At 48.1% G+C, this 134,550-nt stretch overlaps 34 non-coding genes across 34 annotated transcripts; 11 read left to right on the forward strand and 23 right to left on the reverse strand.

Annotated features, from left to right (window-relative positions):
- The first annotated feature begins 7,337 nt into the window (after positions 1 to 7,337).
- Positions 7,338 to 7,411, forward strand: trnat-agu (transfer RNA threonine (anticodon AGU)). Its single transcript has one exon. It is a non-coding gene; the product is annotated as a tRNA-Thr (tRNA).
- Positions 7,412 to 17,659: 10,248 nt separating this feature from the next.
- trnav-cac (transfer RNA valine (anticodon CAC)) lies at positions 17,660 to 17,732 on the reverse strand. Its single transcript has one exon. It is a non-coding gene; the product is annotated as a tRNA-Val (tRNA).
- A 1,287-nt stretch (positions 17,733 to 19,019) lies between these two features.
- Positions 19,020 to 19,093, forward strand: trnat-agu (transfer RNA threonine (anticodon AGU)). The gene has a single exon. It is a non-coding gene; the product is annotated as a tRNA-Thr (tRNA).
- Positions 19,094 to 20,449: 1,356 nt separating this feature from the next.
- Positions 20,450 to 20,522, reverse strand: trnav-cac (transfer RNA valine (anticodon CAC)). The gene has a single exon. It is a non-coding gene; the product is annotated as a tRNA-Val (tRNA).
- A 919-nt stretch (positions 20,523 to 21,441) lies between these two features.
- On the reverse strand, positions 21,442 to 21,514 carry trnak-uuu (transfer RNA lysine (anticodon UUU)). The gene has a single exon. It is a non-coding gene; the product is annotated as a tRNA-Lys (tRNA).
- A 7,387-nt stretch (positions 21,515 to 28,901) lies between these two features.
- On the reverse strand, positions 28,902 to 28,974 carry trnav-cac (transfer RNA valine (anticodon CAC)). The gene has a single exon. It is a non-coding gene; the product is annotated as a tRNA-Val (tRNA).
- A 1,285-nt stretch (positions 28,975 to 30,259) lies between these two features.
- On the forward strand, positions 30,260 to 30,333 carry trnat-agu (transfer RNA threonine (anticodon AGU)). The gene has a single exon. It is a non-coding gene; the product is annotated as a tRNA-Thr (tRNA).
- A 5,734-nt stretch (positions 30,334 to 36,067) lies between these two features.
- trnak-uuu (transfer RNA lysine (anticodon UUU)) lies at positions 36,068 to 36,140 on the reverse strand. Its single transcript has one exon. It is a non-coding gene; the product is annotated as a tRNA-Lys (tRNA).
- A 3,379-nt stretch (positions 36,141 to 39,519) lies between these two features.
- On the reverse strand, positions 39,520 to 39,592 carry trnav-uac (transfer RNA valine (anticodon UAC)). The gene has a single exon. It is a non-coding gene; the product is annotated as a tRNA-Val (tRNA).
- Positions 39,593 to 46,590: 6,998 nt separating this feature from the next.
- On the reverse strand, positions 46,591 to 46,663 carry trnav-uac (transfer RNA valine (anticodon UAC)). Its single transcript has one exon. It is a non-coding gene; the product is annotated as a tRNA-Val (tRNA).
- Positions 46,664 to 48,949: 2,286 nt separating this feature from the next.
- Positions 48,950 to 49,022, reverse strand: trnav-cac (transfer RNA valine (anticodon CAC)). The gene has a single exon. It is a non-coding gene; the product is annotated as a tRNA-Val (tRNA).
- Positions 49,023 to 56,014: 6,992 nt separating this feature from the next.
- Positions 56,015 to 56,087, reverse strand: trnav-uac (transfer RNA valine (anticodon UAC)). Its single transcript has one exon. It is a non-coding gene; the product is annotated as a tRNA-Val (tRNA).
- A 1,287-nt stretch (positions 56,088 to 57,374) lies between these two features.
- Positions 57,375 to 57,448, forward strand: trnat-agu (transfer RNA threonine (anticodon AGU)). The gene has a single exon. It is a non-coding gene; the product is annotated as a tRNA-Thr (tRNA).
- A 945-nt stretch (positions 57,449 to 58,393) lies between these two features.
- On the reverse strand, positions 58,394 to 58,466 carry trnav-cac (transfer RNA valine (anticodon CAC)). Its single transcript has one exon. It is a non-coding gene; the product is annotated as a tRNA-Val (tRNA).
- Positions 58,467 to 59,384: 918 nt separating this feature from the next.
- Positions 59,385 to 59,457, reverse strand: trnak-uuu (transfer RNA lysine (anticodon UUU)). Its single transcript has one exon. It is a non-coding gene; the product is annotated as a tRNA-Lys (tRNA).
- A 4,698-nt stretch (positions 59,458 to 64,155) lies between these two features.
- trnav-cac (transfer RNA valine (anticodon CAC)) lies at positions 64,156 to 64,227 on the reverse strand. The gene has a single exon. It is a non-coding gene; the product is annotated as a tRNA-Val (tRNA).
- Positions 64,228 to 65,506: 1,279 nt separating this feature from the next.
- Positions 65,507 to 65,580, forward strand: trnat-agu (transfer RNA threonine (anticodon AGU)). The gene has a single exon. It is a non-coding gene; the product is annotated as a tRNA-Thr (tRNA).
- A 945-nt stretch (positions 65,581 to 66,525) lies between these two features.
- Positions 66,526 to 66,598, reverse strand: trnav-aac (transfer RNA valine (anticodon AAC)). Its single transcript has one exon. It is a non-coding gene; the product is annotated as a tRNA-Val (tRNA).
- A 919-nt stretch (positions 66,599 to 67,517) lies between these two features.
- trnak-uuu (transfer RNA lysine (anticodon UUU)) lies at positions 67,518 to 67,590 on the reverse strand. Its single transcript has one exon. It is a non-coding gene; the product is annotated as a tRNA-Lys (tRNA).
- Positions 67,591 to 71,964: 4,374 nt separating this feature from the next.
- Positions 71,965 to 72,037, reverse strand: trnav-cac (transfer RNA valine (anticodon CAC)). Its single transcript has one exon. It is a non-coding gene; the product is annotated as a tRNA-Val (tRNA).
- A 1,286-nt stretch (positions 72,038 to 73,323) lies between these two features.
- trnat-agu (transfer RNA threonine (anticodon AGU)) lies at positions 73,324 to 73,397 on the forward strand. The gene has a single exon. It is a non-coding gene; the product is annotated as a tRNA-Thr (tRNA).
- Positions 73,398 to 75,690: 2,293 nt separating this feature from the next.
- trnat-agu (transfer RNA threonine (anticodon AGU)) lies at positions 75,691 to 75,764 on the forward strand. Its single transcript has one exon. It is a non-coding gene; the product is annotated as a tRNA-Thr (tRNA).
- A 5,722-nt stretch (positions 75,765 to 81,486) lies between these two features.
- Positions 81,487 to 81,559, reverse strand: trnak-uuu (transfer RNA lysine (anticodon UUU)). Its single transcript has one exon. It is a non-coding gene; the product is annotated as a tRNA-Lys (tRNA).
- A 3,379-nt stretch (positions 81,560 to 84,938) lies between these two features.
- On the reverse strand, positions 84,939 to 85,011 carry trnav-cac (transfer RNA valine (anticodon CAC)). Its single transcript has one exon. It is a non-coding gene; the product is annotated as a tRNA-Val (tRNA).
- A 1,287-nt stretch (positions 85,012 to 86,298) lies between these two features.
- trnat-agu (transfer RNA threonine (anticodon AGU)) lies at positions 86,299 to 86,372 on the forward strand. Its single transcript has one exon. It is a non-coding gene; the product is annotated as a tRNA-Thr (tRNA).
- Positions 86,373 to 87,317: 945 nt separating this feature from the next.
- Positions 87,318 to 87,390, reverse strand: trnav-cac (transfer RNA valine (anticodon CAC)). The gene has a single exon. It is a non-coding gene; the product is annotated as a tRNA-Val (tRNA).
- A 1,279-nt stretch (positions 87,391 to 88,669) lies between these two features.
- trnat-agu (transfer RNA threonine (anticodon AGU)) lies at positions 88,670 to 88,743 on the forward strand. The gene has a single exon. It is a non-coding gene; the product is annotated as a tRNA-Thr (tRNA).
- Positions 88,744 to 91,292: 2,549 nt separating this feature from the next.
- Positions 91,293 to 91,365, reverse strand: trnav-cac (transfer RNA valine (anticodon CAC)). The gene has a single exon. It is a non-coding gene; the product is annotated as a tRNA-Val (tRNA).
- Positions 91,366 to 92,279: 914 nt separating this feature from the next.
- trnak-uuu (transfer RNA lysine (anticodon UUU)) lies at positions 92,280 to 92,352 on the reverse strand. Its single transcript has one exon. It is a non-coding gene; the product is annotated as a tRNA-Lys (tRNA).
- Positions 92,353 to 96,713: 4,361 nt separating this feature from the next.
- Positions 96,714 to 96,786, reverse strand: trnav-cac (transfer RNA valine (anticodon CAC)). The gene has a single exon. It is a non-coding gene; the product is annotated as a tRNA-Val (tRNA).
- Positions 96,787 to 98,064: 1,278 nt separating this feature from the next.
- Positions 98,065 to 98,138, forward strand: trnat-agu (transfer RNA threonine (anticodon AGU)). Its single transcript has one exon. It is a non-coding gene; the product is annotated as a tRNA-Thr (tRNA).
- Positions 98,139 to 100,434: 2,296 nt separating this feature from the next.
- Positions 100,435 to 100,508, forward strand: trnat-cgu (transfer RNA threonine (anticodon CGU)). Its single transcript has one exon. It is a non-coding gene; the product is annotated as a tRNA-Thr (tRNA).
- Positions 100,509 to 101,453: 945 nt separating this feature from the next.
- trnav-cac (transfer RNA valine (anticodon CAC)) lies at positions 101,454 to 101,526 on the reverse strand. Its single transcript has one exon. It is a non-coding gene; the product is annotated as a tRNA-Val (tRNA).
- Positions 101,527 to 102,446: 920 nt separating this feature from the next.
- On the reverse strand, positions 102,447 to 102,519 carry trnak-uuu (transfer RNA lysine (anticodon UUU)). Its single transcript has one exon. It is a non-coding gene; the product is annotated as a tRNA-Lys (tRNA).
- Positions 102,520 to 134,550: the final 32,031 nt, after the last annotated feature.

The following is a 134,550-nucleotide window of genomic DNA, read 5'->3' on the forward strand; positions in this document are numbered from 1 at the left end:
AGAGGGCGTGTGAAGAGAGGGCGTGTGAGAGAGAGGGCGTGTGAGAGAGAGGGCGTGTGAGAGAGAGGGCGTGTGAGAGAGAGGGCGTGTGAGAGAGAGGGCGTGTGAGAGAGAGGGCGTGTGAGAGAGAGGGCGTGTGAGAGAGAGGGCGTGTGAGAGAGAGGGCGTGTGAGAGAGAGGGTGTGTGAGAGTGGGCGTGTGAGAGAGGATGTGTGAGAGAGGATGTGTGAGAGGGTGTGTGAGAGAGGGTGTGTGTGAGAGGGTGTGTGAGAGAGGGTGTGTGAGAGTGGGCGTGTGAGAGAGGATGTGTGAGAGAGGGTGTGTGAGAGAGGGTGTGTGAGAGAGGGTGTGTGTGAGAGGGTGTGTGAGAGAGGGTGTGTGAGAGAGGGTGTGTGAGAGAGGGTGTGTGAGAGAGGGTGTGTGAGAGAGGGTGTGTGAGAGAGGGTGTGTGAGAGAGGGTGTGTGTGTGTGTGTGTGAGTGTGTCAGTGTGTGTGTACAGTGTGTGTGTGTGAGTGTGTGCGTACAGTGTGTGTGTGAGAGAATATTTATGAGTGTGAGCGTGTTTGCCAGTGTATGAGATTGTGAGGATGAGTGTGTGTGAGTGTGTGAGAGGGTGTGTGTGTGTAGGTGTGAGTGTGAGTGTGTAATTGTGTGAGTGTGCGTGTGTTTGAAAGAGGATGGTGCCATCTTAACGACCATTCACGCCACGTGAACATTCTCTCTCACACACACACGTGCATTCAGTGACACACACACACGTGTATTCAGTGACACACACACACACACGTGTATTCAGTGACACACACACACGTGTCTTCAGTGACACACACACACGTGTATTCAGTGACACACACACACGTGTATTCAGTGACACACACACACGTGCATTCAGTGACACAGACACACGTGCATTCAGTGACACACACACACACACGTGCATTCAGTGACACACACACACGTGTATTCAGTGACACACACACACACGTGTATTCAGTGACACACACACACACACGTGTATTCAGTGACACACACACACACGTGTATTCAGTGACACACACACGTGTATTCAGTGACACGCACACACGTGCATTCAGTGACACACACACGTGCATTCAGTGACACAAACACACGTGCATTCAGTGACACACACACACGTGCATTCAGTGACACACACACATGTGTATTCAGTGACACACACACACGTGCTTTCAGTGACACACACACACGTGTATTCAGTGACACACACACGTGTATTCAGTGACACACACACACGTGCATTCAGTGACACACACACACGTGCATTCAGTGACACAGACAGACACGTGCATTCAGTGACACACACACACGTGCATTCAGTGACACAGACAGACACGTGTATTCAGTGACACACACACGTATATTCAGTGACACAGACACACGTGCATTCAGTGACACACACACACGTGTATTCAGTGACACACACACACGTGTATTCAGTGACACACACACACACGTGTATTCAGTGACACACACACACGTGTATTCAGTGACACACACACACGTGTATTCAGTGACACACACACGTGTATTCAGTGACACGCACACACGTGCATTCAGTGACACACACACGTGCATTCAGTGACACAAACACACGTGCATTCAGTGACACACACACACGTGCATTCAGTGACACACACACATGTGTATTCAGTGACACACACACACGTGCTTTCAGTGACACACACACACGTGTATTCAGTGACACACACACGTGTATTCAGTGACACACACACACATGCATTCAGTGACACACACACACGTGTATTCAGTGACACACACACACGTGCATTCAGTGACACACACACACGTGCATTCAGTGACACACACACACGTGTATTCAGTGACACACACACACGTGCATTCAGTGACACACACACACGTGCATTCAGTGACACACACACACGTGTATTCAGTGACACACACACACGTGTATTCAGTGACACACACACACGTGCATTCAGTGACACACACACACGTGCATTCAGTGACACAGACACACGTGTATTCAGTGACACACACACACGTGTATTCAGTGACACACACACACGTGCATTCAGTGACACACACACACGTGTATTCAGTGACACAGACACACACGTGTATTCAGTCACACACACACACAGGGTGTGTGAGAGGGTGTGTGTGTGGGAATGTGTGAATGAGAGTGAGAGACTGTGTGTGTGACAGTGTGTGTGTGAGTGTGATAGTGCTTGGAACAGGCTGAGACTGAGAGGATGAGTGTGTGTGAGTGTGTGTTTGTGCAGCTGTGATTCTGAGTGATTGTGTGAGTGTGCACGGGGATGTGTGAGTGTGTGTGAGCGTGTGTGAGTGTGTGTTTGCGTGTGTGAGTGTGTGTTTGCGTGTGTGAGTGTGTGTGTGTGTGTGAGTGTGTGTGAGTGTGTGTGAGTGAGGTTTTGTGTGTGCGTGTGTGAATGTGAGTGTGTGTGTGAGCTTTTGTGTGTGAATGTGTGTGTGTGTGAGGCTGTGTCTGTGTGTGTGAGCGTGTGTGTGTGTGTATGAGTGTGTGTGTGTGAGTGTGTGTGTGTGTGAGGCTGTGTGTGTGTGTGTGTGTGTGTGAGGTTTTGTGTGTGATGTGTGTGTGTGTGAGGCTGTGTGTGTGTGTGTGTGTGTGTGTGAGGTTTTGTGTGTGAATGTGTGTGTGAGGCTGTGCGTGTGTGTGTGTGTATGAGTGTGTGTGTGTGAGTGTGTGTGTGTGTGTGAGGCTGTGTGTGTGAGTGTGTGTGTGTGTGAGCGTGTGTGAGTGTGTTTGTGTGTGTGAGTGTATTTTTGTGTGTTATTCTCAGTGTGTGTGAGTGCATGATGTGACAGAGGCTGTGTGAATGTGTGTGTGTGTGACAGTGAGCATGTGTGAATGAATGAGAGACTGAGTGAGAGAGAATATGTATATATCTGTGTGTAAGTCAGAAAGTGTGAGTGGCGTGTTACCTCCCCTGGAACCAAGGAGCACCGTCTGTGCGATTCCTCCTGTCGCCGATAAGCACCGTCTGCATGATTCCTCCTGTAGCCGATGAGCACCGTATGCGTGATTCCTCCTGTAGCTGATAAGCACTGTCTGTGTGATTCCTCCTGTAGCTGATGAGCACCGTCTGCGTGATTCCTCCTGTCACCGATAAGCACCGTCTGCATGATTCCACCTGTAGCCGATAAGCACCGTCTGCGTGATTCCTCCTGTGGCCGATAAGCACTGTCTGTGTGATTCCTCCCGTAGCCGACGAGCTCCTTCTGCGTGATTCCTCCTGTAGCTGATAAGCACTGTCTGTGTGATTCCTCCAGTAGCCGACGAGCTCCTTCTGCGCGATTCCTCCTGTAGTCGATGAGCACCGTCTGCGCGAATCCTCCCGTAGCCGATGAGCACCGTCTGTGCGATTCCTCACGTAGCCGATGAGCTCCATCTAGGAACATGTGAACATAATAAGAGGAGTTGAGCATTCAGCCCCTCGATCCCGCTCTGCCATTCAATAAGATCATGGCTGATCTGTGTCCTGACCCCATGCACCTGCCCTGGGCCCATATCCCTCGATCCCCCTGCTCAATAAAAATGTGTCTGTCTCAGACTGAAAGCTCACAATTGAAGCAGCATCCAGCGGCGTTTGAGGAAGAGAGTTCCAACCCTCGCCCACTCTCTGCGGGTAGAAGTGTTTTCCAACAACTCTCCGCAATGGCTTGGCCCCAACTCGTGGCAACAGTTTCTCCTGATCCACCCTGTCCTTCCCTGGAAATATTTTGTAGATTTCTATCAGATCACCCCTCAACCTTCTGAATTGGAGACAATAAAGGGCTAATTTGTCTAATCTCTGCGTGGAACTGAACCCCTGAAGTCCAGGGATGATTCTTGTCAACCTGCGTTGAGCTCCCTCCAGGGTTGAACCATCCTTCCTAAGGTATCCTGTCCATCCCGGCTCACAGGATTCTCAGTGGCCTCTAACTCGGGGTTTGTACAACTGCAGCATAACATCTGCATCCCGATACTCCAGCCCTTTCGATATGAAGGGCAGCATTCCTTTGGCCTTCTGGACTATTTCTGCTCCTGTTTGTGGCATTTTAAGGAGCTCTGCACCTGAACCCCCAAATCTTACCCACTGAGCTGCTGCTCCGGTTCCCACCCTCCTGCCTGATTCCTCTGGGAGCCGATGAGATCCGTCTGTGTGATTCCTCCCTCAGCCGAACAGCTGGTTCAGTGTGATTCCTCCCTCAGCCGAACAGCTGGTTCTGAGTGATTCCTCCCTCAGCCGAACAGCTGGTTCTGTGTGATTCCTCCCTCAGCCGAACAGCTGGTTCTGTGTGATTCCTCCCTCAGCCGAACAGCTGGTTCAGTGTGATTCCTCCCTCAGCTGAACAGCTGGTTCAGTGTGATTCCTCCCTCAGCCGAACAGCTGGTTCTGAGTGATTCCTCCCTCAGCCGATGAGCTGGTTCTGTGTGATGCCTCCCACAGCCGATGAGCGACGCCTCCCTCACGCCCCTGTTGGGGCCTGGGCCCCGCCCCTAGGTGACTGCGCAGGCGCCAGTGCCGGATACCGGCTTTTTCCTCCTGTGATTGCCTGATGACGACACAAACCCCGCCCACTGGTCATGGCTAGGCCCCGCCTACTGCTGACTGCAGGCCACGCCTCCTGATGACGACTCAGACCACTGGTTGACGCAGCTTCAGGGGGTTTGGTGGTGGCAATGGTGGGTTTAAGGCCCCGCCCATGTTTCCGCGCTGCGCATGCGGCCCTCCATGCACGGACTGCGCACGCGCCCCTTCTCCCGCACTCCGCATGCGCATCCTGCCATTCCAGCTCAGCTGTCCAATAGAAAGAACAATATTTCCAAAGCAGCAACATTAATGGCAGCAGAAAATATTGGGATGTTTTTACAATGCAGCAAGGGACCAGGAACAAGGATTCAAAGGGGAAAGTGTCCAATTAGAGAAATCTCTCAGCAATTAGAAACACTCACAGTAAAAGCTTCAACAAGTCTATGAAACAGGAAGAGAGGAGACAAAAGCAATGTGTGTTAGAGGGAGAGAGTGGGGAATTCATCATGGCAAACAAGGAGATTGAAAAGATTCTGAAAAAGTGTTTCCTAGCAACCGGCACAGGAGAAGAAACAACAAAATCACAAGAATAGTCAAAATAAATGAAAGTCAGCAACTTAAAGTGAACCCCATCACCAACCCCTCGATTTGATGGGAACTCCACAGCTAATGGTGCCCCTACATTTTCCTGCACCCCCTGCCTTCAGGCAGATGAACTCCAAACATTGTCTCTATTCCCTCCCCACAGATACTGTCAGACCCGCTGAGACTTCCAGCATTTTCTGTTTGTGTTTCAGATTCCAGCATCCACACTCATTTCCTTTTATCTTCATCAATAAATTATAACTTTCACCCAGCTTTTTTGTTGATGCCGTGGTTTATTTGGTAAAAGTGCTTGCCTGGTAAAGAGGAGATTGTGAGAACTCAGCGGCGCCTTGATCTGTGTTCCATACTGGACATTGTGTTTATCCACCGAATGTGCGAGGAACAGTAACACCCTCTTTGCACCGGTCTCTTTCAAATCATACTTTCCCGTCACACAGTTCGACTGCAGGAAAAGAAGCCCAGAGGCCCATTTTGTCTGCGCCGGCCATCAAACACCTATTAAAATGGATGAATGTTGCTGCCGGCGACTCTTGGAATTGTCAATCGTGTGTGAGGAACTTGTTAAAGGACATCTGTTCATCTATTTTGAAGCACATCTCAAACAATTGCGTTCAGGGTGGAAGAAAAGCAACACCCAAACAGTGACTTGAACCCTGGACCCTCAGATTAAAATTCCAATGCTTTTCCGACTGTGCTATCCAGGCTTCCAGGCATGCATGTTTTTCCTGCCTTGAGCTAGCTGACTTTCACAGTGAGTTAGAGCACAAACTTTCAGGGGCAGTTGATTTTAATGGGGGTGGGGAAGTGTGATATTATCCAATTTGAGATCAAGAAGATTATTTGTTGTAATTTTCTAAATGTCCAAAAGTCAAATCGTTTTGAGCAATTCATCGATTTGGCAGAACCAGGACCTCATGAAATCCTCCACTTTAGATCCTTCCGCTCTCGTTCCTATAATGAGTCTAACAGTAAGTCAACTGTTTGTGTTGAAGTCATGTTGGAGTTGTATAGAACTTTGGTGAGGCCACAGCTGGAGCACTGTGTGCAGTTCTGGTCACCACATTTTAGGAAGGATGTGATTGCACTGGAGAGGGTGCAGAGGAGATTCCCCAGGATGCTGCCTGGGACGGAGCATTTAAATTTTGAAGAGAGCTTGCATAGGCTTGGTTTGCATTCATTGGAGCAGAGAAGACTGAGGGGCGACCTGATTGAGGTGTACAAGATTATGAGGGGCACGGACAGAGTGGATAAGGAGCAGCTGTTCCACAGATTTGAAGGGTCAGTGTTCAAGTCTTTGGTCTTCAGACGTTTTATACGGCTCCATTGTAGCCTCTCTGCTCTGGTATTCTGTGCCTCGGCTTTCAAGACAAATGCCCCATCTGCGTTTTATATATCCCTTATGTACCTGTCTCTCTCCCTTCAGGAATACATGAACATGAACCCCAAGTCTCTCGGGTCCTCTGCACTTGTTCGCATCCGACCATTCAAAGGACAAGTCACTGTGAAAAAGTGGCAGTTCCAGTGCACTCTGGGTATAGGAACAAAATACCACTCGCGGGGGGTGGGGGGGGGTGGGGGGGGGAGGAGGTTGGGGCGGGGGGGTGGCGGTGGGTGGTTACTGGATTGCTCCCTGGAATGAGCGGGTTTTCTCATGAGGTTGGATTGGACAGACTGGGCTTCTTTCAGCTGGAGTTTAGGAAAGTGAAGGGGTGACTGGATTAAAGTTTCTAAGATGCTGAACGGTCTTGGGAAGGTGGAGGTGGAAAAGATGTTTCCTCTTGTGGGTGAGGCCAAAACAAGGGGGTGCTGTTTGAACATTAGGGGGCGCCCTTTTAGGACAAGAGATGATTAGATTTGTTTTCTCTCAGGGGCTTGTGCCACTTTTAAACTCTGCCTCAGAAGGTGCTGGAGGACGGGGTCACTGAATATTTTCCTGGCGGAGGGAGTTCGATATTTGTTGAGTGAGAGAATTAAAGATTATTGGGGAGGGGGAGGGGAATATGGAGAATGTGGAAGCCAACAGAAAGGGATCAGCCATGGCCTTAGTAAATAGTGAAGCAGCTCGAAGGACCAGATGGTTTCAGGTTGCAGCATCCACAGGATTTTGCTTTTAATTTTATAACAAATTATAACATTGGTTCAGTTTTTCTGGAGGTGCCGTGGTTTAGTTGGTTAAAGCGCCTGTCTAGTAAACAGGAGATTCTGAGTTCAAATCTCAGCGGTGCCTTTGTGTGTGTTGCATTCTGCAACTCTGAGAACCCACAACTTTCCCGTTCCACAGCAGGAAAAGAAGCCCAGAGGCCCATTTTGTCTGCTCCAGCCATCAAGCACCTATTAAAATGGCTGAATGTTGCTGCCGCCGACTCTTGGAATTGTCAATTGCGTGTGAGGAATTTGTTAAAGGACATCTGTTCATCTATTTTGAAGCACATCTCAAACAATTGTGTCCAGGGTGGAAGAAAAGCAACACCCAAACAGGGACTTGAACCCTGGACCCTCAGTTTAAGTTGGAGAGCCGGTGCAAACATGATGGGCCAAATGGCCACTTTCTGCATCGTAACAATTTTGAGATGGACAGAATTGTAATCAGTCAGTGAGTCAAGGGTTATGGGGATAATGCCCGGACAGAGTTGAGGATTATCACATCAGATCTATCATGGTTTTATTGAACGGTGAAGCAGGCTCGATGGGCCAAATGGCCTCCTTCTGCTCCTACATCTTATGGGATTATGATTGAGGAGGCCATTCAGCCCGTCGACCCTGGGCTGCCATTCAACATGATCATGGCTGTTCGGGCACTTCAATAGTTTTGACACCCAGTATTCCCATAACCTTCGGTTCTTGTGAATGAGAAAGATATCCATCTCTTCCTTAAACTGAGATTGTATCGCTCTCTGGGAGATAGGAACCAAACAATATTGGGAGAGGGAATGAGGGGGGAAAGAGGGAATGAGGGGGGAGAGGGAATGGGGGAGAGGGAATGGGGTGGTGGGGGAAATGAGGGAGAAAGGAGGGTGGGGGAGAGGGAGTGAAGAGGGTGGGAAAGAGGGGCTGAGGAGGGTGGGGGTGAGGGAGTGGGGGAGGAGAGGGAGTGAGGAGGGTGGGGAAGGAGAGGGTGGGGGTTGAAAAGAGGCGGGGGAAAATTGGGGGTAGGAGCGATTGGGGGAGGGGGGATCGGGAGGAAAGAGGGAATGGGGAAGGGGGAATGGGGAGGGATGAAGAGGGGGGATGGGAATGGGAGAGGGGGATGGGGAGGGATGAAGAGGGGGGGATGGGAATGGGAGAGGGGGAATGGGGAGGGATGAAGAAGAGGGGATGGGAATGGGGAAGGGGGAATTGGGAGGGATGAAGAGGGGGGGATGGGAATGTGAGAGGGGGAATGGGGAGGGATGAAGAGGAGGGGATGGGAATGGGAGGGGTTAATGAGTGAAAGGGGAAGTGGAGAGGGACAGAGTAATGGGCGGGGGGGGAAACGCAGTGCGGGGGGGGGGGGTGTAATGGGGATTGGAAGGGGAATGGTGTGTGTCGGGGCAATAAGGTGGGCAGTGGGAATGGGAGAGTGGCTCAGTGAGGTTTAATAGGGATGGGAGGGTTGGAGCAGGAGATATTTGGGAGGATTTAATGGAGGGGTTGATAATAATAATTGATCAGATTCCTGAGTGTGTGAGCAGCACAGTTCACAATGTGAGCAGTGAGAGTGGGAATTTCCCATGTAAACAGGTAACGCTGCAGTTACTGGCTGTGACCACCAGGCAGCATCTTATCCTCACTGTGTCCAAAACCACTGCATCCTCAGCATTTACTGCTGTTGAAGACACTTCTGGGCCCAGCAACAGTGAGACGAGTAACACAGACACTGTGAAGGCGACCTGGAATGAGCAGGTTTTCTCATGAGGTTACCATATTGGTACCAATGACACAGGTAGGGAAAGGGATGAGGTCCTGAAGTGTGAATATAGAGAGTTAGGCAGAAGGCTAACGTGCAGGACCTCAAAGGTAGTCATTTCAGGACTACTACCGGAGCCACGTGCTAGTGAGAGGAGGAATAGGAGGATTAGGCAGATGAATGCCTGGCTTGAGAGCTGGTGCAGGGGGCAGGGATTTAGGTTTTTGGATCATTGGGATCTCTTCTGGGGAGGGGGTGAACTGTTGAAGAGGGACGTGTTACACCTGAACTGGAGGGGGACTAATATCCTGGCGCGGAGATTTGCTCGAGCCACTCGGGAGGGTTTAAACTAGTTTGGCAGGGGGGCGGATCCAAAACAGCTGGGAGACAGAAGAGAAGGTTGAGGACAGCACGGAAGTTAAAGAGAGAACATTAAGTAGTAAAGGCAGTGTCAGTAATCCTAGTACCAGACAGATCAGGCAAAAGCAAGTCCAGATTAAACTGCATTTATTTCAATGCTAGAGGCCTGACGGGCAAGGCAGATGAACTCAGGGCATGGACAGGTATATGGGACTGGGATATTACAGCAATTTCTGAAACATGGCTAAGGGAGGGACAGGACTGGCAGCTCAATGTTCCAGGGTACAGATGCTGCAGGAAAGATAGAACAGGAGGTAAGAGAGGAGGGGGAGTTGATTAGGGAAAACATCACGGCCGTACTGAGAGGGGAAATATCTGAGGGTTCGGACACTGAGTCTATATGGGTAGAACGGAGAAATAAGAAGGGGGAAATCACTTTGATAGGGTTGTACTGTAGGCCCCCAAATAGTCAGCGGGAAATTGAGGAGCAAATATGTAAGGAGATTACAGATAGCTGCAAGAAAAATAGGGTGGTAATAGTCGGGGATTTTAACTTTCCCAACATTGACTGGGACAGCCATAGTATTAAAGGGTTGGATGGAGAGAAATTTGTTGAGTGTATTCAGGAGGAATTTCTCATTCAGTATGTGGACGGCCCGACTAGAGAGGGGGCAAAACTTGACCTCCTCTTGGGAAATAAGGAAGGGCAGGTGACAGAAGTTTTAGTGAGGGATCACTTTGGCACCAGTGACCGTAATTCTATTAGTTTTAAGATCGCTATGGAGAATGATAGGCCTGGCCCAAAAGGTAAAATTCTAAATTGGGGCAAGGCTAATTTTGATGGTATCAGGCAGGAACTTTCAAATGCTAATTGGGGGAGTCTGTGGGAAGGCAAAGGAACGTCTGGTAAGTGGGAGGCTTTCAAAAGTGTGTTAACCAGGGTTCAGGGTAAACACATTCCTCTTAGAGTGAAGGGCAAGGCTGGCAGAAGTCAGGAACCCTGGATGACTCAGGATATTGAGGCCCTGGTCAAGAAGAAGAAGGAGTATAAAAGTATAAAAGTATAAAAGCTGGAGTCTGATGATGCAGCTGTATAGAACGCTGGTTAGGCCGCATTTGGAGTACTGCGTCCAGTTCTGGTCGCCGCACTACCAGAAGGACGTGGAGGCATTGGAGAGAGTGCAGAGAAGGTTTACCAGGATGTTGCCTGGTATGGAGGGTCTTAGCTATGAGGAGAGATTGGGTAGACTGGGGTTGTTCTCCTTGGAAAGACGGAGAATGAGGGGAGATCTAATAGAGGTATACAAGATTATGAAGGGTATAGATAGGGTGAACAGTGGGAAGCTTTTTCCCAGGTCGGAGGTGACGATCACGAGGGGTCACGGGCTCAAGCTGAGAGGGGCGAAGTATAACTCAGACATCAGAGGGACGTTTTTTACACAGAGGGTGGTGGGGGCCTGGAATGCGCTGCCAAGTAGGGTGGTGGAGGCAGGCACGCTGACATCGTTTAAGACTTACCTGGATAGTCACATGAGCAGCCTGGGAATGGAGGGATACAAACGATTGGTCTAGTTGGACCAAGGAGCGGCACAGGCTTGGAGGGCCGAAGGCCTGTTTCCTGTGCTGTACTGTTCTTTGTTCTTTGTTCTTTGAAGGGGGGGAGGTTTAACACAGATATCAGAAGGACATATTTCACACAGAGGGTCGTGGGGGCCTGGAATGTGTTGCCGGGCAAGGTGGTGGAGGCGGACACACTGGGAACGTTTAAGACTTATCTAGACAGCTATATGACCGGAGTGGGAATGGAGGGATACAAAAGAGTGGTCTAGTTTGGACCAGGGAGCGGCGCGGGCTAATTGTTCCTTGTTTCTCGTTTCAAGGCTTCATTCTATGATCATCTTGCTGGTGCCAGTACAGAGCGAGACTGCGGATAGTTGGGAACCTGTCTCGGGGGCAGGGAATTCATATGGTGTTCATGGAAGTGGAAATGACTAGGGTTGGGAAGCATTTTCCGATCAGGGCCATTGTGATCTCCTGGACTCGTTTCGATCGCCTCAGGGGGTCGGAGAGGAATTTCCCAGATTTTTTTTTTTCCCCATATTGGCCCTGGGGTTTTTCACTCTGGGTTTTCGCCTCTCCCTGGGGATCACATGGTCTGGAATAGGGGGGTGGGGGTGAGTTAATAGGTTGTAATGAACAAAGCATCGTAGCTGTGAGGGACAGCTCGGTGGATAGGATATTGGTATGTAGATAGGCTGGAAAATTGGGCGGGGATCCTGGATTCAGGATTCAATCCTGGACCGGGGAGCGGCGCGGGCTTGGAGGGCCGAAGGGCCTGTTCCTGTGCTGTATTGTTCTTTGTTCTTTGTTCTTCTTCTTTGAGGCACATGACATGCATAGGCAGCTGGGATCAAGCAAATCTCTTGAAGAGTATAGGGGGTGTAGGAGCAGAGTGAAGAGAGAAATCAGGAGGGCAAAAGGGGACACGAGATTGTTTTGGCAGATAAGGCAAAGGAGAATCCAAAGAGCTTCTACAAATACATAAAGGGCAAAAGAGTAACTCGGGAGAGAGTCGGGCCTCTTAAGGATCAACAATGTCATCTATGTGAGATCCACAAGAGATGGGTGAGATTCTAAATAGATATTTCAAATCGGTATTTACTGTTGAGTAAAGCATGGATGTTCGGGAACTTGGGGAAATAAATAGTGATGTCTTGAGGAGTGTACATATTACAGACAAGGAGGTGCTGGAAGTCTTAAAGCGCATCAAGGTAGATAAATCCCCGGGACCTGATGAAGTGAATCCCAGGACATTGTTGGAGGCAAGGAAGGAAATTGCAGGTCCCCAGCAGAGATATTTGTATCTTCGATCGTCACAGATGAGGTGCCTGAAGATTGGAGGGCGGCAAATGTTGTGTCTTTGTTTAAAAAGGCTGCAGGGAAAAGCCTGGGAACTACAGGCCACTGAGCCTCACATCTGTGGTGGGTAAGTTGTTGGAAGGTATTTTGAGAGACAGGATCTACAGGCATTTAGAGACGCAAGGGCTGATTAGGGACAGTCAGCATGGCTTTGAGTGGAAAATCATGTCTCACACATTTGATTGAGTTTTTGAAGGGGTAACCAAGAAGGTAGATGAGGGCAGTGCAGTTGATGTTGTCTACATGGACTTTAGCAAGGCCTTTGACAATCCGAAAATGGAAAATTTTCGGATTGGAGGCAGGTTGCTAGCGGAGTGCTGCAGGGATCAGTGCTTGGTCCTCTGCTCTTTGTGATTTTTATTAATGACTTAGAGGAGGGGGCTGAAGGGTGGATCAGTAAATTTGCTGATGACACCAAGATTGGTGGAGTAGTGGATGAGGTGGAGGGCTGTTGTAGGCTGCAAAGAGACATAGATAGGATGCAAAGCTGGGCTGAAAAATGGCAAATGGAGTTTAACCCTGATAAATGTGAGGTGATTCATTTTGGTAGGACTAATTTAAATGTGGATTACAGGGTCAAAGGTAGGGTTCTGAAGACTGTGGAGGAACAGAGAGATCTTGGGGTTCATATCCACAGATCTCTAAAGGTTGCCACTCAAGTAGATAGAGCTGTGAAGAAGGCCTATAGTGTGTTAGCTTTTATTAACAGGGGGTTGGAGTTTAAGAGCCGTGGGGTTATGCTGCAACTGTACAGGACCTTGGTGAGACCACATTTGGAATATTGTGTGCAGTTCTGGTCACCTCACTATAAGAAGGATGTGGAAGCGCTGGAAAGAGTGCAGAGGAGATTTACCAGGATGCTGCCTGGTTTGGAGGGTAGGTCTTATGAGGAAAGGTTGAGGGAGCTAGGGCTGTTCTCTCTGGAGTGGAGGAGGCTGAGGGGAGACTTAATAGAGGTTTATAAAATGATGAAGGGGATAGATAGAGTGAACGTTCAAAGACTATTTCCTCGGGTGGATGGAGTTATTACAAGGGGGCATAACTATAGGGGTCGTGGTGGGAGATACAGGAAGGATATCAGAGGTAGGTTCTTTACGCAGAGAGTGGTTGGGGTGTGGAATGGACTGCCTGCAGTGATAATGGAGTCAGACACTTTAGGAAGATTTAAGCGGTTATTGGATCGGCACATGGAGCACACCAGGATGATAGGTAGTGGGATAGCTTGATCTTGGTTTCAGATAAAGCTCAGCACAACATCGTGGGCCGAAGGGCCTGTTCTGTGCTGTACTGTTCTATGTTCTATGTACCGCAAGGTAGGTTGTTGCATAAAGTAAAATCTCACAGGATCCAGGGTGAGGTAGCTAAATGGATAAAAATTGGCTTGTTGACAGAAGCCAGAGGGTGGTTGTAGAGGGTTGTTTTTCAAACTGGAGGCCTGTGACCAGCGGTGTGCCTCAGGGATCAGTGCTGGGCCCACTGTTATTTGTCATTTATATGAATGATTTGGATGAGAATATAGGAGGCATGGTTAGTAAGTTTGCAGATGACACCAAGAGTGATGGCATAGTGGACAGTGAAGAAGGTTATCTCAGATTGCAATGGGATCTTGATCAATTGGGCCAGTGGGCTGACGAATGGCAGATGGAGTTTAATTTGGGTAAATGCAAGGTGATGCATTTTGGTAGATTGAACCAGGGCAGGACTTAGTCAGTTAATGGTAGGGTGTTGGGGAGAGTTACAGAACAAAGAGATCTTGGGGTACAGGTTCATAGCTCCTTGAAAGTGGAGTCACAGGTGGACAGAGTGGTGAAGAAGGCATTCAGCATGCTTGGCTTCATTGGTCAGAACATTGAATACAGGAGTTGGGACGTCTTGTTGAAGTTGTACAAGACATTGGTGAGGCCACACTTGGAATACTCTGTGCAGTTCTGGTCACCTTATAATAGAAAGGAAATTATTCAACGAGAAAGAGTGCAGAAAAGACTTACTAGGATGCTTCCGGGACCTGATGGTTTGAGTTATAAGGAGAGGCTGGATAGACTGGGACTTTATTCTCTGGAGCGTAGAAGACTGAGGGGCGATCTGATAGAGGTCTATAAAATAATGAGGGGCATAGACAGTAGATAGTCAACATCGTTTCCCAAAGGTAGGGGAGTCTAAAACTAGAGGGCATAGGTTTAAGGTGAGAGGGGAGAGATACAAAAGTGTCCAGAGGGGCAGTTTTTTCACACAGAGGGTGGTGAGTGTCTGGAACAAGCTGCCAGAGGTAGTAGTAGAGGCGGGTACAATTTTGTCTTTTGAGAAGCATTTAGACAGTTACATGGGTACGATGGGTATAGCGGGATATGGGACAAATGTGGGCAATTGGGATTAGGTTAGGGGTTTAAAAAAAAGGCGGCATGGATAAGTTGGGCTGAAGGGCCTGTTTCCATGCTGTAAACCTCTATCACTCTGTGACTCACCTCCATTTTCCCACTTTCCATTCCAGCTCTCCTTCTTGCCCCCTCCCCCTCCCCCTTTCAGGGCAACTGCCACATTCCTCGGGCAGTCCTTTAACAATCTGCATCTCTGTTCTGCCATTCACACATTCTGATCATTAATGGACCCTTTCTAGCACCTTCTCAGCCTTTTGTCTCCTCATTTCAATTCCCGTTGTCCCATTCCATCCCCCCGACCCTCACAGTATAAATCTCCGCTGATTCTCTGCGCTCTCAGCTCTGACCAAGGGTCATCCAGACTCCAAACGTTGGCTCGATTCTCTCCCCAGAGATGCTGTCAGACCTGCTGAGATTTTCCAGCAATTTCTGTTTGTGTTGAAGTCATGTTGGAGTTGTATCGAACTGTGGTGAGGCCACAACTGGAGCACTGTGTGCAGTTCTGGTCACCACATTTTAGGAAGGATGTGATTGCACTGGAGAGGGTGCAGAGGAGATTCCCCAGGATGCTGCCTGGGACGGAGCATTTAAGTTATGAAGAGAGGTTGCGGAAGCTTGGATTATTTTCGGTGGAGCAGAGAAGACTGAGGGGCGACCTGATTGAGGTGGACAAGATTATGAGGGGCAGGGACAGAGTGGATAAGGAGCAGCTGTTCCCCAGATTTGAAGGGTCAGTGTTCAATTCTTTGGACTTCAGACTTTTTATACAGCTCCATCACAGCCTCTCTGCTCTGATATTCTGTAAGAAGTCTCACAACACCAGGTTAAAGTCCAACAGGTTTATTTGGTAGCAAATACCATAAGCCTGCGGAGCGCTGCTCCTTCGTCAGATGGAGTGGAAATGTGCTCTCAAACAGGGCACAGACACAAAAACAAGTTACAGAACACTGATTAGAATGCGAATCCCTAAAGCCAGCCAGGTCTTAAAGCCATTCCTCGTCACAATGGATGTCTCGGCACTCTACACCAGCATCCCCCACGATGATGGCAATGCTGCAACGGCCTCAGTACTCAACGCCGACAACTGCCAGTTTCCGGATGTAATTTTACAACTCATCCGCTTCATCCTGGACCACAATGTCTTCACCTCCAACAACCAGTTCTTCATTCAGACACATGGAACAGCCATGCGGACCAAATTCGCACCTCAATATGCCAACATCTTCATGCACAGGTTCGAACAAGACTTCTTCACCGCACAGGACCTTCAACCGATGCTATACACTAGATACATCGATGACATTTTCTTCCTTTGGACTCATGGTGAGCAATCACGGAAACAACTATATGATGACATCCACATTCCATCCCACCATCAGACTCACCATGGACTACTCTCCGGAATCGGTTGCATTCTTGGACACACGCATCTCCATTAAGGATGGTCACCTCAGCACCTCACTGTACCGCAAGCCCACGGATAACCTCACGATGCTCCACTTCTCCAGCTTCCACCCTAAACACGTTAAAGAAGCCATCCCCTACGGACAAGCCCTCCGAATACACAGGATCTGCTCGGATGAGGAGGATCGCAACAGACACCTCCAGACGCTGAAAGATGCCCTCATAAGAACAGGATATGGCGCTCGACTCATCGATCGACAGTTCCGACGCGCCACAGCGAAAAACCGCACCGACCTCCTCAGAAGACAAACACGGGACACAGTGGACAGAGTACCCTTCATCGTCCAGTACTTCCCCGGAGCGGAGAAGCTACGGCATCTCCTCCGGAGCCTTCAACATGTCATTGATGAAGACGAACATCTCGCCAAGGCCATCCCCACACCCCCACTTCTTGCCTTCAAACAACCGCGCAACCTCAAACAGACCATTGTCTGCAGCAAACTACCCAGCCTTCAGGAGAACAGTGACCACGACACCACACAACCCTGCCACAGCAACCTCTGCAAGACGTGCCGGATCATCGACACGGATGCCATCATCTCACGTGAGAACACCATCTACCAGGGACACCGTACATACTCTTGCAACTCGGCCAACGTTGTCTACCTGATACGCTGCAGGAAAGGATGTCCCGAGGCATGGTACATTAGGGAAACCATGCAGACGCTGCGACAACGGATGAATGAACACTGCTCGACAATCACCAGGCAAGACTGTTCTCTTCCTGTGGGGGAGCACTTCAGCAGTCACGGGCATTCAGCCTTGGATCTTCAGGTAAGCGTTCTCCAAGGCGGCCCTCACGACACACGACAGCGCAGAGTTGCTGAGCAGAAACTGATAGCCAAGTTCCGCACACATGAGGACGGCCTAAACTGGGATGTTGGATTTATGTCACATTATCAGTAACCCCCACAGCTTGCCCCCTGGACTTGCAGAATCTCACGAGCTGTTCTGTCTGGAGACAATACACATCTCTTTAACCTGTGCTTAATGCTCCCTCCACTCACATTGTCTGTATCTTTAAGAGCTGGCTGGCTTTAGGGATTCGCATTCTAATCAGTATTCTGTAACTTGATTTTGTGTCTCTGTGCCCTGTTTGAGAGCAGATTTCCAATCTATCTGATGAAGGAGCAGCGCTCCGAAAGCTAATGGTATTTGCTACCAAATAAACCTGTTGAACTTTAACCTGGTGTTGTGAGACTTCTTCTTGTGTTCACCCCAGTCCAACCCCGACATCTCCACATCATGACTGATATTCTGTGCCTTGGCTGTAAAGGCAAATGTCCCATTAGCTTAGTTAGCCACCTTCTTATCTGTCTTTCCACTTGCAGGGATATATGGACATGAACTCCAAGTCTCTCGGGTCCTCTGCACTTGTTGGCATCCAACCATTCAAAGGACAAGTCAGTGTGAAAGAGCGGCGAGTTCAAGGCAGTTCCACTGCTCTCTGAAAAAAGGAACAAAATACCACAGGCTCCACTGGGGATCGAACCCAGGACCTTCTGTGTGTGAGGCAGATGTGATAACCACTACACTATGGAACCACATGACTGTGAATGTAACTGAGCTGGAGGCAGTTCATGGTCGGGGGGCGGTGGGTGGTTACTGGATTGCTCCCTGGAATGAGCGGGTTTTCTCATGAGGTTGGATTGGACAGACTGGGCTTCTTTCAGCTGGAGTTTAGGAAAGTGAAGGGGTGACTGGATTAAAGTTTCTAAGATGCTGAACGGTCTTGGGAAGGTGGAGGTGGAAAAGATGTTTCCTGTTGTGGGTGAGGCCAAAACAAGGGGGCGCTGTTTGAACATTAGGGGGCGCCCTTTTAGGACAAGAGATGATTAGATTTGTTTTCTCTCAGAGGCTTGTGCCACTTTTAAACTCTGCCTCAGAAGGTGCTGGAGGGCGGGGTCACTGAATATTTTCCTGGCGGAGGGAGTTAGATATTTGTTGAGTGAGAGAATTAAAGATTATCGGGGAGAGGGAGGGGAATATGGAGAACGTGGAAGCCAACAGAAAGGGATCTGCAAATACAACAGGTGATCAAGAAGGCAAATGGGATGTTGGCATTTCTCGCGAGGGGGATAGAATATAAAAGCAGAGAAGTCTTGCTGTATCTGTACAAGGCATTGGTGAGGCCACAGCTGGAATACTGTGTGCAGTTTTGGTCCCCTTATTTGCGAAAAGATATATTGGCCTTGGAGGGAGTGCAGAGAAGGTTCACCAGGTTGATACCGGAGATGAGGGGTGTTGACGATGAGGAGAGATTGAGCAGATTGGGTTTGTATTCGTTGGAGTTTAGAAGGCTGAGGGGTGATCTTATAGAGGCATATAAGATAATGAAGGGGCTGGATAGGGTAGGAGTGGAGAGATTCTTTCCACTTAGAAAGGAAACCAGAACTAGGGGGCACAGCCTCAAAATAAAGGGGGGTCAGTTTAGGACAGAGTTGAGGAGGAACTTCTTCTCTCAGAGGGTGGTGAATCTCTGGAATTCTCTGCCCACTGAAGTGGTGGAGGCTTCCTCGTTGAATATGTTTAAGTCATGGATAGATGGATTCCTGATCGGTAGGGGAATTAGGAGTTATAGGGATCAGGCGGGTAAGTGGAACTGATTCACTTCAGATCAGCCATGATCTTATTGAATGGCGGGGCAGGCTCGAGGGGCTAGGTGGCCGACTCCTGCTCCTATTTCTTATGCTCTTATGTTCTTATGATCAGCCATGGCCTTAGTAAATAGTGAAGCAGCTCGAAGGATCAGATGGTTTCAGGTTGCAGCATCCACAGGATTTTGCTTTTAATTTTGTAATAAATTATTACATTGGGTCGACTTTTCTGTAGGTGCCGTGGCTTAGTTGGTTAAAGTGCCTGTCGAGTAAACAGGAGATCCTGAGTTCAAATCTCAGCGGTGCCTTTGTGCATGTTGCATTTTGCAACTCTGAGAAGCCGTAACTTTCCCGTCACACAGTTCGATCACAGGAAAAGAAGCCCAGAGGCCCATTTTAAATGACCATAAGACACATAGAACATAGAACATAGAACATTACAGCGCAGAACAGGCCCTTCGGCCCACGATGTTGCACCGACCAGTTAAAAAAAAAAAACTGTGACCCTCCAACCTAAACCAATTTCTTTTCGTCCATGAACCTATCTACGGATCTCTTAAACGCCCCCAAACTAGGCGCATTTACTACTGATGCTGGCAGGGCATTCCAATCCCTCACCACCCTCTGGGTAAAGAACCTACCCCTGACATCGGTTCTATAACTACCCCCCCTCAATTTAAAGCCATGCCCCCTCGTGCTGGATTTCTCCATCAGAGGAAAAAGGCTATCACTATCCACCCTATCTAAACCTCTAATCATCTTATATGTTTCAATAAGATCCCCTCTTAGCCGCCGCCTTTCCAGCGAAAACAATCCCAAATCCCTCAGTAACAGAATTAGGCCACTCGGCCCATCAAGTCTGCTCCGCCATTCAATCATGGCTGATATTTTTCTCATCCCCATTCTCCTGCCTTTTCCCCATAACTCCTGATCCCCTTATTAATCAAGAACCTATCTATCTCTGTCTTAGACACTCAATGACCTGGCCTCCACAGCCTTCTGCGGCAAAGAGTTCCACAGATTCACCACTCTCTGGCTGAAGTTTTGGGCCCTGTATCTAAGGAAGGATGTGCTGGCCTTGGAAAGGGTCCAGAGGAGGTTCACAAGAATGATCCCTGGAATGAAGAGCTTGTGAGGAACAGTTGAGGACTCTGGGTCTGTACTCATTGGAGTTTGGAAGGATGAGGGGGGATCTTATTGAAACTTACAGGATACTGTGAGGCCTGGGACGGAGCATTGAAGTTATGAAAAGAGTTTGGATCAGCTTCAGTTGTTTTTCCTGGAGCAGAGAAGACTGAAGTGGGATCTGATTGAGTTGTGCAAGATTATGAGGGGCACGGACAGAGTGAAAAAGGAGCAGCTGTTCCCCAGATTTGAAGGGTCAGTGTTCAATTCTTTGGTCTTCTAATATTTTATACAGCTCCACCATAGCCTCTCTGCTCTGATATTCTATACCTCGGCTATAAAGACAAGGTTCCCATATGCCTTGTTGACCACCTGATCTACCTGTCCTGCTGCCTTCAGGGATCTGTGGACATGAACCCCAAGTCTCTCGGGTCCTCTGCACTTGTTGGCATCCGACCATTCAAAGGACAAGTCACTGTGAAAGAGCGGGGAGTTCAAGGCAGTTCCACTGCTCTCTGGGAATAGGAACAAAATACCACTGGCTCCACTGGGCTTTGAACCCAGGACCTTCTGCGTGTGAGGCAGACGTGATAACCACTACACTATGGAACCACATGACTGTGAATGTAACTGAGCTGGAGGCAGTTCATGGTCGGGGGGCGGTGGGTGGTTACTGGATTGCTCCCTGGAATGAGCGGGTTTTCTCATGAGGTTGGATTGGACAGACTAGGCTTCTTTCAGCTGGAGTTTAGGAAAGTGAAGGGGTGACTGGATTAAAGTTTCTAAGATGCTGAACGGTCTTGGGAAGGTGGAGGTGGAAAAGATGTTTCCTCTTGTGGGTGAGGCCAAAACAAGGGGGCGCTGTTTGAACATTAGGGGGCGTCCTTTTAGGACAAGAGATGACTAGATTTGTTTTCTCTCAGAGGCTTGTGCCACTTTTAAACTCTGCCTCAGAAGGTGCTGGAGGACGGGGTCACTGAATATTTTCCTGGCGGAGGGAGTTCGATATTTGTTGAGTGAGAGAATTAAAGATTAACGGGGAGGGGGAGGGGAATATGGAGAATGTGGAAGCCACCAGAAAGGGATCAGCCATGGCCTTAGTAAATAGTGAAGCAGCTCGAAGGACCAGATGGTTTCAGGTTGCAGCATCCACAGGATTTTGCTTTTATCTTTATTTACAAATTATAACACTGTTTTAACGTTTCTGTTGGTGCCGTGGTTTAGTTGGTTAAAGCGCCTGTTTAGTCAACAGGAGATCCTGAGCTGGAATCTCAGTGGTGCCTTTGAGGATGTTGTGTTTTTTATCTCTGAGAAGCCACAACTTTCCCGTCACACAGTTCGACAGCAGGAAAAGAAGCTCAGAGGCACATTTTGTCTGCGCCGGCCATCGAGCACCTATTAAAATGGATGAATGTTGCTGCCAGCGACTCTTGGAATTGTCAATCGCGTGTGAGGAATTTGTTAAAGGACATCTGTTTATCTATTTTGAAACACATCTCAAACAATTGTGTTCAGGGTGGAAGAAAAGCAAAACCCAAACAGGGATTTGAACCCTGGACCCTCAGATTAAAAGCCTGATGCTCTACTGACTGAGGTATCCAGGCTTGAAGCCAGCCCCTTTTTCCCTCTGATGAACTCGCCGCTCTCTCACAGTGAGTTCGAGCAGATAAGATTGAAGGAGAGTTCATTTTTTAATGGGGGAGGGGAAGTGTGATATTATCCACTTTGAGGTCAAGATGATTATTTGCTGTAAATTTCTAAATATCCAAAAGTCAAATCGATTTGGCAGAACAAGGACCTCATGAAATCCTCCACTTTAGATCCTTCCTCTCTCGTTCCTATAATGAGTCTAACAGTCAGTCCCCCGTGGTTCAGTTGGTTAATGCGCTTGTCCAGTCGGCTGGTATTCCTGAGTTAAAACCTCCGTGCTACCTGTTAACGATGACTTTTGTTCATATGGACATCTTTCACCAATATTTTGCCGTAGTTTCAATCCTTTTGTTTTTGAAAATTGTGTTCTCTCTTTCCAGCGAACCATCCGTGAAAAAGAAGTTACTTCATCACTTACCTCTTCATTGGGCAATCATAGAAATCCTACAGTGCCGAAAGAGGCCATTCAGCCCATCGAGTCTGCACCAACCACAATCCCACCCAGGCCCTACTCCCATATCCACCCACTGACCCACACATCTCAGGACACTAAGGGCAATTTTTAGCATGGCCAATCAACCTAACCTGCACATCTTTGGACTGTGGGAGGAAACCGGAGGAAACCCACACAGACACAGGGAGAATGTGCAAACTCCACACAGACAGTGACCCAAGCGAGGAATCGAACCCAGGTCGCTGGAGTTGTGAAGTTACAGTGCTAACCATTGTGCTACCGTGTCGTCCGATATGTTCCCATTGCTCAGGGTCGGCTGAAATAGTTTCCCAAGTTGAACAGTTTTAACACTGTCGATATCTCCATCAGTCCACTCTTCACTTCAACACACTGAAGACAATAGGAGCAATCACTCTCCTCATTAACCAATTAAAAGGCAGAATTTTGTTGTGAATCTGCCCTCTTCCCACTCCCAGGTCAATATCATTGTGTTTGTCGCTGTGCTGAGTGTCTGTCAGTACATCACCTCCTCCACGATTGTCCTAAACACCGGTGCCCCACAAGGCTGTGTTCTCAGCCCCCTACTATACTCCTTATACGCCTCTGACCGTCTGGCCAAATTCCCCTCCAACTCGATTTTCAAGTTTGCTGACGACATCACCGTAATGGGTCGGATCTCAGACAATGATGAGACAGAGTACAGGAATGAGATAGAGAATCTGGTGAACTGGTGTGGCAACAATAATCTCTCCCTCAATGTCAACAAAACGAAGGAGATTGTCATCGACTCCAGGAAGCGTAGTGGAGAACATGCCCCTGTCTATATCAACGGGGATGAAGTAGAAAGGGTCGAGAGCTTCATGTTTTTAGGTGTCCAGATCACCAACAACCTGTCCTGGTCCCCCCGTGCTGTCACTATAGTTAAGAAAGCCCACCAACGCCTCTACTTTCTCAGAAGACTAAGGAAATTTGGCATGTCAGCTACGACTCTCACCAACTTTTACAGAGGCACCATACAAAGCATTCTTTCTGGTTGTATCACAGCTTGGTATGGCTCCTGCTCTGCCCAAAACCGCAAGGAACTACAAAAGGTTGTGAATGTAACCCAAACCATCACGCAAACCAGCCTCCCATCCATTGATTCTGTCTACACTTCCCACTCACTGCCTTAGTAAAGCAGCCAGCATAATTAAGGACCCCATACACCCCGGACATTCTCTCTTCCACCTTCTTCCATTGGGTAAAAGATATAAAAGTCTGAGGTCATGTGCCAACCGACTCAAGAACAGCTTCTTCTCTGCTGCTGTCAGACTTTTGAATGGACCTATTGATCTTTCTCTACACCCTAGCTATGACTGAAACACTACATTCTGCACCCTCTCCTTTCCTTCTCTATGATCAGTATGCTTTGTCTGTATAGCGCGCAGGAAACAATACTTTTCACTGTATGTTAATATGCCAAGACAAAACATGTGGTCATCTCTGGTACGTTGCCGGTGCCACGTGATAGCGAGTTGAGGAACAGGGAGAGAGTGCAGTTAAACATGTGGTTGCAGGGATGGTGTAGGAGGGAGGGTTTCAGATACGTGGATAATTGGAACACATTCTGGGGAAGGTGGGACCTGTACACACAGGACGGGGTGCACCTGAACCAGAGGGGCACCAATATCCTAGGAGGGAAATTTGTTCCGGCTCTTCAGGGGGGTTTAAACTAATGTGTCAGGGGAGTGGGAAAAGGAGTTGTAGTCCAGAAGTCAGTGAGGGTGGTGAGGTATTGGGGAAGGTATCAGGGTCAAGGGTGGGTACCGGTAGACAGGAAGGTGGGTTGAAGTGTGTCTACTTCAATGCAAGGAGCATCCGGAACAAGGTAGATGAACTTGGGGCATGGATTGGTACTTGGGACTACGATGTTGTGGCCATTACGAAGACATGGGTAGAACAAGGACGGGAATGGTTGTTGGACGTTCCGGGGGATAGATGTTTCAGTAAGTGGTAGGGAAGCTGGTAAAAGAGGTGGAGGAGTGGCATTGTTGATCAAGGATAGTTTAACGGCTGCGGAAAGGCACTTCGAGGGGGATCTGCACACTGCGGTAATATGGGCTGAGGTTAGAAATAGGAAAGGAGCGGTCACGTTGTTAGGAGTTTACTATAGGCCCCCAAATAGTAATAGAGATGTGGAGGAAGAAATTGCTAAGCAGATTATGGATATGTGTGGGGGTCACAGGGTAGTTGTCATGGGGGACTTTAACTTTCCAAATATTGATTGGAACCTTTGTAGGTCAAATAGTTCGGATGGGGCAGTTTTTGTACAGTGTGTGCAGGAGGGTTTCCTGACACAATATGGGGTTGCCTGTTCCCCAGTAGACTCTGTCACAAGCTGCTCCAAAAAACCATCGCTTAGACATTGCACAAATTCCTGTTCTTGGGATCCACGACCTACCTGATTTTCCCACTCCACCTGCATATTGAAATCCCCCATGATTATTGTAACATTGCCTTTTCTATCTCCTGATTTATTTTTCTGTCCCACATCCTGACGACTGCGAGGGGGCCTGTACATAACTCCCATCAGGGGCTTTTTACCTTTGTGATTCCTCCACTCGACCCACAGAGATTCTGTACCTTCTGATCCTATATCACTTCCTGCTATCGATTTAACTTCATTCCTGACTAACAATGCAACCCCGCCCCCTTTGCCCATCTGCCTGTCCTTTCCATAGGACACATATCCTTGGATATTTCGATCCCAGCCCTGATCCCCTTGCAGCCACGTCTCTGTGACGCGCCGGCCATCGAGCACCTATTAAAATGGATGAATGTTGCTGCCGGCGACTCTTGGAATTGTCAATCGCGTGTGAGGAATTTGTTAAAGGACATCTGTTCATCTATTTTGAAACACATCTCAAACAATTGTGTTCAGGGTGGAAGAAAAGCAACACCCAAACAGGGACCCTCAGATTAAAAGTGCAATGTTTTACTGACTGAGCAATTCAGGCTTTACCACAGCTGTCTTTTCCCTCTGTTGAACAAGCCGCTCTCTCACAGTGAGTTCGAGCAGAAAGGTTTGAAGGAGAGTTCATTTTTTAATGGGGGTGGGGAAGTGTGATATTATCCACTTTGGGGTCAAGATGATTATTTGGTGTAACTTTCTAAATGTCTCAATGCCAAATCGTGCTGAGCATTTCATCGATTTGGCAGAACAAGAACCTCATGAAATCCTCCATTTTAGATCCTTCCTCTCTCGTTCCTATAATGAGTCCAACAGTAAGTCAGCTGTTTGTGTTGAAGTCATGTTGGAGTTGTATCGAACTGTGGTGAGGCCACAGCTGGAGCACTGTGTGCAGTTCTGGTCACCACATTTTAGGAAGGATGTGATTGCGCTGGAGAGGGTGCAGAGGAGATTCCCCAGGATGCTGCCTGGGACGGAGCATTTAAGTTATGAAGAGAGATTGCGGAAGCTTGGATTATTTTCATTGGAGCAGAGAAGACTGAGGGGCGACCTGATTGAGGTGGACAAGTTTATGAGGGGCACGGACAGAGTGGATAAGGAACAGCTGTTCCCCAGATTTGAAGGGTCAGTGTTCAATTCTTTGGTCTTCAGACATTTTATACAGCTCCATCGTAGCCTCTCTGCTCTGATATTCTGTGCCTCGGCTATAAAGACAAGTAACCCATTAGCCCAGTTAACCACCTGATCTACCTGTCCTGGCGCCTTCAGGGATCTGTGGACATGAACCCCAAGTCTCTCGGGTCCTCTGCACTTGTTGGCATCCGACCATTCATAGAACATAGAACATAGAAAGCCACAGCACAAACAGGCCCTTCGGCCCACAAGTTGCGCCGATCACATCCCCACCTCTAGGCCTATCTATAGCCCTCAATCCCATTAAATCCCATGTACTCATCCAGAAGTCTCTTAAAAGACCCCAACGAGTTTGCCTCCACCACCACCGACGTCAGCCGATTCCACTCACCCACCACCCTCTGAGTGAAAAACTTACCCCTGACATCCCCCCTGTACCTACCCCCCAGCACCTTAAACCTGTGTCCTCTCGTAGCAACCATTTCAGCCCTTGGAAATAGCCTCTGAGAGTCCACCCTATCCAGACCCCTCAACATCTTGTAAACCTCTATCAGGTCACCTCTCATCCTTCGTCTCTCCAGGGAGAAGAGACCAAGCTCCCTCAACCTATCCTCATAAGGCATGCCCCCCAATCCAGGCAACATCCTTGTAAATCTCCTCTGCACCCTTTCAATGGCTTCAACATCTTTCCTGTAATGAGGTGACCAGAACTGCGCGCAGTACTCCAAGTGGGGTCTAACCAGGGTCCTATAAAGCTGCAGCATTATCTCCCGACTCCTAAACTCAATCCCTCGATTAATGAAGGCTAGTACGCCATACGCCTTCTTGACCGCATCCTCCACCTGCGAGGCCGATTTAAGAGTCCTATGGACCCGGACCCCAAGGTCCTTCTGATCCTCTACACTGCTAAGAATGGTACCCTTCATTTTATACTGCTGCTCCATCCCATTGGATCTGCCAAAATGGATCACTACACACTTATCCGGGTTGAAGTCCATCTGCCACTTCTCCGCCCAGTCTTGCATTCTATCTATGTCTCGCTGCAACTTCTGACATCCCTCCAAACTATCCACAACACCACCTACCTTGGTGTCGTCAGCAAACTTACCAACCCATCCCTCCACTTCCTCATCCAGGTCATTTATGAAAATGACAAACAGCAAGGGTCCCAGAACAGATCCCTGGGGCACTCCACTGGTCACTGACCTCCATGCAGAGAAAGACCCCTCCACAGCCACTCTCTGCCTTCTGCAGGCAAGCCAGTTCTGGATCCACAAGGCAACAGCCCCTTGGATCCCATGCCCTCTCACTTTCTCAAGAAGTCTTGCATGGGGGACCTTATCGAACGCCTTGCTGAAGTCCATATAGACCACATCCACCGCTCTTCCTTCGTCAATGTGCTTGGTCACATTTTCAAAGAACTCAACCAGGCTCGTAAGGCACGACCTGCCCCTGACAAAGCCGTGCTGACTACTTTTGATCATACTAAACTTCTCTAGATGATCATAAATCCTGTCTCTCAGGATCCTCTCCATCAACTTACCAACCACTGAGGTTAGACTCACCGGTCGGTAATTTCCCGGGCTGTCCCTGTTCCCTTTCTTGAATATAGGGACCACATCCGCAATCCTCCAATCCTCCGGAACCTCTCCCGTCTCCATCGACGATGCAAAGATCATCGCCAAAGGCTCCGCAATCTCCTCCCTCGCCTCCCACAGTAACCTGGGGTACATCCCATCCGGTCCCGGCGACTTACCAACCTTGATGCCATTCAATAGTTCCAACACATCCTCTTTCTTTATGTCCACATGCTCGATCCTTTCTGTCCTCCGCAATCCAGCAGTACAACCACCCAGATCCCTTTCCACCGTGAATACCGAGGTAAAGTATTCATTAAGCACCTCCGCCATTTCTAACGGTTCCGCACAAACTTTTCCCCCTTCACCTTTTAAGGGTCCTATGCCTTCACATCTCATCCTTTTACTCTTGACATATTTGTAGAAAGCCTTGGGATTCTCCTTAATCTTACCCGCCAAGGTCTTCTCATGACCCCTTCTCGCTCTCCTAATTTCCTTCTTAAGCTCCTTCCTACATCGCGTATACTCCTCTAAATCCTTAACACCTCCTAGCTCTCTGAACCTTCTGTACGCCTCTCTTTTCTTATTCACCAGGTTCATCACAACCTTCGTGCACCACGGTTCCCGTACCCTACCAACACCCCCCTGTCTCATCGGAACGTTGTCATGCAGAGCTCCAGACAAACATTCCTTGAAAATCCTCCACTTTCCTTCGGTACTTTTCCCCAAGAATGCCTCCTTCCAATTTACCCGTCTAATTTCCTCCCTGATGACACTGTATTTCCCTTTACTCCAGAGAAACACTTTCCTAGCCTGCCTGACCCTATCTCTTTCCAATGCTATCATGAAGGAGATAGAATTATGATCGCTATCCCCAAGATGCTCACCCACCGAGAGATCCTCCACCTGTCCAGGTTCATTAGCCAGCACCAGATCAAGAACAGCCTCTCCTCTAGTAGGCTTATCCACATACTGTGTCAGGAAACTCTCCTGGACACACCTAACAAACTCCTCTCCATCCAAACCCCTAGCCCTAGGGATATTCCAATCTATGTTTGGGAAATTAAAATCTCCCATCACGACAACTCTGTTATTCCTACATCTCTCCAGGATCTGTTTCCCCATCTGCTCCTCAACATCTCTGTTACTATTGGGCGGCCTATAGAAAACACCCAGCAAAGTTACCGACCCCTTCCTGTTCCTAACCTCCACCCACAGAGATTCCGTAGTCAGTCCCTCCACGGCGTCCACCTTCTCTACAGCCGTGACACTATCCCTGATCAACAGTGCCACTCCCCCCCCTCTCTTGCCTCCCTCCCTGTCCTTCCTGAAACATCTAAAACCCGGCACCTGAAGCACCCAGTCCTGTCCCTGAGACATCCAAGTCTCCGTAATGGCCACCACATCACAATTCGAAGCAGCAATCCACGCTCCAAGCTCATCCACTTTATTCACTACACTCCTGGCATTAAAATAGACACATCTCAGACCTTCAGCCTGAGCACTTCCCTTCTCCCTCACTCGTCTAACCTCCCTCTTACCCTGTCTACATTCCTTATCTATTTGCGAGCTAACCTCCTCGCTCTCAGTCCCCTCATTTCGATTCCCTCCCCCCAACCTTTCTAGTTTAAAGTCTCACCAGTCTCATTCAAAGGACAAGTCAGTGTGAAAGTGCGGCGAGTTCAAGGCAGTTCCACTGCTCTCTGGGAATAGGAACAAAATACCACTGGCTCCACTGGGCTTCGAACCCAGGACCTTCTGCGTGTGAGGCAGACGTGATAACCACTACACTATGGAGCCACATGACCATGAATGCAAATGAGCTGGAAGCAGTTCAGGGTGGGGGTCGGTGGGTGGTTACTGGATTGCTCCCTGGAATGAGCGGGTTTTCTCATGAGGTTGGATTGGACAGACTGGGCTTCTTTCAGCTGGAGTTTAGGAAAGTGAAGGGGTGACTGGATTAAAGTTTCTAAGATGCTGAACGGTCTTGGGAAGGTGGAGGTGGAAAAGATGTTTCCTGTTGTGGGTGAGGCCAAAACAAGGGGGCGCTGTTTGAACATTAGGGGGCGCCCTTTTAGGTCAAGAGATGATGAGATTTGTTTTCTCTCAGAGGCTTGTGCCACTTTTCAACTCTGCCTCAGAAGGTGCTGGAGGACGGGGTCACTGAATATTTTCCTGGCGGAGGGAGTTAGATATTTGTTGAGTGAGAGAATTAAAGATTATCGGGGAGGGGGAGGGGAATATGGAGAATGTGGAAGCCAACAGAAAGGGATCTGCAAATACAACAGGTGATCAAGAAGGCAAATGGGATGTTGGCATTTACCGCGAGGGGGATAGAATATAAAAGCAGAGAAGTCTTGCTGCATCGGTACAAGGCATTGGTGAGGCCACAGCTGGAATACTGTGTGCAGTTTTGGTCCCCTTATTTGCGAAAAGATATATTGGCCTTGGAGGGAGTGCAGAGAAGGTTCACCAGGTTGATACCGGAGATGAGGGGTGTTGACTATGAGTTGAGATTGAGCAGATTGGGTTTGTATTCGTTGGAGTTTAGAAGGCTGAGGGGTGATCTTATAGAGGCATATAAGATATGAAGGGGCTGGATAGGGTAGGAGTGGAGAGATTCTTTCCACTTAGAAAGGAAACCAGAACTAGGGGGCACAGCCTCAAAATAAAGGGGGGTCAGTTTAGGACAGAGTTGAGGAGGAACTTCTTCTCTCAGAGGGTGGTGAATCTCCGGAATTCTCTGCCCACTGAAGTGGTGGAGGCTTCCTCGTTGAATATGTTTAAATCACGGATAGATGGATTCCTTATCGGTAGGGGAATTAGGGGTTATAGGGATCAGGCGGGTAAGTGGAACTGATTCACTTCAGATCAGCCATGATCTTATTGAATGGCGGGGCAGGCTCGAGGAGCTAGATGGCCGACTCCTGCTCCTATTTCTTATGTTCTTATGTTCTTATGATCAGCCATGGCCTTAGTAAATAGTGAAGCAGCTCGGAGGACCAGATGGTTTCAGGTTGCAGCATCCACAGGATTTTGCTTTTAATTTTGTAATAAATTATAACATTGGTTCGACTTTTTTGGAGGTGCTGTGGCTTTGTTGGTTAAAGTGCCTGTCTAGTAAACAGGAGATCCTGAGTTCAAATCTCAGCGGTGCCTTTGTGCATGTTGCATTTTGCAACTCTGAGAAGCCGTAACTTTCCCGTCACACAGTTCGATCACAGGAAAAGAAGCCCAGAGGCCCATTTTAAATGACCATAAGACACAGTAACAGAATTAGGCCACTCGGCCCATCGAGTCTGCTCCGCCATTCAATCATGGCTGATATTTTTCTCATCCCCATTCTCCTGCCTTTTCCCCATAACCCCTGATCCCCTTATTAATCAAGAACCTATCTATCTCTGTCTGAGACACTCAATGACCCGGCCTCCACAGCCTTCTGCGGCAAAGAGTTCCACGGATTCACCACTCTCTGGCTGAAGAAATTCCTCCTCATCTCTGTTTTAAAGGATCGTCCCTTTAGCCTGATGTTGTGCCCTCTGGTTCTAGTTTTTCCCACGAATGGAAACATTCTCTCCACGTCCACTCTATCCAGGCCTCACAGTATCCTGTAAGTTTCAATAAGATCCCCCCTCATCCTTCCAAACTCCAACGAGTACAGACCCAGAGTCCTCAACTGTTCCTCACAAGCTCTTCATTCCAAGCATCATTCTTGTGAACCTCCTCTGGACCCTTTCCAAGGCCAGCACATCCTTCCTTAGATACAGGGCCCAAAACTGCTCACAATACTCCAAATGGGGTCTGACCAGAGCCTTCCACAGCCTCAGAAGTACATCCCTGCTCTTGTATTCTAGCCCTCTCGACATGAATGCTAACATTACATTTGCTTTCCTCACTGCCGACTGAACCTGCACATTAACCTTAGGAGAATCTTGAACAAGGACTCCCAAGTCCCTTTGTGTTTCTTATTTCCTTAGCATTTCCCAATTTAGAAAATAGTCTCTGCCTCCATTCCTCCTTCCAAAGTGCAGAACCTCACACTTTTCCACATTGTATTCCATCTGCCACTTCTTTGCCCACTCTCCTAACCTGTCCAAGTCCTTCTGCAGCCCCCCTGCTTCCTCAATACTACCTGTCCCTCTACATATCTTTGTATCATCTGCAAACTTAGCAATGGTGCCTTCAGTTCCTTCCTCCAAATCGTTAATGTATGTTGTGAAAAGTTGTGGTCCCAGCACTGACCCCTGAGACACACCACTAGTCACCGGCTGCCATCCTGAGAGAGACCCCTTTATCCCCACTCTCTGCCTTCTGCCAGTCAGCCAATCCTCTCTCCATGCCAGGATCTTACCCTTAACACCATGGGCTCTTAACTTATTTAACAGTCTCCTATGCGGCACCTTGTCACAGGCCTTTTGGAAATCTAAATCAATCACATCCACTGGTTCTCCTTTATCTAACTTCCTTGTTACCTCCTCAAAGAACTCGAACAGATTTGTCAGACATGACCTCCCCTTGATGAAGCCGTGCTGACTCAGTCCTATTTTATCATGCACTTCCAAGTACCCCGCAATCTCATCTTTAATAATGGACTCTAAAATCTTGCCAATGACTGAAGTCAGGCTAACCGGCCTATAATTTCCCGTCTGCTGCCTCCCTCCCTTCTTAAACAGCGGTGTTAAATCAGGTACTTTCCAGTCCTCTGGGACCCTCCCTGCCTCCAGTGAATCCTGGAAGATCACCACCAACGCCTCCACAATTTCCTCAGCGATCTCTGTTAGAACCCTGGGGTGTAGTCCATCCGGTCCAGGTGATTTATCCACCTTCAGACCTTTCAGTTTCCCCAGAACCTTCTCCTTAGTGATGGCCACTACACTCACCTGTGCCCCCTGACTCTCCTGGAGCTCTGACATCCCACTGGTGTCTTCCACCGTGAAGACTGATGCAAAGTAACGATTCAGTTCCTCTGCCATTGCTTTGTTTCCTATTATTACTTCTCCAGCCTCATTTTCCAGTGGTCCAATGGCTATTTTTGCCTCTCTCTTACCTTTTATATATTGAAAAAAACTCTTCCTATCTTCTTTTATATTACTAGCTCACTTACACTCATATTTCATCTTCTCCCCCCTTATTGCTTTTTTAGTTGTCCTCTGCTCGCTTTTAAAGGCTTCCCAATCCTCTGGCTTCCCACTAATCCTTGCCACTTTGTCTGCTTTTTCTTTTGCTTTTATGCTGTCCTTGGCTTCCCTCGTCAGCCATGGATGTCTCGTCCTCCCCTCAGCATGTTTCCTCCTCCTTGGGATGAATTTCTGTTCTGTCTCCCGAATAACCCCCAAAAACTCCTGCCATTGCTGTTCCACTGTCTTCCCCGCGAGGCTCCCTTTCCAATCAACTCTGGCCAGCTCCTCCCTCATGTCTTTGTTGTTACCTTTATTTAATTGTATTACCGTTACATCTGATTCCAGCTTCTCCCTCTCAAACTGCAGGGTAAATTCGATCATATTGTGGTCACTGCTCCCTCAGGGTTAAGAACATAAGAACATAAGAAATAGGAGCAGGAGTAGGCCATCTACCCCCTCGAGCCTGCCCCGCCATTCAATAAGATCATGGCTGATCTGATAGTGGTTAGTTCGACTTACCCGCCCACTCCCCATAACCCTTAATTCCCTTATTGATCAGAAATCTATCTACCTGTGACTGATCTGTATTGGGACCTCTGCTGTTTGTGATTTATATAAATGATCTGGAAGAAGGAGTAACTGGGGTGATCAGTAAGTTTGCGGACGACACAAAACTGGCAGGACTTGCAGATAGTGAGGAACATTGTCAGAGGCTACAGAAGGATATAGATAGGCTGGAAATTTGGGCAAGGAAATGGCAGATGGAGTTCAATCCTGATAAATGCGAAGTGATGCATTTTGGTGGGAATAATGTAGGGAGGAGCTACACGATAAATGGAAGAACCATAAAGGGTGTAGAGACACAGAGGGACCTGGGTGTGCAAGTCCACAGATCTTTGAAGGTGACGTCACAGGTGGAGAAGGTGGTGAAGAAGGCATATGGCATGCTTGCCTTTATAGGACGGGGCATAGAGTATAAAAGTTGAGGTCTGATGTTGCAGATGTATAGAACGTTGGTTGGGCCGCATTTGGAATACTGCGTCCAGTTCTGGTCGCCACACTACCAGAAGGACGTGGAGGCTTTGGAGAGAGTACAGAGGAGGTTTACCAGGATGTTGCCTGGTATGGAGGGGCTTGGTTATGAGGAGAGATTGGGGAAACTGGGGTTGTTCTCCTTGGAAAGACGGAGGATGAGGGGAGACTTAATAGAGGTGTATAAAATTATGAAAGGCATAGATAGGGTGAACGGTGGGAAGCTTTTCCCCGGGTCGGTGGTGACGTTCACGAGGGGTCATAGGTTCAAGGTGAAGGGGGGGAGGTTTAACACAGATATCAGAAGGACATATTTCACACAGAGGGTCGTGGGGGCCTGGAATGTGTTGCCGGGCAAGGTGGTGGAGGCGGACACACTGGGAACGTTTAAGACTTATCTAGACAGCTATATGAATGGAGTGGGAATGGAGGGATACAAAAGAGTGGTCTAGTTTGGACCAGGGAGCGGCGCGGGCTAATTGTTCCTGGTTTCTCGTTTCAAGGCTTCATTCTATGATCATCTTGCTGGTGCCAGTACAGAGCGAGACTGCGGATAGTTGGGAACCTGTCTCGGGGGCAGGGAATTCATATGGTGTTCGTGGAAGTGGAAATGACTAGGGTTGGGAAGCATTTTCCGATCAGGGCCATTGTGATCTCCTGGACTCGTTTCAATCGCCTCAGGGGGTCGGAGAGGAATTTCCCAGATTTTTTTTTCCCCATATTGGCCCTGGGGTTTTTCACTCTGGGTTTTCGCCTCTCCCTGGAGATCACATGGTCTGGAATGGGGGGGTGGGGGTGAGTTAATAGGTTGTAATGAACAAAGCATCGTAGCTGTGAGGGACAGCTCGGTGGATAGGATATTGGTATGTAGATAGGCTGGAAAATTGGGCGGGGGTCCTGGATTCAGGATTCAATCCTGGACCGGGGAGCGGCGCGGGCTTGGAGGGCCGAAGGGCCTGTTCCTGTGCTGTATTGTTCTTTGTTCTTTGTTCTTTGTTCTTGAAACATATTTAACGAGGTAGCCTCCACTGCTTCAATGGGCAGAGAATTCCAGAGATTCACTACCCTCTGAGAGAAGAAATTCCTCCTCAACTCTGAACTAAACTGACTCCCCCTTATTTTGAGGCTGTGTCCTCTAGTTCTTGTTTCCTTTCTAAGTGGAAAGAATCTCTCTGCCTCTACCCTGTCGAGCCCGTTCATTATCTTATATGTCTCTATAAAGATCTCCCCTCAGCCTTCTAAACTCCAACGAGTACAGGCCCAATCTACTCAATCTCTCCTCATAAGCTAACCCCCTCATCTCCGGTATCAACCTGGTGAACCTTCTCTGTACTCCCTCCAAGGCCATTACATACTTCTGAAAATAAGGGGACCAAAATTGCACACAGTACTCCAGTTGCGGCCTCACCAGTACCCTGTACAGTTGCAGCAAGACCTCCCTGCTTTTATACTCCATCCCCTTCGCGATAAAGGCCAACATTCCATTCCCCTTCTTGATCACCTGCTGCACCTGCAAACTGAGTTTTTGCGATTCATGCACAAGGACCCCCAGGTCCCTCTGCACAGTAGCATGTTGTAATTTTTCACTATTTAAATAAGTCTATTTTACTGTTATTCCTTCCAAAGTGGATAACATCACACTTGTCAATGTTATACTCATAGAATATCATAGAAACCCTACAGTACAGAAAGAGGCCATTTGGCCCATCGAGTCTGCACCGACCACAATCCCACCCAGGCCCTACCCCCATATCCCGACATATTTTACCCGCTAATCCCTCTAATCCACACATCCCAGGACACTAAGGGGCAATTTTAGCATGGCCAATCAACCTAACCCGCACATCTTTGGACTGTGGGAGGAAACCGGAGCACCTGGAGGAAACCCACGCAGACACGAGGAGAATGTGCAAACTCCACACAGACAGTGACCCGAGCCGGGAATCGAACCCAGGTCCCTGGAGCTGTGAAGCAGCAGTACTAACCACTGTGCTACCGGGCCGCCCTCAAAATCAACACCCAAACAGGGACTTGAACCCTCGAATTAAAAGTCAAATGCTTTACCAACTGAGCTATCCCTCTTTTCCCTAAAGTTCTTCACCTTCAGTTCCCTGATCAAGTCTGCCTCATTACACATCACCAAATCCAGAATTGCCTGTTCCTGAGGAGACTCTGTCACAAGCTGCTCCAAAAAACCATCGCTTAGACATTGCACAAATTCCTGTTCTTGGGATCCACGACCTACCTGATTTTCCCACTCCACCTGCATATTGAAATCCCCCATGATTATTGTAACATTGCCTTTTCTATCTCCTGATTTATTTTTCTGTCCCACATCCTGACGACTGCGAGGGGGCCTGTACATAACTCCCATCAGGGTCTTTTTACCTTTGTGATTCCCCCACTCGACCCACAGAGATTCTGTACCTTCTGATCCTATATCACTTCCTGCTATCGATTTAACTTCATTCCTGACTAACAATGCAACCCCGCCCCCTTTGCCCATCTGCCTGTCCTTTCCATAGGACACATATCCTTGGATATTTCGATCCCAGCCCTGATCCCCTTGCAGCCACGTCTCTGTGATGCGCCGGCCATCGAGCACCTATTAAAATGGATGAATGTTGCTGCCGGCGACTCTTGGAATTGTCAATCGCGTGTGAGGAATTTGTTAAAGGACATCTGTTCATCTATTTTGAAACACATCTCAAACAATTGCGTTCAGGGTGGAAGAAAAGCAACACCCAAACAGGGACTTGAACCCTGGACCCTCAGATTAAAAGTCTGATACTCTACTGACTGAGCTATCCAGGCTTCCAACAGCTTCCCTTTTTCCTCCGTTGAACTCGCCGCTCTCTCACTGTGACTGGGAGCAGATGAGATTGAAGGGGAGGTGATTTTTTACTGGCGGGGGGAGTGTGATATTATCCACTTTGAGATTCAGCAAGAGCTCCTCCTTCAATCTGCTCTGTTGCATTCGCTGCTCCCAATGCGCTCGACTCTACATCGGAGAGACCAAACGGAGACTGGGTGATCGCTTTGCTGAGCACCTTCACTCCGTCCGCACACAGGACCCTAACCTTCCTGTCGCTTGCTGCTTCAACACACCACCCTGCTCTCCTGTCCACATGTCCGTCCTTGGCCTTTTGCAATGTTCCAGTGAACGCAAACTGGAGAAACAGCCCCTCATCTTCCGATTGGACACTTTACAGCCTTCTGGACTCAACATTGAGTTCAACAACTTCAGAGCATGAACTCTCTCCTCCACCTTCACCCCATTTCCATTGATTTTATTTCATTTTGTTTCATCCGATTCATCCATTTTATCATCCTTCTTTCTCAGCTCCATTTTCCCACTTTCCATTCCAGCTCTCCTTCTTGCCCCCTCCCCCTCCCCCTTTCAGGGCAACTGCCACATTCCTCGGGCAGTCCTTTAACAATCTGCATCCCTGTTCTGCCATTCACACATTCTGATCATTAATGGACACTTTCTAGCACCTTCTCAGCCTTCTGTCTCCTCATTTCAATTCCCGTTGTCCCATTCCATCCCCCCGACCCTCACAGTATAAATCTCCGCTGATTCTCTGCGCTCTCAGCTCTGACCAAGGGTTATCCAGACTCCAAACGTTGGCTCGATTCTCTCCCCAGAGATGCTGTCAGACCTGCTGAGATTTTCCAGCATTTTCCGTTTGTGTTGAAGTCACGTTGGAGTTGTATCGAACTGTGGTGAGGCCACAGCTGGAGCACTGTGTGCAGTTCTGGTCACCACATTTTAGGAAGGATGTGATTGCACTGGAGAGGGTGCAGAGGAGATTCCCCAGGATGCTGCCTGGGACGGAGCATTTAAGTTATGAAGAGAGGTTGCGGAAGCTTGGATTATTTTCGGTGGAGCAGAGAAGACTGAGGGGCGACCTGATTGAGGTGGACAAGATTATGAGGGGCACGGACAGAGTGGATAAGGAGCAGCTGTTCCCCAGATTTGAAGGGTCAGTGTTCAATTCTTTGGACTTCAGATGTTTTATACAGCTCCATCGTAGCCTCACTGCTCTGATATTCTGTAAGAAGTCTCACAACACCAGGTTAAAGTCCAACAGGTTTATTTGGTAGCAAATACCATAAGCTTGCGGAGCGCTGCTCCTTCGTCAGATGGAGTGGAAATGTGCTCTCAAACAGGGCACAGACACAAAATCAAGTTACAGAATACTGATTAGAATGCGAATCCCTAAAGCCAGCCAGGTCTTAAAGCCACTCCTCGTCACAATGGATGTCTCGGCACTCTACACCAGCATCCCGCACGATGATGGCACTGCTGCAACGACCTCAGTACTCAACGCCGACAACTGCCAGTTTCCGGAAGCAATTTTACAACTCATCCGCTTCATCCTGGACCACAATGTCTTCACCTTTAACAACCAGTTCTTCATCCAGACACACGGAACAGCCATGGGGACCAAATTCGCACCTCAACATGCCAACGTCTTCATGCACAGGTTCGAACAAGACTTCTTCACTGCACAGGACCTTCATCCGATGCTATACACTAGATACATCGATGACATTTTCTTCCTTTGGAGTCATGGTGAGCAATCACTGAAACAACTATATGATGACATCAACAAGTTCCATCCCACCATCAGACTCACCATGGACTACTCTCCGGAATCGGTTGCGTTCTTGGACACACGCATCTCCATTAAGGACAGTCACCTCAGCACCTCACTGTACCGCAAGCCCACGGATAACCTCACGATGCTCCACTTCTCCAGCTTCCACCCTAAACACGTTAAAGAAGCCATCCCCTACGGACAAGCCCTCCGAATACACAGGATCTGCTCGGATGAGGAGGATCGCAACAGACACCTCCAGACGCTGAAAGATGCCCTCATAAGAACAGGATATGGCGCTCGACTCATCGATCGACAGTTCCAATGCGCCACAGCGAAAAACCGCACCGACCTCCTCAGAAGACAAACACGGGACACGGTGGACAGAGTACCCTTCGTCGTCCAGTACTTCCCCGGAGCGGAGAAGCTACGGCATCTCCTCCGGAGCCTTCAACATGTCATTGATGAAGACGAACATCTCGCCAAGGCCATCCCCACACCCCCACTTCTTGCCTTCAAACAACCGCACAACCTCAAACAGACCATCGTCCGCAGCAAACTACCCAGCCTTCAGGAGAACAGTGACCACAACACCACACAACCCTGCCACAGCAACCTCTGCAAGACGTGCCGGATCATCAACACGGATGCCATCATCTCACGTGAGAACACCATCTACCAGGTACACCGTACATACTCTTGCAACTCGGCCAACGTTGTCTACCTGATACGCTGCAGGAAAGGATGTCCCAAGGCATGGTACATTGGGGAAACCATGCAGACGCTGCAACAACGGATGAATGAACACCGCTCGACAATCACCAGGCAAGACTGTTCTCTTCCTGTGGGGGAGCACTTCAGCAGTCACGGGCATTCAGCCTTGGATCTTCAGGTAAGCGTTCTCCAAGGCGGCCTTCACGACACACGACAGCGCAGAGTCGCTGAGCAGAAACTGATAGCCAAGTTCCGCCCACATGAGGACGGCCTAAACCGGGATGTTGGATTTATGTCACATGATCAGTAACCCCCACAGCTTGCCCCCTGGACTTGCAGAATCTCACGAGCTGTTCTGTCTGGAGACAATACACATCTCTTTAACCTGTGCTTAATGCTCCCTCCACTCACATTGTCTGTATCTTTAAGAGCTGGCTGGCTTTAGGGATTCGCATTCTAATCAGTATTCTGTAACTTGATTTTGTGTCTCTGTGCCCTGTTTGAGAGCAGATTTCCAATCTATCTGACGAAGGAGCAGCGCTCCGAAAGCGAATGGTATTTGCTACCAAATAAACCTGTTGAACTTTAACCTGGTGTTGCGAGACTTCTTCTTGTGTTCACCCCAGTCCAACGCCGACATCTCCACATCATGACTGATATTCTGTGCCTTGGCTTTAAAGACAAATGTCCCATTAGCTTAGTTAGCCACCTTATTATCTGTCTTTCCACTTGCAGGGATATATGGACATGAACTCCAAGTCTCTCGGGTCCTCTGCACTTGTTGGCATCCAACCATTCAAAGGACAAGTCACTGTGAAAGAGCGGCAAGTTCAAGGCAGTTCCACTGCTCTCTGAAAAAAGGAACAAAGTACCACTGGCTCCACTGGGGATCGAACCCAGGACCTTCTGCGTGTAAGGCAGACGTGATAACCACTACACTATGGAACCACATGACTGTGAATGTAACTGAGCTGGAGGCAGTTCAGGGTGGGGGTCGGTGGGTGGTTACTGGATTGCTCCCTGGAATGAGCGAGTTTTCTCATGAGGTTGGATTGGACAGACTGGGCTTCTTTCAGCTGGAGTTTAGGAAAGTGAAGGGGTGACTGGATTAAAGTTTCTAAGATGCTGAACGGTCTTGGGAAGGTGGAGGTGGAAAAGATGTTTCCTCTTGTGGGTGAGGCCAAAACAAGGGGGCGCTGTTTGAACATTAGGGGGCGTCCTTTTCGGACAAGAGATGATTAGATTTGTTTTCTCTCAGAGGCTTGTGCCACTTTTAAACTCTGCCTCAGAAGGTGCTGGAGGACGGGGTCACTGAATATTTTCCTGGCGGAGGGAATTAGATATTTGTTGAGTGAGAGAATTAAAGATTATCGGGGATGGGGAGGGGAATATGGAGAATGTGGAAGCCAACAGAAAGGGATCAGCCATGGCCTTAGTAAATAGTGAAGCAGGTTCGAAGGACCAGATGGTTTCAGGTTGCAGCATCCACAGGATTTTGCTTTTAATTTTATAACAAATTATAACATTGGCTCAACTTTTCTTTAGGTGCTGTGGTTTAGTTGGTCAAAGCGCCTGCCGAGTAAACAGGAGATCCTGAGTTCAAATCTCAGGATTTGCTCCACCATTCAATCATGGCTGATATTTTTCTCATCCCCATTCTCCTGTCTTTTCCCCATAACCCCTGATCCCGTTATTAATCAAGAACCTATCTATCTCTGTCTTAGACACTCAATGACCTGGCCTCCACAGCCTTCTGCAGCAAAGAGTTCCACAGATTCACCACTCTCTGGCTGAGGAAATTCCTCCTCATCTCTGTTTTAAAGGATCGTCCCTTTAGCCTGAGGTTGTGCCCTCTGGTTCTAGTTTTTCTGACGAGTGGAAACATCCTCTCCACGTCCACTCTATCCAGACCTCGCAGTATCCTGTAAGTTTCAATAAGATCCCCCCTCATCCTCCTAAACTTCAATGAGTACAGACCCAGAGTCCTCAACTGTTCCTCATACGACAAGCTCTTCATTCCAGGGATCATTCTTGTGAACCTCCTCTGGACCCTTTCCAAGGCCAGCACGTCCTACCTTAGATACAGGGCCCAAAACTGCTCACAACACTCCAAATGGGGTCTGACCAGAGCCTTCTACAGCCTCAGAAGTACATCCCTGCTCTTGTATTCTAGCCCTCTTGACATGAATGCTAACATTGCATTTGCCTTCCGAACTGCCGAGTGAACCTGCACGTTAACCTGAAGAGAATCTTGAACAAGGACTCCCAAATCCCTTTGTGTTTCTTATTTCCTCAGCATTTCCCCATTTAGAAAATAGTCTCTGCCTCCATTCCTCCTTCCAAAGTGCAGAACCTCACACTTTTCCACATTGTATTCCATCTGCCACTTCTTTGCCCACTCTCCTAACCTGTCCAAGTCCTTCTGCAGCACCCCTGCTTCCTCAATACTACCTGTCCCTCTACATATCTTTGTATCATCTGCAAACTTACCAACAGTGCCTTCAGTTCCTTCCTCCAAATCGTTACTGTATATTGTGAAAAGTTGTGGTCCCAGCACTGACCCCTGAGGCACACCACTAGTCACCAGCTGCCATCCTGAGAGAGGCCCCTTTATCCCCACTCTCTGCCTTCTGCCAGTCAGTCAATCCTCTATCCATGCCAGGATCTTACCCTGAACACCATGGGCTCTTAACTTATTTAACAGTCTCCTATGTGGCACCTTGTCAAAGGCCTTCTGGAAATCTAAATAAATCACGTCCACTGGTTCTCCTTTATCTAACTTCCTTGTTACCTCCTCAAAGAACTCGAACAGATTTGTCAGACATGACCTCCCCTTGACGAAGCCGTGCTGACTCAGTCCTATTTTATCATGCACTTCCAAGTACTCCGCAATCTCATCTTTAATAATGGACTCTAAAATCTTGCCAATGACTGAAGTCAGGCTAACCGGCCTATAATTTCCCGTCTGCTGCCTCCCTCCCTTCTTAAACAGCGGTGTTACATCAGCTACTTTCCAGTCCTCTGGGACCCTCCCTGCCTCCAGTGATTCCTGAAAGATCACCACCAATGCCTCCACAATTTCCTCAGCGATCTCTTTTAGACCCCTGGGGTGTAGTCCATCCGGTCCAGGTGATTTATCCACCTTCAGACCTTTCAGTTTCCCCAGAACCTTCTCCTTAGTGATGGCCACTACACTCACCTGTGCCCCCTGACTCTCCTGGAGCTCTGACATCCCACTGGTGTCTTCCACCGTGAAGACTGATGCAAAGTAACGATTCAGTTCCTCTGCCATTGCTTTGTTTCCTATTATTACTTCTCCAGCCTCATGTTCCAGTGGTCCAATGGCTATTTGTGCCTCTCTCTTACCTTTTAGATATTGAAAAAATCTCTTCCTATCTTCTATTATATTCCTAGCTCACTTACACTCATATTTCATCTTCTCCCCCGTTATTGCTTTTTTTAGTTGTCCTCTGCTCGTTTTTAAAGGCTTCCCAATCCTCCGGCTTCCCACTAATCCTCGCCACTTTGTCTGCTTTTTCTTTTGCTTTTATGCTGTCCTTGACTTCCCTCGTCAGCCATGGATGTCTCGTCCTCCCCTCAGCATGTTTCCTCCTCCTTGGGATGAATTTCTGTTCTGCCTCCCGAATAACCCCCCAAAACTCCTGCCATTGCTGTTCCACTGTCTTCCCCGCGAGGCTCCCTTTCCAATCAACTCTGGCCAGCTCCTCCCCCATGTCTTTGTAGTTACCTTTATTTAATTGTAACACCGAAACATCTGATTCCAGCTTCTCCCTCTCAAACTGCAGGGTAAATTCGATCATATTGTGGTCACTGCTCCCTCAGGGTTCCTTCACCTTCAGTTCCCTGATCAAGTCTGCCTCATTACACATCACCAAATCCAGAATTGCCTGTTCCTGAGGAGACTCTGTCACAAGCTGCTCCAAAAAACCATCGCTTAGACATTGCACAAATTCCTGTTCTTGGGATCCACTCCCGACCTGATTTTCCCACTCCACCTGCATATTGAAATCCCCCATGATTATTGTAACATTGCCTTTTCTATCTCCTGATTAATTTTTCTGTCCCACATCCTGACGAGTGCGAGGGGGCCTGTACATAACTCCCATCAGGGTCTTTTTACCTTTGTGATTCCCCCACTCGACCCACAGAGATTCTGTACCTTCTGATCCTATATCACTTCCTGCTATCGATTTAACTTCATTCCTGACTAACAATGCAACCCCGCCCCCTTTGCCCATCTGCCTGTCCTTTCCATAGGACACATATCCTTGGATATTTCGATCCCAGCCCTGATCCCCTTGCAGCCACGTCTCTGTGATGCGCCGGCCATCGAGCACCTATTAAAATGGATGAATGTTGCTGCCGGCGACTCTTGGAATTGTCAATCGCGTGTGAGGAATTTGTTAAAGGACATCTGTTCATCTATTTTGAAACACATCTCAAACAATTGTGTTCAGGGTGGAAGGAAAAGCAACACCCAAACAGGGACTTGAACCCTCGACCCTCAGATTAAAAGCCTGATGCTGTTCCAACTACCCTGGATTGCCACAGCTTCCCTTTTCCCTCCGTTGAACTAGCCGCACTCTCACTGTGACTGGGAGCAGATGAGATTGAAGGGGAGTTGATTTTTTACTGGGGGGGGGGGGGGGAGTGTGATATTATCCACTTTGAGATTCAGCAAGAGCTCCTCCTTCAATCTGCTCTGTTGCATTCGCTGCTCCCAATGCGCTCGACTCTACATCGGAGAGACCAAACGGAGACTGGGTGGTCGCTTTGCTGAGCACCTTCGCTCCGTCTGCACACAGGACCCTAACCTTCCTGTCGCTTGCTGCTTCAACACACCACCCTGCTCTCCTGTCCACATGTCCGTCCTTGGCCTTTTGCAATGTTCCAGTGAACGCAAACTGGAGAAACAGCCCCTCATCTTCCGATTGGGCACTTTACAGCCTTCTGGACTCAACATTGAGTTCAACAACTTCAGAGCATGAACTCTCTCCTCCACCTTCACCCCATTTCCATTGATTTTATTTCATTTTGTTTCATCCGATTCATCCATTTTATCATCCTTCTTTCCCAACTCCATTTTCCCACTTTCCATTCCAGCTCTCCTTCTTGCCCCCTCCCCCTCCCCCTTTCAGGGCAACTGCCACATTCCTCGGGCAGTCCTTTAACAATCTGCATCTCTGTTCTGCCATTCACACATTCTGATCATTAATGGACACTTTCTAGCACCTTCTCAGCCTTCTGTCTCCTCATTTCAATTCCCGTTGTCCCATTCCATCCCCCCGACCCTCACAGTATAAATCTCCGCTGATTCTCTGCGCTCTCAGCTCTGACCAAGGGTCATCCAGACTCCAAACGTTGGCTCGATTCTCTCCCCAGAGATGCTGTCAGACCTGCTGAGATTTTCCAGCATTTTCTGTTTGTGTTGAAGTCATGTTGGAGTTGTATCGAACTGTGGTGAGGCCACAGCTGGAGCACTGTGTGCAGTTCTGGTCACCACATTTTAGGAAGGATGTGATTGCACTGGAGAGGGTGCAGAGGAGATTCCCCAGGATGCTGCCTGGGACGGAGCATTTAAGTTATGAAGAGAGATTGCGGAAGCTTGGATTATTTTCGGTGGAGCAGAGAAGACTGAGGGGCGACCTGATTGAGGGGGACAAGATTATGAGGGGCACGGACAGAGTGGATAAGGAGCAGCTGTTCCCCAGATTTGAAGGGTCAGTGTTCAATTCTTTGGACTTCAGATGTTTTATACAGCTCCATCACAGCCTCTCTGCTCTGATATTCTGTAAGAAGTCTCACAACACCAGGTTAAAGTCCAACAGGTTTATTTGGTAGCAAATACCATAAGCCTGCGGAGCGCTGCTCCTTCGTCAGATGGAGTGGAAATGTGCTCTCAAACAGGGCACAGACACAAAATCAAGTTACAGAATACTGATTAGAATGCGAATCCCTAAAGCCAGCCAGGTCTTAAAGCCACTCCTCGTCACAATGGATGTCTCGGCACTCTACACCAGCATCCCCCACGATGATAGCATTGCTGCACCGGCCTCAGTGCTCAACGCCGCCAACTGCCAGTTTCCGGATGTAATTTTACAACTCATCCGCTTCATCCTGGACCACAATGTCTTCACCTCCAACAACCAGTTCTTCATTCAGACACATGGAACAGCCATGGGGACCAAATTCGCACCTCAATATGCCAACATCTTCATGCACAGGTTCGAACAAGACTTCTTCACCGCACAGGACCTTCAACCGATGCTATACGCTAGATACATCGATGACATTTTCTTCCTTTGGACACATGGTGAGCAATCACGGGAACAACTATATGATGACATGAACATTCCATCCCACCATCAGACTCACCATGGACTACTCTCCAGAATCGGTTGCATTCTTGGACACATGCATCTCCATTAAGGACGGTCACCTCAGCACCTCACTGTACCGCAAGCCCACGGATAACCTCACGATGCTCCACTTCTCCAGCTTCCACCCGAAACACGTTAAAGAAGCCATCCCCTACGGACAAGCCCACCGAATACACAGGATCTGCTCGGATGAGGAGGATCGCAACAGACACCTCCAGACGCTGAAAGATGCCCTCATAAGAACAGGATATGGCACTCGACTCATCGATCGACAGTTCCGACGCGCCACAGCGAAAAACCGCACCGACCTCCTCAGAAGACAAACACGGGACACGGTGGACAGAGTACCCTTCGTCGTCCAGTACTTCCCCGGAGCGGAGAAGCTACGGCATCTCCTCCGGAGCCTTCAACATGTCATTGATGAAGACGAACATCTCGCCAAGGCCATCCCCACACCCCCACTTCTTGCCTTCAAACAACCGCACAACCTCAAACAGACCATTGTCCGCAGCAAACTACCCAGCCTTCAGGAGAACAGTGACCACGACACCACACAACCCTGCCACAGCAACCTCTGCAAGACGTGCCGGATCATCGACACAGATGCCATCATCTCACGTGAGAACACCATCTACCAGGTACACCGTACATACTCTTGCAACTCGGCCAACGTTGTCTACCTGATACGCTGCAGGAAAGGATGTCCCGAGGCATGGTACATTGGGGAAACCATGCAGACGCTACGACAACGGATGAATGAACACTGCTCAACAATCACCAGGCAAGACTGTTCTCTTCCTGTGGGGGAGCACTTCAGCAGTCACGGGCATTCAGCCTTGGATCTTTAGGTAAGCGTTCTCCAAGGCGGCCTTCACGACACACGACAGCGCAGAGTCGCTGAGCAGAAACTGATAGCCAAGTTCCGCACACATGAGGACGGCCTAAACTGGGATGTTGGATTTATGTCACATGATCAGTAACCCCCACAGCTTGCCCCCTGGACTTGCAGAATCTCACGAGCTGTTCTGTCTGGAGACAATACACATCTCTTTAACCTGTGCTTAATGCTCCCTCCACTCACATTGTCTGTATCTTTAAGAGCTGGCTGGCTTTAGGGATTTGCATTCTAATCAGTATTCTGTAACTTGATTTTGTGTCTCTGTGCCCTTTTTGAGAGCAGATTTCCAATCTATCTGACGAAGGAGCAGCGCTCCGAAAGCTAATGGTATTTGCTAACAAATAAACCTGTTGAACTTTAACCTGGTGTTGTGAGACTTCTTATTGTGTTCACCCCAGTCCAACCCCGACATCTCCACATCATGACTGATATTCTGTGCCTTGGCTGTAAAGGCAAATGTCCCATTAGCTTAGTTAGCCACCTTATTATCTGTCTTTCCACTTGCAGGGATATATGGACATGAACTCCAAGTCTCTCGGGTCCTCTGCACTTGTTGGCATCCGACCATTCAAAGGACAAGTCAGTGTGAAAGAGCGGCGAGTTCAAGGCAGTTCCACTGCTCTCTGAAAAAAGGAACAAAATACCACAGGCTCCACTGGGGATCGAACCCAGGACCTCCTGCGTGTAAGGCAGACGTGATAACCACTACACTATGGAACCACATGTCTGTGAATGTAACTGAGCTGGAGGCAGTTCATGGTCGGGGGGCGGTGGGTGGTTACTGGATTGCTCCCTGGAATGAGCGGGTTTTCTCATGAGGTTGGATTGGACAGACTGGGCTTCTTTCAGCTGGAGTTTAGGAAAGTGAAGGGGTGACTGGATTAAAGTTTCTAAGATGCTGAACGGTCTTGGGAAGGTGGAGGTGGAAAAGATGTTTCCTCTTGTGGGTGAGGCCAAAACAAGGGGGCGCTATTTGAACATTAGGGGGCGCCCTTTTAGGACAAGAGATGATTCGATTTGTTTTCTCTCAGAGGCTTGTGCCACTTTTAAACTCTGCCTCAGAAGGTGCTGGAGGACGGGGTCACTGAATATTTTCCTGGCGGAGGGAGTTCGATATTTGTTGAGTGAGAGAATTAAAGATTATCGGGGAGAGGGAGGGGAATATGGAGAATGTGGAAGCCAACAGAAAGGGATCTGCAAATACAACAGGTGATCAAGAAGGCAAATGGGATGTTGGCATTTATCGCGAGGGGGATAGAATATAAAAGCAGAGAAGTCTTGCTGCATCTGTACAAGGCATTGGTGAGGCCGCAGCTGGAATACTGTGTGCAGTTTTGGTCCCCTTATTTGCGAAAAGATATATTGGCCTTGGAGGGAGTGCAGAGAAGGTTCACCAGGTTGATACCGGAGATGAGGGGTGTTGACTATGAGGAGAGATTGAGCAGATTGGGTTTGTATTCGTTGGAGTTTAGAAGGCTGAGGGGTGATCTTATAGAGGCATATAAGATAATGAAGGGGCTGGATAGGGTAGGAGTGGAGAGATTCTTTCCACTTAGAAAGGAAACCAGAACTAGGGGGCACAGCCTCAAAATAAAGGGGGGTCAGTTTAGGACAGAGTTGAGGAGGAACTTCTTCTCTCAGAGGGTGGTGAATCTCTGGAATTCTCTGCCCACTGAAGTGGTGGAGGCTACCTCGTTGAATATGTTTAAGTCACGGATAGATGGATTCCTGATCGGTAGGAGAATGAGGGGTTATAGGGATCAGGCGGGTAAGTGGAACTGATTCACTTCAGATCAGCCATGATCTTATTGAATGGCGGGGCAGGCTCGAGGGGCTAGATGGCCGACTCCTGCTCCTATTTCTTATGTTCTTATGTACTTATGATCAGCCATGGCCTTAGTAAATAGTGAAGCAGCTCGGAGGATCAGATGGTTTCAGGTTGCAGCATCCACAGGATTTTGCTTTTAATTTTGTAATAAATTATAACATTGGTTCGACTTTTTTGGAGGTGCCGTGGCTTAGTTGGTTAAAGTGCCTGTCTAGCAAATCTCAGCGGTGCCTTTGTGCATGTTGCATTTTGCAACTCTGAGAAGCCGTAACTTTCCCGTCACACAGTTCGATCACAGGAAAAGAAGCCCAGAGGCCCATTTTAAATGACCATAAGACACAGTAACAGAATTAGGCCACTCGGCCCATCAAGTCTGCTCCGCCATTCAATCATGGCTGATATTTTTCTCATCCCCATTCTCCTGCCTTTTCCCCATAACTCCTGATCCCCTTATTAATCAAGAACCTATCTATCTCTGTCTTAGACACTCAATGACCTGGCCTCCACAGCCTTCTGCGGCAAAGAGTTCCACAGATTCACCACTCTCTGGCTGAAGTTTTGGGCCCTGTATCTAAGGAAGGATGTGCTGGCCTTGGAAAGGGTCCAGAGGAGGTTCACAAGAATGATCCCTGGAATGAAGAGCTTGTGAGGAACAGTTGAGGACTCTGGGTCTGTACTCGTTGGAGTTTGGAAGGATGAGGGGGGATCTTATTGAAACTTACAGGATACTGTGAGGCCTGGGACGGAGCATTTAAGTTATGAAAAGAGGTTGAATCAGCTTCAGTTGTTTTTCCTGGAACAGAGAAGACTGAAGTGGGATCTGATTGAGTTGTGCAAGATTATGAGGGGCATGGACAGAGTGAAAAAGGAGCAGCTGTTCCCCAGATTTGAAGGGTCAGTGTTCAATTCTTTGGTCTTCTAATATTTTATACAGCTCCACCATAGCCTCTCTGCTCTGATATTCTATACCTCGGCTATAAAGACAAGGTTTCCATATGCCTTGTTGACCACCTGATCTACCTGTCCTGCTGCCTTCAGGGATCTGTGGACATGAACCCCAAGTCTCTTGGCTCCTCTGCACTTGTTGGCATCCGACCATTCAAAGGACAAGTCACTGTGAAAGAGCGGCGAGTTCAAGGCAGTTCCACTGCCCTCTGGGAATAGGAACAAAATACCACTGGCTCCACTGGGCTTTGAACCCAGTACCTTCTGCGTGTGAGGCAGACGTGATAACCACTACACTATGGAACCACATGACTGTGAATGTAACTGAGCTGGAGGCAGTTCATGGTCGGGGGGCGGTGGGTGGTTACTGGATTGCTCCCTGGAATGAGCAGGTTTTCTCATGAGGTTGGATTGGACAGACTGGGCTTCTTTCAGCTGGAGTTCAGGAAAGTGAAGGGGTGACTGGATTAAAGTTTCTAAGATGCTGAACAGTCTTGGGAAGGTGGAGGTGGAAAAGATGTTTCCTCTTGTGGGTGAGGCCAAAACAAGGGGGCGCTGTTTGAACATTAGGGGGCGTCCTTTTAGGACAAGAGATGATTAGATTTGTTTTCTCTCAGGGGCTTGTGCCACTTTTAAACTCTGCCTCAGAAGGTGCTGGAGGACGGGGTCACTGAATATTTTCCTGGCGGAGGGAATTCGATATTTGTTGAGTGAGAGAATTAAAGATTATCGGGGATGGGGAGGGGAATATGGAGAATGTGGAAGCCAACAGAAAGGGATCAGCCATGGCCTTAGTAAATAGTGAAGCAGGTTCGAAGGACCAGATGGTTTCAGGTTGCAGCATCCACAGGATTTTGCTTTTAATTTTATAACAAATTATAACATTGGCTCAACTTTTCTGTAGGTGCCGTGGTTTAGTTGGTCAAAGCGCCTGTCTAGTAAACAGGAGATCCTGAGTTCAAATCTCAGGATTTGCTCCACCATTCAATCATGGCTGATATTTTTCTCATCCCCATTCTCCTGCCTTTTCCCCATAACCCCTGATCCCGTTATTAATCAAGAACCTATCTATCTCTGTCTTAGACACTCAATGACCTGGCCTCCACAGCCTTCTGCAGCAAAGAGTTCCACAGATTCACCACTCTCTGGCTGAAGAAATTCCTCCTCATCTCTGTTTTAAAGGATCGTCCCTTTAGCCTGAGGTTGTGCCTCTGGTTCTAGTTTTTCTGACGAGTGGAAACATCCTCTCCACGTCCACTCTATCCAGACCTCGCAGTATCCTGTAAGTTTCAATAAGATCCCCCCTCATCCTCCTAAACTTCAATGAGTACAGACCCAGAGTCCTCAACTGTTCCTCATACAACAAGCTCTTCATTCCAGGGATCATCTTGTGAACCTCCTCTGGACCCTTTCCAAGGCCAGCACGTCCTACCTTAGATACAGGGCCCAAAACTGCTCACAACACTCCAAATGGGGTCTGACCAGAGCCTTCCACAGCCTCAGCAATACATCCCTGCTCTTGTATTCTAGCCCTCTTGACATGAATGCTAACATTGCATTTGCCTTCCGAACTGCCGAGTGAACGTGCACGTTAACCTGAAGAGAATCTTGAACAAGGACTCCCAAATCCCTTTGTGTTTCTGATTTCCTCAGCATTTCCCCATTTAGAAAATAGTCGATGCCTCCATTCCTCCTTCCAAAGTGCAGAACCTCACACTTTTCTACATTGTATTCCATCTGCCACTTCTTTGCCCACTCTGCTAACCTGTCCAAGTCCTTCTGCAGCACCCCTGCTTCCTCAATACTACCTGTCCCTCTACATATCTTTGTATCATCTGCAAACTTAGCAACAGTGCCTTCAGTTCCTTCCTCCAAATCGTTAATGTATATTGTGAAAAGTTGTGGTCCCAGCACTGACCCCTGAGGCTTACCACTAGTCACCAGCTGCCATCCTGAGAGAGGCCCCTTTATCCCCACTCTCTGCCTTCTGCCAGTCAGCCAATCCTCTATCCATGCCAGGATCTTACCCTGAACACCATGGGCTCTTAACTTATTTAACAGTCTCCTTTGTGGCACCTTGTCAAAGGCCTTCTGGAAATCTAAATAAATCACGTCCACTGGTTCTCCTTTATCTAACTTCCTTGTTACCTCCTCAAAGAACTCTAACAGATTTGTCAGACATGACCTCCCCTTGACGAAGCCGTGCTGACTCAGTCCTATTTTATCATGCACTTCCAAGTACTCCGCAATCTCATCTTTAATAATGGACTCTAAAATCTTGCCAATGACTGAAGTCAGGCTAACCGGCCTATAATTTCCCGTCTGCTGCCTCCCTCCCTTCTTAAACAGCGGTGTTACATCAGCTACTTTCCAGTCCTCTGGGACCGTCCCTGCCTCCAGTGATTCCTGAAAGATCACCACCAATGCCTCCACAATTTCCTCAGCGATCTCTTTTAGAACCCTGGGGTGTAGTCCATCCGGTCCAGGTGATTTATCCACCTTCAGACCTTTCAGTTTCCCCAGAACCTTCTCCTTAGTGATGGCCACTACACTCACCTGTGCCCCCTGACTCTCCTGGAGCTCTGACATCCCACTGGTGTCTTCCACCGTGAAGACTGATGCAAAGTAACTATTCAGTTCCTCTGCCATTGCTTTGTTTCCTATTATTACTTCTCCAGCCTCATTTTCCAGTGGTCCAATGGCTATTTGTGCCTCTCTCTTACCTTTTATATGTTGAAAAAAACTCTTCCTATCTTCTTTTATATTACTAGCTCGCTTACACTCATATTTCATCTTCTCCCCCGTTATTGCTTTTTTTAGTTGTCCTCTGCTCGTTTTTAAAGGCTTCCCAATCCTCCGGCTTCCCACTAATCCTCGCCACTTTGTCTGCTTTTTCTTTTGCTTTTATGCTGTCCTTGACTTCCCTCGTCAGCCATGGATGTCTCGTCCTCCCCTCAGCATGTTTCCTCCTCCTTGGGATGAATTTCTGTTCTGCCTCCCGAATAACCCCCAAAAACTCCTGCCATTGCTGTTCCACTGTCTTCCCTGCGAGGCTCCCTTTCCAATCAACTCTGGCCAGCTCCTCCCTCATGTCTTTGTAGTTACCTTTATTTAATTGTAATACCGTTACATCTGATTCCCGCTTCTCCCTCTCAAACTGCAGGGTAAATTCTATCATATTGTGGTCACTGCTCCCTCAGGGTTCCTTCACCTTCAGTTCCCTGATCAAGTCTGCCTCATTACACATCACCAAATCCAGAATTGCCTGTTCCTGAGGAGACTCTGTCACAAGCTGCTCCAAAAAACCATCGCTTAGACATTGCACAAATTCCTGTTCTTGGGATCCACGACCTACCTGATTTTCCCACTCCACCTGCATATTGAAATCCCCCATGATTATTGTAACATTGCCTTTTCTATCTCCTGATTTATTTTCTGTCCCACATCCTGACGACTGCGAGGGGGCCTGTACATAACTCCCATCAGGGTCTTTTTACCTTTGTGATTCCCCCACTCGACCCACAGAGATTCTGTACCTTCTGATCCTATATCACTTCCTGCTATCGATTTAACTTCATTCCTGACTAACAATGCAACCCCGCCCCCTTTGCCCATCTGCCTGTCCTTTCCATAGGACACATATCCTTGGATATTTCGATCCCAGCCCTGATCCCCTTGCAGCCACGTCTCTGTGATGCGCCGGCCATCGAGCACCTATTAAAATGGATGAATGTTGCTGCCGGCGACTCTTGGAATTGTCAATCGCGTGTGAGGAATTTGTTAAAGGACATCTGTTCATCTATTTTGAAACACATCTCAAACAATTGCGTTCAGGGTGGAAGGAAAGCAACACCCAAACAGGGACTTGAACCCTGGACCCTCAGATTAAAAGCCTGATGCTGTTCCAACTACCCTGGATTGCCGCAGCTTCCCTTTTCCCTCCATTGAACTAGCCGCTCTCTCACTGTGACTGGGAGCAGATGAGCTTGAAGGGGAGGTGATTTTTTACTGGGGGTGGGGGAAGTGTGATATTATCCACTTTGAGATTCAGCAAGAGCTCCTCCTTCAATCTGCTCTGTTGCATTCGCTGCTCCCAATGCGCTCGACTCTACATCGGAGAGACCAAACGGAGACTGGGTGATCGCTTTGCTGAGCACCTTCGCTCCGTCCGCACACAGGACCCTAACCTTCCTGTCGCTTGCTGCTTCAACACACCACCCTGCTCTCCTGTCCACATGTCCGTCCTTGGCCTTTTGCAATGTTCCAGTGAACGCAAACTGGAGAAACAGCCCCTCATCTTCCGATTGGACACTTTACAGCCTTCTGGACTCAACATTGAGTTCAACAACTTCAGAGCATGAACTCTCTCCTCCACCTTCACCCCATTTCCATTGATTTTATGTCATTTTGTTTCATCCGATTCATCCATTTTATCATCCTTCTTTCCCAACTCCATTTTCCCACTTTCCATTCCAGCTCTCCTTCTTGCCCCCTCCCCCTCCCCCTTTCAGGGCAACTGCCACATTCCTCGGGCAGTCCTTTAACAATCTGCATCCCTGTTCTGCCATTCACACATTCTGATCATTAATGGACACTTTCTAGCACCTTCTCAGCCTTCTGTCTCCTCATATCAATTCCCGTTGTCCCATTCCATCCCCCCGACCCTCACAGTATAAATCTCCGCTGATTCTCTGTGCTCTCAGCTCTGACCAAGGGTCATCCAGACTCCAAACGTTGGCTCGATTCTCTCCCCAGAGATGCTGTCAGACCTGCTGAGATTTTCCAGCATTTTCTGTTTGTGTTGAAGTCATGTTGGAGTTGTATTGAACTGTGGTGAGGCCACAGCTGGAGCACTGTGTGCAGTTCTGGTCACCACATTTTAGGAAGGATGTGATTGCACTGGAGAGGGTGCAGAGGAGATTCCCCAGGATGCTGCCTGGGACGGAGCATTTAGGTTATGAAGAGAGGTTGTGGAAGCTTGGATTATTTTCGGTGGAGCAGAGAAGACTGAGGGGCGACCTGATTGAGGTGGACAAGTTTATGAGGGGCACGGACAGAGTGGATAAGGAGCAGCTGTTCCCCAGATTTGAAGGGTCAGTGTTCAATTCTTTGGACTTCAGACGTTTTATACAGCTCCATCGTAGCCTCTCTGCTCTGATATTCTGTAAGAAGTCTCACAACACCAGGTTAAAGTCCAACAGGTTTATTTGGTAGCAAATACCATAAGCTTGCGGAGCGCTGCTCCTTCGTCAGATGGAGTGGAAATGTGCTCTCAAACAGGGCACAGACACAAAATCAAGTTACAGAATACTGATTAGAATGCGAATCCCTAAAGCCAGCCAGGTCTTAAAGCCACTCCTCGTCACAATGGATGTCTCGGCACTCTACACCAGCATCCCCCACGATGATGGCATTGCTGCAACGGCCTCAGTACTCAACGCCGACAACTGCCAGTTTCCGGATGTAATTTTACAACTCATCCGCTTCATCCTGGACCACAATGTCTTCACCTCCAACAACCAGTTCTTCATTCAGACACATGGAACAGCCATGGGGACCAAATTCGCACCTCAATATGCCAACATCTTCATGCACAGGTTCGAACAAGACTTCTTCGCCGCACAGGACCTTCAACCGATGCTATACACTAGATACATCGATGACATTTTCTTCCTTTGGACACATGGTGAGCAATCACGCGAACAACTATATGATGACATCCACATTCCATCCCACCATCAGACTTACCATGGACTACTCTCCAGAATCGGTTGCATTCTTGGACACACGCATCTCCATTAAGGACGGTCACCTGAGCACCTCACTGTACCGCAAGCCCACGGATAACCTCACGATGCTCCACTTCTCCAGCTTCCACCCGAAACACGTTAAAGAAGCCATCCCCTACGGACAAGCCCTCCGAATACACAGGATCTGCTCGGATGAGGAGGATCGCAACAGACACCTCCAGACGCTGAAAGATGCCCTCATAAGAACAGGATATGGCGCTCGACTCATCGATCGACAGTTCCGACGCACCAAAGCGAAAAACCGCACCGACCTCCTCAGAAGACAAACGCGGGACACGGTGGACAGAGTACCCTTCGTCGTCCAGTACTTCCCCGGAGCGGAGAAGCTACGGCATCTCCTCCGGAGCCTTCAACATGTCATTGATGAAGACGAACATCTCGCCAAGGCCATCCCCACACCCCCACTTCTTGCCTTCAAACAACCGCACAACCTCAAACAGACCATTGTCTGCAGCAAACTACCCAGCCTTCAGGAGAACAGTGACCACGACACCACACAACCCTGCCACAGCAACCTCTGCAAGACGTGCCGGATCATCGACACGGATGCCATCATCTCACGTGAGAACACCATCTACCAGGTACACGGTACATACTCTTGCAACTCGGCCAACGTTGTCTACCTGATACGCTGCAGGAAAGGATGTCCCGAGGCATGGTACATTGGGGAAACCATGCAGACGCTACGACAACGGATGAATGAACACTGCTCGACAATCACCAGGCAAGACTGTTCTCTTCCTGTGGGGGAGCACTTCAGCAGTCACGGGCATTCAGCCTCGAATCTTCAGGTAAGCGTTCTCCAAGGCGGCCTTCACGACACACGACAGCGCAGAGTCGCTGAGCAGAAACTGATAGCCAAGTTCCGCACACATAAGGACGGCCTAAACCGGGATGTTGGATTTATGTCACATGATCAGTAACCCCCACAGCTTGCCCCCTGGACTTGCAGAATCTCACGAGCTGTTCTGTCTGGAGACAATACACATCTCTTTAACCTGTGCTTAATGCTCCCTCCACTCACATTGTCTGTATCTTTAAGACCTGGCTGGCTTTAGGGATTCGCATTCTAATCAGTATTCTGTAACTTGATTTTGTGTCTCTGTGCCCTGTTTGAGAGCAGATTTCCAATCTATCTGACGAAGGAGCAGCGCTCCGAAAGCTAATGGTATTTGCTAACAAATAAACCTGTTGAACTTTAACCTGGTGTTGTGAGACTTCTTATTGTGTTCACCCCAGTCCAACGCCGACATCTCCACATCATGACTGATATTCTGTGCCTTGGCTGTAAAGGCAAATGTCCCATTAGCTTAGTTAGCCACCTTATTATCTGTCTTTCCACTTGCAGGGATATATGGACATGAACTCCAAGTCTCTCGGGTCCTCTGCACTTGTTGGCATCCAACCATTCAAAGGACAAGTCAGTGTGAAAGAGCGGCGAGTTCAAGGCAGTTCCACTGCTCTCTGAAAAAAGGAACAAAATACCACTGGCTCCACTGGGGATCGAACCCAGGACCTTCTGCGTGTAAGGCAGATGTGATAACCACTACACTATGGAACCACATGACTGTGAATGTAACTGAGCTGGAGGCAGTTCATGGTCGGGGGGCGGTGGGTGGTGACTGGATTGCTCCCTGGAATGAGCGGGTTTTCTCATGAGGTTGGATTGGACAGACTGGGCTTCTTTCAGCTGGAGTTTAGGAAAGTGAAGGGGTGACTGGATTAAAGTTTCTAAGATGCTGAACGGTCTTGGGAAGGTGGAGGTGGAAAAGATGTTTCCTCTTGTGGGTGAGGCCAAAACAAGGGGGCGCTATTTGAACATTAGGGGGCGCCCTTTTAGGACAAGAGATGATTCGATTTGTTTTCTCTCAGAGGCTTGTGCCACTTTTAAACTCTGCCTCAGAAGGTGCTGGAGGACGGGGTCACTGAATATTTTCCTGGCGGAGGGAGTTCGATATTTGTTGAGTGAGAGAATTAAAGATTATCGGGGAGAGGGAGGGGAATATGGAGAATGTGGAAGCCAACAGAAAGGGATCTGCAAATACAACAGGTGATCAAGAAGGCAAATGGGATGTTGGCATTTATCGCGAGGGGGATAGAATATAAAAGCAGAGAAGTCTTGCTGTATCTGTACAAGGCATTGGTGAGGCCACAGCTGGAATACTGTGTGCAGTTTTGGTCCCCTTATTTGCGAAAAGATATATTGGCCTTGGAGGGAGTGCAGAGAAGGTTCACCAGGTTGATACCGGAGATGAGGGGTGTTGACTATGAGGAGAGATTGAGCAGATTGGGTTTGTATTCGTTGGAGTTTAGAAGGCTGAGGGGTGATCTTATAGAGGCATATAAGATAATGAAGGGGCTGGATAGGGTAGGAGTGGAGAGATTCTTTCCACTTAGAAAGGAAACCAGAACTAGGGGGCACAGCCTCAAAATAAAGGGGGTTCAGTTTAGGACAGAGTTGAGGAGGAACTTCTTCTCTCAGAGGGTGGTGAATCTCTGGAATTCTCTGCCCACTGAAGTGGTGGAGGCGACCTCGTTGAATATGTTTAAGTCACGGATAGATGGATTCCTGATCGGTAGGGGAATTAAGGGTTATGGGGATCAGGCGGGTAAGTGGAACTGATTCACTTCAGATCAGCCATGATCTTATTGAATGGCGGGGCAGGCTCGAGGAGCTAGATGGCCGACTCCTGCTCCTATTTCTTATGTTCTTATGTTCTTATGATCAGCCATGGCCTTAGTAAATAGTGCAGCAGCTCGGAGGATCAGATGGTTTCAGGTTGCAGCATCCACAGGATTTTGCTTTTAATTTTGTAATAAATTATAACATTGGTTCGACTTTTTTGGAGGTGCCGTGGCTTAGTTGGTTAAAGTGCCTGTCTAGTAAATAGGAGATCCTGAGTTCAAATCTCAGCGGTGCCTTTGTGCATGTTGCATTTTGCAACTCTGAGAAGCCGTAACTTTCCCGTCACACAGTTCGATCACAGGAAAAGAAGCCCAGAGGCCCATTTTAAATGACCATAAGACACAGTAACAGAATTAGGCCACTCGGCCCATCAAGTCTGCTCCGCCATTCAATCATGGCTGATATTTTTCTCATCCCCATTCTCCTGCCTTTTCCCCATTACTCCTGATCCCCTTATTAATCAAGAACCTATCTATCTCTGTCTTAGACACTCAATGACCTGGCCTCCACAGCCTTCTGCAGCAAAGAGTTCCGCAGATTCACCACTCTCTGGCTGAAGTTATGGGCCCTGTATCTAAGGAAGGATGTGCTGGCCTTGGAAAGGGTCCAGAGGAGGTTCACAAGAATGATCCCTGGAATGAAGAGCTTGTGAGGAACAGTTGAGGACTCTGGGTCTGTACTCATTGGAGTTTGGAAGGATGAGGGGGGATCTTATTGAAACTTACAGGATACTGTGAGGCCTGGGACGGAGCATTTAAGTTATGAAAAGAGGTTGAATCAGCTTCAGTTGTTTTTCCTGGAACAGAGAAGACTGAAGTGGGATCTGATTGAGTTGTGCAAGATTATGAGGGGCATGGACAGAGTGAAAAAGGAGCAGCTGTTCCCCAGATTTGAAGGGTCAGTGTTCAATTCTTTGGTCTTCTAATATTTTATACAGCTCCACAATAGCCTCTCTGCTCTGATATTCTATACCTCGGCTATAAAGACAAGGTTTCCATATGCCTTGTTGACCACCTGATCTACCTGTCCTGCTGCCTTCAGGGATCTGTGGACATGAACCCCAAGTCTCTCGGCTCCTCTGCACTTGTTGGCATCCGACCATTCAAAGGACAAGTCACTGTGAAAGAGCGGCGAGTTCAAGGCAGTTCCACTGCTCTCTGGGAATAGGAACAAAATACCACTGGCTCCACTGGGCTTTGAACCCAGGACCTTCTGCGTGTGAGGCAGACGTGATAACCACGACACTATGGAACCACATGACTGTGAATGTAACTGAGCTGGAGGCAGTTCATGGTCGGGGGGCGGTGGGTGGTTACTGGATTGCTCCCTGGAATGAGCAGGTTTTCTCATGAAGTTGGATTGGACAGACTGGGCTTCTTTCAGCTGGAGTTTAGGAAAGTGAAGGGGTGACTGGATTAAAGTTTCTAAGATGCTGAACGGTCTTGGGAAGGTGGAGGTGGAAAAGATGTTTCCTCTTGTGGGTGCGGCCAAAACACGGGGGCGCTGTTTGAACATTGGGGGGCGCCCTTTTAGGACAAGAGATGATTAGATTTGTTTTCTCTCAGAGGCTTGTGCCACTTTTCAACTCTGCCTCAGAAGGTGCTGGAGGACGGGGTCACTGAATATTTTCCTGCCGGAGGGAGTTCGATATTTGTTGAGTGAGAGAATTAAAGATTATCGGGGAGTGGGAGGGGAATATGGAGAATGTGGAAGCCAACAGAAAGGGATCAGCCATGGCCTTAGTAAATAGTGAAGCAGCTCGAAGGACCAGATGGTTTCAGGTTGCAGCATCCACAGGATTTTGCTTTTATCTTTATTTACAAATTATAACACTGGTTCAACATTTCTGTTGGTGCCGTGGTTTAGTTGGTTAAACGCCTGTTTAGTCAACAGGAGATCCTGAGCTGGAATCTCAGTGGTGCCTTTGTGGATGTTGTGTTTTTTATCTCTGAGAAGCCACAACTTTCCCGTCACACAGTTCGACAGCAGGAAAAGAAGCCCAGAGGCACATTTTGTCTGCGCCGGCCATCGAGCACCTATTAAAATGGATGAATGTTGCTGCCGGCGACTCTTGGAATTGTCAATCGCGTGTGAGGAATTTGTTAAAGGACATCTGTTCATCTATTTTGAAGCACATCTCAAATAATTGTGTTCAGGGTGGAAGAAAAGCAACACCCAAACAGGGATTTGAACCCTGGACCCTCAGATTAAAAGCCTGATGCTCTACTGACTGAGGTATCCAGGCTTGAAGCCAGCCCCCTTTTCCCTCTGTTGAACTAGCCGCTCTCTCTCAGTGAGTTCGAGCAGATAGGATTGAAGGAGAGTTCATTTTTTAATGGGGGAGGGGAAGTGTGATATTATCCACTTTGAAGTCAAGATGATTATTTGTTGTAACTTTCTAAATGTCCAAAAGTCAAATCGTGCTGAGCATTCATCGATTTGGCAGAACATGGACCTCATGAAATGCTCCACTTTAGATCCTTCCTCTCTCGTTCCTATAATGAGTCTAACAGTCAGTCACCCGTGGTTCAGTTGGTTAATGCGCTTGTCCAGTCGGCTGGTATTCCTGAGTTAAAACCTCCGTGCTACCTGTTAACGATGACTTTTGTTCATATGGACATCTTTCACCAATATTTTGCCGTAGTTTCAACCCGGGCGGCACGGTAGCACAGTGGTTAGCACTGCGGCTTCACAGCTCCAGGGACCTGGGTTCGATTCCCGCTCGGGTCACTGTCTGTGTGGAGTTTGCACATTCTCCTCGTGTCTGCGTGGGTTTCCTCCGGGTGCTCCGGTTTCCTCCCACAGTCCAAAGATGTGCGGGTTAGGTTGATTGGCTGTGCTAAAATTGCCCCTTAGTGTCCTGAGATGAGTAGGTTAGAGGGATTAGCGGGTGAAATATGTAGGGCCTGGGTGGGATTGTGGTCGGTGCAGACTCGATGGGCCGAATGGCCTCTTTCTGCACTGTAGGGTTCTATGATCTATGATTTTGTTTTTGAAAATTGTGTTCTCTCTTTCCAGCGAACCATCCGTGAAAAAGAAGTTACTTCATCACTTACCTCTTCATTGGGCAATCATAGAAATCCTACAGTGCCGAAAGAGGCCATTCAGCCCATCGAGTCTGCACCAACCACAATCCCACCCAGGCCCTACTCCCATATCCACCCACTGATCCACACATCTCAGGACACTAAGGGCAATTTTTAGCATGGCCAATCAACCTAACCTGCACATCTTTGGACTGTGGGAGGAAACCGGTGGAAACCCACACAGACACAGGGAGAATGTGCAAACTCCACACAGACAGTGACCCAAGCGAGGAATCGAACCCAGGTCGCTGGAGTTGTGAAGTAACAGTGCTAACCATTGTGCTACCGTGTCGTCCGATATGTTCCCATTGCTCAGGATCGGCTGAAATAGATTCCCAAGTTGAACAGTTTTAACACTGTCGATATCTCCATCAGTCCACTCTTCACTTCAACACACTGAAGACAATAGGAGCAATCACTCTCCTCATTAACCAATTAAAAGGCAGAATTTTGTTGTGAATCTGCCCTCTTTCCACTCCCAGGTCAATATCATTGTGTTTGTCGCTGTGCTGAGTGTCTGTCAGTACATCACCTCCTCCACGATTGTCCTAAACACCGGTGCCCCACAAGGCTGTGTTCTCAGCCCCCTACTATACTCCTTATACGCCTCTGACCGTCTGGCCAAATTCCCCTCCAACTCGATTTTCAAGTTTGCTGACGACATCACCGTAATGGGTCGGATCTCAGACAATGATGAGACAGAGTACAGGAATGAGATAGAGAATCTGGTGAACTGGTGTGGCAACAATAATCTCTCCCTCAATGTCAACAAAACGAAGGAGATTGTCATCGACTCCAGGAAGCGTAGTGGAGAACATGCCCCTGTCTATATCAACGGGGATGAAGTAGAAAGGGTCGAGAGCTTCATGTTTTTAGGTGTCCAGATCACCAACAACCTGTCCTGGTCCCCCCGTGCTGTCACTATAGTTAAGAAAGCCCACCAACGCCTCTACTTTCTCAGAAGACTAAGGAAATTTGGCATGTCAGCTACGACTCTCACCAACTTTTACAGAGGCACCATACAAAGCATTCTTTCTGGTTGTATCACAGCTTGGTATGGCTCCTGCTCTGCCCAAAACCGTAAGGAACTACAAAAGGTTGTGAATGTAACCCAAACCATCACGCAAACCAGCCTCCCATCCATTGATTCTACACTTCCCACTGCCTTAGTAAAGCAGCCAGCATAATTAAGGACCCCATACACCCCGGACATTCTCTCTTCCACCTTCTTCCATTGGGTAAAAGATATAAAAGCCTGAGGTCATGTGCCAACCGACTCAAGAACAGCTTCTTCTCTGCTGCTGTCAGACTTTTGAATGGACCTATTGATCTTTCTCTACACCCTAGCTATGACTGAAACACTACATTCTGCACCCTCTCCTTTCCTTCTCTATGATCAGTATGCTTTGTCTGTATAGCGCGCAGGAAACAATACTTTTCACTGTATGTTAATATGCCAAGACAAAACATGTGGTCATCTCTGGTACGTTGCCGGTGCCACGTGATAGCGAGTTGAGGAACAGGGAGAGAGTGCAGTTAAACATGTGGTTGCAGGGATGGTGTAGGAGGGAGGGTTTCAGATACGTGGATAATTGGAACACATTCTGGGGAAGGTGGGACCTGTACACACAGGACGGGGTGCACCTGAACCAGAGAGGCACCAATATCCTAGGAGGGAAATTTGTTCCGGCTCTTCAGGGGGGTTTAAACTAATGTGTCAGGGGAGTGGGAAAAGGAGTTGTAGTCCAGAAGTCAGTGAGGGTGGTGAGGTATTGGGGAAGGTATCAGGGTACCGGTAGACAGGAAGGTGGGTTGAAGTGTGTCTACTTCAATGCAAGGAGCATCCGGAACAAGATAGATGAACTTGGGGCATGGATTGGTACTTGGGACTACGATGTTGTGGCCATTACGAAGACGTGGGTAAAACAATGACAGGAATGGTTGTTGAACGTTCCAGGGTATAGATGTTTCACTAAGTGTAGGGAAGCTGGTAAAAGAGGTGGAGGAGTGGCATTGTTGATCAAGGGTAGTTTAACGGCTGCGGAAAGGCACTTCGAGGGGGATCTGCACACTGCGGTAATATGGGCTGAGGTTAGAAATAGGAAAGGAGCGGTCACGTTGTTAGGAGTTTACTCTTGGCCCCCAAATAGTAATAGAGATGTGGAGGAAGAAATTGCTAAGCAGATTATGGATATGTGTGGGGGTCACAGGGTAGTTGTCATGGGGGACTTTAACTTTCCAAATATTGATTGGAACCTTTGTAGGTCAAATAGTTCGGATGGGGCAGTTTTTGTGCAGTGTGTGCAGGAGGGTTTCCTGACACAATATGCGGTTGCCTGTTCCCCAGTAGACTCTGTCACAAGCTGCTCCAAAAAACCATCGCTTAGACATTGCACAAATTCCTGTTCTTGGGATCCACGACCTACCTGATTTTCCCACTCCACCTGCATATTGAAATCCCCCATGATTATTGTAACATTGCCTTTTCTATCTCCTGATTTATTTTTCTGTCCCACATCCTGACGACTGCGAGGGGGCCTGTACATAACTCCCATCAGGGGCTTTTTACCTTTGTGATTCCTCCACTCGACCCACAGAGATTCTGTACCTTCTGATCCTATATCACTTCCTGCTATCGATTTAACTTCATTCCTGACTAACAATGCAACCCCGCCCCCTTTGCCCATCTGCCTGTCCTTTCCATAGGACACATATCCTTGGATATTTCGATCCCAGCCCTGATCCCCTTGCAGCCACGTCTCTGTGACGCGCCGGCCATCGAGCACCTATTAAAATGGATGAATGTTGCTGCCGGCGACTCTTGGAATTGTCAATCGCGTGTGAGGAATTTGTTAAAGGACATCTGTTCATCTATTTTGAAGCACATCTCAAACAATTGCGTTCAGGGTGGAAGAAAAGCAACACCCAAACAGGGACTGGAACCCTGGACCCTCAGATTAAAAGTACAATGTTTTACTGACTGAGCTATTCAGGCTTTACTACAGCTGACTTTTCCCTCTGTTGAACAAGCCGCTCTCTCACAGTGAGTTCGAGCAGAAAGGTTTGAAGGAGAGTTCATTTTTTAATGGGGGTGGGGAAGTGTGATATTATCCACTTTGGGGTCAAGATGATTATTTGGTGTAACTTTCTAAATGTCTAAATGCCAAATCGTGCTGAGCATTTCATCGATTTGGCAGAACAAGGACCTCATGAAATCCTCCACTTTAGATCCTTCCTCTCTCGTTCCTATAATGAGTCTAACAGTAAGTCAGCTGTTTGTGTTGAAGTCATGTTGGAGTTGTATCGAACTGTGGTGAGGCCACAGCTGGAGCACTGTGTGCAGTTCTGGTCACCACATTTTAGGAAGGATGTGATTGCACTGGAGAGGGTGCAGAGGAGATTCACCAGGATGCTGCCTGGGACGGAGCATTTGAGTTATGAAGAGAGGTTGCGGAAGCTTGGATTATTTTCATTGGAGCAGAGAAGACTGAGGGGCGACCTGATTGAGGTGGACAGGTTTATGAGGGGCAGGGACAGAGTGGATAAGGAGCAGCTATTCCCCAGATTTGAAGGGTCAGTGTTCAATTCTTTGGTCTTCAGACATTTTATACAGCTCCATCATCGCCTCTCTGCTCTGATATTCTGTGCCTCGGCTATAAAGACAAGTAACCCATTAGCCCAGTTAACCACCTTATCGACCTGTCCTGCTGCCTTCAGGGATCTGTGGACATGAACCCCAAGTCTCTCGGCTCCTCTGCACTTGTTCGCATCCGACCATTCAAAGGACAAGTCACTGTGAAAGAGCGGCAAGTTCAAGGGAGTTCCACTGCTCTCTGGGAATAGGAACAAAATGCCACTGGCCCCACTGGGCTTCGACCCAGGACCTTCTGCGTGTGAGGCAGACGTGATAACCACTACACTATGGAACCACATGACTGTGAATGTAACTGAGCTGGAGGCAGTTCATGTTCGGGGGGCGGTGGGTGGTTACTGGATTGCTCCCTGGAATGAGCGGGTTTTCTCATGAGGTTGGATTGGACAGACTGGGCTTCTTTCAGCTGGAGTTTCGGAAAGTGAAGGGGTGACTGGATTAAAGTTTCTAAGATGCTGAACGGTCTTGGGAAGGCGGAGGTGGAAAAGATGTTTCCTGTTGTGGGTGAGGCCAAAACAAGGGGGCGCTGTTTGAACATTAGGGGGCGCCCTTTTAGGACAAGAGATGATGAGATTTGTTTTCTCTCAGAGGCTTGTGCCACTTTTAAACTCTGCCTCAGAAGGTGCTGGAGGACGGGGTCACTGAATATTTTCCTGGCGGAGGGAGTTCGATATTTGTTGAGTGAGAGAATTAAAGATTATCAGGGAGAGGGAGGGGAATATAGAGAATGTGGAAGCCAACAGAAAGGGATCTGCAAATACAACAGGTGATCAAGAAGGCAAATGGGACGTTGGCATTTATCGCGAGGGGGATAGAATATAAAAGCAGAGAAGTCTTGCTGGATCTGTACAAGGCATTGGTGAGGCCACAGCTGGAATACTGTGTGCAGTTTTGGTCCCCTTATTTGCGAAAAGATATATTGGCCTTGGAGGGAGTGCAGAGAAGGTTCACCAGGTTGATACCGGAGATGAGGGGTGTTGACTATGAGTTGAGATTGAGCAGATTGGGTTTGTATTCGTTGGAGTTTAGAAGGCTGAGGGGTGATCTTATAGAGGCATATAAGATAATGAAGGGGCTGGATAGGGTAGGAGTGGAGAGATTCTTTCCACTTAGAAAGGAAACCAGAACTAGGGGGCACAGCCTCAAAATAAAGGGGGGTCAGTTTAGGACAGAGTTGAGGAGGAACTTCTTCTCTCAGAGGGTGGTGAATCTCTGGAATTCTCTGCCCACTGAAGTGGTGGAGGCTACCTCGTTGAATATGTTTAAGTCACGGATAGATGGATTCCTTATCGGGAGGGGAAATAGGGGTTATAGGGATCAGGCGGGTAAGTGGAACTGATTCACTTCAGATCAGCCATGATCTTATTGAATGGCGGGGCAGGCTCGAGGGGATAGGTGGCCGACTCCTGCTCCTATTTCTTACGCTCTCATGATCAGCCATGGCCTTAGTAAATAGTGAAGCAGCTCGAAGGATCAGATGGTTTCAGGTTGCAGCATCCACAGGATTTTGCTTTTAATTTTGTAATAAATTATAACATTGGTTCGACTTTTTTGGAGGTGCCGTGGCTTAGTTGGTTAAAGTGCCTGTCTAGTAAACAGGAGATCCTGAGTTCAAATCTCAGCGGTGCCTGAGTGCATGTTGCATTTTGCAACTCTGAGAAGCCGTAACTTTCCCGTCACACAGTTCGATCACAGGAAAAGAAGCCCAGAGGCCCATTTTAAATGACCATAAGACACAGTAACAGAATTAGGCCACTCGGCCCATCAAGTCTGCTCCGCCATTCAATCATGGCTGATATTTTTCTCATCCCCATTCTCCTGCCTTTTCCCCATTACTCCTGATCCCCTTATTAATCAAGAACCTATCTATCTCTGTCTTAGACACTCAATGACCTGGCCTCCACAGCCTTCTGCAGCAAAGAGTTCCACAGATTCACCACTCTCTGGCTGACGTTTTGGGCCCTGTATCTAAGGAAGGATGTGCTGACCTTGGAAAGGGTCCAGAGGAGGTTCACAAGAATGATCCCTGGAATGAAGAGCTTGTGAGGAACAGTTGAGGACTCTGGGTCTGTACTCGTTGGAGTTTGGAAGGATGAGGGGGGATCTTATTGAAACTTACAGGATACTGTGAGGCCTGGGACGGAGCATTTAAGTTATGAAAAGAGGTTGGATCAGCTTCAGTTGTTTTTCCTGGAACAGAGAAGACTGAAGTGGGATCTGATTGAGTTGTGCAAGGTTATGAGGGGCACGGACAGAGTGAAAAAGGAGCAGCTGTTCCCCAGATTTGAAGGGTCAGTGTTCAATTCTTTGGTCTTCTAATATTTTATACAGCTCCACCATAGCCTCTCTGCTCTGATATTCTATACCTCGGCTATAAAGACAAGGTTTCCATATGCCTTGTTGACCACCTGATCTACCTGTCCTGCTGCCTTCAGGGATCTGTGGACATGAACCCCAAGTCTCTCGGCTCCTCTGCACTTGTTGGCATCCGACCATTCAAAGGACAAGTCAGTGTGAAAGAGCGGCGAGTTCAAGGCAGTTCCACTGCTCTCTGGGAATAGGAACGAAATACCACTGGCTCCACTGGGCTTTGAACCCAGGACCTTCTGCGTGTTAGGCAGACGTGATAACCACTACACTATGGAACCACATGACTGTGAATGTAAATGAGCTGGAGGCAGTTCATGGTCGGGGGGCGGTGGGTGGTGACTGGATTGCTCCCTGGAATGAGCGGGTTTTCTCATGAGGTTGGATTGGACAGACTAGGCTTCTTTCAGCTGGAGTTTCGGAAAGTGAAGGGGTGACTGGATTAAAGTTTCTAAGATGCTGAACGGTCTTGGGAAGGTGGAGGTGGAAAAGATGTTTCCTCTTGTGGGTGAGGCCAAAACAAGGGGGCGCTGTTTGAACATTAGGGGGCGCCCTTTTAGGACAAGAGATGATGAGATTTGTTTTCTCTCAGAGGCTTGTGCCACTTTTAAACTCTGCCTCAGAAGGTGCTGGAGGACGGGGTCACTGAATATTTTCCTGGCGGAGGGAGTTCGATATTTGTTGAGTGAGAGAATTAAAGATTATCGGGGAGGGGGTGGGGAATATGGAGAATGTGGAAGCCACCAGAAAGGGATCAGCCATGGCCTTTGTAAATAGTGAAGCAGCTCGAAGGACCCGATGGTTTCAGGTTGCAGCATCCACAGGATTTTGCTTTTATCTTTATTTACAAATTATAACACTGGTTTAACGTTTCTGTTGGTGCCGTGGTTTAGTTGGTTAAAGCGCCTGTTCAGTCAACAGGAGATCCTGAGCTGGAATCTCAGTGGTGCCTTTGAGGATGTTGTGTTTTTTATCTCTGAGAAGCCACAACTTTCCCGTCACACAGTTTGACAGCAGGAAAAGAAGCCCAGAGGCACATTTTGTCTGCGCCGGCCATCGAGCACCTATTAAAATGGATGAATGTTGCTGCCAGCGACTCTTGGAATTGTCAATCGCGTGTGAGGAATTTGTTAAAGGACATCTGTTCATCTATTTTGAAACACATCTCAAACAATTGTGTTCAGGGTGGAAGAAAAGCAAAACCCAAACAGGGATTTGAACCCCGGACCCTCAGATTAAAAGCCTGATGCTCTACTGACTGAGGTATCCAGGCTTGAAGCCAGCCCCCTTTTCCCTCTGATGAACTAGCCGCTCTCTCACAGTGAGTTCGAGCAGATAAGATTGAAGGAGAGTTCATTTTTTAATGGGGGAGGGGAAGTGTGATATTATCCACTTTGAGGTCAAGATGATTATTTGCTGTAAATTTCTAAATATCCAAAAGTCAAATCGTGCTGAGCATTCATCGATTTGGCAGAACAAGGACCTCATGAAATGCTCCACTTTAGATCCTTCCTCTCTCGTTCCTATAATGAGTCTAACAGTCAGTCACCCGTGGTTCAGTTGGTTAATGCGCTTGTCCAGTCGGCTGGTATTCCTGAGTTAAAACCTCCGTGCTACCTGTTAACGATGACTTTTGTTCATATGGACATCTTTCACCAATATTTTGCCGTAGTTTCAATCCTTTTGTTTTTGAAAATTTTGTTCTCTCTTTCCAGCGAACCATCCGTGAAAAAGAAGTTACTTCATCACTTACCTCTTCATTGGGCAATCATAGAAATCCTACAGTGCCGAAAGAGGCCATTCAGCCCATCGAGTCTGCACCAACCACAATCCCACCCAGGCCCTACTCCCATATCCACCCACTGACCCACACATCTCAGGACACTAAGGGCAATTTTTAGCATGGCCAATCAACCTAACCTGCACATCTTTGGACTGTGGGAGGAAACCGGAGGAAACCCACACAGACACAGGGAGAATGTGCAAACTCCACACAGACAGTGACCCAAGCGAGGAATCGAACCCAGGTCGCTGGATTTGTGAAGTTACAGTGCTAACCATTGTGCTACCGTGTCGTCCGATATGTTCCCATTGCTCAGGATCGGCTGAAATAGTTTCCCAAGTTGAACAGTTTTAACACTGTCGATATCTCCATCAGTCCACTCTTCACTTCAACACACTGAAGACAATAGGAGCAATCACTCTCCTCATTAACCAATTAAAAGGCAGAATTTTGTTGTGAATCTGCCCTCTTTCCACTCCCAGGTCAATATCATTGTGTTTGTCGCTGTGCTGAGTGTCTGTCAGTACATCACCTCCTCCACGATTGTCCTAAACACCGGTGCCCCACAAGGCTGTGTTCTCAGCCCCCTACTATACTCCTTATACGCCTCTGACCGTCTGGCCAAATTCCCCTCCAACTCGATTTTCAAGTTTGCTGACGACATCACCGTAATGGGTCGGATCTCAGACAATGATGAGACAGAGTACAGGAATGAGATAGAGAATCTGGTGAACTGGTGCGGCAACAATAATCTCTCCCTCAATGTCAACAAAACAAAGGAGATTGTCATCGACTCCAGGAAGCGTAGTGGAGAACATGCCCCTGTCTATATCAACGGGGATGAAGTAGAAAGGGTCGAGAGCTTCATGTTTTTAGGTGTCCAGATCACCAACAACCTGTCCTGGTCCCCCCGTGCTGTCACTATAGTTAAGAAAGCCCACCAATGCCTCTACTTTCTCAGAAGACTAAGGAAATTTGGCATGTCAGCTACGACTCTCACCAACTTTTACAGAGGCACCATACAAAGCATTCTTTCTGGTTGTATCACAGCTTGGTATGGCTCCTGCTCTGCCCAAAACCGCAAGGAACTACAAAAGGTTGTGAATGTAACCCAAACCATCACGCAAACCAGCCTCCCATCCATTGATTCTGTCGACACTTCCCACTCACTGCCTTAGTAAAGCAGCCAGCATAATTAAGGACCCCATACACCCCGGACATTCTCTCTTCCACCTTCTTCCATTGGGTAAAAGATATAAAAGTCTGAGGTCATGTGCCAACCGACTCAAGAACAGCTTCTTCTCTGCTGCTGTCAGACTTTTGAATGGACCTATTGATCTTTCTCTACACCCTAGCTATGACTGAAACACTACATTCTGCACCCTCTCCTTTCCTTCTCTATGATCAGTATGCTTTGTCTGTATAGCGCGCAGGAAACAATACTTTTCACTGTATGTTAATATGCCAAGACAAAACATGTGGTCATCTCTGGTACGTTGCCGGTGCCACGTGATAGCGAGTTGAGGAACAGGGAGAGAGTGCAGTTAAACATGTGGTTGCAGGGATGGTGTAGGAGGGAGGGTTTCAGATACGTGGATAATTGGAACACATTCTGGGGAAGGTGGGACCTGTACACACAGGACGGGGTGCACCTGAACCAGAGGGGCACCAATATCCTAGGAGGGAAATTTGTTCCGGCTCTTCAGGGGGGTTTAAACTAATGTGTCAGGGGAGTGGGAAAAGGAGTTGTAGTCCAGAAGTCAGTGAGGGTGGTGAGGTATTGGGGAAGGTATCAGGGTCAAGGGTGGGTACCGGTAGACAGGAAGGTGGGTTGAAGTGTGTCTACTTCAATGCAAGGAGCATCCGGAACAAGGTAGATGAACTTGGGGCATGGATTGGTACTTGGGACTACGATGTTGTGGCCATTACGAAGACATGGGTAGAACAAGGACGGGAATGGTTGTTGGACGTTCCGGGGGATAGATGTTTCAGTAAGTGGTAGGGAAGCTGGTAAAAGAGGTGGAGGAGTGGCATTGTTGATCAAGGATAGTTTAACGGCTGCGGAAAGGCACTTCGAGGGGGATCTGCACACTGCGGTAATATGGGCTGAGGTTAGAAATAGGAAAGGAGCGGTCACGTTGTTAGGAGTTTACTATAGGCCCCCAAATAGTAATAGAGATGTGGAGGAAGAAATTGCTAAGCAGATTATGGATATGTGTGGGGGTCACAGGGTAGGTGTCATGGGGGACTTTAACTTTCCAAATATTGATTGGAACCTTTGTAGGTCAAATAGTTCGGATGGGGCAGTTTTTGTGCAGTGTGTGCAGGAGGGTTTCCTGACACAATATGCGGTTGCCTGTTCCCCAGTAGACTCTGTCACAAGCTGCTCCAAAAAACCATCGCTTAGACATTGCACAAATTCCTGTTCTTGGGATCCACGACCTACCTGATTTTCCCACTCCACCTGCATATTGAAATCCCCCATGATTATTGTAACATTGCCTTTTCTATCTCCTGATTTATTTTTCTGTCCCACATCCTGACGACTGCGAGGGGGCCTGTACATAACTCCCATCAGGGTCTTTTTACCTTTGTGATTCCTCCACTCGACCCACAGAGATTCTGTACCTTCTGATCCTATATCACTTCCTGCTATCGATTTAACTTCATTCCTGACTAACAATGCAACCCCGCCCCCTTTGCCCATCTGCCTGTCCTTTCCATAGGACACATATCCTTGGATATTTCGATCCCAGCCCTGATCCCCTTGCAGCCACGTCTCTGTGATGCGCCGGCCATCGAGCACCTATTAAAATGGATGAATGTTGCTGCCGGCGACTCTTGGAATTGTCAATCGCGTGTGAGGAATTTGTTAAAGGACATCTGTTCATCTATTTTGAAACACATCTCAAACAATTGTGTTCAGGGTGGAAGAAAAGCAACACCCAAACAGGGACCCTCAGATTAAAAGTGCAATGTTTTACTGACTGAGCAATTCAGGCTTTACCACAGCTGTCTTTTCCCTCTGTTGAACAAGCCGCTCTCTCACAGTGAGTTCGAGCAGAAAGGTTTGAAGGAGAGTTCATTTTTTAATGGGGGTGGGGAAGTGTGATATTATCCACTTTGGGGTCAAGATGATTATTTGGTGTAACTTTCTAAATGTCTCAATGCCAAATCGTGCTGAGCATTTCATCGATTTGGCAGAACAAGAACCTCATGAAATCCTCCATTTTAGATCCTTCCTCTCTCGTTCCTATAATGAGTCCAACAGTAAGTCAGCTGTTTGTGTTGAAGTCATGTTGGAGTTGTATCGAACTGTGGTGAGGCCACAGCTGGAGCACTGTGTGCAGTTCTGGTCACCACATTTTAGGAAGGATGTGATTGCGCTGGAGAGGGTGCAGAGGAGATTCCCCAGGATGCTGCCTGGGACGGAGCATTTAAGTTATGAAGAGAGATTGCGGAAGCTTGGATTATTTTCATTGGAGCAGAGAAGACTGAGGGGCGACCTGATTGAGGTGGACAAGTTTATGAGGGGCACGGACAGAGTGGATAAGGAACAGCTGTTCCCCAGATTTGAAGGGTCAGTGTTCAATTCTTTGGTCTTCAGACATTTTATACAGCTCCATCGTAGCCTCTCTGCTCTGATATTCTGTGCCTCGGCTATAAAGACAAGTAACCCATTAGCCCAGTTAACCACCTGATCGACCTGTCCTGGCGCCTTCAGGGATCTGTGGACATGAACCCCAAGTCTCTCGGCTCCTCTGCACTTGTTGGCATCCGACCATTCAAAGGACAAGTCAGTGTGAAAGAGCGGCGAGTTCAAGGCAGTTCCACTGCTCTCTGGGAATAGGAACAAAATACCACTGGCTCCACTGGGCTTCGAACCCAGGACCTTCTGCGTGTGAGGCAGACGTGATAACCACTACACTATGGAGCCACATGACCGTGAATGCAAATGAGCTGGAAGCAGTTCAGGGTGGGGGTCGGTGGGTGGTTACTGGATTGCTCCCTGGAATGAGCGGGTTTTCTCATGAGGTTGGATTGGACAGACTGGGCTTCTTTCAGCTGGAGTTTAGGAAAGTGAAGGGGTGACTGGATTAAAGTTTCTAAGATGCTGAACGGTCTTGGGAAGGTGGAGGTGGAAAAGATGTTTCCTGTTGTGGGTGAGGCCAAAACAAGGGGGCGCTGTTTGAACATTAGGGGGCGCCCTTTTAGGTCAAGAGATGATGAGATTTGTTTTCTCTCAGAGGCTTGTGCCACTTTTAAACTCTGCCTCAGAAGGTGCTGGAGGACGGGGTCACTGAATATTTTCCTGGCGGAGGGAGTTAGATATTTGTTGAGTGAGAGAATTAAAGATTATCGGGGAGGGGGAGGGGAATATGGAGAATGTGGAAGCCAACAGAAAGGGATCTGCAAATACAACAGGTGATCAAGAAGGCAAATGGGATGTTGGCATTTACCGCGAGGGGGATAGAATATAAAAGCAGAGAAGTCTTGCTGCATCGGTACAAGGCATTGGTGAGGCCACAGCTGGAATACTGTGTGCAGTTTTGGTCCCCTTATTTGCGAAAAGATATATTGGCCTTGGAGGGAGTGCAGAGAAGGTTCACCAGGTTGATACCGGAGATGAGGGGTGTTGACTATGAGTTGAGATTGAGCAGATTGGGTTTGTATTCGTTGGAGTTTAGAAGGCTGAGGGGTGATCTTATAGAGGCATATAAGATAATGAAGGGGCTGGATAGGGTAGGAGTGGAGAGATTCTTTCCACTTAGAAAGGAAACCAGAACTAGGGGGCACAGCCTCAAAATAAAGGGGGTTCAGTTTAGGACAGAGTTGAGGAGGAACTTCTTCTCTCAGAGGGTGGTGAATCTCTGGAATTCTCTGCCCACTGAAGTGGTGGAGGCTTCCTCGTTGAATATGTTTAAGTCACGGATAGATGGATTCCTGATCGGTAGGGGAATTAGGGGTTATGGGGATCAGGCGGGTAAGTGGAACTGATTCACTTCAGATCAGCCATGATCTTATTGAATGGCGGGGCAGGCTCGAGGGGCTAGATGGCCGACTCCTGCTCCTATTTCTTATGTTCTTATGTTCTTATGATCAGCCATGGCCTTAGTAAATAGTGAAGCAGCTCGAAGGACCAGATGGTTTCAGGTTGCAGCATCCACAGGATTTTGCTTTTAATTTCGTAATAAATTATAACATTGGTTCGTCTTTATTGGAGGTGCCGTGGCTTAGTTGGTTAAAGTGCTTGTCTAGTAAACAGGAGATCCTGAGTTCAAATCTCAGCGGTGCCTTTGTGCATGTTGCATTTTGCAACTCTGAGAAGCCGTAACTTTCCCGTCACACAGTTCGATCACAGGAAAAGAAGCCCAGAGGCCCATTTTAAATGACCATAAGACACAGTAACAGAATTAGGCCACTCGGCCCATCAAGTCTGCTCCGCCATTCAATCATGGCTGATATTTTTCTCATCCCCATTCTCCTGCCTTTTCCCCATTACTCCTGATCCCCTTATTAATCAAGAACCTATCTATCTCTGTCTTAGACACTCAATGACCTGGCCTCCACAGCCTTCTGCAGCAAAGAGTTCCGCAGATTCACCACTCTCTGGCTGAAGTTTTGGGCCCTGTATCTAAGGAAGGATGTGCTGGCCTTGGAAAGGGTCCAGAGGAGGTTCACAAGAATGATCCCTGGAATGAAGAGCTTGTGAGGAACAGTTGAGGACTCTGGGTCTGTACTCGTTGGAGTTTGGAAGGATGAGGGGGGATCTTATTGAAACTTACAGGATACTGTGAGGCCTGGGACGGAGCATTTAAGTTATGAAAAGAGGTTGAATCAGCTTCAGTTGTTTTTCCTGGAACAGAGAAGACTGAAGTGGGATCTGATTGAGTTGTGCAAGGTTATGAGGGGCACGGACAGAGTGAAAAAGGAGCAGCTGTTCCCCAGATTTGAAGGGTCAGTGTTCAATTCTTTGGTCTTCTAATATTTTATACAGCTCCACCATAGCCTCTCTGCTCTGATATTCTATACCTCGGCTATAAAGACAAGGTTTCCATATGCCTTGTTGACCATGTGATCTACCTGTCCTGCTGCCTTCAGGGATCTGTGGACATGAACCCCAAGTCTCTCGGCTCCTCTGCACTTGTTGGCATCCGACCATTCAAAGGACAAGTCACTGTGAAAGAGCGGCGAGTTCAAGGCTGTTCCACTGCTCTCTGGCAATAGGAACAAAATACCACTGGCTCCAAACCCAGGACCTTCTGCGTGTGAGGCAGACGTGATAACCACTACACTATGGAACCACATGACTGTGAATGTAAATGAGCTGGAGGCAGTTCAGGGTGGGGGGCAGTGGGTGGTTACTGGATTGCTCCCTGGAATGAGCGGGTTTTCTCATGAGGTTGGATTGGACAGACTGGGCTTCTTTCAGCTGGAGTTTCGGAAATTGAAGGGGTGACTGGATTAAAGTTTCTAAGATGCTGAACGGTCTTGGGAAGGTGGAGGTGGAAAAGATGTTTCCTGTTGTGGGTGAGGCCAAAACAAGGGTGCGCTGTTTGAACATTAGGGGGCGCCCTTTTAGGACAAGAGATGATGAGATTTGTTTTCTCTCAGAGGCTTGTGCCACTTTTAAACTCTGCCTCAGAAGGTGCTGGAGGACGGGGTCACTGAATATTTTCCTGGCGGAGGGAGTTAGATATTTGTTGAGTGAGAGAATTAAAGATTATCGGGGAGGGGGAGGGGAATATGGAGAATGTGGAAGCCAACAGAAAGGGATCTGCAAATACAACAGGTGATCAAGAAGGCAAATGGGATGTTGGCATTTACCGCGAGGGGGATAGAATATAAAAGCAGAGAAGTCTTGCTGCATCGGTACAAGGCATTGGTGAGGCCACAGCTGGAATACTGTGTGCAGTTTTGGTCCCCTTATTTGCGAAAAGATATATTGGCCTTGGAGGGAGTGCAGAGAAGGTTCACCAGGTTGATACCGGAGATGAGGGGTGTTGACTATGAGTTGAGATTGAGCAGATTGGGTTTGTATTCGTTGGAGTTTAGAAGGCTGAGGGGTGATCTTATAGAGGCATAGAAGATATGAAGGGGCTGGATAGGGTAGGAGTGGAGAGATTCTTTCCACTTAGAAAGGAAACCAGAACTAGGGGGCACAGCCTCAAAATAAAGGGGGGTCAGTTTAGGACAGAGTTGAGGAGGAACTTCTTCTCTCAGAGGGTGGTGAATCTCCGGAATTCTCTGCCCACTGAAGTGGTGGAGGCTTCCTCGTTGAATATGTTTAAATCACGGATAGATGGATTCCTTATCGGTAGGGGAATTAGGGGTTATAGGGATCAGGCGGGTAAGTGGAACTGATTCACTTCAGATCAGCCATGATCTTCTTGAATGGCGGGGCAGGCTCGAGGAGCTAGATGGCCGACTCCTGCTCCTATTTCTTATGTTCTTATGTTCTTATGATCAGCCATGGCCTTAGTAAATAGTGAAGCAGCTCGGAGGACCAGATGGTTTCAGGTTGCAGCATCCACAGGATTTTGCTTTTAATTTTGTAATAAATTATAACATTGGTTCGACTTTTTTGTAGGTGCTGTGGCTTAGTTGGTTAAAGTGCCTGTCTAGTAAACAGGAGATCCTGAGTTCAAATCTCAGCGGTGCCTTTGTGCATGTTGCATTTTGCAACTCTGAGAAGCCGTAACTTTCCCGTCACACAGTTCGATCACAGGAAAAGAAGCCCAGAGGCCCATTTTAAATGACCATAAGACACAGTAACAGAATTAGGCCACTCGGCCCATCGAGTCTGCTCCGCCATTCAATCATGGCTGATATTTTTCTCATCCCCATTCTCCTGCCTTTTCCCCATAACCCCTGATCCCCTTATTAATCAAGAACCTATCTATCTCTGTCTGAGACACTCAATGACCCGGCCTCCACAGCCTTCTGCGGCAAAGAGTTCCACGGATTCACCACTCTCTGGCTGAAGAAATTCCTCCTCATCTCTGTTTTAAAGGATCGTCCCTTTAGCCTGATGTTGTGCCCTCTGGTTCTAGTTTTTCCCACGAATGGAAACATTCTCTCCACGTCCACTCTATCCAGGCCTCACAGTATCCTGTAAGTTTCAATAAGATCCCCCCTCATCCTTCCAAACTCCAACGAGTACAGACCCAGAGTCCTCAACTGTTCCTCACAAGCTCTTCATTCCAGGCATCATTCTTGTGAACCTCCTCTGGACCCTTCCCAAGGCCAGCACATCCTTCCTTAGATACAGGGCCCAAAACTGCTCACAATACTCCAAATGGGGTCTGACCAGAGCCTTCCACAGCCTCAGAAGTACATCCCTGCTCTTGTATTCTAGCCCTCTCGACATGAATGCTAACATTACATTTGCTTTCCTCACTGCCGACTGAACCTGCACATTAACCTTAGGAGAATCTTGAACAAGGACTCCCAAGTCCCTTTGTGTTTCTTATTTCCTTAGCATTTCCCAATTTAGAAAATAGTCTCTGCCTCCATTCCTCCTTCCAAAGTGCAGAACCTCACACTTTTCCACATTGTATTCCATCTGCCACTTCTTTGCCCACTCTCCTAACCTGTCCAAGTCCTTCTGCAGCCCCCCTGCTTCCTCAATACTACCTGTCCCTCTACATATCTTTGTATCATCTGCAAACTTAGCAATGGTGCCTTCAGTTCCTTCCTCCAAATCGTTAATGTATGTTGTGAAAAGTTGTGGTCCCAGCACTGACCCCTGAGACACACCACTAGTCACCGGCTGCCATCCTGAGAGAGACCCCTTTATCCCCACTCTCTGCCTTCTGCCAGTCAGCCAATCCTCTCTCCATGCCAGGATCTTACCCTTAACACCATGGGCTCTTAACTTATTTAACAGTCTCCTATGCGGCACCTTGTCACAGGCCTTTTGGAAATCTAAATCAATCACATCCACTGGTTCTCCTTTATCTAACTTCCTTGTTACCTCCTCAAAGAACTCGAACAGATTTGTCAGACATGACCTCCCCTTGATGAAGCCGTGCTGACTCAGTCCTATTTTATCATGCACTTCCAAGTACCCCGCAATCTCATCTTTAATAATGGACTCTAAAATCTTGCCAATGACTGAAGTCAGGCTAACCGGCCTATAATTTCCCGTCTGCTGCCTCCCTCCCTTCTTAAACAGCGGTGTTAAATCAGGTACTTTCCAGTCCTCTGGGACCCTCCCTGCCTCCAGTGATTCCTGGAAGATCACCACCAACGCCTCCACAATTTCCTCAGCGATCTCTGTTAGAACCCTGGGGTGTAGTCCATCCGGTCCAGGTGATTTATCCACCTTCAGACCTTTCAGTTTCCCCAGAACCTTCTCCTTAGTGATGGCCACTACACTCACCTGTGCCCCCTGACTCTCCTGGAGCTCTGACATCCCACTGGTGTCTTCCACCGTGAAGACTGATGCAAAGTAACGATTCAGTTCCTCTGCCATTGCTTTGTTTCCTATTATTACTTCTCCAGCCTCATTTTCCAGTGGTCCAATGGCTATTTTTGCCTCTCTCTTACCTTTTATATATTGAAAAAAACTCTTCCTATCTTCTTTTATATTACTAGCTCACTTACACTCATATTTCATCTTCTCCCCCGTTATTGCTTTTTTAGTTGTCCTCTGCTCGCTTTTAAAGGCTTCCCAATCCTCCGGCTTCCCACTAATCCTCGCCACTTTGTCTGCTTTTTCTTTTGCTTTTATGCTGTCCTTGGCTTCCCTCGTCAGCCATGGATGTCTCGTCCTCCCCTCAGCATGTTTCCTCCTCCTTGGGATGAATTTCTGTTCTGTCTCCCGAATAACCCCCAAAAACTCCTGCCATTGCTGTTCCACTGTCTTCCCCGCGAGGCTCCCTTTCCAATCAACTCTGGCCAGCTCCTCCCTCATGTCTTTGTTGTTACCTTTATTTAATTGTAATACCGTTACATCTGATTCCAGCTTCTCCCTCTCAAACTGCAGGGTAAATTCGATCATATTGTGGTCACTGCTCCCTCAGGGTTAAGAACATAAGAACATAAGAAATAGGAGCAGGAGTAGGCCATCTAGCCCCTCGAGCCTGCCCCGCCATTCAATAAGATCATGGCTGATCTGATAGTGGTTAGTTCGACTTACCCGCCCACTCCCCATAACCCTTAATTCCCTTATTGATCAGAAATCTATCTACCTGTGACTGATCTGTATTGGGACCTCTGCTGTTTGTGATTTATATAAATGATCTGGAAGAAGGAGTAACTGGGGTGATCAGTAAGTTTGCGGACGACACAAAACTGGCAGGACTTGCAGATAGTGAGGAACATTGTCAGAGGCTACAGAAGGATATAGATAGGCTGGAAATTTGGGCAAGGAAATGGCAGATGGAGTTCAATCCTGATAAATGCGAAGTGATGCATTTTGGTGGGAATAATGTAGGGAGGAGCTACACGATAAATGGAAGAACCATAAAGGGTGTAGAGACACAGAGGGACCTGGGTGTGCAAGTCCACAGATCTTTGAAGGTGACGTCACAGGTGGAGAAGGTGGTGAAGAAGGCATATGGCATGCTTGCCTTTATAGGACGGGGCATAGAGTATAAAAGTTGGGGTCTGATGTTGCAGATGTATAGAACGTTGGTTCGGCCGCATTTGGAATACTGCGTCCAGTTCTGGTCGCCACACTACCAGAAGGACGTGGAGGCTTTGGAGAGAGTACAGAGGAGGTTTACCAGGATGTTGCCTGGTATGGAGGGGCTTGGTTATGAGGAGAGATTGGGGAAACTGGGGTTGTTCTCCTTGGAAAGACGGAGGATGAGGGGAGACTTAATAGAGGTGTATAAAATTATGAAAGGCATAGATAGGGTGAACGGTGGGAAGCTTTTCCCCGGGTCGGTGGTGACGTTCACGAGGGGTCATAGGTTCAAGGTGAAGGGGGGGAGGTTTAACACAGATATCAGAAGGACATATTTCACACAGAGGGTCGTGGGGGCCTGGAATGTGTTGCCGGGCAAGGTGGTGGAGGCGGACACACTGGGAACGTTTAAGACTTATCTAGACAGCTATATGAACGGAGTGGGAATGGAGGGATACAAAAGAGTGGTCTAGTTTGGACCAGGGAGCGGCGCGGGCTAATTGTTCCTGGTTTCTCGTTTCAAGGCTTCATTCTATGATCATCTTGCTGGTGCCAGTACAGAGCGAGACTGCGGATAGTTGGGAACCTGTCTCGGGGGCAGGGAATTCATATGGTGTTCGTGGAAGTGGAAGTGACTAGGGTTGGGAAGCATTTTCCGATCAGGGCCATTGTGATCTCCTGGACTCGTTTCGATCGCCTCAGGGGGTCGGAGAGGAATTTCCCAGATTTTTTTTTCCCCATATTGGCCCTGGGGTTTTTCACTCTGGGTTTTCGCCTCTCCCTGGAGATCACATGGTCTGGAATGGGGGGGTGGGGGTGAGTTAATAGGTGTAATGAACAAAGCATCGTAGCTGTGAGGGACAGCTCGGTGGATAGGATATTGGTATGTAGATAGGCTGGAAAATTGGGCGGGGGTCCTGGATTCAGGATTCAATCCTGGACCGGGGAGCGGCGCGGGCTTGGAGGGCCGAAGGGCCTGTTCCTGTGCTGTATTGTTCTTTGTTCTTTGTTCTTTGTTCTTGAAACATATTTAACGAGGTAGCCTCCACTGCTTCAATGGGCAGAGAATTCCAGAGATTCACTACCCTCTGAGAGAAGAAATTCCTCCTCAACTCTGTCCTAAACTGACTCCCCCTTATTTGAGGCTGTGTCCTCTAGTTCTTGTTTCCTTTCTGAGTGGAAAGAATCTCTCTGCCTCTACCCTGTCGAGCCCGTTCATTATCTTATAAGTCTCTATAAAGATCTCCCCTCAGCCTTCTAAACTCCAACGAGTACAGGCCCAATCTACTCAATCTCTCCTCATAAGCTAACCCCCTCATCTCCGGTATCAACCTGGTGAACCTTCTCTGTACTCCCTCCAAGGCCATTACATACTTCTGAAAATAAGGGGACCAAAATTGTACACAGTACTCCAGTTGCGGCCTCACCAGTACCCTGTACAGTTGCAGCAAGACCTCCCTGCTTTTATACTCCATCCCCTTCGCGATAAAGGCCAACATTCCATTCCCCTTCTTGATCACCTGCTGCACCTGCAAACTGAGTTTTTGCGATTCATGCACAAGGATCCCCAGGTCCCTCTGCACAGTAGCATGTTGTAATTTTTCACTATTTAAATAAGTCTATTTTACTATTATTCCTTCCAAAGTGGATAACATCACACTTGTCAATGTTATACTCATCGAATCCCTACAGTACAGAAAGAGGCCATTTGGCCCATCGAGTCTGCACCGACCACAATCCCACCCAGGCCCTACCCCCATACCCCTACATATTTTACCCGCTAATCCCTCTAATCCACACATCCCAGGACACTAAGGGGCAATTTTAGCATGGCCAATCAACCTAACCCCGCACATCTTTGGACTGTGGGAGGAAACCGGAGCACCTGGAGGAAACCCACGCAGACACGAGGAGAATGTGCAAACTCCACACAGACAGTGACCCGAGCCGGGAATCGAACCCAGGTCCCTGGAGCTGTGAAGCAGCAGTGCTAACCACTGTGCTACCGGGCCACCCTCAAAATCAACACCCAAACAGGGACTTGAACCCTCGAATTAAAAGTCAAATGCTTTACCAACTGAGCTATCCCTCTTTCCCCTAAAGTTCTTCACCTTCAGTTCCCTGATCAAGTCTGCCTCATTACACATCACCAAATCCAGAATTGCCTGTTCCTGAGGAGACTCTGTCACAAGCTGCTCCAAAAAACCATCGCTTAGACATTGCACAAATTCCTGTTCTTGGGATCCACGACCTACCTGATTTTCCCACTCCACCTGCATATTGAAATCCCCCATGATTATTGTAACATTGCCATTTCTATCTCCTGATTTATTTTCTGTCCCACATCCTGACGAGTGCGAGGGGGCCTGTACATAACTCCCATCAGGGGCTTTTTACCTTTGTGATTCCCCCACTCGACCCACAGAGATTCTGTACCTTCTGATCCTATATCACTTCCTGCTATCGATTTAACTTCATTCCTGACTAACAATGCAACCCCGCCCCCTTTGCCCATCTGCCTGTCCTTTCCATAGGACACATATCCTTGGATATTTCGATCCCAGCCCTGATCCCCTTGCAGCCACGTCTCTGTGACGCGCCGGCCATCGAGCACCTATTAAAATGGATGAATGTTGCTGCCGGCGACTCTTGGAATTGTCAATCGCGTGTGAGGAATTTGTTAAAGGACATCTGTTCATCTATTTTGAAACACATCTCAAACAATTGTGTTCAGGGTGGAAGAAAAGCAACACCCAAACAGGGACTTGAACCCTGGATCCTCAGATTAAAAGTCTGATACTCTACTGACTGAGCTATCCAGGCTTCCAACAGCTTCCCTTTTTCCTCCATTGAACTCGCCGCTCTCTCACTGTGACTGGGAGCAGATGGGATTGAAGGGGAGTTGATTTTTTACTGGCGGGGGGAGTGTGATATTATCCACTTTGAGATTCAGCAAGAGCTCCTCCTTCAATCTGCTCTGTTGCATTCGCTGCTCCCAATGCGCTCGACTCTACATCGGAGAGACCAAACGGAGACTGGGTGATCGCTTTGCTGAGCACCTTCACTCCGTCCGCACACAGGACCCTAACCTTCCTGTCGCTTGCTGCTTCAACACACCACCCTGCTCTCCTGTCCACATGTCCGTCCTTGGCCTTTTGCAATGTTCCAGTGAACGCAAACTGGAGAAACAGCCCCTCATCTTCCGATTGGACACTTTACAGCCTTCTGGACTCAACATTGAGTTCAACAACTTCAGAGCATGAACTCTCTCCTCCACCTTCACCCCATTTCCATTGATTTTATGTCATTTTGTTTCATCCGATTCATCCATTTTATCATCCTTCTTTCCCAACTCCATTTTCCCAGTTTCCATTCCAGCTCTCCTTCTTGCCCCCTCCCCCTCCCCCTTTCAGGGCAACTGCCACATTCCTCGGGCAGTCCTTTAACAATCTGCATCCCTGTTCTGCCATTCACACATTCTGATCATTAATGGACACTTTCTAGCACCTTCTCAGCCTTCTGTCTCCTCATTTCAATTCCCGTTGTCCCATTCCATCCCCCCGACCCTCACAGTATAAATCTCCGCTGATTCTCTGCGCTCTCAGCTCTGACCAAGGGTCATCCAGACTCCAAACGTTGGCTCGATTCTCTCCCCAGAGATGCTGTCAGACCTGCTGAGATTTTCCAGCATTTTCCGTTTGTGTTGAAGTCACGTTGGAGTTGTATCGAACTGTGGTGAGGCCACAGCTGGAGCACTGTGTGCAGTTCTGGTCACCACATTTTAGGAAGGATGTGATTGCACTGGAGAGGGTGCAGAGGAGATTCCCCAGGATGCTGCCTGGGACGGAGCATTTAAGTTATGAAGAGAGGTTGGGGAGGTGTGGATTATTTTCGGTGGAGCAGAGAAGACTGAGGGGCGACCTGATTGAGGTGGACAAGATTATGAGGGGCACGGACAGAGTGGATAAGGAGCAGCTGTTCCCCAGATTTGAAGGGTCAGTGTTCAATTCTTTGGACTTCAGATGTTTTATACAGCTCCATCGTAGCCTCTCTGCTCTGATATTCTGTAAGAAGTCTCACAACACCAGGTTAAAGTCCAACAGGTTTATTTGGTAGCAAATACCATAAGCTTGCGGAGCGCTGCTCCTTCGTCAGATGGAGTGGAAATGTGCTCTCAAACAGGGCACAGACACAAAATCAAGTTACAGAATACTGATTAGAATGCGAATCCCTAAAGCCAGCCAGGTCTTAAAGCCACTCCTCGTCACAATGGATGTCTCGGCACTCTACACCAGCATCCCGCACGATGATGGCACTGCTGCAACGGCCTCAGTACTCAACGCCGACAACTGCCAGTTTCCGGAAGCAATTTTACAACTCATCCGCTTCATCCTGGACCACAATGTCTTCACCTTCAACAACCAGTTCTTCATCCAGACACACGGAACAGCCATGGGGACCAAATTCGCACCTCAACATGCCAACGTCTTCATGCACAGGTTCGAACAAGACTTCTTCACTGCACAGGACCTTCAACCGATGCTGTACACTAGATACATCGATGACATTTTCTTCCTTTGGAGTCATGGTGAGCAATCACTGAAACAACTCTATGATGACATCAACAAGTTCCATCCCACCATCAGACTCACCATGGACTACTCTCCGGAATCGGTTGCGTTCTTGGACACACGCATCTCCATTAAGGACGGTCACCTCAGCACCTCACTGTACCGCAAGCCCACGGATAACCTCACGATGCTCCACTTCTCCAGCTTCCACCCTAAACACGTTAAAGAAGCCATCCCCTACGGACAAGCCCTCCGAATACACAGGATCTGCTCGGATGAGGAGGATCGCAACAGACACCTCCAGACGCTGAAAGATGCCCTCATAAGAACAGGATATGGCGCTCGACTCATCGATCGACAGTTCCGACGCGCCACAGCGAAAAACCGCACCGACCTCCTCAGAAGACAAACACGGGACACGGTGGACAGAGTACCCTTCGTCGTCCAGTACTTCCCCGGAGCGGAGAAGCTACGGCATCTCCTCCGGAGCCTTCAACATGTCATTGATGAAGACGAACATCTCGCCAAGGCCATCCCCACACCCCCACTTCTTGCCTTCAAACAACCGCACAACCTCAAACAGACCATTGTCCGCAGCAAACTACCCAGCCTTCAGGAGAACAGTGACCACAACACCACACAACCCTGCCACAGCAACCTCTGCAAGACATGCCGGATCATCGACACGGATGCCATCATCTCACGTGAGAACACCATCTACCAGGTACACCGTACATACTCTTGCAACTCGGCCAACGTTGTCTACCTGATACGCTGCAGGAAAGGATGTCCCGAGGCATGGTACATTGGGGAAACCATGCAGACGCTACGACAACGGATGAATGAACACCGCTCGACAATCACCAGGCAAGACTGTTCTCTTCCTGTGGGGGAGCACTTCAGCAGTCACGGGCATTCAGCCTTGGATCTTCAGGTAAGCGTTCTCCAAGGCGGCCTTCACGACACACGACAGCGCAGAGTCGCTGAGCAGAAACTGATAGCCAAGTTCCGCACACATGAGGACGGCCTAAACTGGGATGTTGGATTTATGTCACATTATCAGTAACCCCCACAGCTTGCCCCCTGGACTTGCAGAATCTCACGAGCTGTTCTGTCTGGAGACAATACACATCTCTTTAACCTGTGCTTAATGCTCCCTCCACTCACATTGTCTGTATCTTTAAGACCTGGCTGGCTTTAGGGATTCGCATTCTAATCAGTATTCTGTAACTTGATTTTGTGTCTCTGTGCCCTGTTTGAGAGCAGATTTCCAATCTATCTGACGAAGGAGCAGCGCTCCGAAAGCGAATGGTATTTGCTACCAAATAAACCTGTTGAACTTTAACCTGGTGTTGCGAGACTTCTTATTGTGTTCACCCCAGTCCAACGCCGACATCTCCACATCATGACTGATATTCTGTGCCTTGGCTGTAAAGGCAAATGTCCCATTAGCTTCGTTAGCCACCTTATTATCTGTCTTTCCACTTGCAGGGATATATGGACATGAACTCCAAGTCTCTCGGCTCCTCTGCACTTGTTGGCATCCAACCATTCAAAGGACAAGTCAGTGTGAAAGAGCGGCGAGTTCAAGGCAGTTCCACTGCTCTCTGAAAAAAGGAACAAAATACCACTGGCTCCACTGGGCTTCGAACCCAGGACCTTCTGCGTGTGAGGCAGACGTGATAACCACTACACTATGGAACCACATGACTGTGAATGTAACTGAGCTGGAGGCAGTTCATGGTCGGGGGGCGGTGGGTGGTGACTGGATTGCTCCCTGGAGTGAGCGGGTTTTCTCATGAGGTTGGATTGGACAGACTGGGCTTCTTTCAGCTGGAGTTTAGGAAAGTGAAGGGGTGACTGGATTAAAGTTTCTAAGATGCTGAACGGTCTTGGGAAGGTGGAGGTGGAAAAGATGTTTCCTCTTGTGGGTGAGGCCAAAACAAGGGGGCGCTATTTGAACATTAGGGGGCGCCCTTTTAGGACAAGAGATGATTCGATTTGTTTTCTCTCAGAGGCTTGTGCCACTTTTAAACTCTGCCTCAGAAGGTGCTGGAGGACGGGGTCACTGAATATTTTCCTGGCGGAGGGAGTTCGATATTTGTTGAGTGAGAGAATTAAAGATTATCGGGGAGGGGGAGGGGAATATGGAGAATGTGGAAGCCAACAGAAAGGGATCTGCAAATCCAACAGGTGATCAAGAAGGCAAATGGGATGTTGGCATTTATCGCGAGGGGGATAGAATATAAAAGCAGAGAAGTCTTGCTGCATCTGTACAAGGCATTGGTGAGGCCGCAGCTGGAATACTGTGTGCAGTTTTGGTCCCCTTATTTGCGAAAAGATATATTGGCCTTGGAGGGAGTGCAGAGAAGGTTCACCAGGTTGATACCGGAGATGAGGGGTGTTGACTATGAGGAGAGATTGAGCAGATTGGGTTTGTATTCGTTGGAGTTTAGAAGGCTGAGGGGTGAGCTTATAGAGGCATATAAGAGAATGAAGGGGCTGGATAGGGTAGGAGTGGAGAGATTCTTTCCACTTAGAAAGGAAACCAGAACTAGGGGGCACAGCCTCAAAATAAAGGGGGGTCAGTTTAGGACAGAGTTCAGGAGGAACTTCTTCTCTCAGAGGGTGGTGAATCTCTGGAATTCTCTGCCCACTGAAGTGGTGGAGGCTACCTCGTTGAATATGTTTAAGTCACGGATAGATGGATTCATGATCGGTAGGGGAATTAGGGGTTATAGGGATCAGGCGGGTAAGTGGAACTGATTCACTTCAGATCAGCCATGATCTTATTGAATGGCGGGGCAGGCTCGAGGGGCTAGATGGCCTACTCCTGCTCCTATTTCTTATGTTCTTATGTTCTTATGATCAGCCATGGCCTTAGTAAATAGTGAAGCAGCTCGGAGGATCAGATGGTTTCAGGTTGCAGCATCCACAGGATTTTGCTTTTAATTTTGTAATAAATTATAACATTGGTTCGACTTTTTTGGAGGTGCTGTGGCTTAGTTGGTTAAAGTGCTTGTCTAGTCAACAGGAGATCCTGAGTTCAAATCTCAGCGGTGCCTTTGTGCATGTTGCATTTTGCAACTCTGAGAAGCCGTAACTTTCCCGTCACACAGTTCGATCACAGGAAAAGAAGCCCAGAGGCCCATTTTAAATGACCATAAGACACAGTAACAGAATTAGGCCACTCGGCCCATCAAGTCTGCTCCGCCATTCAATCATGGCTGATATTTTTCTCATCCCCATTCTCCTGCCTTTTCCCCATAACTCCTGATCCCCTTATTAATCAAGAACCTATCTATCTCTGTCTTAGACACTCAATGACCTGGCCTCCACAGCCTTCTGCGACAAAGAGTTCCACAGATTCACCACTCTCTGGCTGAAGTTTTGGGCCCTGTATCTAAGGAAGGATGTGCTGGCCTTGGAAAGGGTCCAGAGGAGGTTCACAAGAATGATCCCTGGAATGAAGAGCTTGTGAGGAACAGTTGAGGACTCTGGGTCTGTACTCGTTGGAGTTTGGAAGGATGAGGGGGGATCTTATTGAAACTTACAGGATACTGTGAGGCCTGGGACGGAGCATTTAAGTTATGAAAAGAGGTTGAATCAGCTTCAGTTGTTTTTCCTGGAACAGAGAAGACTGAAGTGGGATCTGATTGAGTTGTGCAAGATTATGAGGGGCACGGACAGAGTGAAAAAGGAGCAGCTGTTCCCCAGATTTGAAGGGTCAGTGTTCAATTCTTTGGTCTTCTAATATTTTATACAGCTCCACCATAGCCTCTCTGCTCTGATATTCTCTACCTCGGCTATAAAGACAAGGTTTCCATATGCCTTGTTGACCACCTGATCGACCTGTCCTGCTGCCTTCAGGGATCTGTGGACATGAACCCCAAGTCTCTCGGCTCCTCTGCACTTGTTGGCATCCGACCATTCAAAGGACAAGTCACTGTGAAAGAGCGGCGAGTTCAAGGCAGTTCCACTGCCCTCTGGGAATAGGAACAAAATACCACTGTCTCCACTGGGCTTTGAACCCAGTACCTTCTGCGTGTGAGGCAGACGTGATAACCACTACACTATGGAACCACATGACTGTGAATGCAACTGAGCTGGAGGCAGTTCAGGGTCGGGGGGCGGTGGGTGGTTACTGGATTGCTCCCTGGAATGAGCGGGTTTTCTCATGAGGTTGGATTGGACAGACTGGGCTTCTTTCAGCTGGAGTTTAGGAAAGTGAAGGGGTGACTGGATTAAAGTTTCTAAGATGCTGAACGGTCTTGGGAAGGTGGAGGTGGAAAAGATGTTTCCTCTTGTGGGTGAGGCCAAAACAAGGGGGCGCTGTTTGAACATTGGGGGGCGCCCTTTTAGGACAAGAGATGATTAGATTTGTTTTCTCTCAGAGGCTTGTGCCACTTTTAAACTCTGCCTCATAAGGTGCTGGAGGACGGGGTCACTGAATATTTTCCTGGCGGAGGGAGTAAGATATTTGTTGAGTGAGAGAATTAAAGATTATCGGGGAGGGGGAGGGGAATATGGAGAATTTGGAAGCCAACAGAAAGGGATCTGCAAATACAACAGGTGATCAAGAAGGCAAATGGGATGTTGGCATTTATCGCGAGGGGGATAGAATATAAAAGCAGAGAAGTCTTGCTGCATCTGTACAAGGCATTGGTGAGGCCGCAGCTGGAATACTGTGTGCAGTTTTGGTCCCCTTATTTGCGAAAAGATATATTGGCCTTGGAGGGAGTGCAGAGAAGGTTCACCAGGTTGATACCGGAGATGAGGGGTGTTGACTATGAGGAGAGATTGAGCAGATTGGGTTTGTATTCGTTGGAGTTTAGAAGGCTGAGGGGTGATCTTATAGAGGCATATAAGATAATGAAGGGGCTGGATAGGGTAGGAGTGGAGAGATTCTTTCCACTGAGAAAGGAAACCAGAACCATGGGTCACAGCCTCAAAATAAAGGGGGGTCAGTTTAGGACAGAGTTGAGGAGGAACTTCTTCTCTCAGAGGGTGGTGAATCTCTGGAATTCTCTGCCCACTGAAGTGGTGGAGGCTACCTCGTTGAATATGTTTAAGTCACGGATAGATGGATTCCTGATCGGTAGGGGAATTAGGGGTTATAGGGATCAGGCGGGTAAGTGGAACTGATTCACTTCAGATCAGCCATGATCTTATTGAATGGCGGGGCAGGCTCGAGGGGCTAGGTGGCCGACTCCTGCTCCTATTTCTTATGCTCTTATGATCAGCCATGGCCTTAGTAAATAGTGAAGCAGCTCGAAGGACCAGATGGTTTCAGGTTGCAGCATCCACAGGATTTTGCTTTTAATTTTGTAATAAATTATAACATTGGTTCGACTTTTTTGGAGGTGCTGTGGCTTAGTTGGTTAAAGTGCCTGTCTAGTAAACAGGAGGTCCTGAATTCAAATCTCAGCGGTGCCTTTGTGCATGTTGCATTTTGCAACTCTGAGAAGCCGTAACTTTCCCGTCACACAGTTCGATCACAGGAAAAGAAGCCCAGAGGCCCATTTTAAATGACCATAAGACACAGTAACAGAATTAGGCCACTCGGCCCATCGAGTCTGCTCCGCCATTCAATCATGGCTGATATTTTTCTCATCCCCATTCTCCTGCCTTTTCCCCATAACCCCTGATCCCCGTATTAATCAAGAACCTATCTATCTCTGTCTCAGACACTCAATGACCTGGCCTCCACAGCCTTCTGCAGCAAAGAGTTCCACAGATTCACCACTCTCTGGCTGAAGAAATTCCTCCTCGTCTCTGTTTTAAAGGATCGTCCCTTTAGCCTGAGGTTGTGCCCTCTGGTTCTAGTTTTTCCCACGAATGGAAACATTCTCTCCACATCCACTCTATCCAGGCCTCACAGTATCCTGTAAGTTTCAATAAGATCCCCCCTCATCCTTCCAAATTCCAACGAGTACAGACCCAGAGTCCTCAACTGTTCCTCACAAGCTCTTTATTCCAGGGATCATTCTTGTGAACCTCCTCTGGACCCTTTCCAAGGCCAGCACATCCTTCCTTAGATACAGGGCCCAAAACTGCTCACAACACTCCAAATGGGGTCTGACCAGAGCCTTATACAGCCTCAGAAGTACATCCCTGCTCTTGTATTCTCGCCCTCTTGACATGAATGCTAACATTGCATTTGCCTTCGTAACTGCCGAGTGAACCTGCACGTTAACCTTAAGAGAATCTTGAACCAGGACTCCCAAATCCCTTTGTGTTTCTTATTTCCTCAGCATTTCCCCATTTAGAAAATAGTCTCTGCCTCCATTCCTCCTTCCAAAGTGCAGAACCTCACACTTTTCCACATTGTATTCCATCTGCCACTTCTTTGCCCACTCTGCTAACCTGTCCAAGTCCTTCTGCAGCACCCCTGCTTCCTCAATACTACCTGTCCCTCTACATATCTTTGTATCATCTGCAAACTTAGCAACAGTGCCTTCAGTTCCTTCCTCCAAATCGTTAATGTATCTTGTGAAAAGTTGTGGTCCCAGCACTGACCCCTGAGACACACCACTAGTCACCAGCTGCCATCCTGAGAGAGATCCCTTTATCCCCACTCTCTGCCTTCTGCCAGTCAGCCAATCCGCTATCCATGCCAGGATCTTACCCTGAACACCATGGGCTCTTAACTTATTTAACAGTCTCCTATGCGGCACCTTGTCAAAGGCCTTCTGGAAATCTAAATAAATCACATCCACTGGTTCTCCTTGATCTAACTTCCTTGTTACCTCCTCAAAGAACTCGAACAGATTTGTCAGACATGACCTCCCCTTGACGAAGCCGTGCTGACTCAGTCCTATTTTATCATGCACTTCCAAGTACTCCGCAATCTCATCTTTAATAATGGACTCTAAAATCTTGCCAATGACTGAAGTCAGGCTAACCGGCCTATAATTTCCCGTCTGCTGCCTCCCTCCCTTCTTAAACAGCGGTGTTACATCAGCTACTTTCCAGTCCTCTGGGACCCTCCCCACCTCCAGTGAACCCTGAAAGATCACCACCAACGCCTCCACAATTTCCTCAGCGATCTCTTTTAGAACCCTGGGGTGTAGTCCATCCGGTCCAGGTGATTTATCCACCTTCAGACCTTTCAGTTTCCCCAGAACCTTCTCCTTAGTGATGGCCACTACACTCACCTGTGCCCCCTGACTCTCCTGGAGCTCTGACATCCCACTGGTGTCTTCCACCGTGAAGACTGATGCAAAGTAACGATTCAGTTCCTCGGCCATTGTCCCATTCCCTCTCCCGACCCTCACATAATAAATCTCCGCTGATTCTCTGTGCTCTCAGCTCTGACCAAGGGTCATCCAGACTCCAAACGTTGGCTCGATTCTCTCCCCAGAGATGCTGTCAGACCTGCTGAGATTTTCCAGCATTTTCTGTTTGTGTTGAAGTCATGTTGGAGTTGTATCAAACTGTGGTGAGGCCACAGCTGGGGCACTGTGTGCAGTTCTGGTCACCACATTTTAGGAAGGATGTGATTGCGCTGGAGAGGGTGCAGAGGAGATTCCCCAGGATGCTGCCTGGGACGGAGCATTTAAGTTATGAAAAGAGGTTGGATCAGCTTCAGTTGTTTTTCCTGGAACAGAGAAGACTGAGGTGGGATCTGATTGAGTTGTGCAAGATTATGAGGGGCACGGACAGAGTGAAAAAGGAGCAGCTGTTCCCCAGATTTGAAGGGTCAGTGTTCAATTCTTTGGTCTTCTAATATTTTATACAGCTCCACCATAGCCTCTCTGCTCTGATATTCTATACCTCGGCTATAAAGACAAGGTTTCCATATGCCTTGTTGACCACCTGATCTACCTGTCCTGCTGCCTTCAGGGATCTGTGGACATGAACCCCAAGTCTCTCGGCTCCTCTGCACTTGTTGGCATCCGACCATTCAAAGGACAAGTCACTGTGAAAGAGCGGGGAGTTCAAGGCAGTTCCACTGCTCTCTGGGAATAGGAACAAAATACCACTGGCTCCACTGGGCTTTGAACCCAGGACCTTCTGCGTGTGAGGCAGACGTGATAACCACTACACTATGGAACCACATGACTGTGAATGTAACTGAGCTGGAGGCAGTTCATGGTCGGGGGGCGGTGGGTGGTTACTGGATTGCTCCCTGGAATGAGCGGGTTTTCTCATGAGGTTGGATTGGACAGACTGGGCTTCTTTCAGCTGGAGTTTAGGAATGTGAAGGGGTGACTGGATTAAAGTTTCTAAGATGCTGAACGGTCTTGGGAAGGTGGAGGTGGAAAAGATGTTTCCTCTTGTGGGTGAGGCCAAAACAAGGGGACGCTGTTTGAACATTAGGGGGCGCCCTTTTAGGACAAGAGATGATTAGATTTGTTTTCTCTCAGAGGCTTGTGCCACTTTTAAACTCTGCCTCAGAAGGTGCTGGAGGACGGGGTCACTGAATATTTTCCTGGCGGAGGGAGTTAGATATTTGTTGAGTGAGAGAATTAAAGATTATCGGGGAGGGGAATATGGAGAATGTGGAAGCCAACAGAAAGGGATCAGCCATGGCCTTAGTAAATAGTGAAGCAGGTTCGAAGGACCAGATGGTTTCAGGTTGCAGCATCCACAGGATTTTGCTTTTATCTTTATTTACAAATTATAACACTGGTTCAACGTTTCTGTTGGTGCCGTGGTTTAGTTGGTTAAAGCGCCTGTTTCGTAAACAGGAGATCCTGAATTTGAATCTCAGTGGTGCCTTTGTGGATGTTGTGTTTTTTATCTCTGAGAAGCCACAACTTTCCCGTCACACAGTTCGACAGCAGGAAAAGAAGCCCAGAGGCCCATTTTGTCTGCTCCGGCCATCGAGCACCTATTAAAATGGATGAATGTTGCTGCCGGCGACTCTTGGAATTGTCAACCGCGTGTGAGGAATTTGTTAAAGGACATCTGTTTATCTATTTTGAAGCACATCTCAAACAATTGTGTTCAGGGTGGAAGAAAAGCAACACCCAAACAGGGACTTGAACCCTGGACCCTCAGATTAAAAGCCTGATGCTCTACTGACTGAGGTATCCAGGCTTGAAGCCAGCCCCCTTTTCCCTCTGTTGAACCAGCCGCTCTCTCACAGTGAGTTCGAGCAGATAAGATTGAAGGAGAGTTCATTTTTTAATGGGGGAGGGGAAGTGTGATATTATCCACTTTGAGGTCAAGATGATTATTTGCTGTAAATTTCTAAATATCCAAAAGTCAAATCGTGCTGAGCATTCATCGATTTGGCAGAACAAGGACCTCATGAAATCCTCCACTTTAGATCCTTCCTCTCTCGTTCCTATAATGAGTCTAACAGTCAGTCCCCCGTGGTTCAGTTGGTTAATGCGCTTGTCCAGTCGGCTGGTATTCCTGAGTTAAAATCTCCGTGCTACCTGTTAACGATGACTTTTGTTCATATGGACATCTTTCACCAATATTTTGCCGTAGTTTCAATCCTTTTGTTTTTGAAAATTGTGTTCTCTCTTTCCAGCGAACCATCCGTGAAAAAGAAGTTACTTCATCACTTACCTCTTCATTGGGCAATCATAGAAATCCTACAGTGCAGAAAGAGGCCATTCAGCCCATCGAGTCTGCACCGACCACAATCCCACCCAGGCCCTACTCCCATATCCACCCACTGACCCACACATCTCAGGACACGAAGGGCAATTTTTAGCATGGCCAATCAACCTAACCTGCACACCTTTGGACTGTGGGAGGAAACCCACACAGACACAGGGAGAATGTGCAAACTCCACACAGACAGTGACCCAAGCGAGGAATCGAACCCAGGTCGCTGGAGTTGTGAAGTAACAGTGCTAACCATTGTGCTACCATGTCGTCCGATATGTCCCCATTGCTCAGGATCGGCTGAAATAGTTTCCCAAGTTGAACAGTTTTAACACTGTCGATATCTCCATCAGTCCACTCTTCACTTCAACACACTGAAGACAATAGGAGCAATCACTCTCCTCATTAACCAATTAAAAGGCAGAATTTTGTTGTGAATCTGCCCTCTTTCCACTCCCAGGTCAATATCATTGTGTTTGTCGCTGTGCTGAGTGTCTGTCAGTACATCACCTCCTCCACGATTGTCCTAAACACCGGTGCCCCACAAGGCTGTGCTCTCAGCCCCCTACTATACTCCTTATACGCCTCTGACCGTCTGGCCAAATTCCCCTCCAACTCGATTTTCAAGTTTGCTGACCACATCGCCGTAATGGGTCGGATCTCAGACAATGATGAGACAGAGTACAGGAATGAGATAGAGAATCTGGTGAACTGGTGTGGCAACAATAATCTCTCCCTCAATGTCAACAAAACGAAGGAGATTGTCATCGACTCCAGGAAGCGTAGTGGAGAACATGCCCCTGTCTATATCAACGGGGATGAAGTAGAAAGGGTCGAGAGCTTCATGTTTTTAGGTGTCCAGATCACCAACAACCTGTCCTGGTCCCCCCGTGCTGTCACTATAGTTAAGAAAGCCCACCAACGCCTCTACTTTCTCAGAAGACTAAGGAAATTTGGCATGTCAGCTACGACTCTCACCAACTTTTACAGATGCACCATACAAAGCATTCTTTCTGGTTGTATCACAGCTTGGTATGGCTCCTGCTCTGCCCAAAACCGCAAGGAACTACAAAAGGTTGTGAATGTAACCCAAACCATCACGCAAACCAGCCTCCCATCCATTGATTCTGTCGACACTTCCCACTGCCTTAGTAAAGCAGCCAGCATAATTAAGGACCCCATACACCCCGGACATTCTCTCTTCCACCTTCTTCCATTGGGTAAAAGATATATAAGTCTGAGGTCATGTACCAACCGACTCAAGAACAGCTTCTTCTCTGCTGCTGTCAGACTTTTGAATGGACCTATTGATCTTTCTCTACACCCTGGCTATGACTGAAACACTACATTCTGCACCCTCTCCTTTCCTTCTCTATGATCAGTATGTTTTGTCTGTATAGCGCGCAGGAAACAATACTTTTCACTATATGTTAATATGCCAAGACAAAACATGTGGTCATCTCTGGTACGTTGCCGGTGCCACATGATAGCGAGTTGAGGAACAGGGAGAGAGTGCAGTTAAACATGTGGTTGCAGGGATGGTGTAGGAGGGAGGGTTTCAGATACGTGGATAATTGGAACACATTCTGGGGAAGGTGGGACCTGTACAAACAGGACGGGGTGCACCTGAACCAGAGGGGCACCAATATCCTAGGAGGGAAATTTGTTCCGGCTCTTCAGGGGGGTTTAAACTAATGTGTCAGGGGAGTGGGAAAAGGAGTTGTAGTCCAGAAGTCAGTGAGGGTGGTGAGGTATTGGGGAAGGTATCAGGGTACCGGTAGACAGGAAGGTGGGTTGAAGTGTGTCTACTTCAATGCAAGGAGCATCCGGAACAAGATAGATGAACTTGGGGCATGGATTGGTACTTGGGACTACGATGTTGTGGCCATTACGAAGACGTGGGTAGAACAAGGACAGGAATGGTTGTTGGACGTTCCAGGGTATAGATGTTTCACTAAGTGTAGGGAAGCTGGTAAAAGAGGTGGAGGAGTGGCATTGTTGATCAAGGGTAGTTTAACGGCTGCGGAAAGGCACTTCGAGGGGGATCTGCACACTGCGGTAATATGGGCTGATGTTAGAAATAGGAAAGGAGCGGTCACGTTGTTAGGAGTTTACTATAGGCCCCCAAATAGTAATAGAGATGTGGAGGAAGAAATTGCTAAGCAGATTATGGATATGTGTGGGGGTCACAGGGTAGTTGTCATGGGGGACTTTAACTTTCCAAATATTGATTGGAACCTTTGTAGGTCAAATAGTTCGGATGGGGCAGTTTTTGTGCAGTGTGTGCAGGAGGGTTTCCTGACACAATATGCGGTTGCCTGTTCCCCAGTAGACTCTGTCACAAGCTGCTCCAAAAAACCATCGCTTAGACATTGCACAAATTCCTGTTCTTGGGATCCACGACCTACCTGATTTTCCCACTACACCTGCATATTGAAATCCCCCATGATTATTGTAACATTGCCTTTTCTATCTCCTGATTTATTTTTCTGTCCCACATCCTGACGACTGCGAGGGGGCCTGCACATAACTCCCATCAGGGGCTTTTTACCTTTGTGATTCCTCCACTCGACCCACAGAGATTCTGTACCTTCTGATCCTATATCACTTCCTGCTATCGATTTAACTTCATTCCTGACTAACAATGCAACCCCGCCCCCTTTGCCCATCTGCCTGTCCTTTCCATAGGACACATATCCTTGGATATTTCGATCCCAGCCCTGATCCCCTTGCAGCCACGTCTCTGTGATGCGCCGGCCATCGAGCACCTATTAAAATGGACGAATGTTGCTGCCGGCGACTATTGGAATTGTCAATCGCGTGTGAGGAATTTGTTAAAGGACATCTGTTCATCTATTTTGAAACACATCTCAAACAATTGCGTTCAGGGTGGAAGAAAAGCAACACCCAAACAGGGACTGGAACCCTGGACCCTCAAATTAAAAGTACAATGTTTTACTGACTGAACTGTTCAGGCTTTACCACAGCTGTCTTTTCCCTCTGTTGAACAAGCCGCTCTCTCACAGTGAGTTCGAGCAGAAAGGTTTGAAGGAGAGTTCATTTTTTAATGGGGGTGGGGAAGTGTGATATTATCCACTTTGGGGTCAAGATGATTATTTGGTGTAACTTTCTAAATGTCTCAATGCCAAATCGTGCTGAGCATTTCATCGATTTGGCAGAACAAGGACCTCATGAAATCCTCCACTTTAGATCCTTCCTCTCTCGTTCCTATAATGAGTCTAACAGTCAGTCAGCTGTTTGTGTTGAAGTCATGTTGGAGTTGTATCGAACTGTGGTGAGGCCACAGCTGGAGCACTGTGTGCAGTTCTGGTCACCACATTTTAGGAAGGATGTGATTGCACTGGAGAGGGTGCAGAGGAGATTCCCCAGGATGCTGCCTGGGACGGAGCATTTAAGTTATGAAGAGAGGTTGCGGAAGCTTGGATTATTTTCATTGGAGCAGAGAAGACTGAGGGGCGACCTGATTGAGGTGGACAGGTTTATGAGGGGCAGGGACAGAGTGGATAAGGAGCAGCTATTCCCCAGATTTGAAGGGTCAGTGTTCAATTCTTTGGTCTTCAGACATTTTATACAGCTCCATCATCGCCTCTCTGCTCTGATATTCTGTGCCTCGGCTATAAAGACAAGTAACCCATTAGCCCAGTTAACCACCTTATCGACCTGTCCTGCTGCCTTCAGGGATCTGTGGACATGAACCCCAAGTCTCTCGGGTCCTCTGCACTTGTTCGCATCCGACCATTCAAAGGACAAGTCAGTGTGAAAGAGCGGCAAGTTCAAGGGAGTTCCACTGCTCTCTGGGAATAGGAACAAAATGCCACGGGCTCCACTGGGCTTCGAACCCAGGACCTTCTGCGTGTGAGGCAGACGTGATAACCACTACACTATGGAGCCACATGACTGTGAATGTAAATGAGCTGGAGGCAGTTCAGGGTGGGGGTCGGTGGGTGGTTACTGGATTGCTCCCTGGAATGAGCGGGTTTTCTCATGAGGTTGGATTGGACAGACTGGGCTTCTTTCAGCTGGAGTTTCGGAAAGTGAAGGGGTGACTGGATTAAAGTTTCTAAGATGCTGAATGGTCTTGGGAAGGTGGAGGTGGAAAAGATGTTTCCTCTTGTGGGTGAGGCCAAAACAAGGGGGCACTGTTTGAACATTAGGGGGCGCCCTTTTAGTTCAAGAGATGATTAGATTTGTTTTCTCTCAGAGGCTTGTGCCACTTTTAAACTCTGCCTCAGAAGGTGCTGGAGGACGGGGTCACTGAATATTTTCCTGGCGGAGGGAGTTAGATGTTTGTTGAGTGAGAGATTTAAAGATTATTGGGGAGGGGGAGGGGAATATGGAGAATGTGGAAGCCAACAGAAAGGGATCTGCAAATACAACAGGTGATCAAGAAGGCAAATGGGATGTTGGCATTTATCGCGAGGGGGATAGAATATAAAAGCAGAGAAGTCTTGCTGCATCTGTACATGGCATTGGTGAGGCCACAGCTGGAATAATGTGTGCAGTTTTGGTCCCCTTATTTGCGAAAAGATATATTGGCCTTGGAGGGAGTGCAGAGAAGGTTCACCAGGTTGATACCGGAGATGAGGGGTGTTGACTATGAGTTGAGATTGAGCAGATTGGGTTTGTATTCGTTGGAGTTTAGAAGGCTGAGGGGTGATCTTATAGAGGCATATAAGATAATGAAGGGGCTGGATAGGGTAGGAGTGGAGAGATTCTTTCCACTTAGAAAGGAAACCAGAACTAGGGGGCACAGCCTCAAAATAAAGGGGGGTCAGTTTAGGACAGAGTTGAGGAGGAACTTCTTCTCTCAGAGGGTGGTGAATCTCTGGAATTCTCTGCCCACTGAAGTGGTGGAGGCTACCTCGTTGAATATGTTTAAGTCACGGATAGATGGATTCCTGATCGGTAGGGGAATTAGGGGTTATAGGGATCAGGCGGGTAAGTGGAACTGATTCACTTCAGATCAGCCATGATCTTATTGAATGGCGGGGCAGGCTCGAGGGGCTAGATGGCCGACTCCTGCTCCTATTTCTTATGCTCTTATGATCAGCCATGGCCTTAGTAAATAGTGAAGCAGCTCGAAGGACCAGATGGTTTCAGGTTGCAGCATCCACAGGATTTTGCTTTTAATTTTGTAATAAATTATAACATTGGTTAGACTTTTTTGTAGGTGCTGTGGTTTAGTTGGTTAAAGTGCCTGTCTAGTAAACAGGAGATCCTGAGTTCAAATCTCAGCGGTGCCTTTGTGCATGTTGCATTTTGCAACTCTGAGAAGCCGTAACTTTCCCGTCACACAGTTCGATCACAGGAAAAGAAGCCCAGAGGCCCATTTTAAATGACCATAAGACACAGTAACAGAATTAGGCCACTCGGCCCATCAAGTCTGCTCCGCCATTCAATCATGGCTGATATTTTTCTCATCCCCATTCTCCTGCCTTTTCCCCATTACTCCTGATCCCCTTATTAATCAAGAACCTATCTATCTCTGTCTTAGACACTCAATGACCTGGCCTCCACAGCCTTCTGCAGCAAAGAGTTCCGCAGATTCACCACTCTCTGGCTGAAGTTTTGGGCCCTGTATCTAAGGAAGGATGTGCTGGCCTTGGAAAGGGTCCAGAGGAGGTTCACAAGAATGATCCCTGGAATGAAGAGCTTGTGAGGAACAGTTGAGGACTCTGGGTCTGTACTCATTGGAGTTTGGAAGGATGAGGGGGGATCTTATTGAAACTTACACGATACTGTGAGGCCTGGGACGGAGCATTTAAGTTATGAAAAGAGGTTGGATCAGCTTCAGTTGTTTTTCCTGGAACAGAGAAGACTGAAGTGGGATCTGATTGAGTTGTGCAAGGTTATGAGGGGCACGGACAGAGTGAAAAAGGAGCAGCTGTTCCCCAGATTTGAAGGGTCAGTGTTCAATTCTTTGGTCTTCTAATATTTTATACAGCTCCACCATAGCCTCTCTGCTCTGATATTCTATACCTCGGCTATAAAGACAAGGTTTCCATATGCCTTGTTGACCACCAGATCTACCTGTCCTGCTGCATTCAGGGATCTGTAGACAAGAACCCCAAGTCTCTCGGCTCCTCTGCACTTGTTGGCATCCGACCATTCAAAGGACAAGTCACTGTGAAAGAGCAGTGAGTTCAAGGCAGTTCCACTGCTCTCTGGCAATAGGAACAAAATACCACTGGCTCCAAACCCAGGACCTTCTGCGTGTGAGGCAGACGTGATAACCACTACACTATGGAACCACATGACTGTGAATGTAACTGAGCTGGAGGCAGTTCATGGTCGGGGGGCGGTGGGTGGTTACTGGATTGCTCCCTGGAATGAGCGGGTTTTCTCATGAGGTTGGGTTGGACAGACTGGGCTTCTTTCAGCTGGAGTTTAGGAAAGTGAAGGGGTGACTGGATTAAAGTTTCTAAGATGCTGAGCGGTCTTGGGAAGGTGGAGGTGGAAAAGATGTTTCCTCTTGTGGGTGAGGCCAAAACAAGGGGGCGCTGTTTGAACATTTGGGGGCGCCCTTTTAGGACAAGAGATGATAGGATTTGTTTTCTCTCAGAGGCTTGTGCCGCTTTTAAACTCTGCCTCAGAAGGTGCTGGAGGACGGGGTCACTGAATATTTTCCTGGCGGAGGGAGTTCGATATTTGTTGAGTGAGAGAATTAAAGATTATCAGGGAGAGGGAGGGGAATATAGAGACTGTGGAAGCCAACAGAAAGGGATCTGCAAATACAACAGGTGATCAAGAAGGCAAATGGGATGTTGGCATTTATCGCGAGGGGGATAGAATATAAAAGCAGAGAAGTCTTGCTGTATCTGTACAAGGCATTGGTGAGGCCTACAGCTGGAATACTGTGTGCAGTTTTGGTCCCCTTATTTGCGAAAAGATATATTGGCCTTGGAGGGAGTGCAGAGAAGGTTCACCAGGTTGATACCGGAGATGAGGGGTGTTGACTATGAGTTGAGATTGAGCAGATTGGGTTTGTATTCGTTGGAGATTAGAAGGCTGAGGGGTGATCTTATAGAGGCATATAAGATAATGAAGGGGCTGGATAGGGTAGGAGTGGAGAGATTCTTTCCACTTAGAAAGGAAACCAGAACTAGGGGGCACAGCCTCAAAATAAAGGGGGGTCAGTTTAGGACAGAGTTGAGGAGGAACTTCTTCTCTCAGAGGGTGGTGAATCTCTGGAATTCTCTGCCCACTGAAGTTGTGGAGGCTACCTCGTTGAATATGTTTAAGTCACGGATAGATGGATTCCTTATCGGTAGGGGAATTAGGGGTTATAGGGATCAGGCGGGTAAGTGGAACTGATTCACTTCAGATCAGCCATGATCTTATTGAATGGCGGGGCAGGCTCGAGGGGCTAGGTGGCCGACTCCTGCTCCTATTTCTTATGTTCTTATGTTCTTATGATCAGCCATGGCCTTAGTAAATAGTGAAGCAGCTCGAAGGATCAGATGGTTTCAGGTTGCAGCATCCACAGGATTTTGCTTTTAATATTGTAATAAATTATAACATTGGTTCGACTTTTTTGGAGGTGCTGTGGCTTAGTTGGTTAAAGTGCTTGTCTCGTCAACAGGAGATCCTGAGTTCAAATCTCAGCGGTGCCTTTGTGCATGTTGCATTTTGCAACTCTGAGAAGCCGTAACTTTCCCGTCACACAGTTCGATCACAGGAAAAGAAGCCCAGAGGCCCATTTTAAATGACCATAAGACACAGTAACAGAATTAGGCCACTCGGCCCATCAAGTCTGCTCCGCCATTCAATCATGGCTGATATTTTTCTCATCCCCATTCTCCTGCCTTTTCCCCATAACTCCTGATCCCCTTATTAATCAAGAACCTATCTATCTCTGTCTTAGACACTCAATGACCTGGCCTCCACAGCCTTCTGCGGCCATGAGTTCCACAGATTCACCACTCTCTGGCTGAAGTTTTGGGCCCTGTATCTAAGGAAGGATGTGCTGGCCTTGGAAAGGGTCCAGAGGAGGTTCACAAGAATGATCCCTGGAATGAAGAGCTTGTGAGGAACAGTTGAGGACTCTGGGTCTGTACTCATTGGAGTTTGGAAGGATGAGGGGGGATCTTATTGAAACTTACAGGATACTGTGAGGCCTGGGACGGAGCATTTAAGTTATGAAAAGAGGTTGAATCAGCTTCAGTTGTTTTTCCTGGAACAGAGAAGACTGAAGTGGGATCTGATTGAGTTGTGCAAGATTATGAGGGGCACGGACAGAGTGAAAAAGGAGCAGCTGTTCCCCAGATTTGAAGGGTCAGTGTTCAATTCTTTGGTCTTCTAATATTTTATACAGCTCCACCATAGCCTCTCTGCTCTGATATTCGATACCTCGGCTATAAAGACAAGGTTTCCATATGCCTTGTTGACCACCTGATCTACCTGTCCTGCTGCCTTCAGGGATCTGTGGACATGAACCCCAAGTCTCTCGGGTCCTCTGCACTTGTTGGCATCCGACCATTCAAAGGACAAGTCACTGTGAAAGAGCGGGGAGTTCAAGGCAGTTCCACTGCTCTCTGGGAATAGGAACAAAATACCACTGGCTCCACTGGGCTTTGAACCCAGGACCTTCTGCGTGTGAGGCAGACGTGATAACCACTACACTATGGAACCACATGACTGTGAATGTAACTGAGCTGGAGGCAGTTCATGGTCGGGGGGCGGTGGGTGGTTACTGGATTGCTCCCTGGAATGAGCGGGTTTTCTCATGAGGTTGGATTGGACAGACTAGGCTTCTTTCAGCTGGAGTTTAGGAAATTGAAGGGGTGACTGGATTAAAGTTTCTAAGATGCTGAACGGTCTTGGGAAGGTGGAGGTGGAAAAGATGTTTCCTCTTGTGGGTGAGGCCAAAACAAGGGGGCGCTGTTTGAACATTAGGGGGCGTCCTTTTAGGACAAGAGATGATTAGATTTGTTTTCTCTCAGAGGCTTGTGCCACTTTGAAACTCTGCCTCAGAAGGTGCTGGAGGACGGGGTCACTGAATATTTTCCTGGCGGAGGGAGTTCGATATTTGTTGAGTGAGAGAATTAAAGATTATCGGGGAGGGGGAGGGAAATATGGAGAATGTGGAAGCCAACAGAAAGGGATCAGCCATGGCCTTAGTAAATAGTGAAGCAGCTCGAAGGACCAGATGGTTTCAGGTTGCAGCATCCACAGGATTTTGCTTTTATCTTTATTTACAAATTATAACACTGGTTTAACGTTTCTGTTGGTGCCGTGGTTTAGTTGGTTAAAGCGCCTGTTTAGGAATACAGGAGATCCTGAGCTGGAATCTCAGTGGTGCCTTTGTGGATGTTGTGTTTTTTATCTCTGAGAAGCCACAACTTTCCCGTCACACAGTTCGACAGCAGGAAAAGAAGCTCAGAGGCACATTTTGTCTGCGCCGGCCATCGAGCACCTATTAAAATGGATGAATGTTGCTGCCAGTGACTCTTGGAATTGTCAATCGCGTGTGAGGAATTTGTGAAAGGACATCTGTTCATCTATTTTGAAACACATCTCAAACAATTGTGTTCAGGGTGGAAGAAAAGCAAAACCCAAACAGGGATTTGAACCCTGGACCCTCAGATTAAAAGCCTGATGCTCTACTGACTGAGGTATCCAGGCTTGAAGCCAGCCCCTGTTTCCCTCTGATGAACTAGCCGCTCTCTCACAGTGAGTTCGAGCAGATAAGATTGAAGGAGAGTTCATTTTTTAATGGGGGAGGGGAAGTGTGATATTATCCACTTTGAGGTCAAGATGATTATTTGCTGTAAATTTCTAAATATCCAAAAGTCAAATCGATTTGGCAGAACAAGGACCTCATGAAATCCTCCACTTTAGATCCTTCCTCTCTCGTTCCTATAATGAGTCTAACAGTCAGTCCCCCGTGGTTCAGTTGGTTAATGCGCTTGTCCAGTCGGCTGGTATTCCTGAGTTAAAATCTCCGTGCTACCTGTTAACGATGACTTTTGTTCATATGGACATCTTTCACCAATATTTTGCCGTAGTTTCAATCCTTTTGTTTTTGAAAATTGTGTTCTCTCTTTCCAGCGAACCATCCGTGAAAAAGAAGTTACTTCATCACTTACCTCTTCATTGGGCAATCATAGAAATCCTACAGTGCAGAAAGAGGCCATTCAGCCCATCGAGTCTGCACCGACCACAATCCCACCCAGGCCCTACCCCCATATCCACCCACTGATCCACACATCTCAGGACACGAAGGGCAATTTTTAGCATGGCCAATCAACCTAACCTGCACATCTTTGGACTGTGGGAGGAAACTGGAGGAAACCCACACAGACACAGGGAGAATGTGCAAACTCCACACAGACAGTGACCCAAGCGAGGAATCGAACCCAGGTCGCTGGAGTTGTGAAGTAACAGTGCTAACCATTGTGCTACCGTGTCGTCCGATATGTTCCCATTGCTCAGGATCGGCTGAAATAGATTCCCAAGTTGAACAGTTTTAACACTGTCGATATCTCCATCAGTCCACTCTTCACTTCAACACACTGAAGACAATAGGAGCAATAACTCTCCTCATTAACCAATTAAAAGGCAGAATTTTGTTGTGAATCTGCCCTCTTTCCACTCCCAGGTCAATATCATTGTGTTTGTCGCTGTGCTGAGTGTCTGTCAGTACATCACCTCCTCCACGATTGTCCTAAACACCGGTGCCCCACAAGGCTGTGTTCTCAGCCCCCTACTATACTCCTTATACGCCTCTGACCGTCTGGCCAAATTCCCCTCCAACTCGATTTTCAAGTTTGCTGACGACATCACCGTAATGGGTCGGATCTCAGACAATGATGAGACAGAGTACAGGAATGAGATAGAGAATCTGGTGAACTGGTGTGGCAACAATAATCTCTCCCTCAATGTCAACGAAACGAAGGAGATTGTCATCGACTCCAGGAAGCGTAGTGGAGAACATGCCCCTGTCTATATCAACAGGGATGAAGTAGAAAGGGTCGAGAGCTTCATGTTTTTAGGTGTCCAGATCACCAACAACCTGTCCTGGTCCCCCCATGCTGTCACTATAGTTAAGAAAGCCCACCAACGCCTCTACTTTCTCAGAAGACTAAGGAAATTTGGCATGTCAGCTACGACTCTCACCAACTTTTACAGAGGCACCATACAAAGCATTCTTTCTGGTTGTATCACAGCTTGGTATGGCTCCTGCTCTGCCCAAAACCGCAAGGAACTACAAAAGGTTGTGAATGTAACCCAAACCATCACGCAAACCAGCCTCCCATCCATTGATTCTGTCGACACTTCCCACTGCCTTAGTAAAGCAGCCAGCATAATTAAGGACCCCATACACCCCGGACATTCTCTCTTCCACCTTCTTCCATTGGGTAAAAGATATAAAAGCCTGAGGTCATGTGCCAACCGACTCAAGAACAGCTTCTTCTCTGCTGCTGTCAGACTTTTGAATGGACCTATTGATCTTTCTCTACACCCTAGCTATGACTGAAACACTACATTCTGCACCCTCTCCTTTCCTTCTCTATGATCAGTATGCTTTGTCTGTATAGCGCGCAGGAAACAATACTTTTCACTGTATGTTAATATGCCAAGACAAAACATGTGGTCATCTCTGGTACGTTGCCGGTGCCACGTGATAGCGAGTTGAGGAACAGGGAGAGAGTGCAGTTAAACATGTGGTTGCAGGGATGGTGTAGGAGGGAGGGTTTCAGATACGTGGATAATTGGAACACATTCTGGGGAAGGTGGGACCTGTACACACAGGACGGGGTGCACCTGAACCAGAGGGGCACCAATATCCTAGGAGGGAAATTTGTTCCGGCTCTTCAAGGGTGTTTAAACTAATGTGTCAGGGGAGTGGGAAAAGGAGTTGTAGTCGAGACGTCAGTGAGGGTGGTGAGGTATTGGGGAAGGTATCAGGGTCAAGGGTGGGTACCGGTAGACAGGAAGGTGGGTTGAAGTGTGTCTACTTCAATGCAAGGAGCATCCGGAACAAGGTAGATGAACTTGGGGCATGGATTGGTACTTGGGACTACGATGTTGTGGCCATTACGAAGACGTGGGTAGAACAAGGACGGGAATGGTTGTTGGACGTTCCAGGGGATAGATGTTTCAGTAAGTGGTAGGGAAGCTGGTAAAAGAGGTGGAGGAGTGGCATTTTTGATCAAGGATAGTTTAACGGCTGCGGAAAGGCACTTCGAGGGGGATCTGCACACTGAAGTAATATGGGCTGAGGTTAGAAATAGGAAAGGAGCGGTCACGTTGTTAGGAGTTTACTATAGGCCCCCAAATAGTAATAGAGATGTGGAGGAAGAAATTGCTAAGCAGATTATGGATATGTGTGGGGGTCACAGGGTAGTTGTCATGGGGGACTTTAACTTTCCAAATATTGATTGGAACCTTTGTAGGTCAAATAGTTCGGATGGGGCAGTTTTTGTGCAGTGTGTGCAGGAGGGTTTCCTGACACAATATGCGGTTGCCTGTTCCCCAGTAGACTCTGTCACAAGCTGCTCCAAAAAACCATCTCTTAGACATTGCACAAATTCCTGTTCTTGGGATCCACGACCTACCTGATTTTCCCACTCCACCTGCATATTGAAATCCCCCATGATTATTGTAACATTGCCTTTTCTATCTCCTGATTTATTTTTCTGTCCCACATCCTGACGACTGCGAGGGGGCCTGTACATAACTCCCATCAGGGGCTTTTTACCTTTGTGATTCCTCCACTCGACCCACAGAGATTCTGTACCTTCTGATCCTATATCACTTCCTGCTATCGATTTAACTTCATTCCTGACTAACAATGCAACCCCGCCCCCTTTGCCCATCTGCCGGTCCTTTCCATAGGACACATATCCTTGGATATTTCGATCCCAGCCCTGATCCCCTTGCAGCCACGTCTCTGTGATGCGCCGGCCATCGAGCACCTATTAAAATGGATGAATGTTGCTGCCGGCGACTCTTGGAATTGTCAATCGCGTGTGAGGAATTTGTTAAAGGACATCTGTTCATCTATTTTGAAACACATCTCAAACAATTGCGTTCAGGGTGGAAGAAAATCAACACCCAAACAGGGACTTGAACCCTAGACCCTCTGATTAAAAATACAATGTTTTACTGACTGAGCTATTCAGGCTTGACCACAGCTGTCTTTTCCCCCCGTTGAACAAGCCGCTCTCTCACAGTGAGTTCGAGCAGAAAAATTTGAAGGAGAGTTCATTTTTTAATGGGGGTGGGGAAGTGTGATATTATCCACTTTGAGATCAAGATGATTATTTGTTGAAACTTTCTCAATGTCTAAATGTCAAATCGTGCTGAGCATTTCATCGATTTGGCAGAACAAGGACCTCATGAAATGCTCCACTTTACATCCTTCCTCTCTCGTTCCTATAATGAATCCAACAGTCAGTCAGCTGTTTGTGTTGAAGTCATGTTGGAGTTGTATCGAACTGTGGTGAGACCACAGCTGGAGCACTGTGTGCAGTTCTGGTCACCACATTTTAGGAAGGATGTGATTGCACTGGAGAGGGTGCAGAGGAGATTCCCCAGGATGCTGCCTGGGACGGAGGTTACTTGTCTTCACAGCCGAGGCACAGAATATCAGAGCAGAGAGGCGATGATGGAGCTGTATAAAACGTCTGAAGACCAAAGAATTGAACACTGACCCTTCAAATCTGGGGAATAGCTGCTCCTTATCCACTCTGTCCGTGCCCCTCATAATCTTGTCCACCTCAATCAGGTCGCCCCTCTGTCTTCTCTGCTCCAACGAAAATAATCCAAGCTTCCGCAACCTCTCTTCATAACTTAAATGCTCCGTCCCAGGCAGCATCCTGGGGAATCTCCTCTGCACCCTCTCCAGTGCAATCACATCCTTCCTAAAATGTGATGACCAGAACTGCACACAGTGCTCCAGCTGTGGCCTCACCACAGTTCGATACAACTCCAACATGACTTCAACACAAACAGCTGACTTACTGTTAGACTCATTATAGGAACGAGAGAGGAAGGATCTAAAGTGGAGGATTTCATGAGGTTCTTGTTCTGCCAAATCGATGAAATGCTCAGCACGATTTGACTTTTGGACATTTAGAAAGTTACAACAAATAATCATCTTGACCCCAAAGTGGATAATATCACACTTCCCCTCCCCCATTAAAATCAACTCCCCTTCCATCTTATCTGCTCTAAGTCACAGTGAGAGAGCGGCTCGTTCAACACAGGAAAAAGGCAGCTGTGTGGAGCTTGGTGAGCTCGGTCGAGAGAGCATCAGACTTTTAATCTGAGGGTCCAGGGTTCAAGTCCCTGTTTGGGTGTTGCTTTTCTTCCACCCTGAACACAATTGTTTGAGATGTGCTTCAAAATAGATTAACAGATGTCCTTTAACAAATTCCTAAAGTTTAAGGTTTATTTATTAGTCACAAGTCGGCTCACACTCACACTGCAATTAAATTACCATGAAAATCTGATTTGATTTATTATTGTCACATGGATTGGGAGACAGTGAAAAGTGTTGTTTCTTGCGTGCGATACAGACAAATCATACCATTCATAGAGAAGGAAAGGAGAGAGTGCAAAATGTAATGTTACAGTCATAGCTAGGGTGTAGAGAAAGGTCAACTTAATGCAAGGTAAGTCCATTCAAAAGTCTGACAGCAGCAGGGAAGAAGCTGTTCTTGAGTCAGTTGGTACGTGACCTCAGACTTTTGGAGCTTTTTCCCGACGGAAGAAGGTGGAAGAGAGAATGTCCGGGGTGCGTGGGGTCCTTAATTATGCTGGCTGCTTTGCCGAGGCAGCGGGAAGTGTAGACAGAGTCAATGGATGGGAGGCTGGTTTGAATGATGGATTGGGCTACATTCACGTTTTGTCGTTCCTTGCGGTCTTGGGCAGAGCAGGAGCCATACCAAGCTGTGACACAACCAGAAAGAATGCTTTCTATGGTGCATCTGTAGAAGTTGGTGAGAGTCGTAGCTGACATGCCAAATTTCCTTAGTCTTCTGAGAAAGTAGAGGCGTTGGTGGCCTTTCATAACTATAGTATCGGAATCCCTTAGTCGCCACACTCCGGCGCTTGTTTGGGTACACTGAGGGGGAATTTAGCATGGCCAATGCACCTAACCTGCACATCTTTGGACTGTGAGAGGAAACCAGAGCAGCCAGAGGAAACCCACGCAGACATGGGGAGAACATGCAAACTCCACACAGACAGTGACCCAAGCCGGGAATCAAACCCTAGTCCCTGGTGCTGTGAGGCAGCAGTGCTCACCAGTCCCACCGTGCCACCCTCACACGTGGTTGACAATTCCAAGAGTCGCCAGCAGCAACATTCGTCCATTTTAATTGGTGCTTGCTGGCCGGCGCAGACAAAGTGGGCCTCTGGGCTTCTTTTCCTGCTGTCGAACTGTGAGACGGGAAAGTTGCAGCTTCTCAGAGTAGGAGTGATTTTGATTCAAAATTGAACACGATGACATCACTGAGATTCAAACTCAGGATCTCCTGTTTATGAAGCAGGCGCTTTAGCCAACTGAGCCACTGCACCAACTCAACAATGAAAACAGGATTATAATTTGTACATAAAGATAAATGCAAAATACCGTGGATGCTGCAACCTGAAACAAAAGCAAAAATGTGGAAAATCACAGCAGCTCTGTGGAGAGAGAACAGAGATAACGTTTGGAGGCTGGATTCTAGTTTCTTACCAAGGGTCATCCTGACTCGAAACATTGGCTCCATTCTTTCTACACAGATGCTGTCAGACCTGCTGAGATTTTGCAGCATTTTCTATTCTAGTTCTATGTATTTACTAATAGCTCAGTAGATGCTGCTCATGCTCCTGTTTCTGATGCACTGACAGACACTCAGCACAGCAACAAACACCATTATATTGACCTGGGAGCACAAGGAGGGCAGATTCACCAGCAACTTCCTGCTTTAATTGGTTAATGAGGAGAGGGATTGCTTCTATTGTCTTCAGTGTGTTGAAGTGAAGAGTGGACTGATGGAGATATCGACAGTGTTAAAACTGTTCAACTTGGGAAACTATTTCAGCCGATCCTGAGCAATGGGAACATATCGCCCAATGAAGAGCAAAATGAGGATGAATTTATTTTTCACAGATGGCTGTCTGGAAATAGAGAATATAATGTTTGGAAATATAGATTATTGAAGCTACGAAGTGGAGATGCTGGAGGTTGGACTAAGGTGGGCACAGTAAGAAGTCTCACAACACCGGGTTAAAGTCCAACAGGTTTATTTAGTATCACGAGCTTTCGGAGCGCTGCTCCTTCATCAGGTGATCATCCCCACTCACCTGCTGAAGGAGCAGCGCTCCAAAAGCTCATGGTACCAAATAAACCTGTTGGACTTTAACCTGATGTTGTCAGACTTCTTACTAAAGCTACAAAGTCATGGCAAAGATGTCTATCTGTTGATCTGTCTTGAAGAGCATCTCAAGCAATTGCGTTCAGGGTGGAAGAAAAGTCAACATTAACAGTTTGAACAGTGGGTGAAGATATTGATTGCACCTTGTCCCAAAGAGGGACTTGAACCCACAACCCTCAGATTAAAAACCAGTTATTCTCTCGACTGAACTATCCGAGCCCCGGTGAGTGAGCTTTATTCCTGCCTTGAACAAGCCGCTGTTTCAGAACGACTTGTCATTTGAACAGTTGGATGTAAAGAAGTGCAGAGGAGCCGAGAGACTTGGGGTTCATGTCCACAGACCCCTGAAAGCAGCAGGACAGGTAGATCAGGTGGTTCAGAAGGTATATGGGATACTGATCCTTATTACCCGAGGTGTAGGATATCGGAGCAGAGAGGTTATGTTGGAGCTGTATAAAACGCTGCTTCAGCCACAGCTCGTCTGCCTTCCCCACAATACTCCTGGCATTGAAATAGACACACCTCAGAAGATTATTACCACCACACACAACCCTTCTATTTGTGATTTTGCATGAACTATTAACATCATTTATTTTCTCCCCCGCTCCACTATCTGCTCTGGCACTCTGGTTCCCATCCCCCTGCGAATCTAGTTTAAACATTCCCCAATAACACCAGCAAACCTCCCTACACGTATATTGGTCCCCTGGTAGTTCAGGTGTAACCCGTCTCTCTTGTACAGGTTCCACCTGCCCCAGAAGAGGTCCCAATGATCTAGAAATCTGAAACCCTGTCCCCTGCACCAGTTCCTCAGCCACGTGTTCATCCGCCCGAGCATCCTACTCCTGCCCTCACTGGCACATGTAGCAATCCTGAGATTACTACCCTCGGGGTCCTGCTTTTTAACTTGCTACCAAGTTCTTTGTACTCACTCTTCAGGACCTCCTCACTCTTCCTTCCGACGTCATTGGTACCGACGTGTCCCACGACATCTGGCTGATCACCCTCCCACTTCAGAATGCTGGGCACGCGATCAGAGACATCCCTGACCCTGGCACCCGGGAGGCAACAAACCATCCGGGAATCTCTGTCCCGACCACAGAACCTCCTGTCTGTACCTCTGACTGTCGAGTCCCCTATCACTACCGCTCTCCTCTTCTTCCACCCTCCCTTCTGCGCTGCAGAACCAGACTCAGTGCCAGAGATCCGGCTGCCGCAGCTTGTCCAAGGAAAGGCATCCCCCACAACAGTATCCAAATTGGAATACCTGTTGTGGAGGGGAATGGCCACAGGGAAACCCTGCTCTGCCAGCCCTTTCCCCCCTGCTGTGTGATTCACCCATAGTCGATGTGCTGTGTGATTCCCCCCATAGCCGATGTGCAGTGTGATTCCCCCCTTAGCCGATGTGCAGTGTGATTCCCCCCTTAGCCGATGTGCAGTGTGATTCCCCCCTTAGCCGATGTGCAGTGTGATTCCCCCCTTAGCCGATGTGCTGTGTGATTCCCCCCATAGCTGATGTGCAGTGTGATTCCCCACATAGCCGATGTCCATCTGACGACATCTGACGCTATCGATTGCACCTCCGAGCCTCGGACGACATCTGACCCCGCCTCCTGATGACGTCTCCCAGCCCGTTCCCTGCTGATGATACGCAGTAAGAAGTTTAACAACACCAGGTTAAAGTCCAACAGGTTTATTTGGTAGCAAAAGCTACACAAGCTTTCGGAGCTCCAAGCCCCTTCTTCAGGTGAGTGGGAATTCTGTTCACAAACAGGGCATATAAAGACACAGACTCAATTTTCATGAATAATGGTTGGAATGCGAACACTTACAACTAATCAAGTCTTTAAGAAACAAAACAATGTGAGTGGAGAGAGCATCAAGACAGGCTAAAAAGATGTGTATTGTCTCCAGACAAGACAGCCAGTGAAACTCTGCAGGTCCAGGCAGGCTGTGGGGTTACAAATAGTGTGACATGAACCCAATATCCCGGTTGAGGCCGTCCTCGTGTGTGCGGAACTTGGCAATCAGTTTCTGCTCAGCGACTCTGCACTGTCGTGTGTCGTGAAGGCCGCCTTGGAGAACGCTTACCCGAATATCAGAGGCCGAATGCCCGTGACTGCTGAAGTGCTCCCCAACAGGAAGAGAACAGTCTTGCCTGGTGATTGTCGAGCGGTGTTCATTCATCCGTTGTCGCAGCGTCTGCATAGTTTCCCCAATGTACCATGCCTCGGGACATCCTTTCCTGCAGCGTATCAGGTAGACAACGTTGGCCGAGTTGCAAGAGTATGTACCGTGTACCTGGTGGATGGTGTTCTCACGTGAGATGATGACATCCGTCTCAATGATCCGGCACGTCTTGCAGAGGTTGCTGTGGCAGGGTTGTGTGGTGTCGTGGTCACTGTTCTCCTGAAGGCTGGGTAGTTTGCTGCGGACAATGGTCTGTTTGAGGTTGCGCGGTTGTTTGAAGGCAAGAAGTGGGGGTGTGGGGATGGCCTTGGCGAGATGTTCGTCTTCATCAATGACATGTTGAAGGCTCCGGAAGAGATGCCGTAGCTTCTCCGCTCCGGGGAAGTACTGGACGACGAAGGGTACTTTGTCCGTCGTGTCCCGTGTTTGTCTTCTGAGGAGGTCGGTGCGGTTTTTCGCTGTGGCACGTTGGAACTGTTGATCAATGAGTCGAGCGCCATATCCTGTTCTTATGAGGGCATCTTTCAGCGTCTGGAGGTGTCTGTTGCGATCCTCCTCATCCGAGCAGATCCTGTGTATACGGAGGGCTTGTCCGTAGGGGGTGGCTTCTTTCACGTGTTTCGGGTGGAAGCCGGAGAAGTGGAGCATCGTGAGGTTATCCGTGGGCTTGCGGTACAGTGAGGTGCTGAGGTGACCTGGACCACAATATCTTCACCTTCAACAACCAGTTCTTCATCCACGGAACAGCCATGGGGACCAAATTTGCACCTCAATATGCCAACATCTTCATGCACAGGTTCGAACAAGACGTCTTCACTGCACGGGACCTTCAACCGATGCTATACACTCGATACATCGATGACATTTTCTTCATAGAACATAGAACAGTACAGCACAGAACAGGATCTTCGGCCCACGATGTTGTGCCGAGCTTTATCTGAAACCAAGATCAAGCTATCCCACTCCCTATCATCCTGGTGTGCTCCATGTGCCTATCCAATAACCGCTTAAATGTTCCTAAAGTGTCTGACTCCACTATCACTGCAGGCAGTCCATTCCACACCCCAACCACTCTCCGCGTAAAGAACCTACCTCTGATATCCTTCCTGTATCTCCCATCACGAACCCTACAGTTATGCCCCCTTGTAATAGCTCCATCCACCCGAGGAAATAGTCTTTGAACGTTCACTCTATCTATCCCCTTCATCATTTTATAAACCTCTATTAAGTCTCCCCTCAGCCTCCTCCGCTCCAGAGAGAACAGCCCTAGCTCCCTCAACCTTTCCTCATATGACCTACCCTCCAAACCAGGCAGCATCCTGGTAAATCTCCTCTGCACTCTTTCCAGCGCTTCCACATCCTTCTTATAGTGAGGTGACCAGAACTGCACACAATATTCCAAATGTGGTCTCACCAAGGTCCTGTACAGTTGCAGCATAACCCCACGGCTCTTAAACTCCAACCCCCTGTTAATAAAAGCTAACACACTATAGGCCTTCTTCACAGCTCTATCCACTTGAGTGGCAACCTTTAGAGATCTGTGGATATGAACCCCAAGATCTCTCTGTTCCTCCACAGTCTTCAGAACCCTACCTTTGACCCCGTAATCCACATTTAAATTAGTCCTACCAAAATGAATCACCTCACATTTATCAGGGTTAAACTCCATTTGCCATTTTTCAGCCCAGCTCTGCATCCTATCTATGTCTTTTTGCAGCCTACAACAGCCCTCCACCTCATCCACTACTCCACCAATCTTGGTGTCATCAGCAAATTTACTGATCCAGCCTTCAGCCCCCTCCTCTAAATCATGAATAAAAATCACAAAGAGCAGAGGACCAAGCACTGATCCCTGTGGCACTCCGCTAGCAACCTGCCTCCAATCCGAAAATTTTCCATCCACCACCACCCTCTGTCTTCGATCAGACAGCCAGTTACCAATCCAATCGGCCAACTTTCCCTCTATCCCACACCTCCTCACTTTCATCATAAGCCGACCATGGGGGACCTTATCAAACGCCTTACTAAAATCCATGTATATGACATCAACTGCCCTACCTTCATCAACACACTTAGTTACTTCCTCAAAAAATTCTATCAAATTTGTGAGGCACGACTTGCCCTTCACAAATCCGTGCTGACTATCCCGGATTAATCCGCATCTTTCTAAATGGCCGTAAATCCCATCTCCAAGGACCTTTTCCATCAATTTACCAACCACCGAAGTAAGACTAACCGGTCTATAATTACCAGGGTCATTTCTATTCCCTTTCTTAAACAGAGGAACAACATTCGCCATTCTCCAGTCCTCTGGCACCATCCCCGTGGACAGCGAGGACCCAAAGATCAAAGCCAAAGGCTCTACAATTTCATCCCTTGCCTCCCAAAGAATCCTAGGATATATTTCATCAGCCCCAGGGGACTTATCGACCTTCAGTTTATTCAAAACTGCCAGTACAGCCTCCCTCCGAACATCTATTTCCTCCAGCCTATTAGCCTGTAACACCATCTCTTCCTCAAAAACATGGCCCCTCTCCTTGGTGAACACTGAAGAAAAGTATTCATTCATCACCTCGCCTATCTCTACTGACTCCATACACAAGTTCCCACTACTGTCCTTGACCAGCCCTAACCTCACCCTGGTCATTCTTTTATTCCTCACATAAGAGTAAAAAGCCTTGGGGATTTCCTTGATCCAACCCGCCAAGGACTTCTCGTGTCCCCTCCTAGCTCTCCTAAGCCCCTTTTTCAGCTCATTCCTTGCTAACTTGTAACCCTCAATCGAGCCATCTGAACCTTGTTTTCTCATCCCTACATAAGCTTCCCTCTTCCTGTTCACAAGACATTCCACCTCTTTCGTGAACCATGGTTCCCTCACTCGGCCATTTCCTTCCTGCCTGACAGGGACATACCTATCAAGGACACCTAGTATTTGTTCCTTGAAAAAGTTCCACTTTTCATTAGTTCCTTTCTCTGACAGTTTCTGTTCCCAACATATGCCCCCTAATTCTTGCCTAATCGCATCATAATTACCTCTCCCCCAATTGTAAACCTTGCCCTGCCGTATGGCCCTATCCCTCTCCATTGCAATAACAAAAGACACCGAATTGTGGTCACTATCTCCAAAGTGCTCTCCCACAACCAAATCTAACACTTGGCCTGGTTCATTTCCCAGTACCAAATCCAATGTGGCCTCACCTCTTGTCGGCCTATCCACATATTGTGTCAGGAAACCCTCCTGCACACACTGCACAAAAACTGCCTCATCCGAACTATTTGACCTATAAAGTTTCCAATCAATATTTGGAAGGTTAAAGTCCCCCATGACAACTACCCTGTGACCCCCACACATATCCATAATCTGCTTCGCAATTTCTTGCTCCACATCTCTATTACTATTTGGGGGCCTATAGTAAACTCCTAACAGCGTGACCGCTCCTTTCCTATTTCTAACCTCAGCCCATATTACCTCAGTGTGCAGATCCCCCTCGAAGTGCCTTTCCGCAGCCGTTAAACTATCCTTGATTAACAATGCCACTCCTCCACCTCTTTTACCACCTTCCCTCCACTTACTGAAACATCGATACCCCGGAACGTCCAACAACCATTCCTGTCCTTGTTCTACCCACGTCTCCGTAATGGCCACAACATCGTAGTCCAAAGTACCAATCCATGCCCCAAGTTCATCTACCTTGTTCCGGATGCTCCTTGCACACTTCAACCCACCTTCCTGTCTACCGGTACCCACCCTTGACCCTGATACCTTCCCCAATACTTCATCACCCTCACTGACTTCTGGACTACAACTCCTTTTCCCACTCCCCTGACACATTAGTTTAAACCCCCCTGAAGAGCCGTATCAAATTTCCCTCCCAGGATATTGGTGCCCCTCTGGTTCAGGTGCACCCCGTCCTGTTTGTACAGGTCCCACCTTCCCCAGAATGTGTTCCAATTATCCACGTATCTGAAACCCTCCCTCCTACACCATCCCTGCAACCACATGTTTAACTGCACTCTCTCCCTGTTCCTCAACTCGCTATCACGTGGCACCGGCAACGTACCAGAGATGACCACATGTATTGTCTTGGCTCTCAGCTTCCAGCCCAGCTCCAGAAATTCCTGCTTTAAATCTCCGTCCTTTCTCTTACCTATGTCATTGGTACCAATGTGTACCACGACTTGTGACTGTTTCCCCTCCCCCTTCAGAATCCGGAAAACACGGTCTGAGACGTCACGGACCTTGGCAGGTAGGTCGTGCCTTACTAACCTTATTGAGTTTTTTGAGAAAGTGACCAAGGAGGTGGATGGGGGCAAGGCAGTGGACGTGGTATATATGGATTTTAGTAAGGCGTTTGATAAGCTTCACCATGGTAGGCTTCTGCAGAAAATGCAGATGTATGGGATTGGGGGTGATCTAGGAAATTGGATCAGGAATTGGCTAGCGGATAGGAAACAGAGGGTGGTGGTTGATAGTAAATATTCATCATGGAGTGCGGTTACAAGTGGTGTACCTCAGGGATCTGTTTTGGGGCCACTGCTGTTTGTAATATTTATTAATGATCTGGATGAGGGTATAGTTGGGTGGATTAGCAAATTTGCTGATGACACCAAAGTCGGTGGTGTGGTAGACAGTGAGGAAGGGTGTCGTAGTTTGCAGGAAGACTTAGACAGGTTGCAAAGTTGGGCCGAGAGGTGGCGGATGGAGTTTAATGCGGAGAAGTGTGAGGTAATTCACTTTGGTAGGAATAACAGATGTGTTGAGTATAGGGCTAACGGGAGGACTTTGAATAGTGTGGAGGAGCAGAGGGATCTAGGTGTATGTGTGCATAGATCCCTGAAAGTTGGGAATCAAGTAGATAAGGTTGTTAAGAAGGCATATGGTGTCTTGGCGTTTATTGGTAGGGGGATTGAATTTAGGAGTCGTAGCGTTATGTTGCAACTGTACACAACTCTGGTGCGGCCGCACTTGGAGTACTGTGTGCAGTTCTGGTCCCCACATTACAGGAAGGATGTGGAGGCTTTGGAGAGGGTGCAGAGGAGGTTTACCAGGATGTTGCCTGGTATGGAGGGGAGATCCTATGAGGAGAGGCTGAGGGATTTGGGATTGTTTTCGCTGGAAAGGCGGCGGCTAAGAGGGGATCTTATTGAAACATATAAGATGATTAGAGGTTTAGATAGGGTGGATAGTGATAGCCTTTTTCCTCTGATGGAGAAATCCAGCACGAGGGGGCATGGCTTTAAATTGAGGGGGGGTAGTTATAGAACCGATGTCAGGGGTAGGTTCTTTACCCAGAGGGTGGTGAGGGATTGGAATGCCCTGCCAGCATCAGTAGTAAATGCACCTAGTTTGGGGGCGTTTAAGAGATCCGTAGATAGGTTCATGGACGAAAAGAAATTGGTTTAGGTTGGAGGGTCACAGTTTTTTTTTTTAACTGGTCGGTGCAACATCGTGGGCCGAAGGGCCTGTTCTGCGTTGTAATGTTCTATGTTCTATGTTCTATTGGCATCCGGTAGGCAACATACCATCCGTGAGTCTCTTTTGCTGCCACAGAACCTCCTATCTATCCCTCTAACTAACGAGTCCCCAATAACTATTGCCCTCCCGCTCTGCCCCTTACCCTCCTGAGCCACAGAGACGGACACAGTGCTGGAGATCCTCTCACTGCGGCTCACCACTGGTATGTCATCCCCCTCAACCGTATCCAAAGCGGAATACTTGTTGGTAAGGGGAACGACCACCGGGGATCCCTGCACGGACTGCTTCCTCCCAGCCCCTCTCTCCGTCACCCATCTGTTTTCATTCCTCGGAGTAACTGTATTCCTAAAGCTTCTGTCTATGGCCACCTCTGCGTCCCTAATGATCCTAAGTTCATCCAACTCCAGCTCCAGTTCCCTAACACGGTTTTGGAGGAGCTGCAGATGGGTGCACTTCCCACAGGTGTAATCAGCAGGGACACTGTCGTCGTCCCTCACCTCAAACATAGTGCAAGAGGAACATAGCACTGCCTGCACACCCATCCCCTCTAGATACCTTGCCAGTGCCAGGTAGAAACAGCAAAAATGAATTAAACTCACCCCTGCTCGCCCTTTCTGCCTAAGCCCTGTGAGCCAAAGCCTTATAGCTCACACTCTGCTTCCCACGCACTCCTCTGCCCGCTCCCGATGCTGCCCGCTGTACACTGCAGCCTACCTTTTATACTTCACGCGCTTAAAAAACCCTTCCCAGACTCGTTAGCAGCCCACTTCCAGTTTTCACTTTAAACTTAAAATACTACTGCAAAAGTAAAGGCCAAAAAAAAACACACACTAGCTGACTAATTAAATAAATAAACAATTCAATTAATCTCTCACCAGCACTGCTGCCTCCAATCACTCCCTCTCAGCTTGCTCCAGTGGAACAATGCTATCCTTTGGACAATCTTCCTTTGGACACATGGTGAACAATCACTGAAACAACTCTATGACGACATCAACAAGTTCCATCCCACCATCAGGCTCACCATGGACTACTCTCTGGAATCGGTTGCATTCTTGGACACACACATCTCCATTAAGGACGGTCACCTCAGCACCTCACTGTACCGCAAGCCCACGGATAACCTCACGATGCTCCACTTCTCCAGCTTCCACCCGAAACACGTTAAAGAAGCCATCCCCTACGGACAAGCCCTCCGAATACACAGGATCTGCTCGGATGAGGAGGATCGCAACAGACACCTCCAGACGCTGAAAGGTGCCCTCATAAGAACAGGATATAGCGCTCGACTCATCGATTGACAGTTCAGCACTCCCTCAGCACTGACCCTCTGACAGTGCAGCACTCCCTCAGCACTGACCCTCTGACAGTGCAGCACTCCCTCAGCACTGACCCTCTGACAGAGCAGCACTCCCTCAGCACTGACCCTCTGACAGTGCAGCACTCCCTCAGCACTGACCCTCTGACAGTGCAGCACTCCCTCAGCACTGACCCTCTGACAGTGCAGCACTCCCTCAGCACTGATCCTCTGACAGTGCAGCACTCCCTCAGCACTGACCCTCTGACAGTGCAGCACTCCCTCAGTACTGATCCTCTGACAGCGCAGCACTCCCTCAGCACTGACCCTCTGACAGTGCAGCACTCCCTCAGTACTGACCCTCTGACAGAGCAGCACTCCCTCAGTACTGACCATCTGACAGTGCAGCACTCCCTCAGTACTGACCCTCCGACAGTGCAGCACTCCCTCAGAACTGACCCTCTGACTGTGCAGTGCTCCCTCAGTACTGACCCTCTGACAGTGCAGCACTCCCTCAGTACTGACCGTCTGACAGTGCGGCACTCCCTCTGCACTGAACCTCTGACAGTGCAGCACTCCCTCAGTACTGACCCTCTGACAGAGCAGCACTCTCTCTGCACTGACCCTCTGACAGTGCAGCACTCCCTCAGCACTGACCCTCTGACAGTGCAGCACTCCCTCAGCACTGACCCTCTGACAGTGCAGCACTCCCTCAGCACTGACCCTCTGACAGTGCAGCACTGTCTCTGCACTGACCCTCTGACCGTGCAGCACTCCCTCAGCACTGACCCTCTGACAGTGCAGCACTCCCTCAGTACTGACCCTCTGACAGTGCAGCACTCCCTCAGCACTGACCCTCTGACAGTGCAGCACTGTCTCTGCACTGACCCTCTGACAGTGCAGCACTCCCTCAGCACTGACCCTCTGACAGTGCAGCACTCCCACAGCACTGACCCTCTGACAGTGCAGCACTCCCTCAGCACTGACCCTCTGACAGTGCAGTGCTCCCTCAGCACTGACCCTCTGACAGTGCAGCGTAAGAGTTTTAACAACACCAGGTTCGAGTCCAACAGGTTTATTTGGTAGCAAAAGCCACACAAGCTTTCGGAGCTCCAAGCCCCTTCTTCAGGTGAGTGGGAATTCGGAGCTCCGAAAGCTTGTGTGGCTTTTGCTACCAAATAAACCTGTTGGACTTTAACCTGGTGTTGTTAAACTTCTTACTGTGTTTACCCCAGTCCAACGCCGGCATCTCCACATCATGAAACTGAGCCCTGGAGCAGAGGCGGGTTTACTCTCTTCCTGTGCCGCCATGTGTCCCGCACTGAGCATGCGCTGTCCCTCTGGTTCAGCAGGTGAGGTGTGAAATTGAAAGGACAATGTGGAGAAAGTGGCAAAGATTGAGAGGCTGCAGCATTGCAGCAATGGTGGAATATGGCAAAGCAGCACTGAGTATAATTCAACCGGGAGAAACTGGAGCTGAGAGAAACTTAGCGTCAATTATTACAAAAACTCTACAAGATTCAGTCATTATAAAACTGAAGCACAGACACAGACAATGCCTGCTGGATAATAATGGGAAAGAAGGAAATGGAAGAGATTTGAACCATGCAAAAAATAAAATCAAGGCTAAAGAGTGGGGAATTTAAAGTGAACACTCTCACCAATGCTGTGAATGTCAACTCTTTCAATAGATAACAAAATAAACAACAAAATCAGACATTATTTAGATATATATTCATATATACATAATCATAGAATCTACAGTACAGAATGAGGCCATTTGGCCCATCGAGTTTGCACAAACAACAATCCCACGCAGGTCCCATAATTCCATATAGTTACCCTCCTAATCCCCCTGACACTAAGGGATAATTTAGCATGACCAATTCACCTAACCCAAATATCTTTAGACAGTGGGAGGAAACCGGAGCACCCGGAGGAAACCCACACAGACACAGGGAGAATGTGCAAACTCTGCACAGACAGTGACCCATGGTCGGAACTGAACCCGGATCCCTGGCGCTGTGAGGCAGCAGTGCTAAACACTAGGGACTTAATGATGCCCTTGAAATGCCGACATTTCATTGCTTACCCTGAATTGCCTCTTGATAATTAGTGAGAATGGAAGTTTCCAATTTGAGCAGTTAAAGATGTAGTTACTGGCAGTGACCACCAGGCAGCATTATCTCCTCACTGTGTCCTCACCCCCTGTATCCTCAGCATGTCTGATATTCCCCTCTCTCACACAAACCCTGTCTGATAACCCCCCTCTCACACACAGCCCCTGTCTGATATTCCCCTCTCTCTCACACAAACCCTGTCTGATATTCCCCTCTCTCACACACAAACCCTGTCTGATATTCCCCTCTCTCACACACAAACCCTGTCTGATATTCCCCTCTCTCTCACACAAACCCTGTCTGATATTCCCCTCTCTCACACACAAACCCTGTCTGATATTCCCCTCTCTCACACACAAACCCTGTCTGATATTCCCCTCTCACACACAGCCCCTGTCTGATATTCCCCTCTCTCTCACACAAACCCTGTCTGATATTCCCCTCTCTCACACACAAACCCTGTCTGATATTCCCCTCTCTCACACACAAACCCTGTCTGATATTCCCCTCTCTCTCACACAAACCCTGTCTGATATTCCCCTCTCTCACACACAAACCGTGTCTGATATTCCTCTCTCTCACACAAACCCTGTCTGATATTCCCCTCTCTCACACAAACCCTGTCTGATATTCCCCTCTCTCACACAAACCCTGTCTGATAGTCCCCTCTCTCACACAAACCCTGTCTGATATCCCCCTCTCTCTCACACAAACCCTGTCTGATATTCCCCCCTCGCTCACACACAAAATCCCTGACTGATTTGCAACATCCACGGTGGCAGGAAGGCACAACACAGGTTCCAGAACCTCTCAGCCCTCCAGGATGGGAAGTATGCGGTGTGCCTCCCGCAAGAAACTCACACTGGTCTGGGAGACAAAGCCACATTGCTCCTGGAGTAGCGAGGGGGGAGGAGTGGGCAATTTGAGCCACCTAACGCTTAGTTCCCGGGGGGGGGTGGCCATCTTGTTGGCCTCACATGTTCAGCTGGAGATCTTGGGGGTTAAGGAGCCTGTGCCAGGCCGATTGCTGCACTTGACGGTTCAGGAGGGGGGTGCGACGCTTCGCTTTGTGAAGGTCTACACCCCAAACGCTGGGCCGCAGCAAACGGCTTTCTACGAGAAAGTGTCCACTCACCTTGGCACCATCAATGCAGGCGAATGCATCGTCCTCGGGGCGGAGCGGTGGGATTTTAACTGCACCCTCAGGGCCCGGGACTGCACCAGCCCCCTTGTGCCACATGCAAGGACGCCTGGTGGTAGACGTCTGGAGAGATCTCCATGCTGGCTCCGGTGTCTTCATTAATGCAAGGCCTAGAGTTGGAGCGTTCGGACTCAACCACCTTGACATTTCGAGGGTGTAGGTGTCAGACGCTCCAGCAGCCTCTGTGCAGCAGGTACCGTGCTCGGGCCACCACCTGCTGTGGGCAGATCTCATCCTGTCTCGCGGCTGGGTGGGGTCTGCATGCTGACACTTTAACAACTTGCTGCTGGAGGAGGGGGAAGGTTTCATCAATGGAAACTCCAGAGGGAGGAGGTGCAGAGAGATTATTGGACTTTGTTCGGCCCTTCCTGGGCTAAAGATATCAGGTTCTCCGACCCAACTGAGGAACACCTTACCCCCCCCACCCCCTCCTTCTCCTCCTGCTGAAATGGGGCAGCTGCCCACCTTGCCGACCCCTTGTTCTCCCTCCTGTGCCTCCTGCTCTTTCCTCTCTCCTTCTCCTCTTTTCCCCCTTCGCTCCCAGCCACCTTACACCTCAGAGTGAGCAGGCCTGAGACTGCTCCCCCCTCTCCACATTACACTGTACAAACCTGCTTGGGGTGGGTGCATCACCACCCAGACGGTGGCTGCACCAGCTTGGCCGGTGGCAGGGCCCTCCAGGGTCACCTATGCGGGACTGGTGACATCCCGAGCCTCCGCTGCTCCTGTGACACCGGGAGCTGCTTCCGAAGCAGCTCAGGGTAAAGTGCTACACCCACCCCAACATGTCCATTGAGGTGTGCGTCTGGGCACAGGGATTCACTGCAGTTGTATCGGGTGTTGGTGAGGCCACACCTGGAGTATTGTGAGCTGTTTCACTATCCTTATCTGAGGAAGGATGTCCTTGCTATAGAGGGACTGCAGTGAAGGTTTACCAGGCTGATTGCTGGGGTGGCAGCTCTGTCATATGAGGAAAGATGAGGATTATATTCACTGGAGTTTAGAAGTGAGTTTGTGTGACCATTCACAGCCATAAAACCTCCAGCTCTCGCATCTCAATCAGGGCCACAGGGAAACTTTGTTTTTAGTTTCACTGGAGTTTAGAAGAGTGAGAGGGAATCTCATAGAAACTTATAAAATTCTAATTGTGTTCGACAGGGTAGATTCAGAAAAGGTGGAAGGGCATGTTAGTTGGTGAAAAAGGCCAATTGAGGTACAGATTACACAAGCAGGAAAGTCATGTTGGAGTTGTATATTGAATTTGATGATCAGCCATGTGTCAGAAATTCACGGAGGCAGAAGTCCCTTCATCAGAATGCCTTTATTTACAATTCCAACAGCAGTATACAGAGTTCTGTCAGTTGGCAGTCTACCTTCAGGAGTGCAGAGGAACACTGCAAGTTGTATATAAAGTAGAGTCGACCTAATCTCTCCCTCTGCGCCGTCTCCCCGCAGTCTCTCCCTCTTCACCGTCTCCCCGCAGTCGCTCCCTCTGCACCGCCTCTTCCTCTGCATTGATTTTCCATAGATCCGCAGCCTCCCCTTCTGCATTGTGTCCCCGCAGTGGGCCCGTGCTGAATGGGATAGACTTGGAACAGTGCTGTACAACAAACAGATTTTTAAACAGTGCCGTAATCTGTTCAGTGTCTCGCACCATTTAAACAGTGCCATATACTAAATAGAGATCCGAAAGTCATACCTAAATATAGTGTACGGCACCGTTCGAAATGTCTTTAGTGTACGGCACTGTTCGAAATGTCTTTAGTGTACGGCACTGTTCGAAATGTCTTTAGTGTACGGCACTGTTCGAAATGTCTTTAGTGTACGGCACTGTTCGAAATGTCTTTAGTGTATGGCACTGTTCGAAATGTCTTAGTATGGCACTGTTCGAAATGTCTTAGTATGGCACTGTTCGAAATGTCTTTAGTGTACGGCACTGTTCGAAATGTCTTAGTATGGCACTGTTTGAAATGTCTTAGTATGGCACTGTTCCAAGTCTATCCCATTTAGCATGGGCCCATCTCCCCGCAGTCTCTCGCTCTGCGTTGTCTCCCCGCAGTCTCTCCCTCTGCGCCGTCTCCCCGCAGTCTCTCCCTCTGCGCCGTCTCCCCGCAGTCTCTCCCTCTGCGCCGTCTCCCCGCAGTCTCTCCCTCTGCGTCGTCTCCCCGCAGTCTCTCCCTCTGCGCTGTCTCCCCGCAGTCTCTCCCTCTGCGCCGTCTCCCCGCAGTCTCTCCCTCTGCATCGTCTCCCCGTCCTGCTGCCCTTCCCCAGTCTGGTCTCCATGTGACTCAGAGCCAAGGCAATGTGATTGACTCTCAGAGAGCGCGGATCCCTCCTAATAACCACCCGGATCCCTGAGGACGGCACAATGGTCACTCCTAATAAGGGCACTGGGTCCACCCACTGATGACAGCACAATTGACACTCCTAATGAGGACACAGGGCCCACCCCTTGATGACAGCACAATGGACACTCCTAATAAGGGCACAGGGCCCACCCCCTGATGACAGCGAAATGGGCACTCCGAATAAGGAAACAAGGCCCACCCCCTGATGACAGCACAATTGACACTCCTAATAAGGACACAGGGTCCACCCCCCTGGTGAAGACAAAGTTCCTCTCTCAGATGACGGCTAGGCCCCGCCCTCTGATGACGTCACTGTGCCAATCATTGAGCAGGGGGCGGGGCTTGGCAGAAGGGGGCGGGTTTGACTCCCTCCCGCGCTGCGCATGTGCAGGCTGCACTGACTGAGTGCATGGCATGCGCTTTGCTGCCCTTTCAGTGGCTGAGGGGAGAATGGAGAAAGCTGCAAAGATTAATGGAAGGGCAGAATATTGGGAGCAGCTTAGAATGCAGCAAAGGATGTGGAAAAATAATTCCCCAGGGAGAAACTGGAGCATGAGAGATAAGTGGGAAATATTTTAAATACAGACAGTAGAAGCAGCAAACAGGGGGTAGAGAGAGTAGAGAAAAGCAATGTGTGTGAGTGAGTGAGATTGGGGAATTAATAATGGGAAACAAGCAGACTGGACACTGAAGAATGATATTGTGTCTCTCTGGGCACAGGCGCGGGCTGGGAAGTTGTGAACACTCCCCTGGTTTTCAATGTGAGAAACACTCACCTTGCGAGTTAATCAGAAAGTGAGTTTGCTGCGCGTTCTCGGGGTAATTTAGCACGGCCAATCCACCCAACCTGTCCTGTTGGTAATTCTTCATGTGAAACTATTTCAGTCTCAGTTTCCAGCGGTGTTGAAGGTTCTTCAGAAGCAGCAGCTGAATTTGTTTTTGTGGTCAGTCTCTGTTCAGATGTTTCGCTATTTCACATAGGTAAGAGAGGGGACGGGGACTTAAAACAGGAATTCAGGGAGCTTGGGTGGAAGCTGAGAGCCAGGACAAAACAGGTTGTCATCTCTGGTATGTTGCCGGTGCCACGGGATAGCGAATTGAGGAACAGGGAGAGAGTGCAGTTAAACACATGGATGCAGGGATGGTGTAGGAGGGAGGGTTTCAGCTATGTGGATAATTGGAACACTTTCTGGGGAAGGTGGGACCTGTACCAACAGGACAGGGTGCACCTGAACCAGAAGGGCACCAATATCCTGGGAGGGAAATTTGCTACAGCTCTTCGGGGGGATTTAAACTAATTTGTCAGGGGGATGGGAAAAGGAGTTGTAGTCCAGAGGTCAGTGAGTGTAGTGAGGTACTGGGAAGGGTATCATGGTCAAAGGTGGGTACCAGCTGACAAGAAGGTGGGTTGAAGTGTGTCTACTTCAATGCAAGGAGCATCCGGAACAAGGTAGATGAACTTGGGGCGTGGATTGGCACTTGGGACTACAATGTTGTGGCCATTACGGAGACATGGGTAGAACAAGGACAGGAATGGTTGTTGGAAGTTCCGGGGTATGGATGTTTCAGTAAGTGTAGGGTAGCTGGTAAAAGAGGTGGAGGAGTGGCACTGTTAATCAAGGAAGGTGTAACGGCTGCAGAAAGGCATTTCTAAGGGGATCTGCCTACAGAGGTAATATGGGCTGAGGTTAGGAATAGGAAAGGAGCGGTCACGTTGTTGGGAGTTTACTATAGGCCCCCAAATAGTAATAGAGATGTGGAGCAAGAAATTGCTGAGCAGATTATGGATAGGTGTGGAGGTCACAGGGTAGTTGTCATGGGGGACTTTAACCTTCCTAATATTGATTGGAACCTTTATAGGTCGAATAGTTCGGATGGGGCAGTTTTTGTGCAGTGTGTGCAGGAGGGGTGACACAAAATGTGGATAAGCCGACAAGAGGTGGGGCCACATTGGATTTGGTAATGGGAAATGAGCCGGGCCAAGTGTAGATTTGGTTGTGGGAGAGCACTTTGGAGATAGTGACCACAATTCGGTGTCTTTTGTTATTGCAATGGAGAGGGAGAGGGCCATACAGCAGGGCATAGTTTACAATTGGGGGAGAGGTAATTATGATGCAATCAAGCGGGAATTAGGAAGCATAGGATGGGAACAAAAATTGTCAGGCAAAGGCACTAATGATAAGTGGAACTTTTTCAAGGAACAAATACTGCGTGTCCTTGATAGGTATGTCCCTGCCAGGCAGAGAGGAAATGGCCGAGTGAGGGAACCATGGTTCACAAAAGAGGTGGAATGTCTTGTCAAGAGGAAGAAGGAAGCATATGTAAGGTTGAGAAAACAAGGTTCAGTTGGCTCGATGGAGGGTTACAAGTTAGCAAGAAATGAGCTGAAAGAGGGGCTTAGGAGAGCTAGGAGGGGGCATGAGAAGTCCTTGGTGGGTCGGATCAAGGAAAACCCCAAGGCTTTTTACTCTTATGTGAGGAATAAAAGAATGACCAGGGTGCGGCTGGGGCCGATCAAGGACGGCAGTGGGAACTTGTGCATGGAGTCAGAAGAGATAGGAGAGGTGATGAATAAATACTTTTCTTCGGTGTTCACCAAGGAGAGGGGCCATGTTTTTGAGGAAGAGAAGGTGTCACAGGCTGATAGGCTGGAGGAAGTAGATGTTCGGAGGGAAGATGTACTAGCAATTGTGAATAAACTGAAAGTTGATAAGTCCCCTGGGCCTGATGAAATATATCCTAGGATTCTTTGGGAGGCAAGGGATGAGATAGCAGAGCCTTTGGCATTGATCTTTGGGTCCTCACTGTCCACCGGGGTGGTGCCAGAGGACTGGAGAATGGCGAATGTGGTTCCTCTGTTTAAGAAAGGGAATAGAAATGACCCTGGTAATTATAGGCCGGTTAGTCTTAGTTCGGTGGTTGGTAAGTTGATGGAAAAGGTCCTCAGGGATAGGATTTACGACCATTTAGAAAGATGCAGTTTAATCCGGGATAGTCAGCACGGATTTGTGAAGGGCAAGTCTTGCCTCACAAATTTGATAGAATTTTTTGAGGAGGTAACTAAGTGTGTAGATGAAGGTAGTGCAGTTGATGTCATATACATGGATTTTAGTAAGGCGTTTGATAAAGTCCCCCACGGTCGGCTTATGAAGAAAGTAAGGATGTGTGGGATAGAGGGAAATTTGGCCGATTGGATAGGTAACTGGTTTTCTAACAGAAGACAGAGGGTGGTGGTGGATGGAACATTTTCGGACTGGAAACCGGTTACCAGCGGAGTGCCACAGGGATCAGTGCTTGGTCCTCTGCTCTTTGTAATTTTTATAAATGACTTGGAGGAGGGGGCTGAAGGGTGGATCAGTAAATTTGCTGATGACACCAAGATTGGTGGAGTAGTGGATGAGGTGGAGGGCTGTTGTAGGCTGCAAAGAGATATAGATAGGATGCAGAGCTGGGCTGAAAAATGGCAAATGGAGTTTAACCCTGGGGTTAAATCGCACGGGATAAAAGGTGAGCTAGCTAGATGGGTGGAGAACTGGCTTAGCCATAGAAGACAGAGGGTAGCAGTGGAGGGGTCTTTTTCCGTTTGGAGGTCTGTGACTCGTGGTGTTCCGCAGGGCTCTGTACTGGGACCTCTGCTGTTTGTGATATATATAAATGATTTGGAGGAAGATGTAGCTGGTCTGATTAGTAAGTTTGCGGACGACACAAAGATTGCTGGAGTTGGGGATAGTGATGAACATTGTCAGAGAATACAGCAGGGTATAGACAGGCTGGATCATTGGGCGGAGAAATGGCAGATGGAATTTAATCCAGATAAATGCAAAGTGATGCATTTCGGTAGATCTAATGTAAGGGGGAGCTATACAATAAATGGCAGAACCATCAGGAGTATAGACACACAGAGGGACCTGGGTGTACAAGTCCACAGATCCTTAAAGGTGGCAGCACAGGTGGAGAGGGTGGTGAAGAAGGCATATGGCATGCTTGCCTTTATTGGACAGGGCATAGAATATAACAGGTGGCATATGATGTTGCAGCTGTATAGAACGTGGTTAGGCCACATTTGGAATACTGCGACCAGTTCTGGTCGCCACACTACCAGAAGGACGTGGAGGCTTTGGAGAGAGTACAGAAAAGGTTTACCAGGATGTTGCCTGGTATGAAGGGTCTTAGCTCTAAGGAGAGATTGGGTAAACTGGGGTTGTTCTCCCTGGAAAGATGGAGGATGAGGGGCGACCTAATAGAGGTGTATAAAATTATGAAGGGCATAGATAGGGTGAACAGTGGGAAGCTTTTTCCCAGGTCAGTGGTGACGAACACAAGGGGTCACAGGTTCAAGGTGAGGGGGGCAAGGTTCAACACAGATGTCAGGGGGGACGTATTTTACACAGAGGGTGGTGGGGGCCTGGAATGCACTGCCAAGCAAGGTGATTGAGGTGGACACGCTGGGATCATTTAAGACTTATCTGGATAACAACATGAACAGACTGGTAATAGAGGGACACAAAAGAATGGTCTAGTTGGGCACATGAGCGGCGCAGGCTTGGAGGGCTGAAGGGCCTGTTCCTGTGCTGTATTGTGTTTTGTTCTTTGTAATTTAGCACGGCCAATCCACCCAACCTGTCCTGTTGGTAATTCTTCATGTGAAACTATTTCAGTCCCAGTTTCCAGCGGTGTTGAAGGTTCTTCAAAAGCAGCAGCTGAATTTGTCTTTGTGGTCAGTCTCTGTTCAGATGTTTCGCTGTTTAACATTTCTGATGTCAATATTTCTGCTGAAGCTTCAGTGATTTCACTTCTTGAGGCTAATACCTGCTCAGTTTGATCTGGCCAAACTCTCTCATCAGCTGTCTGTCCGGTGTAAGATATTGGACCTGTTTTTGCTCAGATAACAGCGGATGTCATTTTTCATTGGTCGTGTCGCTTGTTGCTTGTACTCGTTCTCCTGGAATAAATACTCTCCTTTTAGAGTTGTGTTCTCTCCCAGTGATCAAGTGAAGAAGGGAAAGGGTTAATGTTTTTTGTACCTAAAAGGTTGATCTTTGTACTTAGAATGTATCACAAGCATAACCCTTCATTATGGCTAATCCCCTTGTTTATACTGCTTCTGACATTAATACAAATTAACTTTTATTCTTAGAACAATAGACAGTCAAATGTAAATGTGAATGTGTTTGCAGACATGCAAATCTTACCTTTTCTCCAGGCTTGCGTGGTAAATGTAAACGGAAGAAAGCATTACAAGATGTGGAGCATGATAACAGCCCTTTAAAGGAGGACTCCCGCTGGGCCAGCGACAATTGTGTCGGTAACTTCAAAGGGAGGGGCGTGGAAGAGCAGGAAACCTCAGACTGTATCGTGACTACAGCGGCCACAGAACGGCTGCTTCGTGATCAAGGACTGTTGTATGGACTTTGATTCATGACCAGACCAGGGTTTGTGTCGTGACTGGTGCTGGGAGCCATAATGTATATATATATCCCCACTTTTCTGTGTTCAGGGAGAACTTTGGCTTCCGCTTTCAAGGGGTCAAGTCCTCCCGCAAGCTTGTGAGAATAAAGCCTACTCGATTTTCACTCAGACCAGCCTCAGAGGTATTTTATTTACCTACTACAGGCACTCACTCAAAACTGACCCTCTGACAGTGCAGCACTCCCTCAGCACTGACCCTCTGACAGTGCAGCACTCCCTCAGCACTGACCCTCTGACAGTGCAGCACTCCCTCAGTACTGACCCTCTGAGAGTGCAGCACTCCCTCAGTCCTGACCCTCTGACAGTGCAGCACTCCCTCAGTACTGACCCTCTGACAGTGCAGCACTCCCTCAGTACTGACCCTCTGACAGTGCAGCACTCACTCAAAACTGACCCTCTGACAGTGCAGCACTCCCTCAGTACTGACCCTTGTCGTGGTTCCCCAGGACGACAATTCGTTCACATCGGTTTAAAACAGAGAGTCTGAGCAGCGATCTTCCAAGCAATAGACTTTATTTCTCAGCACAAGCGATAAAGCCGGGAACGTCCGGAACACTCCAAAGAGCCCTTGGGCTTACACTCTTTTATGTACATTTCAGCCTCATATCTCAAGATCCTCCTCTCCCTTTTACAGCCTGTCCTTGGTTGTTATCTTACCCTACAGCCCGACCTTTCTTTGGCCACCATTAGTTTTAGTTGACCCTTTATCTGTTTTCTTTGCAATTGGTCGCTCCCTGTTATATCTCTTTGTCTCTTAAACCATGGTGGTTATAACTCTTGCTCTTATCTGAACTTTTCTGTTTGTATAATAATCGTGGTTTTGCAGGCTAAGGCCGAATGTGTTTAGAAGAAAAGACATCCCCCCTGCTGATTTATGGTCCACTAATGTGTTTAGAAGAAAAGACACTCTCTCTGCTGACTTATGGTCCACTATTAAGTTGAACCACCACTTGATTATATTAGGTCGGGTCACACGAAGTTACTTTAGGTTATATACCCATCTCACTACTCACCTAAATCTGCTATATCATTTTACTAAAACCTGTGAATCTGAATTCCATACTAAACTCATACAATATCCAGTACAATTTCCCTTACAATCCCCCCTTTGAGGCTTCCCTAGCCTCATCCCAATTATCAAGTTCAAATAATCCCCTTGCTCAATCCCATTTGTATTTTATTTTAATCACTTTTCCCAGGCGATGTGGAGGAGCCGACTATTTTGGTCAGGGATCAGTGTCCCTATTCTAACTTTATCATAATTTGTCTATCCCGGTTCTGATTTTTGGGTTGCTCCTCCAGATTGCCTGCCCCTGACAGTCATCAGCCAAAAAACCTTCCCACTCTTGTCTAGGGAAGGGAAAAAGACTGATTCCTGTGTACAGACTAAGTTCTCCTGGTTTCGTGCGGACTTCAGCAAGGTGCTGTTGTTTCCACAAGGTGATCTTTCACTATTGTAGTTATTTTACAGAGTGACGAGTTGCAACTTCGACCAAGGTCATTGTGAATCCACTCAGCGGGGGCGGCTCAAGATTTTCCCATTCCTCTGTTTTTTCTCTTGAGCGTGAGCTGCTTAGCACCCGCGTCACCATCTGCCGCGCTGCCACTCTGGTAAGGAAGGATCTCAGGGCGGGTAAAAAACAACAAAATATCAATCCCAGAATGATTATTGTTGCGATTGCTACAGCTCCAGCTTTGGCAAACCACGCCCCCCATCTTCCTAATATTCTGTCCAGCCAACTCCATACCTCATGCCCAAACCCAGCATTTTCTTTCACTTCTTTCTTAAGATTTTTTAACTTATTCATGGCTTGTGTAAATGACCCTTCTGGATTAGTGTTATTAGGGATAAATGTGCAGCACTGATCCCCAAACATAACACACACCCCTCCTTTCTCTGCCAGGAGCCAATCTAACGCCTGTCGATTTTGCCACGCCATTTTGCTGGTCGCATCCAACTGCTCTCCTAAGGCCTCCAGGGCATCATTCGTATAATTAATAAACCTCTGCTGATTATAATAGATGTAATTGATCCACTCAGTATTCTTGCTGGGTGTGATCCAAACAAAGAGGGATTCAAACCCTGCAGCTATTTCGTTCCTAGCTTTGAACTCATTCGGGATGCCGCGGGGCTGTCCGATTGCGTCCAATTTTATCGTAGGGTCAGGGGTATATGCCCTCTTAACTTTTTGTGATTTAATTTTTCTTTCCACCGGTAGTATCACAATGCTCTGGGCAAGCATAACTCGAGCACATAGTCCCTTCCAATTCTGTGGTAATTTTGCCAATAGCCCTTTCTCCGGGCCACAAAGCCACCAGAGATCGGCCAGTTGATTTTCTTGATAGTCTCACACATAAGGAGGGGGTGTCCATCCCCCTTCTGAGATGATCAGACTAAGAACATCGGTTATATTCCAAATCCTTTCACACTCTCCTGTGTAATTTCCCACACTACTTCCTGTGCTACTTTCCCTCCAATAGCAATCTTGGATTTGTAAGTTGGGCTCTACACTCCATTCCTTTGGGACCGCGTCCACTGCCGTTTTTGGCCACTTTGGACATCTGTGGGTCAAGTTGTAGATGCCCTTTTTTACCCCAGCAAACAGGATGCAGTGGTATTGACACAACGGCGGCTTACCTTTACAAAGGTTAGCACGTGCAGATCCGGAACAGTTTATCATCTCATACGAGTAGTTCCGATTCCCTATCATATGATACCGTATATATGTGGTATATGGACGGCAATTTTCCTTTCTCCAGCTTTGTTTCCTGGTTCTACAGTCTCCTGATCCCCATGGTATATCAGTTACTTGGGTGTTAGGTTTCTCTGATGCACATACTACACACTCTTTCCCATCACTGTTTCTCTGACCTGTATACTTAGCCCATTTCCACCATTTGTTTTTCTGCGCTTTCTCCCAAATAGTATTTGTGCTCACTAATCGTTCACGTTTTGTTCGTCTTAATACTCTATCTTCCTGATTCTGCACCCTTATGTCTTCTGTATCCCATTCTCCTTTTCTATGGGTCACTGAAGTCCCTAAGGGAAATATTTTCCAAGTCCCAGGTGGGGAATGGGGCCCCTTCCCTGTCCTCACCTCCCTCGGCACCTTGACTAATATGCTCAGGCTGGGCATTTGTATCATCAGCCAGCTCAGGTACAGAACTACTTTCATCATCCTCTATTCTTTTTGTTCTTCCTTGGCTCTGTTCCTCCTCCCCACGATTCTCCCCGTGTATTTCTATTTCTTCCTCGCTATCACCTCTATCCACTCTGTGCACTTCTTCAATTTCCCTTCTCTCCCCCACCCCTGGTACCGTTCTGGTACAATGGTTCAAGTGATACCACAGTGTACTGCCTTCTACTTGCAACGCCGTGGGAGACACTTTGGTGACTTCAAACGGTCCTTCTCGTCTCGGTTCGTTCCAACGTCTCCGGAACTTTCTGATGTATACTCGATCTCCAGGCTTGATCTGATGTTCTGTTACCGGATTCTCCTCCTCCTTGGCTTTTTCCTGTTCAAATATAGTTCTATGTATAACAGTTAATTGTTGTATATATTCTTTTGTGCTTTGATCTAAACATTCTAGCGTAGGACCTCCTGATCCCCTGATCTTAGGTACCGGCATTACTCTTCCTGTCATCATTTCATGTGGGCTCAAATGTGTGATTCTGTTTTCCTGACTCCTGTATTGCATTAGAGCCAATGGCAGAGCATCTATCCAGTTTTTCCCTGTTTCATTGCAAATTTTGCTTATTTTAGCCTTAAGGGTCCCGTTTGCTCTCTCCACCATTCCTTGGGATTGAGGGTGATATACGCATCCAAACTTCTGCTTTATTCGGAGTGCCGAGAGTGTCTCTCTCAGTGCCCTTCCTATAAAAGCAGATCCATTGTCTGAACTTAATTGCGTGGGTATGCCAAATCTTGGGATAATTTCTTTTGACAGGAAGTTAATCACCGTTCCAGATCCTTGATCTTTGGATGGCGTTGCTTCTATCCATCTGCTGAATCTATCAATAATCACTAGCATGTATCTTTTCCCTCTTACCACCTTTCCCATATCCACATAGTCCATGCATAGATGTTTAAATGGTCCTTCAGGAATGGGTATATGCCCTATTGGGGCAGTAATGCCCTTCCTGATGTTATTCTGAGCACACACCTTACACTGACTTAGTATGTAGTCAATCGAGTTTTGCAGGTATGGTGACCAGAATCCTTCCTTCTTGATCTTCCTAGCCACTTCTCCTCTTGCACAGTGGTCCACTCCATGCGCTTCGCTAATTAGTACGGTTAGTAATGATGTGGGTGCTATGACCAATCCCTCCCCATTTCTCCATATCCTGTCCTGTTGTCCCTGTAGTGCTCCTCTATCTTTCCACATTGCCTTTTCAGCTACAGAGGTTTCCTCCTGTAATTGTGCTACATCCTCTAATGTGATATGAGGTTCGATATCCCCCGTACCTGGCCCTGGGTGCGGCCTTGCTATTTCTACTGGGGCTATCGTAGCCTCAATGCATCCTGACGCTTCTTTAGCTGCCTTGTCGGCTTTGGTGTTTCCCTGTGTGACGCTGTCTGCTCCCTTTTTATGCGCCTGACACTTAATTATGGCTAATTCCCTTGGACCCATCATGGCCCTTATTAAAGCCCTGATTTGACCTTCGTGTTGTATTGGTCCTCCTCCGCTTTTCATAAATCCCCTTTGCTTCCATATTGCCCCGAACAGATGGCAGACCCCGTGGGCATAGGCCGAATCAGTATAAATTTCCAATGCTTCCCCGTTTGCTAGCTCACATGCTCTGGTCAATGCTTTAAGTTCTGCCAGTTGGGCTGAACAGGGCTGTTCACATTTCTCTGCTTCTATGACTTCAAGTGTTTCCCCTTTCTGTTCGACTATGGCATAGCCTGCGTGGTTTCCTAAGTGATCCCTGTAACATGAGCCATCTACATATAGTATCCTTTTCCCTTCTGTCACTAGTCCCTCTGCTCTTAAATCTTTTCTCAGTTTCATAAATGTTTTTGCTTCTCTTAAGCATTCATGTTCTTCTCCTTCATGAGGTAATGGCATGTAATCAGCTGGATTTACTCTGTTGCACTTTATAATCGTGATATCTGGAAATGTGGTTAGCATTCGATAATGATGGATCCTAGCAGGTGTCAGCACAAATTTTCCTTGCTCAAT

Source organism: Mustelus asterias, chromosome 16 (genome assembly GCF_964213995.1).
Source record: "Mustelus asterias chromosome 16, sMusAst1.hap1.1, whole genome shotgun sequence".
NCBI classification, from domain to species: Eukaryota; Metazoa; Chordata; class Chondrichthyes; order Carcharhiniformes; family Triakidae; genus Mustelus; species Mustelus asterias.